The sequence below is a fragment of the Telopea speciosissima genome, chromosome 3, assembly GCF_018873765.1.
Source record: "Telopea speciosissima isolate NSW1024214 ecotype Mountain lineage chromosome 3, Tspe_v1, whole genome shotgun sequence".
Taxonomy (NCBI): domain Eukaryota; kingdom Viridiplantae; phylum Streptophyta; class Magnoliopsida; order Proteales; family Proteaceae; genus Telopea; species Telopea speciosissima.
Genome location: NC_057918.1, coordinates 56,706,356 through 56,821,208, shown reverse-complemented (window position 1 = coordinate 56,821,208; position 114,853 = coordinate 56,706,356). Strand labels below are relative to the sequence as shown.

Sequence of the window (114,853 nt, the reverse complement as noted above, 5' to 3'; positions counted from 1 at the left end):
GATCACCCTCAGGCTTTGGGCCTCTGAGACTGTCGCTTATGGCACAGAAGTGTCAACCTTGATCCTCTTCACAGGAGTTAGGTCAGAGGCAGACCCTACAACAAGGAAACCTTTAGATGTAGAAAGGATAAGGAACAAATAGTGGATGTGATGGCATACCTTCAATATCCACTGAGAGAAGATGCCATAGTATCAAGGCCGATGACACGGGTTTTAACCTCGACAACCCAAGCGATGAAGCTTCAACGGTTCCTTGGATCTGAGAGTAGTCTGTTGCCCACCACGACTCAAATTCCGAGGTAACCCATGGCCTAGCATGAAAATCCTGAGACCGAAAATGAACAAGGCCAACCAGTTTGGCATAATCAACCGCATGGAACCTTTCGTGATCGATAAATACTTGTTGATTTGGATGACCACCTGCCATCGTTGATTCCGGAAAGAAAGGGATGGTTTGCCCTAGGCCGAATTGACGAGCACAAAATTAAGGGTTATAAGGCTCAACCCCACATACGTTATTTCTTGAATGTTCAAAAGTTATCCCGTGATGTAGATCACGAGCAACCAGAAACCGAGCCCATAATACTCGGTTAGAAGTGGGTTAAAGGATGGCAGAAAAGAGTCTTCCCGAAATGCTGACACTTGAATGAAAGGGAGTGAAAAGCTTAGAAGCACGAGTAGGAAGTAATCTATGAAAGAAAGAGAAGTACTCATCCAAAGGTTTAGAGGATACTTTACCCAAGAAATTATAAGTAGCTATTGGGAAACACTCAGAAGAGAGAGGTGGCTCAAGCTCGGGGAAATAAGCATAAAGCCAGACCTGAAGAAGCTAGAAAGGTCCACCCTATAGAGATAGGTTAGTCTTAACCAACTAGTTACAACCTCAGTAGAGGGCAGAAAGCACGAAAGCCGCAAGATCAAGGGGTTTATCATTAGCTAAAGAATTGGCTAAACAAAGATAAGTATTGGCAGCCTTCTTAGCCCTAGTACAGATTAGAATACGACAAATCCAGTAGACAAGAAAGGCAACATACTCACCTTTTGAGACTTCACCACTGTGGCATTGGTGGTTGGTGAGGTGGGACAGGTACCCTACCTTTTTTGAGAAATCGATTCCATGTTCTTCAAAGGATGCCTGAGACTCTCCATGAAGTTCCTCTCTGCCCGACCGGAGTCCTAATAAGGCTCCAATATCCAGCAAGTTTGGGCTCAGTGCACCAAAGTGAAAGTGGAAGGTATTGGATGACCGAGACCAAAAACATAGGGCTGCCGATAAAAGATCTTTATTGGCCTCAATGGGAGTCTTGGAAAGCATAATAGCATCTGCTATACCAAGCCTTCGCCAAGAATCCATTTTTCATGCGGCTACCCTATCAACCCAGACATTCCAAGCTTGAGAATATACATGCCAGAATTGAGAAAAAGGGCGAGGGGGTCCATTTGGAAAAGAAGGAAAACCCGCAGAAAATAACTTGTTTTCTATGGCTATAAATGAGGTAACAAGTAGCACCTTAGATGGAGACAGAATACGAGGGCCAACCACAAAATGAGATTACAATGGGATTAGGGCTTCATATTGAACGAAATCATCAGGAAGGGTACCCCGCTTTTTCTTTAGTTCCTGAAAATAGGAAAGTAGCTGGATTTCTGCAGGGAGGGAAGGAGTTGCCAGAGGGTTTGGGTTGATTGGAATGTCAAAGGAAGAAGGAGCAAAATTCATCTCTACTCTTGCTTCTGATGCTCCAAAAGGGTATGGAGAAATATCCGCCATGGTGAGGAAGGGGATGAGAATAAACTAGGAATAACTAGGATGGTTTTTCTTTACCTAGCTTTTTCTTTCACTTTGAAGGGATTACTTCTTTTTTGTTTTCAATGGATTGTTTTGAAGTTTCAAAAGGGAAGACGATACGACCCCTAGAGTGTCGGGAGCGTCGCCAAATTAGAAAAGGTAGCATGAAAGCACACGCCGATTCTGACTGGAGTTGTCAACTCATGAGCCACCTCTACCTCTCTCTTAAATTTTCTTAAAGATGAGCGAAATGCCACACGATAAAAATAAAAAAAAAAAGAGAAAAAAGGGAGAGGCATAAGGTTTCTTTTACATAGTTTAAGGAAAAAATATAGTGTTGCAACTTCATGAGGACTTTATAAGCACCATCCTTAGAAGTTACAAGGAGCATTGTTTACACCCTAAAATTACAGACTGATCACATTTGAAGGTTAGAAAGATCGATCATAAAGGTAGGGACTTTAAACAATCGGTCAACGTGGTTGTTCTTCACACGAAGTAAGAATGTTAGGAGACTAAGACAGTTATAGCCGATAAGCCCCTATGGTTAAGAGCCACTATCAAAGTGGAAACCGTCCAAGCAAAATGTGACCCCAAACAATTCTACAACCGTTAAGAGAAGCTTCGGTTGGGGAAGCACGTACTGGAGGTTTTCCTTCACAAGTATAAAAGTCATAATTTTGGAAGCAGGGGGGATCTCTCAATCAACAAACAAAACATGCAACTTACATATCTTTTTATTTCTGCATTTTACATTTCCTTAGTGTAACTCTCTTCTCCCCCAGATCCTTGTGATCATTATTTTTTTCTTCCCTATCAAGTTATTTTGTAATCCTTTGTAACAATAGTACTTCTTTTGGATGTACTTTTGCCAGAAATTAATAAAAGATCTCGATTTCTTATCCCACTATCATTTCTTTGTGATTTTCCCTTTTACTGAAATCATTGCAATTTGGTCTTTGTTTCAAAAAGTCCTTGGAGCAATCGATGCAAGAGGGTAATCCAAATAGTGATAGAAGTCAAAAGTGCAAACTTCTTTATATTGAGTCTTGAAGACTCTGGCACACCCGCATTATCACTATTTATTAAGGTAGACCGACTTTATGGTCAACCAGTTGTTTGAGCGATCCAGAAAAAGAGCCAAACACTTGCCAACATTTTCTTCTTTTTCCTCCAAAAGTACACAGGGAGTCAGTCGGGGGAAGAACAATATTAGTGTTGCTATCCATCAAGAAGAGGTTGTGGTGCCTTGCAACAAATTCATCAATGTAACTCTCACGGGATTGAATATCCTATTGGTGGACATGTGTCTCTCACAGTGAATCCACTATTTGACTAGGTATGAGGTGAGATTTTGAATTTTAAAATTCAAACGTTCATGGCCTAGATTAAAGGGATTTGATCCCAACCACTTTAGAATGGGTTAAATCATAAATGAACCCAGTCATGTTTAAGGAAATATAGAATTGGTGTAGTTTTGAAAACTGCCATATCCCCTCTTAGTTGTTAGGATTAATATCTTTCCTAAGAGAAGAGAATAGTCTCTTCCTCTTTCTCACTTCCAAATAGAAAAAGGGTTCCCACTTCGTTTATCTGATTGAACCTAAAGAATAAACCTTGACTCTGACACTATGGGAACTGAATAGAGAGTCAATAGACTATCATGAAGGGTGAACTTGTCGTTTGAAGGGCTAAGTCCACATGGATGCTTCATGATAGTGAAGTTATAGGCAATCTCCATTTCCTTCCATTAATGGTTGTTTGAATGATCATCCCCATCAATAAATCGATCTTGCCTCTATATAAGTCTGTCATGTCTCATATTGGAGGAAGTTTGGGAGAAAACAGTAAAAGTAATAGCTTCTCCAAAGATGGTTACAAGCACAATGGAGGCAAAGGGGAAGAGTACGAAGAACCAAAAGAAAGAGAGGAGTTATCACGGATACTGATGCATGAAATCTGGCATAATATAGGAAATCTATATGCTTTGTGGAATGTATTATCAAAAAATTCCCATGGAGAAGACTCACATGGTGTATGTATCGCTCCTCCATCTCTTGGGATTGCTCTGAAAACTGTGGCAAAAGCATTCTCGGCTTTCCCACGCTCACCATGGGAACCTTTTTTTTCTTCTATGGGCACAAAGCCTTTGTATTTTGTTGGCAGTCATGGGATCATCTCTTGGTTCACCCAATCTCCTAGGGATTGAAAAGATCAAATTTAAATTTTCTTGATCACCTCTATGGTTGCCCATGGGAAACCAATAAACCTTATACTTGAGTTTGGTATAAAATTTTATACAACTCATCTCTTTTCTTGTCCCACAAAAATTATGGAAAATAAAGAAGAAAAGAGAAACATCTCTTTCCATCCCATGGAAAAAGGAAACCATCACATACCCAAATGCGCAGCAAAAAAGAATCGAGTCAGGTTTTCTTTCTCATCCCATAGGATAATAGAAAATACAAATAATTACTAAGGAATCAAAAGAACTTGCTAACCTTTTGACCCTCAATTGTTGCTCCTCCAATAGACAGTGGTTCTTCCTCCAAAAAACACACTAGGTAAACAATCATGAACCTCCAATGGTGCAGCCAAGGTTCTCCAATTCAAATCAAGAATCTCTTCTTCAGATCTCCAATAACAATACTAGGTTTCCAAAACCCTAACTCTCAAAAGCTAGAGAGCAAGAAGAAAGAGAGGGAGAGAGGGAGCAAAGACAATCAAAGGGGGGAGGGCGCAGAAAACGTCCAAGCTTAGAATGGGCGTCCCCCGGCCCTCCCCTTGGTGTGTTTAAATAGACAAGGTTTCTAAAACCCTGTTTGGGAAAATCCTAGTGGGAGTTAGTTTATTTCTCTCCTCTTTGACTTGGACCTGCTTAAACCTGATGGGTTTCTAATTGGTGAAGAAGCATAATCTAATAGGGAATAGTAAATTAATTATTTATTTTATTTTTAATGGATAAATATAATTAGCACCACATCCATTAAATTAAATAAACAATTAATTAATTATCAAATTCCAATTATACCCTAATCAACATCATCATCATGGAATCTAGGGCTACGCATGTACTACCAAACCCCATTCCATAGTACATGTCCATACGAGAGCATCTGTGTACGTGATCAGAACCCGTAAAACACGATAAAATATTTTTAATCAAAACTACATATAATCTATCATTTTATGTTAATAGATTTTACAAACACCATTTCTAATATGGTACTGGATCCATATTCTGATTCGACCATCCACTGACAATCTCTATCTTGATGTTCCCCAATCGGATAGTGGTGAGCATGTTGAGTAACTCTCTCACTCACGAAATGCTTACGCATTCCCAAAACATCGGCTTTGACTCTCTTGAATCTTAGTCATTGATGATCCAAAGAATGAGTTCACATTTTGCAGTGATGAGGTCCGCTCAGGTATAGGGTCTCAGTGACGCTTGTTTATCCCATCCTACATTTGGCAGTAATGCATGAGGGAATCGACAAATCAGATTCTTCGCCAATGCACATCATTATGCGCACTCACATTTGTATCCCGACATCAACATGTCTAGGCATACCCAATACAACGACCATATGATATGGGTGCCCAGCCCAAACCCTAGTCGTGACTACAATTTTAAGTTAAACTTACGGACACATAATGCTCAAAAAGTTTATATTGCATGTGATAATATTAAATCAAAATATATAAACGGTTCAATACAATGTAAACCGGATCAAACCGAAACAAATCGGGTTTGATAGACACATAAATCCAACAATCTCCCACTTGTACATTAAAGCCAATTTTCCATTCATTTTAAACCCATGTCGTCCATGTGTTTTTCAAACACTCAGGAGACAAACCCTTTGTTATGGCATCAAACACATTTTCAATAGTGTCCACTTTGGAGATACTCATGTCATCCTGCTGGATAATCTCTCTGATGAGGTGATACTTCTGCTGTACGTGCTTGTTCCTTTAATGAGCCCTAGGCTCCTTAACTTGTACAATAGCCCTTTTATTGTCACATAACAGGGGAATAGGGTCTTTGACAAGGTCAGGGACTACCTCCAACTCTGATAAGAACTTCCTCAACCAAACACCTTCTTTTGCTGCATCACAAGCCACAAGGTATTTGCTTCGGTAGTGGAATCGGCTGTAGATTTCTATTTTGCACTCATCCACATAATGGCACCTCCACCCATTAGATATTCCATCCCGAACGTGGATTTTTTTGTCATCCTTATCAGTTTAGAAATCTGAGTCTGTGTAACCCAGAACTAACAATTGATCAGATCCAAAAATCAAGAAATAATCCTTAGTCCTTCTTAGGTACTTGAGGATATTCTTGATAGTAGTCCAATGCTCTCGTCCAGGATTAGAGTGGTAACGACTCACAATAACTAATGCATAGCAAATGTTTGGCCTCGTACACAACATAGCATATATAAGACTCCCTACTATAGGTGTATAGAGAATCCTCTTCATCTCTTCAATTTTCGTTTGAGGATATTGAGATTTGGAAAGACTGACTCCATATCAGAAATGAATAGTTCTCCATGTGGAGTGCTCCATATTAAATCTGGTTAGGACTTTGTCTATAGGTAGCCTATGACAAGCCTAATATCCTTTTCTGATGATCTTTTACGAGTTTGATCCCAAGGATATAGCTGGCTTCATCAAGGTTTTTCATCAAAAAAGTAGTGGACAACCATTGCTTAACTGATGAAAGAAACCCTACATCGTTACCAATGAGCAATATATTAGCTACATATAAAATAATAAAACATACTATGCTCCCACTGATCTTCTTGTAAAAGCCTCATCCATGTTTTGATCAAAACCAAATGACTTGATTGATTGACCAAATCTGATGTTCCAGCTTTTAGAAGCCTACTTCAGTCCATAGATGGACCTCTGCAATTTGCATACTTTTCTTTCTTCTTCCAAGGAAGAGAACCCCTCTGGCTATTGCATGTAAATTTCTTCTTAAAGAAATCCATTCAGGAATGCAGTTTACACGTCCATCTACCAGATCTCATAATCATAGTGTGCTGCGATTGCTAATAAAATCCTAATGGATTTCATCATCACCATTGGGGGAAAAGTTTCCTCATAATCTATACCCTCTTGCTGAGTATAGCCTTTTGCCATCAGTCTCGCTTTGAATCTTTCAACCTTTCCATCAGCGCCCTTCTTCTTCTTGAAGATCCACTTACATCCAATGGGCTTGACGCCAAGTGATGGATTAACTAGAGTCCAGACCTTGTTAGAATACATTGAATCAATTTCAAAGCACATTGCTTCCAGCCACCTAAAAATAGTAACCAATCGTGCCTTTAGGATAGCCTAAGAAATTGCACCTTGAAGTCTTGGATTCCAATTTATATGTCTGTTGCTTTTGCACGTGTGTTTAGGTGTTGTATACTAGGCTTATGCCCTTTCCACAACTCAAAGGGTGTCGTAGCTACAGACTCAGTTGGAACCCTATTGAAGATATAAATCACTATCTCTAAGGCAAACCCTTAGAAAGAAAGAGGTAGTTCACTATAAGTGAGCATCACTCGGACCACATCTAATAAAGTCTGATTGCATCGTTCGGATACACCATTTTGTTGTAGTATACCTGGATTAATTAATTGATTAGCTATCCCTTGCGAAGTGAGGTATTCCCTAAATTCATCCGACAAATACTCTCCTCACGATCTGATTGTAAGGACTTGATGTGCTTATCCAACTATCTTTCATCTTGGCTTGGAATTCTCTGACTTTATCGGAGGCCTCCAATTTTCTACGCATCAAGTAGATATAACCATATGTTATGGGCATGGGTGTGAGATCGAGTGATCCTTGTAAATGAATCCAAGCTTCCTTGGACTGAGACTTGAGCCAAGAGGGATAGCTCATGATAACGGCCCTTGTTCTTGTTCCTACCTATAGTGACTGATAGAGATGAGAACAAGAAGATAAATGCAGTTCCTTATAGGGAAACCAACCTTCAAAGGTAACTCATTAATTGGATAAATCATACTTACAATATTGATAGAGAACCTTATAAAGACCCCAACAACAGTCAACTTCCAACGTTCAACTCTCACGTTCTCCAACATCCTAAATGGTAGCAACTACTCCTAAACAAAAGGATCATTGACTCAAACTCCTAAAGAATCGGTCCTTTCCTTAAGAATAGGACTAACAACAATACATGGACTCTTATCCGTTACTCTACCCTATTTTATTGAAAGAAAATAGATAAACGCGTAACACCATATCTAGAGTAGTCATTGGTAAATGTTATGAAATACTCAAATCCATACCTTGCTTGTATATTTATGGGTCCATATACATCAGTATGTATCAACTCTAACAGATTTGTGGCTCTAGTACCTTTATTGCTAGAAGCTTATTGGTCATCTTACCCTGAAGGCATGACTCACAGGTGGGAAATGGTTTGACCCTTATACTCTCTAAAGGCCTATCCTTTACCAGCTTACTGATTCGGTCCATATTAATGTGACCTAATCTTAGATATCACAGATATGTTGAGTTCACTGGAACTGCATTACATTTCAAATCAATATTCGAAACTACTTTCGTTCTAACAGGGAAATCTAGGAAATACAAACCACTTTGCAAATATCTAGATGCCACAAAAACATTGTTTAAACGAATAACCAATTTAGAGTTAAAGGAAAAATTGTACCGATCCATAACTAGTTAAGAAACAGAGAGTATCTTCTTCTTAAAAGAGGTTACATAATAACAATCATTTAAAACTAAATTAACGGAATCAAATTGTAAATAAAATGTTCCAACAACCATCACCATGGCTTCAGCTCCAGTGCCCACCCAAAGACGCACCTTATTTCTTTTTGATTTCGTTGTCTCCTTGAACTCCTACAACTTATTGCAAATATGAATAGTGGAACCACTATCCACCAACCAAGAATTGGTCAGTTCAAAGGACAAATTAGACTAATAAAGAATGTTTACATCACATTTACCTTCTTTAGTAGCATCTGTATTATCTGACTTCTTGTCTTTCACAGAGATCAGGAATGCACGACAGTTTCTTTTTCAATGATCTTCCTTCTTCCAATAGAAGCACTTGCCTTTTGCTTTCTTATTGCCAGACTTTCCACCCTTCGGTTTCAGGGTTTTGCTCTTATTTCCTTTTTTCTTATTCTTCCCATTTGAAGAAGGTTTTACATCAGCTGCATTGACCTCAACCTTATCCTTTTTTAAGGTACTTTCCACCTTTACCAGTGCATTAGCAAGCTCGGTGAGCTCCAGCTCCTTATCTCTCATTTTATATGACATCCGAAAAGGAGAAAAGTTAGAAGGGAGTGATGACAAGATCACATTAGTCTTGTACCGCAGGTCAAACCTAGTCCCCATGGATTTAAGTTTTTCAAACAAATTTATTGATTTCATGACATGATCCATTATTGGAGTCCCTTAGGCCATTTTGGAGTTATGGATCTGACTCACTACCTCATAGTGGGCATGTGTCAGCTGCTTGTTGAACAATTCAGCAAGCTTATCCATTTTCCCCCCGTAGTACGTATATCCTTGACTGAATCCAATATTGATCTTTCCAATGATCCTAGAACATAGAGGGAAGCCTTGGAATCCCTGATAAGGAAATCCTGCATCCTCTCATGTCCATCAAAATCATCATGGTGGGGGTTCAGGAGGAATTTGTTCATGAAGAAAGGAGAAAAGACCTTCTATAGTCAGGAGAAATTTAATGCTCTGGCACCAATCAACACAGTTTATTCCATTTAATTCGTATTCGCTAATAAGCGCTAATAGTTGGAATTAACAACAGCCATTGAATTAGAATCTACACATGTACAAGTAAACCACACGCACATTAATAACTATCGATAAAAATTTGAGTAAATAATATCAATGGTCTTTCATAATCTAGGTCTCCCTCATGACCTAAAAAATGGATTGGATACCTACAACCCTTGCATGCATAACTTACCCTGTCGGGAATCATTATACACACCGTGGTAGTATGGACTAATCTATTCGGCCACCTGGGTGTCATGCCCAGATCCTACCGGCTGACATACACCCATGTCATGTATATACCTATTACATTAGTTGGAATCATAGAATCATGAAACATGGCCAACTGTCGCAGTGCCCTCTCACTATCCATACCCTAACTAATGTAGATAGAGATAAATATAGATGATCATGTGATAATGAGCCAGGCAATGTCCTGTCGGCGTATGAGGGGTCATATCACACAACCTCTATACTTACTATCAATAGGAGGCCATGGATATGTCTACTAACCTAGACTAATCTATATCATACATGTATTGTAATCAAAGAGGAATAATGATAAGCTCTCACATCATATCATGGATGACAACATACATAGCAATTAATCAACATTAATTATATGTGATTATGAGATGACAACACTTTAATAGAAGTGATTGAAAATTCTCTCCCATTAAAAAAATAAAAAAGCTAATAATCTTCATAGGTGCATTATCATGCCAAGGATGTCGCAGATAGTATGCATATGCTTCAACTCGATCATCTCCTCCATCCGATCTTCTTTCAAAGGTGGCGATCATCATCTCCATGAACTTTGAACACATGCTGATCATCATCAACATGTACTGGGAAATCTCATCTCCTCTAAAAATTACATTTGAGAATCTAGGAGAAACCTATGCATTTTCTTTTCAAAGATAAAGAAACCCCCATGGAGAAACCAACCCACTGTTTGATTTATATGTCCATCAAACCTAGTTTGTTCCGGTTCGGTCCGATTTATATTGTATGGAACCGTTTATACATTTTGATTTAATATTATTGCATGCGATATAAACTTTTTGAGCATTATTTGTCCATAAGTTTTACTTAAAATGGTAGTCACGACCAATGTTCTAAAACTCGGGTTTCGACCAGCCAGAAAATGAGTTTGTCTCGATTTCAACCATATCTCGGTCGAAACCTGGGACTTTCTCCAGCCTAACTTGAACCTTGGTTTCGAGGCCCAGAAGTTGTTTTTTTGCCCTGATTCTTATTGTGTTGCCTATTTTTTACATTTTAAACTCAATCCATACATTAGTTTCATAAAGAGAACACTAAAAATATTTCTTGTGGTTTTGATCCAAGTTTGATACTGTATATTTTTCTTGGACATGGTATCGAATAAGGTTTGACTAGAACATAACTCCTTCAATATAAATGAGATTTAAGCAATCTTGGATTTGTTAGAAAGCTTTACTTTGATAGCTTTCCAACAAGTCAAAGGTTGCTTAAATCTGATTTATTGAAGGAGTTATGTACTGGTTAAACTTAATTTGGCGTGCGTGAATGCTGTCAAAATCGCTCTGAATGAAAATATGTTTTTGGACATCAAAACAAATGAATATTTTGTCGCACTTTTGGTTTTTAGCAATGTCTTACCATATTAAGATTTATGAAATTTTTAGATTTGAGAAAAACCCCAGCATTAGAAAGTTAAAATATCACCTACCGTCGAAAATCCAGTTTTTGTTCTTGAACTAGGGGGTTGACTTTTTTTTCCTTTTGGAATTTTATTTTTTAACTATTTTTATTGGATTCACATAGGGGGATTTGCTTATTTATGAATAATATCTTAAGTAAATGAAATACGAATACAAAAACATTTACTTAAATGATATTAGACATAACTAAGTATCTGTCCTAGTTTCTAGCAGTTTCTAGCATAAATATCTATCTTTCCTAGTTTAGATCCAAGTTTCCCCTAGTTTCGATGGGCATATGTGTCGAAACCACCGAAACATAGTCGAAACCAATTGAAACCATCGAAACCTGATCGAATCCAAGGATTTTATAAAATCCCCCTTCAACTCATCTCGAAAACCTGCAAAATCGAGTTAACTCGGTGGTTTCGATAGGTTTCAGTCGAGTTTTTATTCCATGGTCATGACTAGGGTTTGGGCTGGGCACCCTTCTCATATGGTCGTCGCATTGAGTATGCCTAGACATGTTGATGTCAGGGTGCGAATGCGAATGCACATTATGATGTGCATTGGCGAAGAATCTATTTTGTCGATTCCCTCATGTATTACTGCTAAATGTAGGATGGGATAGACATGTGTCACCGAGACCCTGTAACTGAGAGGACCTAGTCACTGCGAAATGTGACCGCATTCTTTGGATCATCAATAACTAAGATTCAAGAGAGTCAAAGCCATTGTCTTAGGAATGCACGAACATTTCGTGAGTGAGAGAGTCGCTCAACATGGTCACCACTGCCCGAATGGGGAACATCAAGATAGAGATTGTCTGTGGATGGTCGGATCGGAATCTGGATCTAGCACCATTTTAGAAATGGTTTTTGCAAAAAATATTTTCACATAAAATGATAGATTATATGTAGTTTTGATTAAAAATATTTTGTCGTGTTTTGTAGGATCCGATCATGTACACGGATGATCTCGTATGGACATAGACTATGAAATGGGGTTTGGCAGTACATGTGTAGATGCCCTAGATTTCATAATGATGATGTTGATTAGTGGTGGATTGGTACATAATAATTAATTATTATGTGAGGGTATAATAAGAATTTGCTAATTAATTAATTATTGATTTAATTTGATGGATGTGGTGCTATTTATATTTATCCATTAAATATAATATAATAAATTAATTAACTATTCCCTATTAAATTCTACTTCTTCACTAATTAGAAGCCCATCAGGTTTAGATAGGTCCAAGTCAAAGAGGAGAGAGAGAAACAGACTCTCACTGGGATATTTCCAAACATGGTTTTTGAAACCCAGATTACATAAACACCCCAAGGGGAAGGGGATGCCCATCACAACCTTAGGGCAAATTTTGGCTCCCCTCCCCCTAGGATGAAATTTGCTCTCTTTCTCTCTCTCTCTCTCTTGATCTCTTCTCTCTCCTTCTTCTTGCTCTCTAGTTTTGAGAGTTAGGGTTTTAGAAACCCAAATATATTCTTGAAGGTTTGAAGAGATTCTTGGTTTGACTTTGAGAACCTTGGTTGCACCATTGGAGGTTCAAGATTGTTACCTGGTATGCTCATTGGAGGAAGAACCACTATCTATTGGAGGAGCAATACTTGAGGCTCAACCAGTTAGCAAGTCTGATTTTTCTTTTAGTGGTTAATTGTTTATTTGTTATCCTATGGGATGTGAAAGAAAACCCGAATCGATTCTTTTCGCTGCGCATTCGGGTATGGGATGATTTCCCTTTTCCATTGGATGGAAAGAGATGTTTCTCTTTTCTTGTTTCTTTCCTATAATTTTTATGGGACAAGAAAAGAGATGGTTTGTATAAATTTTTTATACCAAACTTTTTTTATATAATGGTTGGTTTCCCATGGGCAACCATGGAGGTGATCAAGAAAATTCAACTTTGATCTTTTCAATCTCTAGGGGATTGGGTGAATCAAGAGATGATCCCAAGATTGCCTAACACCCACCATTCGGGCTGCCCATGGGGTAGAGTACATTTGTTTATAAAAAAGAAAGGGAGGAAGAGATAAAGAGAGAGAAGCATCACATCCACCCATTACCCCATAAAAATAACTCATGTCAATTTAACCATCCATATTATTAGAAAGCCAATCCCATAATTACAGGTCATTGCAAATAATAATTTCAAGAACCATGGTTACCACAATTAATCAACATTAATCATCACATAAGGCATCATATAAAATAATGATTTTAATTCAGCCAAAAACCATCACATCTTATGCGATCAAGCACCACATAAAATAATTAAACATGCCAAGATCACTAGTTACCAAAAACCTAGATCCCACATTCCATTTAAAACTCTTTTAAACCAAAGTGGGTGAAGCGAAACCTCATTCACTCATCTTCTTCCCACAAACATTAATTCTGTTAGTTTTTTATTATAGGAAGAACTGCACAAAAAAACACGGTACACAAAACAAGTAACAAGACAGCAAAAGAGGGCGGCGCAATGGAGCAGTAAGAGACCACGCGACAGTGCTGCCACGATTGCGCATGTCGCGTGCCTGTGCAAGCCGCATGCCATGTGCAGGCCACGCGCTTGCACAACCGCAGGGCAACTAGCTCGCATGGTTTGCCCATGGGCAAGCAGCAAAATGGGCACCCCCAAGGCCGTGGGCTTGTAGGCATGTGTGGGTGTTGTCCGCGTGGACGTGGGGTGCTAGGGCGTAAAGGCATGGGTGCTTGGGCTTTGGTGGTTTGAGTATTCACACAGGCAGCCATAATTGTTTGCAATGCATGCAACCACGATTGCTTGGATTTTTACCATTCCTTGGAAAGAGAAAAACAGATATTAACATCTCCTTTTGATTCCGTTTGAATCAAAGAAAACCCAAACCATCCCTATTCTTTTACAAGAAAAACAAGAAACCTTATGGGAAACAAAAAACATTTTTTTTCTTTACTTTCTTTTATCTTTCCAAAAGATTCAAGAGGGTAACCATATTCAAGAAACTAAATCTTGCATACCAAGATTGTTACCCATGGGTGGAAAAGAGTAGCTCTGAAACCACACTGTTGGTAGTCATGGGATCATCTCTTGATTCACCCAATCCCCTAGGGATTGAAAAGATTAAATTTGAATTTTCTTGATCACCTCCATGGTTGCCCATGGGAAACCAATAAATCTCTTTCCATCCAATGGAAAAAGGAAACCATCCCATACCCGAATGCGTAACGAAAAAGAGTCGATTTAGGTTTTCTTTCTCATCCCATGGGATAACAAAAAATACAAATAATTACTAAGGAATCAAAAGAGCTTGCTAACCTTTTGTGCCTCAAGTGTTGCTCCTATAATAGACAGTGGTTCTTCCTCCAATGAGCACACCAGGTAAACAGTCTTGAACCTCCAATGGTGCAGCCAAAGTTCTCCAAGTCAAAGCAATAATCTCTTCTTTAGATCTTCAATAACAATACTGGGTTTCCAAAACCCTAACTCTTAAAAGCTTGAGAGCAAGAAGGAGAGAGAGAGAGAGAGAGAGAGAGAGAGAGGGAGCAAAAACTATCCAAGGGGGAGAGGGCACAGAAAACGTCCAAGCTTGGAATGGGCATCCCCCTCCCCTTAGTGTGTTTAAATAGACAAGGTTTCTAAAACACTTTGTGGAAAATCCCAGTGAGATTTTGTTTCTCTCTCTCCTCTTTGACTTAGACCTGTTTAAACCTGATGAGCTTCTAATTGGTGAAGAAGCAGAATCTAATAAGGAATAGTAAATTATTTATTTATTTTATTTTAATGTATAAATATAATTAGCACCACATCCATTAAATTAAATAAATAATTAATTAATTAGCAAATTCCAATTATACCCTCACATAATTATAAATTATTATGTACCACCCACCACTAATCAACATCTTCATTATGGAATCTAGGTCATGTGCACGTGTACTACCTAACCCCATTCCATAGTACATGTCCATACGAGAGCGTCTGTGTACGTGATCGGAACCCGCAAAACACGATAAAATATTTTTAATCAAAAGTATATATAATCTATCATTTCATATGAAAATAGGTTTTGCAAAAACCATTTCTGAAATGTTATTGGATCCAGATTCTGATCCGACCATCCACAGACAATCTCTATCTTAATATTCCCCAATGGGGCAGTGGTGACCATGGTGAATGGCTCTATCACTCACAAAATGTTTACACATTCCTAGAACACTGGCTTTGACTTTCTTGAATCTTAGTCATTGATGATCCAAAGAATGCGTTCACATTTCGCAGTGATTAGGTCCTCTCAAGTACAGGGTCTCGGTGACACATGTCTATTCCATCTTACATCTGGAAATAATACATGAGGGAATCGACAAATCAGATTCTTCGCCAATGCAAATCATTATGTGCACTTGTATTCGTACCCCGACATCAACATGTCTAGGCATACCCAATGCGACGACCATATGATAAGGGTGCCCAACCCAAACCATAGTCGTGACTACCATTTTAAGTTAAACTTACAGACACATAATGCTTCAAAAGTTTATATTGCATGTGATAATATCAAACCAAAATGTATAAACAGTTCAATACAATGTAAACAGGACCAAACTAGAACAAACAGGGTTTGATGAACACATAAATCCAATATATTTTTCATTCCCTCCTTTGGTGTCTTGTAAAGTATGAATTTGAAACTTGAAACAAAACTTTAGAATATCTTTCTCTGTGAAGCCTAAAATTTGAGTCTCTAGTTGGATTGTGGAGCAATTCGAGTCGTCCTTTAGAGAATCCTCTTCGATCTCCATGAAATTTGCCACATTAAAACTAATCAAGTTGTAAGATCAGAAAAAATTCAGTCGGCCCATTAAAAGAATTACATATTCTACTTACTTGAAGGTATATCTACTTATTGATCAAATAAAAACATAAGCCACTGACATAAACCAGAGAGAACAAACAAAAGGCAACATCTTCCTAAACAAAAAACTCCTTGCAAATCCTCTTGTTAATTGAATCTGGGCAGACCCGGTCCGGGTTTGGCGCCCACCCATGGGGCAACCAATTGGACCAGTTGGGTTGGCCACTTAAGAAGGTGGCCTTCCCCCTTTGGGTCTCTTCCCTATGTGTGTTTCCTATTTAGAGTGGAACACTGTGAGGAGGTGGAGACTAATTATATATAGACATAATCAAGCTACCCCAAAACCTAATTGCATTCTTGCAACATTGATTTCTCTCTCTCTTACTCTATATCTTGTTCTCCAAGTTACTTTTGTGTTCTCTGTGGGATTCCATCTATTCCCATGGATTTGTGATGTGGAGTTCTTCTTCGTAGAGAAACCTGACAAGATATTCAAAGATCGTGAAGGAGATCGTTCAAGTTCGTGAAGCTTGTAACCCCGTACGAGATCCTCTTCTGCTGTGTTCTCATCTTCGTTCAGGTAACACCCTAACGAGCGGTGATTTGTTTACACCTCCGTTCACCAAATTGAAGGGGTATTGGAAATAAATATCATTTTGGTTGCTATCAAATCAATCCATCTGACTGCTCATTTAGTTTGAAGCAAGGATTGAAGGATGATGGTTCATGAAACTCCTCATTTCCTCTTTTAATTTTCCCTTGAAATGATGGACGTTCTACCCAATAAAAACGAGATTCCTAAGGAGGATTGGGGATTATATAGCACAAAGGTTGAAAATTTAGTTACCCAATGAGATTACAGGGAAGAAACCTAGGATTGGGGATTATCTAATGCCCACACACGAGACCATTTATGTTTTTTTTTTTTTGGGTAAAAAACCAGTTATGTTGAAGAACATATAAAGTTGAGTTACAAATTCTGTCTCTAACCTCCTTGATTACAAAAAGACGAATTCTTCTATTAATAGTTTCTTTGTTTTTTTTATTAATGCAGTAGAATGATAAGATTCATGTCAAATACTTAGGATACGGCCTAATGAACTAAGTTTCAAAATTTTTGATAAAATTTTAAAGGGAAAAAGTTCTTTGTCCGGTAGTGTGGCCTATGCCAGCACTCCCATGAGTCTATTTCTATCATTTTCATATGAAAAGACACCTCTACCCCCTTATTTTGAGGAGGAGAGAGATAGACACATGGGAGTGCTAGCGTAGGCCACACTCCCAGACAGAAAACTACTTTCCAATTTTAAATGAGGGATTGTGGCCTTGTGCATGCAGAAGCATCATGATGGTGGGATTTTTGCCTTTCATTAGGGGTAGTGCAGTCATTTTACCTCCCACTATGTCTGGGTGTGGGAGGTATACTCCTCCATAAAGAAACTTTTCTCCAATTTTAATTTTAATATTTGATGAAGGAAGTTTAACAATTTTTGAAGCCTCCCCGCTCCCCTACCCTTTTCGCACGAACTGAATGAGGCCTTAGGTTTGATAACTCCATTTTTTTTGAGTAACGGAGTATGGTTAGATATGAGAAAGATTAATATCTTTAGTTATTTTGGGGGTAATTATGTCACTTCATGCTAGGGACATGGGTGCCATTATTTGACTTATGCAGAATATAGAGAGATGGAAAGGACAAGTACTTTTGAAAAAGCTTTTGAGAAAAACAAGTTGGGCGGTGAGAGAAATGGATGGATGAGGACGTAGGGAGCGTGCAAGTGGACCGACATAAAGAAAAAACCGAGGGGTGGGGCATCGTGGGGGTGCCCAAATCCAAAAGTTTTATGGTGAGTATATAAGGGAAGTGGGGGGGGAAGGGGGGTGGGGGTGTAATGGTGGATCCCCAGCATTGCTGGCTGTGTGTGTGTGCTTTAAAGGGCTATTGTAGTATTTACATCATTACCAAGGGGAACTGCTGATGTGTTTGCATATGGGGGAGATCTCCATGGATGGATTCTTTGTTGATTAATTTCTTTTATTTCAATCTGGTTTTAAGGATTTTCTATTTAATAACCCCATGCAAAACATGGAATCAATCTTGGCCGTAAATGAAACCCTAATCTTCTAATCAGTTTAATTTGGGCTGTACAATGGGTTTGGGTCAGTCTAATTTGGTCTCCTTGGATGGAGATTTTGATGGGCTGAACATGAACTAAGATGGAATGCTTTGGAGAAACCTTGGCCGATCTTATTGAAAATCATTAATGTGTGAAAACTATACAAAAGGTAGATTGTGGAAGCAACATAGGCTAGGAAATACAAGTAGGTAGGGAGAATGTGTGGTCTAAAGTTTTCTTCACTCTTGTCTATATAGTCCTTAATATCTGCAATATGGTGATTTAGTTGGCAATCAAGTTTTGTTGAACATCTTGTCCATGTAAGCCACATACCAATGCAGGGGTGGAGTCCATGTCTCATAATGCATGCAGTACTTAGCTATGTAACTTGTGCTGTAACTCTGAGGAAAGCATCAATCATATATTTCTTGGATGTTCCTTCTCCAAGTGTAGACAGTGGATTTTGTGACCTCAATATATTCTTCTCTTTTGTTGTTAGTGATTTGAGCCCAAAACACCTCTTAGAGTTTTATCTATAAAAAATGACCAATTTACCCATAGAGTGACTTGGGTGTCCAAACAATGTTAGAATGGGCTGAAACTTCCCATATAACATATTTTCATTATATTAAAGCTAGTCTTGGAATTTAGTGCAAATCTGACACTATTTGACCATCATTTCGCAAAACCTTAATTCTACGGCCCTCCTGATCCGGGCACAGTTTTGACTATGTTCCCTATCAAATTTATGTTTAATCTAGGTATCATTAAATAGTATTCTAAAAATCTTTTTGACGATTTATAGATCATAAAAAATTGACGGTCGGATCTCCCAGAATCAGTCCCAAAAAAATTAGCTAAAAAGGTGATAAATGCCAGCTTTCAGGGCATCACTGGACCCCACTTGGAGGCTGTCACATGGCAACACCTCCTTTGGAGGTCCAGCAGTGCCGCTGAACCTCCATATTCCTCCTCACCCCCTCTCTTTTTCCTATAAATATTAACCTTCGCGTCCTTATTCAAACACACCTAGAAAAACATCTGAGCTTTGAATTTTAGGCTCTATTCTCTCTCCTCTCACAGGGCAATCTACGGGTGTCAATTTGGGACCTGTACCAGGAAGTGTCCCAAAATCGTCCTGCTAAAACTCAAAACCGGACCGTCCCATTAATAAATGGCATAGTATTGGATTCTGAATTTGGTACCAAATATTAAATGGGACGAGACGGTTCTGGGACAGGATTCCCAATGGTACCAGTACCGAAATACCAGTTAGGTACAAGAACTGTCAGTACCCTTTCCTATATTTCATGTATTGTGTTGAAGTTTTATGTCTGTGTTTTGATGTATTTTAGTGGTATTTTATCTTATAGAGGTTTTAGCTAATGGACCTTTAGTTCTATTTCTATAAACTTGTTTTATGATGACACTAAAATCATATATGAGCGTGTTTATTTCGTCCTCATTAATTCTTAGATATTGATATGAGAAGCTTACATATGATTTTTGGGAGTCTAAGAAGTAAAACCTTTTGCAATTTATATTGGTTTCGTATTCTAATTTGCTTTTTAATAATGGAACCATCTCTGAACCATTAAAGTTTTGCTCTCTTTTTTATCGGGTCTAGAACTGCTTAAGAGCCGATATCATCCCGTCCCGTTAATAATCGAGATTGGGACCTAGGTTTAGTCCTATTTACTAAATGGGATGGTACTGGGATTGGCACCCTTGGTACCGGGACTAGTATTGACCTGCACCAAATACCACGAACATCCGAATTGACACCCTTAGAGCAATCCCTCGATAGTCCCTCAATGACTTGAATCCCCAGAGAAGCTCTAAAATCTAGGGAATCTTGAAAAAACCCAATGAGACGAACAATCCAAAAAAATCAAAAAATTCCCGAAGTGTCCTAGAAGCTCCAAATTTTACCTGGATTGCAGCAAAAGTGCCGAAATTCCCTAGAATTCTCTCTCCGACCTTTGGATCATTATTTATAATTTTTATACTATTTAAGAATATATAAATACTTGTCGCAAATTGTGTTCAGATTTAGAGCATTTTTGCCCTAATCCAGGGCTATATTTAGACCATTATCATGTCTGTGTTAGTTTAATATATTGAGTAAATTGCACGGACCTCCCATGTACTAAGCCTAATTAGGCTACATTTGGATGCAAAGATAAGATAAGAAAGAAAGGGAAAAATATAATGAGAAAATTCATGATGGTGCAACGATTGATTAATGTGTTTTTTTTTTGAATTTTTTTCGCTTCTTTTCTTGACATCCCAACATAGCCTCAATTACACGGACCTCCCCTATGTTTCTGACAATTACTCCCGTACACCTTCATGTTAACGGTGTTAGTAAAAAATATGCTTTGACCAAAATACCCTTTCATATAAAGGACTAAAACTCTACTTTCAGTTACTTTCCCTCGTTAGTAAATACTTTAAACTGAAGGCAAAGGAGACAAGTGAAGGGAGAGAAGAAGACACCTACAACTTCATTCCCAGTGACTAGTACTCCTGTCTGAAGGTGTTTCCAATTTTTATGGTCTAAAGACCGTTGGTGACTGAAAGCTCTGCTCCGATTTACCTTAGGCAAAAATGGACTGTACTCCTGCCTCGGTTGCTTCGAGGATTTTTTCAGAGAACAAGGAGAAAAGGATTGCACACAAAGAAAGTAATTGAAGATGTTTTAAATTAAGTTTGATTGCTCTTTTGAATGATAGAGAGTACACAACAAGATCCCTCAAAAGGGAGATTACACTTGAGAAGCTAATTAATCTAATCTAGTCCTACTCCCAAGAAAGATAAGGTGCAAGTTTGTTTGATTGATGAAAAGTCCACCTCGAGCAATTATTGATCCACCCAATCAATATCGTTGCTTTTCCAACTTCTTATCCCGGGCATAGTGAGGCCCTAACGAATACACTTTGATGGATCGACCTTTACTCCTAATGCTTATCAATCTAGTAAAGCCAATCCACAACCCAATGCAAGAGTGATAGTATAGTGTGCCCGGTCGTACTATGTTCCCAGTGAACTATAAATAGAGATGGATTCACTAAACGTGGGAGAAAATGAAGTCCAGATAAGCCCCAAATCAGGGAACTCCAACTTGGATTCTTGTGCTGGTTTCTCAGCAGGGGGTAACCTTAGTGTTAGGCATATGGGGTCGGTAGTGAAGGAAGTTGGGGAGGGTAGTTGAGCGCTCCCTAGCAATGGCTCTGTTGGTGTTGGGTCTTTGGACAAACAGAGTGAAGAGGGTGAACAAGCTGGCCTGGTAGGAGAGGTCGTAGCAGGTCTAGACAAGGAAAGGTAGATCAGCGAGCAAAAGACCTTGGAAGCAAAGCTACCAGGACAACCGAACCAAAACGAATGGCAAAGAGGTTCAGTTTTTCCAACCTTCGATCAAGGAAGGGAAGAAGATGGCTACCTTCCCTGTTGAAGAGATTGAGGGAGAGAAACCGGCCTTGACAACCAGGCGGATGGTTATGATCAGTCAAGGAGTTATAATCGATTATTTGAAACTGATTGGAGAGGGAACTGCTCTAGTTTAAATAAAGGGAGAAGAGAAAGAGAAAAATCGCTTAGTTTGGTTTGGAACGAACCAGGCAGTGTTACTTTTCCTGTCTTAACTTGGGACCAGATCTCTTTTGGCCCACTTTGAAGATCGAGTAGAATTAGGGTGTAAACAATGTCCCTCGCAATCTTCATGAACGGTGTCATAAAGATCTTGAAGATTGTGCCCGAATCGGTCAAGATCCACAAAATATCTTTGAGAGGACAACCCATATCTAAAGTGACGTATGAGATGTGAATACGGTGCCAATGCCATGTGTTGGAAATAAACCCGATGTGCAGCGGAATTTGGATAAGGTCAATACTTGTAGTTCATGATCAAGAGTAGGGAAGAAACAATTTCAAAATAACATTCATGGTGGTGAAACTCCTCCTATAGATAATAGGTTTTCCAACTTGTGCAAACTTGGAGATTGAAAAATTGTTCAACACTTTGAAGCTTGATCAATCCTTGCAATCTTTTAGAAGAACACAAAAATCACCAAAGCCTCTTGAGTTCTCTAACTCAAGTCTCACACACACTACTACAAGAGAGGGGAGAGAGAGAGAAATCGTGGGAGGGGGGGAGAGCACTGCCAAAATCGTGGGAGGCTCCTCCCTCTCCCTTTTTTATAGATTTGGAGATCCTTGGGTCTCAAGTAATCTCCTTCCATCTTGGCCTTGGCTCAATTTTTCATTTTGGTGTTTTGTGAATCTTCTAATTTTTGTAACTCCAATTTGCTACTAAAGTGAAGACAGAGAATCTCAAAAGGGATACAATCTTTCCAAACTATGGTTCATGAGATATTCTCATAATATCTCTTGCCATAATATAAAAAGATATTCAACCATAAATATTTTATTCTCCCATATAATGCCATGTGTCCAATAAACTCTTTTATTATACATAAACCCTTCTACTTTTCTAATATCCCATAATGAATTATAGGGTATGTACTTTAATGCTACTTATCCCCAATTCATCATGTACGTTGATTGAGAGAATATGTGATTGCGATCGGACGGCCATAAAACTTTGAAATAAAATTCAATATATTATATATTAATTTTATATTAAAAATAAATTTATAAAATATTTTGAATAAACACTGGATCCAGATTTCTATCCGACCAATCACTAACTTTCTCTCTCCTAGATATTCCCCGTAAACTGGTAGTGGATTACATGTTGAGAAACCCTTTGCTTACAATGCAGGATCACGAATCCAGTGTACCGGTTTATAGTCCGATTGGACATCAACCATTAGCTTACCAAAATCCGTAATACCACACTACAACAAATGGAATCTTCTCAGGTTAAAGGGCCATTGAGTGGCGGGTAAGTATATCACACACACAACCAGTAGCAGTAGATAAGATATACGTACCAGATTCTCATCTATACACGTTCTCGACGTATACCCACATCCATGCACCGAAATCTCCATTTCTCGTGACATGCGATATGAAAATCATATAAACAGGATGTCCAGTCCCGTTCCCAGTTCAGACAAGTTTTAGGTAAAGACCTATGGAACATTCTTATAAGCCCAAATAAAATAATAAAATGTAAAAATTAAATTTAATAATTTAATAATTCGGGTTTGATGGACACACAATTCCAATAATCTCCCACTTGTACATCAAAGCCAATTGCCAACAAAAGTTACACCCATGCTCTCAATATGTTTTTCAAACACTATAGGAGCTAATCCTTTTGTCATCGAATCTGACACCTTGTCAGGAGTGCCAACTTTGGAAACAGCTACATCACCTTGCTGGATTATCTCTCTAATCAGGTGATACTTCCACTGCACATGTTTGTTCCTCTGATGAGCCCTAGGCTCCTTGGACTGTGCGATCGCCCCCGTGTTATCGCACAATAAAGATATGGGGTTCTTGACTAACTCTGAAACAACCTCCAAGTCGGTAAGAATTTTTTTGAGCCAGACACCATCCTTGGCTGCATCACCAGCTGCTAGGTACTCTGCCTCGGTGGTAGAATCTGCTGTAGATTTCTATTTGGCGCTTCTCCACACAATCGCTCCACCACCTATAAGGTAAACCATACCGGATGTAGACTTTCTATCATCCTTGTTAGTTTGGAAATCTGAATTCGTATATCCAACTGCTGACAACTCATCACGCCCATATACTGGAAAATAATCTTTGGCCTTTCTCAAATACTTGAGAATATTCTTGACCGCAGTCCAATTCTCTTTTCCTGGATTAGATTGAAACCGACTCACTATCCCTACAGCATAGCAGATATCTGACCTTGTACACAACATAGCGTACATCAAACTTCCCACTGCAGAGGCATAGGGAACTCTCTTCGTCTCTTCAATGTCCTCTGGAGTCTTGGGCATTGAGATTTAGAAAGTGAAATTCCATGGTGGAAAGGAACATTTCCTTTCTTGGAATTTTCCATGTTAAACCTTGCCAATATCTTTTCTATGTATGTGCATTATGACAAGCCTAGCATCCATTTCTGGCGTTCTCTAATAAGGTTGATCCCAAGGATACAGCTAGCTTCACCCAAGTCCTTCATTGAAAAAGTGGTGGACAACCACACCTTTATAGATGAAAGAAATCCAACATCGTTCCCTATTAGTAAAATGTCATCTACGTACAATACGAGAAAACAAACCGCACTCCCACTAAACTTTTTGTAAACGCAGGGTTCATCCATGTTCTGTTCAAAACCAAACGATTTGACTACTTGATCAAAATGGATGTTCCAACTCCTGGAAGCTTGCTTGAGTCCATAAATGGATCTCAACAACTTGCACACTTTGTTCTCTTCACCTTTTGAAGTGAACCCCTCTAGCTATTGCATGTAGATTTCTTCATCAAGAAATCCATTTAGAAACGCAGTTTGCACATTCATCTGCCAGATTTCATAATTGTAGTGTGTAGCTATTGCCAATAAAATCCTGATGGAGTTCATCATAGCTACTGGCGAAAAGGTCTCCTCATAGTCTATACCTTCTTGTTGAGTATAACCTTTTGCTACCAGTCTTGCCTTTAATCTCTCAACCTTTCCATCTGCACTTCTCTTCCTCTTGAAGATCCACTTACATCCAATGGGCTTTATGCCTTCTGATGGATCCTCCAGAGTCTAGACATTATTGGAATACATTGAGTCAAATTCAGAGCGCGTGACTTCCTCCCATTTTGGTGCATCTACATCTTGAAGAGCTTGTTTATATGTATACGGATCGTTATCCGATTCAGTGGTAACCATGTAGAATTTTTCTACGGTCTTAGCTTCTTCAGTAAGAAGTGTATAACGTGTGGGTGGTCTTATGGTCCTCCCACTACGTTGCGGCTCCTGAACTATATCAGATTCAATGGGGTCGATAGTTGGTTCAATTGATGGATTAGGCATTTCAGGTACATAAGACATCTCTTCTATGACAACAGAGTTGCTTCTCTTGGCAATCAAATATTTTCCAATGAAAGTAACATACTTACTAACAATGACTTTCTGATTTGCGGGATCATAGAAATTGTAACCTATCGTGCCTTTTGGGTATCCCAAGAATAATCATCTAAAAGAACATGGCTCCAACTTACTATCTGTTTGTTGCTTGCGTACATACGTAGGATAACCCCAAACCTTGAAGTGTTTTACGCTAGGCTTGCGCCCATACCATAATTCAAATGGGGTTTTGACTACAGTTTTAGTAGGAACCCTATTCAATATATAGATCACAGTCTCCAGGGCATACCCCCAGAAGGATAAGGGTAACTCACTAAAGGTGAGCATGGTTCGAACCATGTCTAACAAAGTTCGATTGCGTCTCTTAGATACACCATTTTGTTGAGGTGTACCGGGATTTGATAGTTGTGACACAATCCCCTCGATCGTGAGATATGCTTTGAATTCGTCTGATAAATATTCTCCTCCTCGATCTGATCGAATGGACTTGATGTTTTTATCTAACTATTTTTCAACCTCAGCCTGAAACTCCTTGAACTTTTCAAAAGTCTCTGACTTCTTACGCATTAAGTAGATACTACTGTATCTAGAATAGTCATCGGTGAATGTCACAAAGTACTCATAACCATACCTAGCTTGGATGATAATGGGCCCACACACGTCGGTGTGAATTAATTCCAACAAACCATCGGCTCTTCTACCTTTATTGGGAAAGGGCTTCTTGGTCTTCTTTCCTTGTAGGCATGATTCATAGGTTGGGAATGGTTCGACCTTTAGGCTTTCTAACGGCCGTCCTTCACCGGCCTGTTAATCCTGTCTACATTGATGTGACCTAATCTGAGATGCCATAGGTAAGTAGGACTCACTAGAGCTCTCTTTTGTTTCAAATCGATATTTGAAACCTCATTCGTTATCAAGGGTTGTTCTAGAAAATACAAACCATTTTATAAAAATCCAAAAGCAACAAAAATATTATTATAACGAATTGAAAGTCTAGTACCAAAAATAAATACATAACCGTTTGAAACTAACTTTGAAACGGAAATAATATTCCTTTTAAAAGAAGGAACATAGTGGCACTTATTTAAAACTAAAGATGCATAATCAAATTCTATACTATAAGTTTCGACTGCCAATGCCTTGGCCTCTGCTCCAGTGCCTATCTTGAGACACACTTCATTCTTGTCTAATCTTTTTGTCTCCTTAAACCCCTGCAACATATTGCAGACATGGACCGTAGATCCGATATCCACAAGCCATGAGTTAGATGGTCTAATAGATATATTAGTTTCGAAAAGGATAAAAACATTTAAACTACCTTCTGAAAGATGTATCATTGTCGTCTGACTTATTTTTCAAGGAAATCAGGTATGCACGGCAGTTACGTTTTCAATGCTCCTCTTTCCCACAAAAGAAACACTTTTCTTCCTTAGGAGATTTCTTCTTCTGAATTTTCCCACTTTTTCCTTTATGGGTCTTACCCTTCTTTTTCTTTTCTTTGTTCTTGGAAGAACTTTCTTTCACCTCGGTGAGATGCACTTCTGCCTTTTCCTTTTTAATTGCTCTCTCGGCTTCTTGTAACATATTACCCATTTCGATCAAGCATCTAACTGTTGGAAAAAAATGAGGGATGAAAGGAAGGATTAAAAAGACGTTCCTCTTATACTTCAAGGAGAACTTTTTAGAACCTAAACCCTCCATTTGTTCAAACAAGTTTCAAATTTTCATCACGTGGTCCAAGATCGGAGTTCCAGATTCCACCTTGAGACTGTGGATCTTATCCACCGGCTCGTACTCTATGTGGGTGTCTTGTTGGCTATACAACTCTTTGATCTTAGCCATCATGTCATCTGCAGAAGATATTCCCTTGACAGACTCGACAATTGATTTATCAATGGAATTCAAAATGTACAGTTGGGTCTTTGAATCCCTTTGATGGTAGGATTTGAAGATGTCCACCCTTTCCTTTAGTTGATCTGCTGTAAATTCAGTAATACCATTAGTTCCATCCATGTCAGCGGACGGTATAGTGGGCGACTCTTCTGTTAGAACAGAGTCAAGTCCCTCAGCCTTGAGAAGGAGCATAATGTTACGATGCCAATCCTCATAATTTGGTCCGGTCAATTTTGATTGGGTGATAAGTGACATAAGGATATTGTTGATTGGGGCAGTCATGTCGAAAAGATCTACATATGTACAAGTAAAAACACAATAAATATCGTGACCATTGAATTTTGATTTTGAGATAATTAAAACAATGGTCCTTCATCTTTTTCATATCTCTCCATGATGAAAAAAATGTATTGGAACTCACCAATCCTTGCATGTAAAACTTATCATATCGGCGATCATCCCATATACGATGATTGGGTGGACTATTCTGTTCACCTCCTAGGCTTCGAATGTAATTGGCCACTTGAGTGTCATGTCCATATCCTATCGGCTGACACACACTCAAGTCATGTGTATTCCTAATGATTGGAATGAATCATGACATCATGAGAGATGGCCTACTAACGCAGTGCCATCCCACTATCCTTGTCCATTTCCTATCCAATGGGAGAAGGTGTAGACCGTATGGTAGTGAGATCCTCATAACGTCCTATCGGTTCTATTGTGGGGACCTCATTACCTACATCTACATCCATCATCAAAAGGGGGTCATGAACAAAGATCTACCGGTTAAGATCTATCCATATCACACATGCTTTCAAAGTTGGATGGTAAATGATTGAGCACAAAATATATCGCCGCACAAGGTAACACATATATAAATTGTGGTTATGGGATGGTAGGTTTAGTGAGAATAATAGTGTATTATTACTCGCACTAAATCAATAATTATTTAATTAATTTAATGCGAAAAGAATTATACATCCAATGCATCAAGTGATACAAAAAAAAAGCTTGCTCCATCCTCTGGCATCTCCATGCTTTGTTCTTTGTATCTTCATGCTCATTTCTATCTCCTTCCATCAGCGTATGTTAGCCTCCATCTTTCTTTAAGATCTTCAAATTCTTCATCGGTTGAACTTACATAAAATAAATAAAATTACAACCTAGTTTTCTATACACTTTCCTTAGGGAAGAAACCCCCTTGATAAACACAACGCACCATTGGATTACCTAAGAGGTGGAGTACATAATCTTATCAAAAAGAATAAGGGGAGAGAGATAGAGGGGGGAGAGAGTACAATGCACATCACATTCCATATTTCACATAAACAATTAAATACCACCATCCACATAGATTTACAAATTAAATCAATTCCCATAACCACCAACATAAAATAAAAATTCTCCATGATCCAGTTCAATAAGGTAATGATACATGTGACCCCACATCAACTTGTGACAAAATTGGATGAATGCAAATCACCTACTTAACCATTAAGTGTGAGTGATTCCAAAAATTGAACTAAAAAGTCCAATCAAAACCCATAAAAAATTTTCAATAAAAAAACTATATATATATTTTTTTATAAATTTAACTATGAAAAGAAAAAAAAATAACTATTTATTTTTCTTCCCTTTTCATATCAATCATAATATAATCAAATTAAAACATGCATCCTCTTATTGGAAAAATAAACAACTTTATTCTAAGAACATGGAGAACCCTATTCTATCAAAATCATACTCCAACCATGAACGTACAAGCAATGCTCTAATATCAACTGTTGAAAATAAACTCGATGTGCAACGAAATTTGGATCGGGTCAATACTTGTAGTTCATGATCAAGAGTAGGGAAGAAACAATTTCAAAATAGCATTCATGGTTACCTTAGAGTTGCAAGAAAAACTCCTATAGATAATAGGTCTTCCAACTTGTGCAAACTTGGAGATTGAAAAATTGTTCAATACTTTGAAGCTTGATCAATCCTTGCAACCTTTTAGAAGAACACAAAAATCACCAAAGCCTCTTGAGTTCTCTAACTCAAGTCTCACACACACTGCTACAAGAGAGGGGAGAGAGAGAGAAATCATGGAAGGGGGAGAGAGCACTGCCAAAATCGTGGGAGGCTCCTCCCTCTCCCTCTTTTATAGATTTGGAGATCCTTGGGTCTCAAGTAATCTCCTTCCATCTTGGCCTTGGCTCAATTTTCCATTTTGGTGTTTTGTGAATCTTCTAATTTTTGCAACTCCAATTTGCTACTAAAGTGAAGACAGAGAATCTCAAAAGGGATACAATCTTTTCAAACTATGGTTCATGAGATATTCTCATAATATCTCTTGCCATAATATAAAAAGATATTCAACCATAAATATTTTATTCTCCCATATAATGCCATGTGTCCAATAAACTCTTTTATTGCACATAAGCCCTTCTACTTTTTTAATATCCCATAATGAATTATAGGGTATGTACTTTAATGCTATTTATCCCCAATTCATCATGTACGTTGATCGAGCGAATGTGTGATTACAATCGGACAGCCATAAAACTTCAAAATAAAATTCAATATATTATATATTAATTTTATATTGAAAATAAATTTATACAATATTTTGAATAAACACTGGATCCATATTTCTGTCCGACCAATCATCGACTTTCTCTCTCCTAGATATTCCCCGTAAACGGGTAGTGGATTCCATGTTGAGAAACCCTTTGCTTACAATGCAGGATCACGAATCCAGTGTACCGGTTTATAGTCCGATTGGACATCAACCATTGGCTTACCAAAATCCGTAATACCACACTGCAACAAATGGAATCTTCTCAAGTCAAAGGGCCATCGAGTGGCGGGTAAGTATATCACATACACAACCAGTAGCAGTACATAAGATATACGTACCAGATTCTCATCTATACACGTTCTCGACGGGTACCCACATCCATGCACCGAAATCTCCATTTCTCGTGACATGCGATATGGAAATCATATAAACAGGATGTCCAGTCTCGTTCCCAGTTCAGACAAGTTTTAGGTAAAGACCTATGGACCATTCTTATAAGCCCAAATAAAATAATAAAATATAAAAATTAAATTCAATAATTTAATAATTCGGGTTTGATGGACACACAATTCCAACACCATGTGCCTTCACCAACTTCGTCAGTTAGGAAACCTTGGCAGTCCTTTTCTCCGCTTCTTTTGGTATAAAATTGATCTCTTCTGCTAAAGCTTAAACCCTCGCATTTAAACCCTTCGTCTTCTCAGTCTCTTCATCTCCTTCTTCCTTGCAAACATAATCTCTAAGCAAACGACCCACCAATTTTCTTTTCTTTGAAAGTTCCTCTGTTTTCTCTTAGTGAATTAAGCATGAGTTAGCCGAATCCCACTCCTGGAGGTTCTAAACCAGTAGCAAATCATTTGTAGGAGAGCATGTGCCAATCTCCATCCTGTAGTGAATCAAGAGGTACTTATTCCTAGCCATGACCATCTTACAGTAGGTCCATGTCACACCCCGCCTAAACTAGGCGTATTATACAAGTATAATACTTGGGATATGGCTAGGACGACGCCTGTCATCCTACTAAATCACCAGGATCTTGATGCAGTGGCTTAAATCACAATCAACTCATATATAATTCACATCACAATATCAAAGTGCAGAAAGAAGAAATATTACATTTCATTAATGTAAATTGAAAGTGCGGAAGCGTTTAATGATAATAGTTACAAGATGTTCATTTGGCTAAGTGGTAAATAGTACTCTATTTTACAACCTTCCCAATGACCATCAAATAACTAAAAAAATATGTATAACAGTAAATCACTCTCTCTCCCAAGCGTGATTTCTTTCATGTGTCACATTGCACCCACTGCCATAACAGAAGCGTTCGTACACATTTCCCCGATCCTTCTCATCAGTTGTAGAGTTTGGTGACCCGAAATTGACTTGCCTTCACCAAAAGGCCTCATCTCGTCAAGCCCGACTCGTGAGGCGTCCCTCCTGCAAACCAGATGTTGTTGTGCCAGAATGATCCTGTCGTGCCGCTATTACCCTCCACAAAGAGAGTAGATGTGAATGAAAATCAAAAGAAAGGCAATGGGATACTCCATCGCTATAGATTATCGACGCCTATTCATGTGTGGTTCTGGCCGGGGACCTCGGTATACTGTACTAATATGTGTAGGTCCCCGTAATTCGAGTGAGATTGTCATGGTGCAAAAGCATATATGGTCCCCTCCCAACGCCATGCTTTAGCGTTCTGCCGCCGCAAATGCTCTCTCTTCGTTCTGAGCTCAAGTGCTAGTAATGGTTTGAGGTCTAGTCCACTGTGCTCGCCGAGCTTATCTCCTTTAGTAATAAGAGTAACAAGCCCAACGATCCATTGTTTCAAGTTCTTCCCCAGAAAGACCGTTGCGCCCCTGTAGTGGATTGTTTGTCGTCTGGACAACAAGCCCAATCCGCATCTGGGTAGGATTCAAGGTCATCTCCAAGCTTCCTCTCTCCCAGCAAGCAAGACGAGATCTAGGTTGGGTTAGGTCTCTCAGTAATGGACTTCCTTGAATTCTTCCTTAGCCTTAGGTGCCCTTTCATAAATTCTCGAACCTTCGATAGAAAGAACCTCCAGGCATGCGTTCTCTCTCCTCCCTTCAGCCACACATCTCTTTCGTTTTCCTACTTTTGGCCGTTTTTGAATAGATTTAAATAGTTTCCAGATAGTTATTTTTTGCATGGATTCTCCTAAATGGATATGAACATGGATCGAATACGAATTTTCGATTATCAGTTGACATCTTTACCATTTTTATGATGAGGGTTAGGGTTGAAACTGGAGAGCTCAACAACAACCTTTTTCTACTCTTCTTAGTCATTGATTCTCTCACATAGATATGTGATTGCATGTATCACATTGCCTATAAAAATATAATATAAACTAATAGAAAATCTAGAAAAAGATTCACATTATCTTAACTTATAAAATTATAAAAATAAGATAACAAAATCTAATAAGACAACTTAAAAGGATAAACAGACACAGAGATATATTTCAAATATTTTATTATCGTTGGATTGCTAAGTGAATCGGATAATAATCGATCGGATAGAGAGATTATCATATTCGTATTCGATTAGTTTCGGACGAATTCGAATTCTCCAAAATGGATATGAACGCGGATTAAATACGAATTTTTGAAAATCCGTTGACATCCTTACGCGCACTGCATGCGACCAGGTAGTGTTTCTTTTCCTAAATAGTAAATAATGTTTGGTGAATATTTTTTTTTTATAAAAAAAATATATATATTAAAAATTAGCTAATCGAAAAATATACAGAGTTTTTAGTCTGAGCATGCCAGCTAGATTAACGGTCACAGCCATACAAAAATTGTCTCCGTGTTTGTTAAAGTTTGGTGAATACTTTTTCAATTCAAAAACGAAAGACCGGTTAAGCCCGATTAGCATCCGATTGGAATCGGAATCGCCTATAAGCGATTCCATCACCGACTGCGATATTTTTTAACCCTGGCTCGCAGTCCTAGCTCCGGCTACCCTTGATATGGGTACCACATTTATTATCTCCTCGACTTCTTCTCTCTCGCTCTCTCCTCTCACCGACGAATTGAGGCACGATCCTTTTGCAGACTGGAGGTGATCTAGGGTTTCTGCGTAGCAGTAGATTCGTCAACTGAGCAAAAGGGTAGGTCTTACCCCCTCCCTCTTCTCTCTCTCTTCAAATTTTCTGCTAAAATTGGAATATTTGTTTCTTTCGTTTCAATCTTTTCCTGTTGCATAAATCATAGTACTTGTGGAATTTGGTGCACTTCGATATCAGTAATTCCTTCTCGTTGCATGATTATCCACACTTTAGTCTCGTTAAATTTGTTGTTGTTCTTATTCCCTGAATTCCAATTCTTTCAGAAAGCTATCATTTCTGATGCCTTGCTCCCATCTTTAATGACGCAAACCTGCTTAATTCTCATTTTTAAATAAATTATCAAATGTAAAGATCAAGTACCAATGTCACAATTACATTACAACCAACAAGTCAGTACCTAGCATTGAAAAACATTAATTAATTTACACAAACAACTGTAATGTTACGATTGGAAGAACTCACCCACATAAACCGGTCTACAAGGGGAGGGAACCCAATATTATATATGCCCACATCCAATCCCTTATGGGACTGATGTGGGATTACTGCACATAACATTACCCCACCCTTTAATGGCGGATGTCCTCGTCGGCCCACTCCGGATCAGGTAGCCCTTTCTAGGCGGCTCCACTCTGCTCCAGGACCCTTTCCCGGCGGCAGGTAGCCCTTTCCTAGCGGCTCGCACTCTAGCACCAGGTCGCCCCTCCTAAGTAGCCAACCGCAAAGGACGGGTCAATGAAAGCACCAATGTTACGATTGGAAGAACTCACCCACATAAACCGGTCTACAAGGGGAGGGAACCCAATATTATATATGCCCACATCCAATCTCTTATGGGACCGATGTGGAACTGTTGCGCATAACATAAGGTGAAGCAGAATAGTCCTGTTGGCTCAGCTGTTAACATTGAAAAGTAAAAAACAAGAAATTATGGTCCGATATGCCCATAAATCAGAATACACAAAACTAGTAGTCTAAGTATGCCAGGAAAATTCATGTGGTACCAATGTAGAAATTTTTACATATACCCACCAATCTCATTTTTCTGTAAGAGGCACTTGCATTTAGTAGCTGCTGCAGTATCAAGCCTGAAGAAGATCCCTCATGCTGTTTTGGTCTACATCATAACTAGACCAACCCGTAGGGCCAAGAACCAGCCCCAATTAAGCTCAGCCGTGGGTTAAGATGGCCAGGGGTAGTCCTTGTGATATTATTGCTGGTGGGGCCCATGAAGTCGACTCCAAAGAGCCACTAGACCTGAGTTTAATTTTCTTAAAATGTCTTTTAATATTCCAATGTGTCTTTTCATTTTCCTAGGCTTAGTTAATGAGTTGATTTGTTTTTTCTAGGTGCTTTAATTAGACTTTTCAGTTTTCAAGTTGGGTCTTCTAAGTTTTCTATGTAGGAGTCCAAAAGTTTGTGTTCAGTACTTAATGTTACTTGGTATTAGTTTCTAGGTAATTTAATGCTTTATTGGAGTTAGTTTCTAGGTGATTAATGTTTGAGTCCAAGAGTCATTTTTATTTTCTTTATATACTCATGTAATCCAACAAATAAAGAAAGATTTGAAGAATGAATTGAATATTGGATTTCATTGGAAATCAGCAGGTGTGTTTCTCTCTTTTCTCTCCCCCTCTCAATCTCATTTCTTCTCCTCTCTCTCACTAGACTCCCTCTCATCCCCCCATCTCTTCTTCTCTCTTCATCAAGATCAGAATCTGATCTTGAAACCTCGTCTTCTCCCTTTATCCTATCCCTAATCTCCCCATAAATTAGATCTGATCTCTATATCACAGATCTGAACCTTCCGCCTGCGTCAAATTGGTATCAAAGACGAAAGTTCCTACACTTGTTGTTAGATCTCAACCTGATAAGGCTGTAACAAATCAGCCTAAACTTGAAGTTCTCCTATGGACGCAGCAAGGCAACATCTATGGGACTCACTACTTCAATACCAAGAGCGTATGAGTGTTCAAATTGAAGAGCTACGTGTTGGTCACGAGGACTTTAGAAGAAGCCTTGAAAAACTCACCGAGAAGGTATTTGAAGTTCTTATGCAAAATGAAGAGGAAGCCCTCTCTCATGAGCCTACAACTGAAGTTGCCCAAGAAGAGCCAGATGATGAAGCTCCGCTGAATGAGATTGAATTTGATAAATTGATTGAAGGTTCAATTGAAGATGTCAAGTCCTCCACTTAGATTCTAATCTAGGAGACGTTGTTTGACGACGATCATCAGAAGATGCTGACAATGGATCTATTCCATGAGTCAATTGACTATTTGCATCCTGATGGTTATTTTGATAAAAAGCTTCGGATCAAGGAATTTTTACAAGTTGGTTATGACTTGATCGTCGATGCAAATCATGTGGTCTTGATCCTCCTCCTTTACAAAACTCGTGGACGAGTTTTTTTCTGACATCGGGGGAATTGATGCAGTATCAAGCCCGAAGAAGATCCCTCATGCTGTTTTGGTCTACACCATAACTAGACCAACCCGCAGGGCCAAGAACCAGCCCCAATTAAGCCCAGCCGTGGGTTAAGCTGGCCAGGGTTTGTTCGTGTGATGTTATTGCTGGTGGGGCCCATGAAGTCGACTCCAAAGAGCCACCAGACCTGAGTTTAATTTTCTTAAAGCGTCTTTTAATATTCCAATGTGTCTTTTCATTTTCCTAGGCTTAGTTAATGAGTTGATTTGTTTTTTCTAGGTGCTTTAATTAGACTTTTCAGTTTTCAAGTTGGGTCTTTTAAGTTTTATATGTAGGAGTCCAAAAGTTTGTGTTAAATAATTAATTTTACTTGGTATTAGTTTCTAGGTAATTTAATGCTTTATTGGAGTTAGTTTCTAGGTAATTAATGTTTGAGTCCAAGAGTCATTTTTATTTACTTTATATACTCATGTAATCCATCAATGAAAGAAAGATTTGGAGAATGAATTGAATATTGAATTTCATTGGAAATCAGCAGGTGTGTTTGATCACCTTCTATCCCTTCCCCTCTCCTCAACATCTTCTCTCTTTTCTCTCCCCCTCTCAATCTCATCTCTTCTCTCTCTCACGAGACTCCCTCTCATCCCCCATCTCTTCTTCTCTCTTCATTAAGATCAGAATCTGATCTTGAAACCTCGTCTTCTCCCTTTATCCTATCCCTAATCTCCCTATAAATTAGATCTGATCTCTCTATCACAGATCTGAACCTTCCACCTGCGCCAATAGCAAGTTAGATCTATTGTTTTTGCGATATACATTGCAGAGTTAGTTCTTATGTCTACATGTATGGGGACATCTGTATAAAAAAAATAGCAATAATTGACTTGATAAGTGTCTCATCAATGTAAACATTATGTTTGGTAGAAGAGATGGCCATTCAATAGGCTATTATTTTGTATAAACAGGTCACGGTCAAATACGAAATTTCATTTCATTAGCGCTCTGGAGGTGCAAGTTAGCGCTGTTTTGCTCTAGAGGTGCAAGTTAGTGGGTTTATTTTTCGCTCGTGGGGTTTAGGTCATGGCAATTCCTCCTTCTCGGGAGGAATGCCCCCCTTGATCCTTGCATAGGTGTTGCTGCTGGTGGGGTCACAACTGCGTCCTTTGCTGCTGTGGTGTCTAGGTCATTAGTCCTGCCATCTGCTAAGGTGGAGTCATGGAGGTCAAAAACCCTACTTCGTTTTTTGGAGAGCCTGCAGTTTTCTTCTCCAGGGAGGAGGTGGAGTTGTCTGAAAGGGCTTTCTCGTCTGCATTGATTGCAAAGTGCAGTTTTGGAAGGCCTTCTCTTTTTCTGATCAAAGGAGTTTCTTCAGAAATCCTTGTTCCTTCAAGGGGATGTTGTTGTATTGGTACTAGATCCGAGACATGTTCTTCTTCGATTTGCTCTTCCGACGGATTTTGTCAAGGTTTGGTTGAAGGAGCAAATTCATGTGCAAGGGTTCCTCTTGCGTTTCATGAAGTGGACTTTAGAGTTCGTCTCGGGTTGGGAATCCCCCTTTGCGCCAGTTTGGATTTCCTTGCCAGGGCTACCTGTAAATTTCTATCAAGGGAATTTTTTGGTGTCTATTGCTGGTATGATTGGTAGGGTTCTTAAGGTGGATGGTGCTACGGCTAATTGCACTCGCACTGTGGCAGCCCGTGTTTGCGTTGAGATTGATTGGAGAGCCTAACTGTTGTCTAAAGTTTGGATTGGTTGTGGTGCAGAGGGTTTTACCAGAAGGTTGTCTATGAGCGACTGTCGTCGTATTGTACTCTCTGCTCGAAGATTGGGCACCTGAAAGAAGCTTGTAGAAAAATTTTGAAGAGAAAAGAGGTCGCTGGTGGTGGCGATTTGAATAGAGATGGCACTGTGGCAGCAGGCGCAGGTGGTGGTGCTGTGGCGGTAGGTAACAACTCTTTAGGCGTTGTGGCAACAGGCGCAGGTGGTGGCAATAGGACCAAAGATGGCGTGTTCATTCCTAGGGGAGAGGGATCTTCGCGTGGTGGCACTGTGGTTCATGGAGGTGTACCTGGTCAGGGTTCTTTGGCTGTTGGGCTGGTTTTGTTGAGGTGGTTGCTGGAGGCTTGTTGCGTTGCAGGGTGCTGGTCCGCGAGCCTCTCTGGTGGTTGGTGAAGGCCCAAGTGATGGTTCTGCTATGTGAGCCTCTACTGCTGGTGGCCGGGGGAAGGATGTGGTGGAGGGAGGTCATGGCCCGTTGCAGAAGGCTAGTGCGGATTTCGCCTCTCTTCCCTTGGAAGAGGGGGAGCTCCCTAGTGTGACGCATGATGGCTTTGATGCTGGAAAAGATGAGGAAGTTGGGGGGGAGGTCTATAGCGCTGGTCGTGCCTGAGATCTTGAGGCTGGAAACAATTGGTGAGGAAGATAATGGAGTTGACTTGGTTGAAGCATGCTCGCAGTCTGTTGAAGGGTCCTCCTTACTGTTTTTTGAAGATAAGGCTAGGCCTCTAGGGGCAAGGGATGATTGGCATGTGTCAAGTATAGCTGTTTTGCAGTTGGACCATAAGGCTCTGCTGGAAAGCTTTAAGGTGTTTAACGCTTCAATTGAGGGACGGATTCGCAAGACTTTTGAAAGGCCGAGGGAGGACAATTGTAATGTTGAGCCAGCTGGCTAGCGTGTGGCCAAGAAGCTGTCCTCTTGGTCAGCAGTTCTCAATGCTGCCCAAGTGTATAAGAGAGAAAATTAAGAAGGTTAAGCAGGTGCGTTCTTCTAGGGAGGGTTCTCTGCGGTGTGTTACGAGATCTATGGGATCGGTGGACCCTACTCCTTCTGGTGACAAATGAGCTGTTTATTTTGGAATGCTCAGGGGGGTTGGGAATAAGCCTACTTCTGGGAGTTTGAAAACCTTAGTAAGCTTACATAAAATTGATTTGGTTGCTATCGCTGAACCAAAAGCGCAAGTCTCAAAGGCGCGCATGGTAATGAGATGGATTGGCATGGATTCGGTTTTCTCTTTGGAGAGAATTTGGATTTTTTGGAGGGCTTCGTGGCAGGTTAAAGTGGTAGAGGAGCACCGTCAGTTTTTTACGTTGGAATGTTTGGATGCCAGTGCGGTTTCTTTTTATATCACCTTTGTTCATGGGTTTTGCTCGGTGATGGAGAGGAGGGAGTTGTGGGAGAGATTAGAGCACTTCTCCAGGTCCATCTCACTTCCTTGGTCTGGGGGGAGGGGGAGACTTTAATGCTGTGGTGTCACCCTTGGAAAAAGTTGGTGGCAGGCCTGCTTATTCGGTGTCCTTGGATGAGTTTGGGAGCTTTGTGAGCAGTGTAGGGCTCATTGATGCTGGTTATGCTGGGAACATGTTTACTTGGTTGAGTAATCAGTCGGGTGCAAGAAAGGTTTTGGCCAGGTTGGATAGGTTTCTGTTGAATGCTGCCTGGGTAGCTTCCTTTCCCAGGTGTGAGGTAACTCACTTTAATAGAACTTGCTCTGATCATGCTCCTATTTGGCTCTCTTTTTCTGTTGCTTGTAACCACTCCTTTTCAGCCTTTAAGTTCCAGCAAATGTGGTTGCTGCACCCGGCCTTTCTCGACTTTGTTAAGAGCCAATGGGAGAAGCCTGTGTTTGGTTCGCCTCTCTTTGTGTTATTCATGAAGCTTAAATGGCTCCGTAGTGCTCTTAGAAAGTGGAATAAGGAGGTTTTTGGCAATAGTCACCAGAAGGTTAGGGATGCTAAGGATTCGGTTAGCAGGGCGGAGGCGGCAGTTGACCAGTATGCCAATGTTGGGTTCGTGAATACCCTTGAAGAGGCCAGGAAAACTCTTGGGGAGGTGTTGCTGGAGGAGGAGATTTTCTGGAGGCAAAAATCCAGAGTCACTTGGCTAAAGGAGGGGGATCGGAATACGGAGTTTTTTCACTCCATGGTTAATGTCAGAAGAAGACAAGGCAGTGTTCATTAAACTAAAAGAGGGGATGGTTCGTGGATTTCTGACCATGAGGGGGTGCAGGCTGAGGTGGTGCGTCACTTCTCGGAAATTTTTGCCTCCCAGGGGTGTGTGATAGATGAAGAGCTGTTGCCTTTGATTCCCAAGGTGGCGAATGAAGCGGATAATTCTTCTCTCATGTTGCTCCCCACTTTGGAGGAGGTTTCGATCGACAGTGCTCCGGACCCAGATGGTTTTTCTGTGCATTTTTTCACGGCTTGCTGGGAGATTGTTTGCGATGATGCTTGGGCTGCTATCAAGGATTTCTTTGAGGGTGGTGTCCTTCCTAGAAGCTTTACTTCTGGCAATGTGGTGCTTATCTCTAAAAAGGACAACCCTGAGGTAATGACTGATTTTCGGCCTATAAGCCTTTGCAATTTTTCCTATAAAATTATTGCCAAAATCATTGTCTCTAAGTTGGCAGGGCTGCTCCCTTGCTTTGTAGCGGAAGAGCAAGGTGCTTTTGTGCAAGGCAGGTGTATACATGATAATATTTCCATTGTCCAAGAGGTTGCTCAAGACTTAAATAGGAAGGCTAGGGGGTAATGTGATTCTCAAGCTGGATATGGCAAAGGCTTATGACCGTCTTGAGTGGGAGTTTCTTTGGTTGGTTCTCTCTAAATTTGGTTTTGCCGATGCCTGGATCAATTTAATCAGGAAGACTGTGGAGAATTGTTGGTTTCCTATTGTTTTTAGGGGCAGCCAGGCGGGTTTCTTCAAGTCTACTAGGGGTGTGAGGCAGGGGGATCCTTTATCTCCTGCCCTTGTATTGGCGGAGGAGGTTCTCAACAGAGGCATAAAAACTTGTTTGTAGAGGGGCATGCAGACTTTTTTAGACTCCCGAGAGGATGCCCTGGGATCTCTCATTGTTTATTTACAGATGACACCATTATCTTCACCAGGGGTGTAAAGAGCTCTCTAAAGCAGATAATGGGTTTTATTAGCAGATATGAAAGTTTTTCGAGACAACTGGTCAATAGGCAAAAAAGTTGTTTTGTGTTGGGAGATAAGGCCTCGAGGGCTAGAGCTCGCATGGTAGAGTCGGTTACTGGGTTTACTTGGAAGTCTCTCCCGATAATTTATTTGGGAGCCCCACTCTATTCTGGAAGACTCAAAATCTATTTCTTTGATGGTCTTGTTTAAAAAATAAGAAACAAGGTGGCAGGTTGGAAGGGGAAGCTCTTGTTTTCCGGGGGGCGTCTAACGCTCTTAAAACATGTTCTCTCTTTTGTTACCATACATGTCATCGCTACTCTGGATCCACCTATGGAGGTCATTCGTAGGCTTTATGGTATTTTTGCTGATTTTTTGTGGGGTAATTCGTACTGGGGCAAACTCATGCACTGGGTGAATTGGCGGAAGGTCTGTAGGCCTCTTGAAGAAGGTGGTTTGGGGGGTAGGCTCCTAGAGGATGTAGGTCTCTCTCTTAGGCTTAAAGGCCTTTGGAGGGTTCTTTCTGACCATTCGCTGTGGAGTGATTTCTTCAGAGCTAAGTTCTTTAAAAATTTTCATGTTGCCTTGGCTGGTTCGCATGGAGTTGGTTCGAAGTCTTGGAGAAATGCCCTGGAGTATAAGGAGTTCCTGCTGGATAGATCAAGATGCTTGATTAGCTTTGGCAATATCTCTTTTTGGTTTGATAGTTGGTTTGGGGCTGGCCCTCTGATTGACCATGTTGATAATGGGCTTCAGGTTGATATGGAAATGTGTGTCAAGGATGCACTGGAGGAAGGTGGCACTTGGAGACAGGGCATCTTAAGTCTCATTGATTCAGCTGAGAGAAGAAATTGCATATCTCTTGGTCATTTTTCTCTTGCAGATAGAGATGATGTTTTGGTTGGACCCCGTCTAGTGATGGTTGTTTCACAACTAAATCGGCTTGGAATGAGGTGCGGTGTATGTCGCCTAAGGTTTCCTATGCAAAATGGATCTGGAATCAATCCTTAGCCTTGAAGGTAGCCTTCTTTACTTGGCAGCTCTTTAATGGAAGGATCCCCATAGATGAGTCGTTGATGTCGGTTGGTATCCCCTGGCCTCCAAATGTAGCTGATGCAGGAATCCAAGAAGGGAGACAATAGATCACTGCCTGGTTTCTGGTGGTAGAGTTTCCAAGGTTTGGGGTTATTTTTCACATCTCTTTGACATTGCTGTTCTTCCCACATAGGATACCAGAAGTCGTGTTGCTCTTTGGCAGGATTCGGTAAGTTGCAAAAGTCTAAGTGCCTATGTTACTGGGATCTTGCCTTCTTTGATCGTTTGGGAACTTTGGAAGGAAAGAAACAACAGAAGACACGAGGAGAGCATGCGCATTGCTAGCTCAATAGTTGAATGCGTTAAAGCTTGGGTGAAAGAACTTCTGCTTCCTCCAAAGGTTGAGTGCTTGGGGTCCTCTAGAGATGGGTTAATTCTGCAGTTTTTTGATCTTTCGGCGCCCTCTCCCAGTCTATTGGTGTCCACCTTTCACTTCGGTGAAGCTTAATGTGGATGGTGCTTGTAAGGGTAATCCTGGCAGTGGTGGGGGTGGAGGGGTTGTTAAGGACTCGAATGGTGTTGTCTTGGCAGCTTTTTCTAACTTCTATGGTGCTTGCACTAACTCGATTGCCGAATTAAGAGCTTTAAAAGATGGATTGTTTCTGTGCAAGGAGTTAGGGTTTTTTGATTTGGTGGTAAACTCGGATTCCACTTCCACTGTTAGAATGATTAACCTTAGGAGATGCAACTTGTGGAAGGGTTGGTACTGGTTTCAAGAGATCTTAGCTTTGGTTTCTGAAACCCGGTCTAATGTGGCCTTTGCTTATAGAGAAAGTAACAGGGCGGCTTATTGGTTGGCTAACCTTGCTTGTGATACAGGATCCTCTATTACTTTCCACCAGGGTAATCTACCACCTGGAGTTTTACAGGTTATTCTTAGGGAGGACAAGATTGGGCTGCCTGTTCTTAGAAAGTAGTGCTTGTTTTCTTCTTGGCTGTATGGGGCTGGGAAGGTATGTGGTTGAGTGTTTTTTTTTTTTTTTGAGAGCTTGTTCAGCTTCTTGGGTCGGGGGTAAGGTGGAATGTCCCCTTTGTATTCTTTTACCATTTTGGTTTATTAATAAAATCTTAGGGGCTGGCCTGGGTCCTAGGTAATATTTGGGAAAAAAAATGTAAACATTATGTTTTAAAGAACTTTATGTGTGGCTAATTGATGCAGGAGCGCTACCATGGGTTGGCTTGAACCCAGTTGAGAACCCAAATCAAGAGCCGGGTCCAATTGGTTTTCGGTTTCAGTAGGTTTGATTTGATTTAGGAATTTGAACTATTTTATAATTTCTTTGTTGGTGGAGTTGTAGAGTTAGAGTTTGTTTCTAGCATTGGGTCCTAGTTAGAGTCGTTAATAGCTGATTTAGATTTCCTTCCTTTTTAAGTCTGAGTCTAATCAATGAGGCTTTGTTTAAGTTTTTTATAAATAGCCTTGTACTCCAATACGGAGGATAGTTGATAATGGAATAAGATTTGAGATGTATGGTTGTAGCCTTTAGGTTACGTATGTGATTCCCTATCTCCCCCCCCTCTTCCTTCTTTTTGCGATCTCCCTCTCTCTCACCTCTTCTTCTTCCTTCTCCCCTTTCCAGAGAGACCCTTTCTTTCCTTCATTCTTCTTCTTCTCTTACTTTCAGTTATTCCTTTCCTTTCTATTTAGTTCCTCAGAAATTACTTCTGTGTTCTAAGTTCTGGCAGTAAATCTGAGTTGAGTTTCATGCGGTAGAACTTCTCACACACCCATCCAGTTGTTCTGAAACTTTGGGCAGGAGTTCCTCTTTCGTAAGCGATAAATTCAAGGTTATGTTCCTACTTCCTAGAAACCAGTTGTTGGAATGTATGGGTATTCTGGACTTTTTACCTTTTAATCTTATGTACAGCCATCACGGCTATATTAGGGACAATTCTGTCCATGTAATTTTGACTTATTATTATAAATACAAAGCTTGGGGTCTGTCTAAGATCATTCAAGCATTATTTCCCAAATCAGTTTTGTTAACATGGCATCAGAGCCAAAACTCTCTGATCTAGGTTTTCAAAACCCACCACCATCCCATCGTTTTTTCTTCCCCCTCTCCTTCTCTCAATTTTTTTTTCTCCTCTTTCTCTTTGGTTCTCATCCCTCTCCAAGGGTAGCACTAATGAGGTGATCATATGATCTAGTTGTTAGAATTGTTAGAATATCTTGTATAGGGGTAGTTCCGTCACTGTCTAGTTATAAGACATGACTAAGTTGTATTTTTACTGTATTGTCTTATTTCTCCTTACCTCCCTAGGGAGGCTTGTGTAATTTGGAAGACTTAATGAATGAAGCTAATATGTGTGTTGAGAATCACTCTCAACACACAATCGATTCTCCCATTCTCTTCTCTTCTTCTTCTCTCTTCTCTCCTTCTTCTTCTTCTTGCTGTAAATTTCTTCTCTTACCAGATTCGATCTACCTTTGAGTTTCAACTCTAGTTGCTGCCCTCCTCCGTACCTCTTTTCCTTTTTTCCATGTCCTAAATCCTGCTTGATAGCTGCTAGACCTAACTCTGCGGTATTGGAGTTTTCCAGAATTTTTGAAGATCAGGCCCCTACCACTGTTGAAGGCTGATTTTCCATTGTTGGAGCTTCATCTGCAACCTTGACCAGCATCTATCCAGCCTCTACCAGTTATTTGAAGACCCCTACTCCCAATCGATCTCCTTCTTCAGGGTTTTCCAAAACCCTGACATCTATCGATTTTTTGGGTTTAGGGCTGCTTGTTGCTGCTATATTTTTTGGAGGAGTTTCTACCACCAAGGGAATCATCTACAAGTTCCTGGCCAACATATATCCAGCTCTCCTGTAGGTTTTTTTTGGATCCAATCCCCAACATCGATCTCAACTTTCAGGGTTTTTTTCAAAACCCTGACAACATCGATATTTGGGATAGGGTTCTCCATTGCTGCTGATTTTTTTGACGGTGTTTTCCCCATCCAAGAGGATCACTCGACCTTGCTTCAGCCCTTATCCTGCAGTATTTGTTGGATTTCTCTTCACAGCAGCCCCTCTCTACGATTTAGGTTTCTCTGCTGCAACTATGGGTGACTTGCTACTTCCACTGCCACTTTTGATCATGATGGCCATGGCAAATCAGAATACCACAATTTTCCTCCTAATCGCATCAAACTGGATGGCTCAAACTACCTGTTATGGTCTCGGTCTGCCTCTTTTGCCATTGCTAGCCGTGGCCTTACTGGCCATATTGATGGCACCATTGTTATGCCGCCAGCACCTGGTCCTCTTCAAACTAGATGGCTTGCTAACAATGGGGTTCTCATGTCCTATCTGATTGGTTCTATGACTTCAAACCTTGCACATGGGTTTCTTCTCCTTGATACAGCTTCTCAGATTTGGTCAGCTTGCAAGGAAACATATGGGCAGCTTGGCAATGATGCCCAAGTTTATGAACTTAGAAAGAAGGTCCTTCATACTACTCAGGGAGATTTATCGGTCTCTAAATACTATACTATTCTGTGCAGCCTCTGGCAACAATTGGACCACTTTTTTGATTTCCACCCTACCACAGCTGCTGATATTGTTGCCTATAAGAAACATGTGGACAAGATCAGGGTCTATGACTTCTTGGCAGGGTTGAATGTTGAGTATGACCAGATTCGTGTTCAAGTGTTGGGCCATTCTCCTTTTCCCATACTTGAGCAGTCCTATGCCTTGGTCTCCTCTGAAGAAAACCGTCGGGCTGCTTTGTTACACCCTCCTATTACTGAGAGATCAGCCCTACAGACTGCTGCCCCGGCTCCTACTTCCCTTGTTGGAAATCTATCTCTTGGTAATTCTCCTACAGGAACTGTTACTTGTGAGCATTGTCACAAACCTTACCACACCAAGGAAAAATGTTGGAAACTTCATGGGAAACCAGTTGACTTTGAAGCTAAACGGGCTGCCAAGAAGAAGACAAAAAACAAAGCCAATCACTCTTAATCTGTTACAACCCCGGCTACTGACATTGGTCTATCCCAGGACGATCTGCAAGCATTCCTACGTGTGCTAAGGTCTTCCGCGGCTGTTGCCTCTACTGCATCCACTACTGCCAATTCTTCTGCTCCTTCAGGTTCAAACTTTGCCCAGTTAGGTATTTCATTTGGTGGTCATCGTGCTTCCGTAGCTTCCAATCCTTGGATCATAGATTCTAGAGCTATGGATCACATGACTGTTCCTCTAGCCTTTTCCATCGCTATTCTCCCACTTCTGGGAAAGACAAGGTCAAGGTAGCTGATGGTTCCCTTTGCTCCATCTCTGGCCAGGGAATCATCAACTGTACATCCTCTCTTACTTTGTCTTCTATTTTGCACATTCCTAATTTTGCTACTAACCTCCTTTCTATTAGTAATTTTACTCGTGATCTTAATTGTAAAGTAACCTTTTCCCTTCCCACTGTGTTTTTCAGGATCTGGTGACAAGGAAGACGATTAGATGTGGTAAATTGCAAGGTGGATTGTACCTGCTTGATGATGGTCGTCTTTCTCCACCAATGACACCTCCACCACTCCACCAGAACTCCTTCGTCTCTTCAGAACTTTACCAATGACACTCTAGATTAGGTCTCCCCCCATTAGGAACATTATCTTATTTATTTCTTGCTTTAGTCAAAGGTTGTGATAAATCTGATTTCTTCTGTGAGGCTTGTGTTCTGGCCAAATAGACACGTTCAAATTATTCTATTTCAAATAAAAGGGGTTCTTCTTATTTTCATTTGGTGCATTTTGATGTTTGGGGCCCTAGTCGTAAGACTTCTCTTTTTGGTCATCGTTGGTTTGTGTCTTTTATTGACTGTCACTCTAGGAATACTTGAGTATATCTTATGCACACAAAAAATCAGGTTTTTTCATGTTTTCAGCAAATTCAATTCCAAACTACTCTCAAAATTTTGAGAAGTGATAATGGAACCGAGTATAAAGAATCTCAATTTCAAAAATACTTGGCTGATCATTGCATTATTCACTAGACTAGTTGTGTCGATACCCCAGCCTAGAATGGTGTGGCTAAAAGGAAGAACCGCCACTTATTAGAAGTTGCCCGGGCCTTGATGTTTACTCGTCATGTTCCCTCCCAGTATCGGGGAGATGCTATTCTTACTGCTGCCTATCTCATTAATAGGTTACCTTCTCGAGTTCTTTACTCTCGTACTCTGGCCGAAATTTTACTTAGGAATTCCTCCTTTGTGGTTTCTCCCAAAGTGTTTGGCTGTGTGTGTTATGCTAGAGATACAAAATCTCCAAGCAAACTTGAACCTCATGGGTTACGGTGTATTTTTTTGGGTTATTTTCCTACTCGGAAAGGTTATAAGTGTTACCATCCCCCTTCCCGTTGTACTCTAGTCAGTATGGATGTTGTTTTTCATGAAAGTCTTCCATATTATTCTTTACCACCTCTTCAGGAGGAGAGTTCTAGTAAAGATGTGGTGTCCTTTAAGGTTCGTCCTCTTGAGGTTCCCCCTCTTTTAACTGCTGTCTAGTCTACTTTGGCTGCTGCCCAGCCTCCTGTGACTTCTGTTCAGCCTACTTTGGCTGCTGCCTAGCCTCCTTTGACTGCTGCCCCTTCATCCGAGGGGAATCCTTTACAGGGGAACATGGAAAATAGTAATGGTGATGTTCCTATTCAGGGAGAGCTGACTCCAGTCCAGAGAACTATTGGTGAATTTCAGAAGAGAATAGACAACTCCAATATGATCACCTATACTAGATGTTCCAAAAAAGGGCAGCTCCAATCCACTGTAGCACCGATACCCATCCAATTGCCGACTCAAGATCCAGATCCTTCTTCTCCTGGCAAGACCTCTTCTTTCGACCTACCTGTTGCTCATCGAAAAGGTATTCGGACTTGTACTCAACATCTCATATTTCGTTTTGTTTCTTATAGTTCTCTTTCTCCTTCTTTTTGTGCATTTGTATCTTCTCTTTCTTCTGTTTCTATTCCTAAAATTTGGTAGGAAGCATCTACAGATGGAAAGTGGAAGGCAGCAATGTTGGAAGAAATGAGAGCATTGAAAAAAAATAATACGTGGGATCTTATGGCTCTTCCTCCAGGGAAAAAACTAGTGGGATGTAAATGGGTGTTTGTGGTCAAACAGAAGGCAGATGGAACAGTGGATTGATACAAGGCACGTTTGGTTGCAAAGGGCTTTACTCAGACATATGGAATTGACTACCAGGAGACCTTCACACCAGTAACAAAACACAATACTGGAAGAGTATTGTTATCTTGTGCTGTGAATCTTGGATGGGATCTTCAATAGTTGGATGTGAAGAATGCCTTCCTCCATGGAGAATTAGAGGAAGAGGTATATATGGACATTCCACCAGCTTCTCTAATGGTACTACCAAGGGCAAGGTTTGTAAATTGAAGAGGGCTCTCTATGGGTTGAAGCAGTCACCTAGAGCTTGGTTCGGTAGATTTCACAAGGCTATGGTTTCTATGGGATACAAGCAAAGCAATGCTGATCATACCTTGTTCATCAAACGAGTTGGTGATAAGGTAACTATCCTCATAGTCTATGTTGATGATATTGTAATGATCGGAAATGATGGTGATGAGATCAACAAATTGAAGCTCTTCCTTGGCCGTGAATTTGAAATAAAGGATCTGGGAACCTTAAAATATTTTCTAGGGATAGAGGTTGCTCGATCTTCAAATGGCATCTTTCTTTATCAAAGAAAATAGTTCTTAGTTCTATTGTCTAAGACTGGACTGTTAGGGTGTCATCCTTCAGATACTCCCATGGAAGCTACTACAAGACTTAGGGAGAAAGAAGGTGAACCTGTTGACAAAAGTCGTTATCAGCGATTAGTGGGCCAACTGATCTATCTCTCTCATACACGACCAGACATAACCATTGTCGTAAGTTTGGTATGCCAGTTTATGCATAGTCCTTATGCCTCTCATATGGAGGCAGTTCTTCGCATCTTGCGATATTTGAAATCTGCTATAGGAAAAGGGATACTTTTATCTCCCAGTGGTCATCTAAAAGTTGAAGCTTATATTGATGCCGATTGGGCTTGCTCTACTTATAGAAAATCCATTTCTGGATATTGTTCTTTTGTGGGTGGAAACCTTGTCACATGGCGAAGCAAGAAGTAGAATGTTGTGGCAAGATCTAGTGCTGAAGCAAAGTTCCGTGCCATGGCACAAGGAATCTTTGAACTTTTGTGGCTTAGAGGATTGTTGTAGGATATTGGTGTTGCTGTCCATCTTCCAATGATGCTATATTGTGATAATAAAGCAGCCATTTAGCATTGCTCATAACCCTGTCCAGTATGATCGTACTAAGCATGTAGAGGTTGATCGACATTTCATCAGGGAGAAGCTCGAAGCCGGACTCATTTGTGTTCCCTTTGTGAAGTCTGTTGATCAGTTAGCTAATGTGTTCACTAAGGGGCTAAGTGGCAAAGTGTTTCATCCTATTTTAGTCAAGTTGGGCATGCATGACATATATGCCTCAACTTGAGGGGGAGTGTTGGAATGTATGGGCCAGAATACCGTGGGGGGTATTCTGGACTTTTTACCTTTTAATCTTATGTACAGCCATCATGGTTATATTAGGGACAATTCTGTCCTTGTAATTTTAACTTATTATTACAAATACAAAGCTTGGGGTCTGTCTAAGATCATTCTAGCATTATTTCCCAAATCAGTTTTGTTAACAACAGTCTACCATGAGGTTGGAATCAGAAAATCAAATCTGGTTCTCAGATTTCCGCCCAACTTGTTTCAGCCAAACTTTATCGGCATATTGCCTGAAATCTGGGGCTGTGCTTGGATGATCTTGAAAGGTCGGAGTGTATAAAGTCTTGCCTTAAATTTCAGATTGATTGAGCTTCCAACGCAGGAGTTCTATCCTTGGAAGGCCTGCTGATTTTCCGTCTTGGTTCAGAGTCGGGAGATAGGAGACGACCTCTTCAACTACCCTTCTTTAGCCTGGTGAGATATATTAGAAATGGATCTACTGATCTTAGACTGGTAGCTTTCTCATTCTTTGGGATGGAAAGTGCTGATATGCGCTCTATAGAACTCAAAGTTTCTTGTGCAGGCTGGGGCAACGGCTCCATCAAGCAGTCACCACAGGCCAGTTTGTTTGGCATAACCAACCAAACCACTAACCCTCAAGCACGACTTGCCTAATGTTGACGCTAACTGTTTCGACCCCGGATATATTTTAGGTTAATTCATCTTGTACCCATATTTTACCTTTGATTCCAAGATTACCCTTCTAATTACAAATCCACTCGCCCACGTTTGGTTCCTTTTCTATTGTTAGTCGAGTTTCATTAAATTACAAAACTGCCACTAGTTGCGGGCTTAATTGAGTTCTATTGTTTGGTGGGCCCACAAGCGACCCATTAAGGGTTATTCCAACCCGGGTCCGCATCACTAAGGTACTGTTTGATAACCTTACGCGTTGCTTCTATTCCATTTTTCACCAAAAATGCTTTTTGGTGTTTTTGGTTGCAGAAACATATTTCTGGGTTGCCAAATGGTGTTTGATAAATCTGTTCCAGGAACGTATCTAGAATTCTTTTAGTATTGTAAAGGTGTTTGATAAAACCTTTTTCTGCAACAGTTTTGTAATGGTTACTATAAATTACAGAAATGCCATTAATACTATAATCCATATGAAGTCAATGATGTTAGGACATTAAAAATGATTAAAAATCCATATAAAGTGTTTATTAAAAACAAGAGACAGAGATGCACTAATAGGTTACTATAAATTACAGAAATGTCATTAACACTATAATCCATATAAAGTCAACGATGTTAGGACATTAAAAGTTATTATAAATCCATATAAAGTGTATATTAAAAAAAAAGAGACAGAGATGCACAAAAAGTTTCTAATTTCATCTTTTGTTTATGTCCATCTTCTTTAAGGCCTTAGCATGGATCAAGGTGGAGATTACCACCAAGTTAAGTTTCTTGCTATGAGAGATAATTTTTTGTTTCATGATATACAATTTTCATTTCCCCCTCTACTTCTAGCTTTCCCTCTTTCTTCTTCTTTGCTTTTTGGAAGTCCATAGCCTACAGTAGTCTCAAAGTAGCTAGATTATGTCCCATATTGATCTTTCAGGTGGAGACTTTTAAGAGTGAGCATGGTTTAATTGTCATAGGATTTGTCATACTGGTTTGGAGTTCTCTGGTTAATCATCATAATCTTGTTAGTCTTGCCACACAAAGTGGAATTATTGTGTATAATGATATAGTCTTGTTAACATCTGTAATATTGCTCTCCATCATAATCATCCTTTAAAAATATTGTTAACAGAAATAAGATTTAAAAAGGAATATTCAAATGAATATGGAATTCAATCTACCATGAATCCTCAAAATTTACAATTTCTTTACTGAGTCCTATATTGGTGGCTTTTCCAATGCCAATGCCCAATGCCCTCCCCCTCCCCCTCCTCTCGAAAAATCCACACTGGATTGTGATGGATCATGAAATTTGATATGTCATTCATATGCCTGGAACTAAAAGTTAGCTTGTCCAAAGAGGCATCTAGATAATTTTTTCTCGTATGTATATACTGTGTTTTTTTTTTTAACCATTTTTTTGGATCTTAAAAGGTAATTATAGCACTGCATAAGGGAATTTCAGACCTTGAACAAGCCCAAACCCAGGTCGAGTGTCTCTCTCAAGAGGACCTTGAAATCCCCTAAAGTTGGTTCTAATCAGATAAGCCAAACAGTCTCAAGTGTAAGAACAGGGTTGGCCGAAAACTGGGTAAAAACAGGGATGCCGGCAGTGGTTAAATCTGAGACTATGGATGTTTGAACTATCAAGAATGGATTACCAATAGTAATTGCACATCTGAGAATGAAATCTAAAAGCAACTCAGAGAATGAAATCCAAACAACATGGAATCTCTTTCTTGTAATTACTCACGCATAACCCCACATTCCCACAGATCACAGCTTTGTTAATGGGTGTTTTGGATACAATCAAACCAAGCTTAACCTTTTCCCACTGAGTGCATTAAGACTGGAAATCTTCAATGGGCCATAATGAATCCTAAATTTTGTAAATTTTCTGATAAAATTCAACAAGAGTCAAAGTCACCAACAGAGAGCGACACAGAGAGATTGTAATGATTGCTCAAGAACTGAAACCCTAATTTGCAAGACTAATATCCTTTTCGATCTAGATTGCAACGATTGCTCAAAACTGACCCATCAACATAAATACATTGCCCGCTAGTTTCAAAGCCCTTAACAATTTCATCAAAAACGCTATAAAATTCTTACCTTTCGGTTGTTGAACTTCTTTGATCTACCAGCAAAGGACTTAAAACAGGTGACTTTACCAATTTCTGAGACAAAATGGGAGAAAAAATCAGCCTTATAGGTGAGAAATAGTTCACAGCCCTAGCATTTGTCTTCACAAACAGAGAGTGACACAGAGAGAGCGACAGAGAGAAAGTGAGAGTGAGCGAGAGAGGGCGAGATAGTGCGAGTGAGCAAGAGAGAGATGAGCGAGAGAGAAAGAGAGAGTTGCAGGCTACGGGTTTTGGTGCAGAAAACTCACCTTGACCTCTGTCCCTCGAATGGTCTCCCTTCTCTTGTTTGCCTTCGTTTTCCCTTGAGCTCCTTTCCCTTCGCGATTTTCTGCTTTCCCATTTATATGCCTCTTGTTTTTTCTTTTTTTTTATCAGGAAAAACTTTCATTCAATTGGTACAAAAATCGTAAAAACAAGTAAAACTTGTTTCTACAAATCAATAACATGATGCATAAATGACCATAAATTTTGATTTATGGTACCAAAAACACATGAAACAAAACAGGTTTATCAAACGGTTTTTGGGGTGTTTTTGTGTGCTGGGAACACAAATAGCACAGAAACACCAGAAACGTAAGGTTATCAAACGGTACCTAATACTTGAATAATTTGGCTTGTTGGATTTGCCACACTGGTCCTCCACATGGGAGTAAACCCTTTGATGGGCCTAAAAGGCCATAAATCATGACAGAAAATCTTGTTATAGGATTTTCTTTTTTTGCACCATATATGAATCATATTTATCATCCATCTGTCATAATACATGATGCAAGATGGTTTGCTGATTAAAAAAAATGACAGCTCTTGTTTGTTTTGGATGTTAGAGAATTAGAAAGGGTGATAACTGAAAAGAGGTAAAGATGTCAGGAATGGGAGATGGATATGTGGGTACAGCCCAAGATGCTGTGCGGATACGAAGGCTTGAGAAACAGAGGGAAGTCGAGCGGAGGAAAATCCAAGAGCTCAAGAACAAGTCTGCTTCTGTTGGGGGACAGACTGGTCTTCTCCAATTTGGCTCTGGCACTTCTGAGGTACATATCCATTTTGTTCTTTCTAGGTTTTCTGATTTCCAATGCATTTCTAGATTTTTCAGGATTTCTCAATCCTCTTTGCTGACCCAATCAATATTGTCATGGCCACTCATAACTTCAAATGTAGTCCCCCCCCCCCCCCCCACCCCCGGGCGCTATTAGTAAAACTTGTAATGTTGGTGAAATAGGCTTTCTGTGATGTAAATAAGTCACTTAGAGGGCTTATTTTATTGAAAATAAGCTTTGGGTTGGGTTATGTAGGTGTTGGGCTTTTGGTCTCTTGGGTTTACTTTGTAATTGGCCAATTTAATGGGCCTAAAATATGGGTAGAAAGTAGGAAAACGGGATTTACTTCCTTAGTTTAGTTAAAGTCCTATTTTGAGTTTGTTTTCTTTATTATTTCATTTTCTTAGTCAATTTAGGTTACCTTATTAGTTAAGGATAGGGTTAGGCCTTTCCTTTTTAGTGTCTAAGTCTATTTTTGAGTCTTCTATATAAGTTTGTAAGGGAGGCCAGCATTGTACACGAATTTGATTAATGAAATTTGGCTTTAGTCTTTCCAAAAATCCTGAGATAGGTTGGGTGAGATGCCCAGGCTGAGATAGCCATTTCCTTCCCCAGCCCCATTCCGTCAATCACCATTCAAGCTCCAGTTCTGCCTTAGATGATCTCTTGAAGAAACATATTCACTTGCTGGAAATTCTCTGCAAGGTTCAAGATAATTTCAAACAAGAAGTTAGTCTAAATTGAAATTCTGCATTTATTCTTCTTCCTTTCTAGAAGGTCACATGCAACTATGCAAGGTGATTTTCGCGAGAATTCTGCCCAGCCAAATCTAACTGTTAGAACCTGCGGAACTTTTGATCGAATCTTCCTCAAATCCTAGGACTCGATCAAAATTTCATTAGCATCCACCCAGCCGATTGTTTGAAATTACCCTTTTACCGTTCAATCCTATTTCTACTAGGAATCCTCAATAAATTCAGATTTAGTCATCTGAGTTAACTATTACTTTCAGCATCTCTTCTCTCCCATATAATCCAGACTCTCCTAACTTAACCCTATCATCTAACCCTAGGTCCCATCAAACACTAACCCTAATTTTACAATTTTCACATATTTGACATAGCCGAATTACCCATTCAAGAACAAATCCTGGTTATTGGCTTCTAGTTGGTCTTCTATCAATCTAGAACTACATTATTCTGGTCATTGGAATATACTTTATGGATGCACCACATGTATTTAGAGTATTTAATTTTTGTTTATGGGCTTTATTTCAGATTCTTGACACTGCTTTTAAAAAGGAGACAGTTGGTCTTGTTACTAGAGAGCAGTATGTTGAGAAGGTGAGAAACTTTTATGTTTGAGTCTTCCTTTCTTGTTGGAACAATTTTTAATTATTGTGCTTAACCTAGTTTCTTGTGGTCTTAATTTATTTTTCTTGTATAGAGGGTCAATATCCGAAATAAAATTGAGGAAGAAGAGAAGGAGAAACTTCAGAAGTTGCAACAGGAGTGAGTGGAAGCTTAGAAAGATTATCTTGCCATGGTTTGTGGGATTGTGGTTACTTGGTTTTAACTCATTTTCTATTTCTTTCCTGTTGTGTTTTTTTATTGTACTGTAGGGAGGAGGAACTTCAATTACAAAAGCGAAAAAAGAGGAAGATAAAAGGAAACTCACATCTTTCATTTGCTGATGATATTGAGAATGGAAGTGATGAGGAGAATGGTGAAAACAGTAAGCTTTTTTAACCTCCTAATAAGCCCATGCTGTATAGACAATGTTAAATCAGCTTTATGTTTGTTTTTGTTACGTTAATTAGATCCTAGATTGTTAATGTTGTCCTTTAAAGTTACTTGACCTAAGTTTTGCTTTCGTTTTTCTATCTGGACGATTATATTCTTGAACTTTTTTAGTAACTATATATGTCCATTGTTCACTTCTCGTTAGCTTGTTCAATTATGGCATGCTGACCGCCAAAATGAGATGGGTTGGTACTTTATACTAAGTTAGTCTAGAGGGAAGTTCTTAGAGAGTTCGTTATGACTTAGATTTTCTGTGGTACCTTTTAAAAGAGATGAATCTGCCAATTCTTTTGACTTAGTCAAATTTTAAAGCCTTGTTAACTTGATTCATTTTATAACCTGAACACATAAATTAGTTTCCTTTTCATAGTCCATGAATTCTTAGAGTCTTGAGTAGAATATTGTTGGTAGTTGCACCCTTGGCTGCTAGCCTGTTGCTATCTTGTTAGTGCTATATTTCCATTCCTTTAATTTTCCAATGTGGAGGAGAGGATGTAATTTATGCCTGGAATTCGACTGAAGTATGAAGTTGATATATGGCAACGTTGATACATATGATTGAAAAGATTTTGAAGAGAGGATGAAAGATACTGTAGAGAAAAAAAGTTAGGGTCTTACATTGTGATCAATAATTTTAGTGATTTTTCGTTACCTTTGATGTTTAACATTTGACTATCTTTACAGGAGTATCCCTTTTCAGCAGCAAAGTGTTGCCTTAGTTCCCTCTTTTATTACTGTTTCAAAGCTGGCTAAATCACGAGGAAGATATTCAGTTCTTGGAGGTTCTTTCAAAAGATGTAATGGGGTTCTAACTTCTAACCACCTAAGGATTAGGGTTTAGAAAGCCCAGATGAAACTAGAATCGCAGGCAAGGTTTAAAGTATCGGTATCGGGTATCGTGTATCGTATCAAAAGGGTGATTTTAAGAGACATATCGTGTCGGAGATATGTATCATACTCTACAGCATGGAAGAAGAACTCGGTCGAAACCTGCATCGGTTGTGCAGCCTACCGAGACGAGATGTGGGTGGACTTTAAATTTGACCTGGTTTCATATGGTTTCAACAGGTTTCGACCTTGTTTTGGCCATATTTCGGTAATTTTGCAATCGACCTAAACACTTATATAAATTCACTTGTCCCCATCGAAATTTGAGGAAACCTGGCTTGAAACCAGGACAGAACACTTATTTATGCGAAATATCATTTAAGTAAATTATTATTTCATTTAATTAAGATATTTTTCTTAAATATGCAAATACCCCCTATTTGAATCCAATAAAAATAGTTAAAAAATCAAAATCTAAAAGGATAAAAAGAACAAAAAAAGGATTTTCGGCGGTAGGTGCAATTCTCAACTTTTAAGTGCTTGGGTTTTTCTCAAATCTAAAAATTTCATAAATCTTAATATGATAAAACATTGCTAAAAACCTAAAATGCGGTAAAATATTCCTTTGTTTTGATTTCTATAATTTTATTTCCATTTAGAGCGATTTAAACAACATGCACACACCAAATTAAGTTTGACCGGAACATAACTCCTTCAATATAAATCAGATTTAAGCAATCTTGGATTTGTTGGAAAGCTTTCCAACAAAGCTTTCAAACAAATCCAATGTTGCTGGAGTTATGTTCCGGTCAAAACTTATTCGATACCATGTCTAAGAACAATATACACTATCAAACTTGGGTCAACCACAAGTATTATTTTGAGTGTTGTTTATGTGAAACTAATGCATGGATTGAGTTCAAAATGTCAAAAATAGGCAGCACAACAAAAATTATGACAAAAAAAAAACAAAAACTTTTAAGTCTCGAAACCAAGGTTTAAGTTGGCTTGGAGAAAATATCAGGTTTCGACCGAGATATGGTTGAAACCTAGGAAATCTCAGTTTCTGGCAGGTCGAAACTGGTACCGAGTTCTTGATCCTTTACAGATATGCAAGGAAATGGTCAGGATACACATGGAAATACACTTTTGGAGCAAAAAACATTATAAATAAGCAATATATAACCATAGTTGTCAAGGCGCCGCCTAGGCGTTCAGGCGGATTTTTTGGTGTCTCAGCAGTCTTCGCCTTAGTAGTATTGAACGCCTTGGCCCTTATTTATGTCAAATATCATTTAAGTAAATGTTTTTCTTTTACTTAAGATATTATTTATAAATAGGCTAATAATACCCCCTTATTTGCATCCAATAAAAATAGTAAAAAATCAAATTCCAAAAGGAGAAAAAATCAACCCCCAAGTTTAAGAACAAAAACTGGATTTTCGACGGTACGTGAAATTTCAACTTTCTAATGTTGGGGTATTTCTTAAATCTAAAAATTTCATAAATCTTAATATGGTAAAACATTAATATTCATTTGTTTTGATATCTAAAAAAATTCTTTCTTCATTTAGAGCGATTTTGATAGCATTCACGCATACCAAATAAGGTTTGACTGGAACATAACTCCTTCAATATAAATCAGATTTAAGCAACTTTGGATTTGTCAGAAAACTGGTTTTGTACTCTACAAAATACAAAGGCTACGTTTGGTAATGTTCTTCGTCAAGAACGGGTGTTTTTTCTTAGAAACGTTTTTTGCTATTTGTGGCCTGGAACAATGTTCTTTGTCTGTAATTGACCGTTTGGAAAATCTCTTCTAGAATTGGTCTGAGAACCATTCTGGAACAACTATGGCGTTTGGTAAAACTTGTTCTTACTCATTTACCAATTCAGAAATTGTATCTACTGAATCCAGTAGAGAAGAGAATGGAAACTGTAGAAGAAGTTGAGCAGATTAATTGACTAATTGAGTAGTGCGATGAAAAGAAATAATGAATTGTAAAAGAAACAGGAAGAGCAAAAAAAGGAGATCTATAACTGTTACACCCTATCCCAACAAAGGATGAAGTACAATAAAAGGGTATGGTAGGGACGACATGCGTCATCCCACATCACCGCTAGGATCTCGATGCAGTGGCCAACTCACAGTCATAAACCAATATTAAATCACAGTAATATCAGAGTGCGGAAGAAATACATTTACAAAAATAACAAAAGATAAAATTGTGCCCCAATGGCACAGTCCTTGAGTGTACACCAACATCCAGGTCCTAAGTCACTGGCTCCACTCGGTTCACATAAAAAGCAGGAGCACGATCGAGACATCACCTGCATACAACTAAAAAAGGTTGCACAACGAGGGTAAGCTCCACTGAGCCCAGTGAGGGGGTGGGGAATGTACATACAAGCATTTCACATATATTCCATTGCATGTAATTATTATCCATTTTTCCACCTAACGCCCAATTCTAAGTCAAGAGCATATGCTACTGCAATAACTCGGGAGACACTGTGGGTTCTTCCTTTCTCGCAACAGGGAAACCTCAGTTATTACCTTGGGCCAGCGCCAACCGTAGCCTCATACCTCCCAGAGGCAGACCCCGATAACCATTACTACCCCTGGTCTGGCCTCTCACACTCTCCACAGGCGGCAGGTGCTCTAGTTACCCAACACCTAAACCCCTGTTGGTAAGGGTCGTAGCATAGAGAAAACATAACCACAAATATACTACATGAATCCTATCGTGTCGAGAGGTATTCCGGGTGTATCAGCGTCCCATTCCATCTAACACCCGGGTACCAGCACAGCATGGTGCATATAGTTCAATATGACATGCAATAGATGTTCATGTAATCATGGGGTTCCAATACCGGTACTTATCGGCACCGAAACCCAAATACAATCCACCACATCAACTCATCAGTCAATAAGATAAAATGCAAATATGCAATCATGCTCATAATGATGCAAGCAGTAAGACAAATGTATAAATATTAATAAGCAAACCAAAACAGTCACCCAAACCCACTCACAATAGTTCGCGTATCGCTCGTAGTGTTCGTTACCGATCAACGTGATACACGTTTCCCCGTAGTAGGTTGGTAGCCTAAAAGTGCATGAATATAGATGTTAGGAAGTGTAGAAAGGGTCTATGAAGGACCCCCAAGGTTTTAAGTTCATAAAACAGCAAAAGAGTACGAATGGATTTTCGAACATAACCCAGTCCTGTGGGTCTGTTCGTAAATCCGTTCCTTGTAAAGCATTACAACAGCGAATGGATTCTCGGATGTAACCCACACTCATGTAAATCCGTTCGTGGTTCCATCCTCAGGTATAAGAAGCAGAAGCTTCAACAATTGGAACGGATTCTCAAACGGAGGCCCGATACTTGGATCTGTTCGTAAATCCGTTCAAGCCAAAACATGGATTCCTTAAGTTATCCGATTCCAACCCAAGTCTCTATGTGTAGTATGATTTTTAGGACTTAGAGAAGATCATCATAAGGCTCATTAAGGTCACAAAGACCTAGCCTAAGCTTTGGTCTTAGGGTTCCAAGGATTGGATCCTTCTAGGGTCCATTAACTAGGGTTAAGGTCATGGGGTCTTAGAACAGCAACTAAGGTTGCTCAAGGAGGGCCTTTAGGTTTGCAAAGTGGGGGCTAGAGTTCTATTAGTGAAACTTATAACCCTACAAGGTGTCAAGGTCACACCTTGGGTTCCAATTGGAACCCTAGGTTTGAAGTCACCAGATAAATAGATTCAATATTTTTAACCTTTGCTGTCAAGGCACATCAGCCAGGTTGTGCCCACTTTGGAGGACCTTCCACTCCAAATTGGTCAGGGGTTTCTTCATATGAAAAGTAGCCCTAGAAGTCTAGTTTAAAATGCAACTTGAATCGGGTCAATATGATGTGTATAGACCAAGTTATGGCCAAAATAGTGAGCAGGGGTCAAGCAGTCTGTAACGAACGGATTTACGGACATAACCCACAATAACTGGTTTCGTTCGAGAGTCCATTCGCAGACTAAACACGGGTTTTTAGCCCAAACTTCAATCAAATCAATCCCCAAGGCCATTAATGGCCCCAAGGACTTGTAAGGGAGGTCTCTAAGGTTCATTAGGGTCCTATTAATCCCAATGGCACAATGAATCAAGGTATCTATGGTCCATGCCCGATTATCCAACCCAAACTTGGGTTTTGGGTGAAAAACCTAGATTTTCATGGCTTGGGTTGTATGGTACATCAATGGGAGGAATAAGGCATCTCTTCTTTTTTGGTTTTTTCCCTAAATCCTTGGTATGAAATTTCTGCTGGAGATGTAACTTCAACTCCCCTATTCCAGATGAGTCATCTCCAATAATAATAATATCATCTACATACACTATCAAAAGAATCCTTCCTGCACTTGACTGTCTGTGGAAGGAGAGATCACTCCCACATCTAGATAGACCAAACTCAAGAACCACTTCCGTGAAGCATCCAAACCAAGCACGAGGAGATTGTTTGAGTCCATACAATGATTTCTTCAAGTGACACACCATACCAGAAGACTCCCCTTGAGCAACAAATCCAGGAGGTTGCTCCATGTACACCTCCTCTTACAAAGTGCCATGGAGAAACACAGTTTTGACATCTAGCTGAAACAAAGGCCAATGATGAGAGGCAGCCAGGGATATCAAAATGTGCACAAAAGCAAGCTTGGCAACTGGTGAGAAGGTATCCAAGTAGTCAACACCATACACCTGTGCGAAACCTTTGGCCACAAGTCTTGCTTTCAACCGAGCAAGAGACCCATCAGGGTTAACTTTAACAGCATAAACCCAACGGCAACCAATAGTAGTCTTACCATGGGGCAGAGGAACAAGTTCCCACGTGTTATTCTCTCTCAACACCAATAATTCTTCATCCATAGCTGTCCTCCAGCCAATACTAGATAATGCCTCAGATAAAGACTTAGGAAGCGGATGAGTCTCAACAGTAGACAAAAAGGAATGAAAACCAGTAGACAAGCTAGAATAAGAAACAAAATTAGAAATAGAATGCTGAGTACAACTCCGAGTACCTTTACGCTGGGCAATAGGTAGATCAAGATCAGAAATAATAGGAAGAAGGGGAGTTGTACTTATAGTAGGCTCTGCAGCCGAAGAAGACATGGTAGAGTCCGTGAGAACAGGAGGGGCAGCAGCAACAGGTGGTTTAAGGGTGACAGGAGCCACTTGTGGTTCAGGGGGGGGGGGGCAGCAGTCACTGGGGGTTGACTGACATACACACGAGTAGTGGGAGGATGATTCCGAGAAGCTGGAGCAGGACCCTGTGGCAAAGAGGACTGAATAATACACAGAAAAAGTATCATCTAAGCTAGATGCATCAACTGGTTTAGTATGGTGTGAAGCAGACTCAAAAAAAGAGACATCAGTAGTGATGAAATATTTACGCAACACAGGAGAATAACAACGATACCCCTTCTGGGTACGAGAATAACCAAGAAAGAAACATTTAATGGCCTTAGGATCCAATTTGGATAGCCCAGGCTGATGATCACGAATGAAGCACACACGCCCAAAAATTCGTGGAGGTAAAGAAAATAAAGACTCATTGGGAAATAACAATGTATGAGGAATACCCCCCTTCAAAACAAATGATGGCGTGCGATTAATAAGATAGCAAGCTGTCATCACTGCATCAGCCCAAAACACTTTAGGAACTTTCATCTCAAATAGCAAGGAACGAGTAACCTCCATTCAATGACGATTCTTCCTTTCCGCCACACCATTTTGTTGTGGTGTGTCAGAATAGGAAGACTGATGGATAATACCACGCTGAACCATAAAAAAAGAAAAAAAGGAAGAAAAATATTCTTTGGCATTATCACTTCGCAAAATTTTCACACACCCCAAATTGAGTTTGGATTTTAGAGAGAAATGCACAAAAGATAGAAAATAATTCAGATCTGTTTTTCATTAAATATAACCATGTGACCCTGGAATGGTCATCAACAAATGTAACAAAATATCTGAAACCAAGCTTAGAAGTAACAGGACATGGACCCCAAACATCAGAGTGTACTAACGAGAAAGGAAATGCTGAATGCTTATTGACTCTAGGTGGGTAACTCACATGATGGAGCTTCCCAAACTGACAAGACTCACACTCTAGACTAGATAAAGAACTAAAAGTACGAACTAATTTCTTAAGACTCTCCAAAGAAGGATGACCAAGCCGGCAATGAATCTGGTGAGGGGAAGCAACGCTGGTGCAAGCCACAGGTGGAGAACCATCCAATAAATACAGCCCCTCTGACTCCCGTCCTCTACCAATCGTCTTCCTCGTAGCAAGATCCTGGAAGACACATGAATCCGGAAAAAAGGTCACAGAACAGTTAAAGGTTTTAGTTAATTTACTAACAGACATAAGATTAAATGGAAATTTAGGAAGGTAGAGAACGGAAGACAGAGATAAAGAAGAACTGGGTTGAATAGTACCAGTCCCTTTAACTCTAACTAAGGACCCATCAGCCAAAGTAACACTAGAAGAGGATGGGGACAGAGAAGAAAATATACCTGACATCCCAGACATATGATCGGAAGCCCCTGAATCAGTAATCCAGGGATGAGAAGTAGCGGAGAGACATGCAGTGGCATTACCTGTCTTGACTAAAGTAGCAGTGGAAGAAGTAGGCTGAGACATCTGGAACTGGTTATAGCAGGTAAATTCCTCCTTTGTCATGACAACTACCTTATTTTCAGATAGTTGAGTCTGTGGGGCTGACTCACTGCTAGTAGCTGAATTAGCAAATTGTTGCTGGGGAGGTTTTCCATGGAGCTTCCAACAAAATCTCTGAATGTGTCTAGGTTGGCCGCAATGATGACAAGTTCGAACAAACCCTGAGCCATCAGAAGAAGTACTAGACTGACCAAAACCTTGCTGGTTTTGGGTTTTCCCTGTGCCACGGCCACCACCACGGCCACCGGTGCCATCACCACGACCACGACCACGACCTCCACCATGATTGCGACCATCTCCTCATGCAAAATTCCCAGCCCCTGATTGTGATAACAAGGCAGAATTCTCAACAGCAGGTGTAGGCTCCGTAGAGACATCCTGGGATACCCGAAGTACCCTAGCAAATGTATCAGTTAGTGTGGCAACAGTTGCATCTCCAAGGATTTGAGGCCGAACTGACTCAAACTCTTGTCCAAGACCTCCCAAGAAACCCATGACAGCCAATTGCTCCCTTTGACTTTGCATCTATTTCACATCAGCCGAGATAGGAAGAAGGGAGTTCAATTCTTCATACATTCTCTTGTAATCAACAAAGTATTGAGTGACAGAACGTCCTTTCCTCTCAGTGCGATAGAACTCTTGAGAAAGTTCAAAAATCCGTGGCAAGTTATTTTGGCCAGAATATAACACCCCCAAATAATCACACAATTCTTTCACTGTATTGATGTGGGTAACGAGGTCAACTATGTTGTTCTCCATTGAATTCAACATCTGGCCAAGAATTCGAGCATCAATGGTAGCCCAAGTTGTGTCATTCTCAGGCTTGGTCCCGGTTAAATGAGCTTGTTGATCATGACCAGGCAGAACCAGGTTCACAATCATCCTCCATTGCTAATAATTTGTTATACTTTCAAGCTTCTTTTCTGTGATTCGATTGGCAGAAGAGGACACAACCTCAGTGACGATTGCACTCTTTTGTTCATCACCCATAATAGTGTTCAAGCAAGACCACAAATCAAAGAATTCAGATAAGAGAAAGGCCAAAACACAAACTGCTTGGCACCACCACCGAGAAGAAGTATCCTCCCAAACAGAAATTTCAGACCAGCAACCGAAAAGAGAAAATATCATCTCAACCGAATCACTTTTCTTCCACAAACAAGGGATTGAGACTCCCTTTAACCCAGAAAAATCAGATCAGCATAATCTCAACATCAAACGATCATAAACACCATCACAAACAACCAACAAATCTGCTTTTAATTTGGGAGAGCAACAAACGCCAATAAAAGAAACGCAGGGGTGAAAAATCACCCCCTTCCTTAGGTTCGAGAACCTCTGGTAAGGCTAACCAAAAATCGCAGAAGATAAAAGTGAAAAGAAAAAGAAGAGAAACAAAGAGAAGAAGGGAAAAGGACTTGCGCAGGCCTAGGAAAGCAGCTCTGATAATGAAGAAGAGAAGAGAAGAAGAAGAAGAAGAAGAAGAGAAGAAGGAAGAAGAGTACTGCAGTGTAGCCTTAGAATCTCATTGATATCTCACCGAAATAAAAAGAGAACATATAGAGGGTTGGGGGCAAATAAGGAAAAAACCAAAAAAGAAGAGACTACTTGGGATTCTCGGGATTAGTGCCAGGCGCTAATCCCGAGACCTCTTTTGGTCTCCTTAAAGCACTCTTAACAGGAAGATTATTCACAACCAAAGGGGAAGCTAGAGCCAAGGCTAGGTGAGCCCCCTTGACCTCCTTCCTTCTTCTCCTTTCACTCTTCCTTTCTTTTCTTTTTGTCTTCTCCTTCTTCCTTTGGCTTGGACTACAAGAGAGGAGGGTGAGGTGTTCTTCAGAGGAGGAGGACAGCAATAGGAAGGGGAGGATGATGTATAAGGGAGAGGGTAGCAAGGCTTTCTCCCTCCTCCCTTTCCCTTCTCTTCTTCTTCTTCTCCTCTCCTTCTTTCCCTTCCCACGATTTGGGTTTTTGGAGAAATGGGAAAGAGCTAAAGAGCTCACCCCTTTTATAATTAAAAAGGGCCTAAGGGCCTGTTTGGTTGGGTTTCTTTAAGCTTAAAACTCATTAAAGCTTTAAATGAGCCATGTAGGCCCACCTACTTGACCCCACATGGTATGGAAGGATTGGGAGGGGGTCCACCATGCCCAGGAACACCAAGGCGATGCCCGAGACACGGAGCAAATGGGTCCCACAAGGTTTCCTTCACAAAAGGGCTTAACAGCACGAATGGATTCCCAGACGTAACCCAGTCCTGTGGGTCCGTTCGTAAATCCGTTCCTGCTGAAAAGGCAAAACAACAACAGTAAAGTGTCCAGGCCTTGGCCCGTACTTCAAGGAGTTTGAGGAGGGTATGTATACCTAACTTTTAGGGTTAAAAGCTCACCCTTGGGTGCTGTCATTGCCCATCAAACCGAAATTTCACTCTTTTATTCCAGCCATCCCCTTGACCGCCACGGCCCAAGGTCACAGGTGTTGACCGTTGGCAGTGTCGCAACATCTACCAATGGAAAAATCAATTTAGCCCAGAAATTTAGGGTGTACTTTGGGCGCGGGTATAACATTCCCCCAATCTTATAAGAAATTTGTGGTTGTGGTAGAAAAATGAAGTCATTGATAATGAAGCTCCTACTTGTCTTGAAGGAGACCTTGTTTCCCATCATAGTGAAGCTATAACCCCTCTTATCAATCATGTCCCCGTATCAAGCAGCAAGATGCTGGAAGTAAGGAGAAGATGATGAGATTGAAGTAGTCAGATGCAAGGGGAAGTTGCAGGAAGTAAGGAAATCAGTTTGCTTCCACTGAGATCTAACCAGGCGACCGTTTGAAGAGAAAGATGAGTAACCCGATATGATCAGTTAAATCATACCATGGAATTAAAGAAGAAAATTAAAATTATGGCAGGGGAAAGCAAGCTGTTCTTGCTCTTTCTGATGTTCTATTTTCTATTTTTTTTCCGCCTTTTGCAGTTCATTTGAAGAAAGAAATCTCTTAGTTTTCAATGGGAGCCTTTTAACCTTTGATCGAAGCTTGATAATTTGGAATGCTAATGCATACCCAAGGGCTATAACCCTAATAGGCTTAGAAGCTTAGAACTCTGCAGTGCTGGAACTCTAAGGAACAAGAACAGAATAGGGAATAGGAACAGATATGAAATAACAAAAGTAACTAAGGATTAAGGGATTGACAGAAAATTATTTAAATAGAAATAGGACACAGAAATTAACTTGCAAAAAATTGAACAGACAGGATAGAACTTGATTAGGGGAAATCTGATAACTAACAAAATTATTATCAGATTATACCAGACTCATGTTGATCCTGATATATTATTCCATCTATGAAATAAGCCTTTAAGTTCAGATATCTAATGAAGTATTGTTGGTATGATGGGACTAATTCTGAAAAGTAGAAAAAGGAATAGTGCACTTACAGGAACATGTCATTGAAGAATTTCCAACATTCATTCTCAAGTAGGGAGCGAGTTCAAGACCAAAGAAAGCCAGAGCATGCTTTAGTATATTGTAAGTGATGCAGATTTATCACCAAACTGGGCTTCTTTTCTTAGGAATAAGTTGGGTTGGGTTATATACATGTTGGGCCTTTGATCCCATGGGTTTTCTATGTAATAGGCCACTTTTATGGGCCTAAAATATGGGTAATTATGTTGCTTATGGGATTCCTTGATTTTATTTTTATGTAATTAGTGGTCATGTGACTTGGTTAACTGGTCATGTGACAACTTAAGTGGTCATGTGACTATTTAAGTTGGGCTGGATTAGAACTCTATAAGTCCAGCCATGTTTTGAGTCTAATTCCTTTGTTATTTCACTTTCCAAGTCAGTTTAGGTTACCTAATAGATTAAGGATTGGGTTAGGCCTTTCCTTTTTAGTTGAGGAGTCTATTTTTTGAGTCTTTTATATAAGGTTGTAAGGGGTGCAAGTATTGAACACGAATTTTGATATTAATGAAAAGCTTTTGCTGCTCTTCTCTATTGAAGATTTTTGTCTTGTGTTTGATCAAGGTTGGTGGGATCGGTGTTTGATCTGATTGACACCTTGCAGTGGGAAGCCCAGGTGGTTCGTTGGTGGGATTGGTGTTTGATCCGATCGACACCTTGCGGTGTGAAGCCTGGGTGGTTATTTGAATATCTACTTTCAAGTTCTAGTTCATGTTTGGATTTTTATTCAAGTATTTCAATCAAACAAGCTGCTACCAAGGAAATTCTGCAACAATAGTGAGTTTGACTCATTCCAACCCTAACCATTCTTCTAATTCTCTCACAGTCCAAACCCTAGCGTTACCCCCTTTGTTTTTTAATTTTTCCATAACTTAAAACTTGCACAGACCAATCCAACCATCAAGACCACACAAAAATAGGATCGAATTTCCATCTCTGCCCCATTAACACTCGATCCAAACCCTAGCTCCATCCTCCCACTCTAAACCCTAGATTCATACCCATGGTATTGACTAATGTCTTACTTAGATAACCATGGATGTATGACAATAACGGGCTGGTGGGAGGTACCAAGAACCAATATGTCTTTGATTTCAAGGGAAAACCATTGGTATTTAATCCACTCAATGTGTCAACCATGAAACTAAAATTGAAGGTTGCCGAAGCCAAGCGCCGACAATTGTTGAAGCCTATTCATGAGGAACAACCAGCAAAGGAGGAATATAAAATCCTTCAGCAACAAACAAGTGCAATCACGAGTAAAGGACAACATGTTGGAAAGCCGTTACTAGTATTACCTTACACGAAGTTCGTGATAGCTAGTGAAGAATCAGATGTAGCACCTTTACAGAAAGAGTTAAGAGTCTGAAGCTGAAATGGTTGCTGACACATATGTGGATGATCCCATGGATACATATGAGGATGTTGAAGCTGAGCACGTGAAGTTTGTTATTCCCCTGAAGCATGGAACAAAAACTCAACCGAAACCTGTCGAAACCACCGAGTTAACTCGGTTTCCCAGGTTTCCGAGACGAGTTGAAGGGGGATTTTATAAAATCCCTGGATTCGACCGGGTTTTGATGGTTTCGACCAGTTTCAAACATATTTTGGTGGTTTCGACACATATCCCCATCGAAACTAGGGGAAACTTGGCTCGAAACTTGGACAGACAGGTATTTATGCTAGAAACTGTCAGAAACCAGGACAGACACTTAGTTATGTCTAATATCATTTAAGTAAATGTTTCATTTACTTAAGATATTGTTCATAAATAAGCAAATACCCACTATTTGAATCCAATAAAAATAGTTAAAAAATCAAATTCCAAAAGGAAAAAAAGTCAACCTCCCAGTTCAAGAACAAAAATTGGATTTTCAACGGTAAGTGTAATTTTCAACTTTCTAATGCTGGGGTTTTTCTCAAATCTAAAAATTCCATAAATATCAATATGGCAAAACATTGCTAAAAACCAAAAGTGCAGTAAAATATTCATTTGTTTTGATGTCCAAAAAATCATTCAAAGTGATTTTGACAGCATTCGCGCACACCAAATTAAGTTTGAACAGTACATAATTCCTTCAATATAAATCAGATTTAAGCAATCTTAGACTTATTGTAAAGCTATCAAAACAAAACTTTCTAACAAATCTAAGATTACTTAAATCTCATTTATATTGAAGGAGTTATGTTCCGGTCAAACCTTATTTGATAACATGTCCAAGAACAATATATAGTATCAAACTTGGATCAAAACAAGAAGTAATATTTTTAGTGTTCTCTATGTGAAACTAATGCATAGATTGAGTTTAAAATGTCAAAAATAGGCAGCACAACAAGAATCAGGGCAAAAAACCAACTTCTGGGTCTCGAAACCAAGGTTCAAGTTAGCCTGGAGAAAGTCTCAAGTTTTGACCGAGATATGGTCGAAACCGAGATGAACTCGTTTTCTGGCTGTCGTAGTCGAAACCCGAGTTTTAGAACCTTGCCTTGAAGTACCTTGAAGAACGTCCTCCTTGTCTATACGATTGCATTTGTATTATCGAGGAGCTGCCTGAATTTTGCTATGGATCGAATACGGATGTGCACCACGTGAAGATTAGTCCCTAACATACCAAAGCTCATGGTCGAGTTTTTTCTAACTGGGGGAGAATTGATGCAGATAGGTCATCTAAGGGGCTTATTTTATTGGAAATAAGTTTTGGGTTGGGTTATGTATGTGTTGGGCCTTTGATCCCATGGGTTTTCTTTGTAATTGTCCAATTAAATAAGCCTAAATATGGGTAGAAAGTAGGAAAACGGGATTTACTTCATTAGTTTGGTTAGAGTCCTATTTTGATTTTGTTTTCTTTATTATTTCACTTCCTAGTCAATTTAGGTTACCTTATTAGTTAAGGATAGGGTTAGGCCTTTCCTTTTTAGTTTTTAAGTCTATTTTTGAGTCTTCTATATAAGTTTGTAAGCGAGGTCAACATTGTACACGAATTTTGAATGAATAGAAAAGTTGCTTATACAATGTTGAAATCCTGAGATAGGATAGGTGAGAGGCCTAGGGTGAGATTCCCATCTCATTCCCCCATCCCCTTCCTTCGGTTCTTGAATCCCTAATTTTGTTCAAATCGATCTCAAGAGTGCTACAAGCTGCTGGGATTTCTTTCAACTTATTTTTTGTTAGCATTATTATGGAGTTCTTTTTTCTTTAGTTCAAGCTGGATCTTCTTTCTTTACTTATTTGTATAATCCAGCTTGAGGGGGAGTGTTGAGAAGTGTACCACGATAGGGGGAGTGTCCCTATTGTGGTTGATTCCATTATGGTTTCCTTTATTGTTTTTTGTCTTTAATTGTTAGGAGTTAGGAGTCAGTTTCCTAGTCTAAGTTAGTTACCTATTTTAGATTAGGTTTAGTTTCCTTTTCCTTTTATGATTGTAATGGTTTTATTATAAATAAGATACTTGAGGGAGGAAGCAAACTAATATATAAGGCTCCTCCCATTGCAGCTACTCTTCTCTTCTTTGTTCTCTCTTTTCACCTCTATAAGGTTACTGATTACAGGTCCTAGGTTTTCTGCATTTTCATATCAATTTCTTGATGATTACCATATCAAGGTCATTGCTGCTTCAATAGGTTACAAATTTGTGGGTTTTTATTTGTTACTTCAACCAAGGAAATTGTTCCCTCATTTGAGTTCCCATTGTTCTCTTGGTTCCCTCATATGATTTCTTATTTACTGGAGGGTTTTCTATTTGATCCTGCCTGGGATTAGGTTTACTCTGGTTTTAGTCTTACATTAAAGTCATTTGTATAGAGTCATGGATCCGTAAAGGCCAAAAAACGATTATTGGGTCCTAAATGGGGCACAACTCATTATTTTTAGGTAAAAATGCCAATGAAAATTAAATTTGCCAATCCCACTAGGACTGGGACTATACTTCTTAGAAGACTGAAACAAAGGAAATATAGCCCGAATGTAGAACAGAGAAGAAATCTTTAAATCAGAACTTAAAAACAATGATCTGATGAAGAAAGTGTAAGAAACTGAGCAAAAACAACTCTTACTGGACTGGACTTAATACGAAAGTCCAACGGGAAAACCTTGTGCCACCCAAAGGTTTCTCAATCACTCCAGGTGTGTTAGTTTTGTGACATATACTAAGTGGATTACTTTCACAGTAGTAAGAGAGGGCCTGGCGCAATGGAAAGTAAGGATTGTTTAAACTCGATCCATTGACTGCTTAATCTCATGCCTTCAATGTCATGGTTCAAGATTTCGCGAAATATCGCCGATATATCGGCATATTTCGGAAATCTTGAGCCTACCGAGACGAAATGCTTGGTCGAAATGAAAATATACCATATTTCGACGATATTTCGTGAGATATCGGCGATATTTCGAGATATCACGAAATATCGTCGAAATATGGCTTTTTAACTTAAATGGCTCACGTGACTTGGGTTTAAAGTTCAAATTTCGCAAGTCTCAGTCGATATATCGACCGAGACCTGCATAAAGCTCCAAATCCTTCATTTTTTCCTGTTCTTCCACTCTTCCAAGCATCATCTAAGCATTGTTCATCCTCATTTTCGACAGATTGTCACCGGAAACACGTCGGAGCCTCATCCAAGCACATCCTCCAAGGATTTTTCACTATTTAAGGTAAATCCTTTTTCTTTAAAACTAATTTTTTTGAAATTACTAAGTTCAAGAGTTGTTTCTTCTCTGCAACTATACCATGGTCCACGTATGTCCTTCAGACAGAGAGCAATGGACGTTGACTCCAGCGAAGCATGAGTGGCGTCAATCCAGGAAGGCATAGCAATTATTATTAGGATTTGTTTCATGACAGTTGTGACTTGTGAGTCGTGTGAGTTGTGAGTTGTGAGTTGTGACTTCTGACTTGTGAACTTCTGACTTTGTGTATTGATTATTGAGTATTGAACTAATGACTTTATGCACTTATAAATTTTTGAGTTTAAAGTTTAAAGCCCAGGCTACATTTGACTTTATTTTTGATTCATTACTTTCTTTCAATTTATTATTATGTCTTTGAGTACTTATACAATGTGTATTTAACTATTTATATCTCAGGGTCCGACCGTGTATTGTCAATCAAGGGTGCATACCCAAAACACCACTTTGAGTTTTTTTTTGCAATATGAAGGTTTAAATGTGTTTATTTAGCTTAAATAAGGGTGTACATGAAGTATCAGGCCTTAATATGGCCAAGAACCCACCGAGATGGACTGCCGAAATATGGCAGAAAAAGTACTATATTTTGGCGAAATTTCAGCATATTTCAGATATCTCGAGCAGCCCGAGATACCCATATATCGCGAGATCTTAAACTATGTTCAATGTAATAGACCTGTAATTGGGGCTTGCCCATTACGGGTACCAATAGAATTTACTTTTGCCTATTAAATGAGTATATCTCTTTGGCTAATTGGCTTAGAGGAAAATCTAAACGTCTGTCTTTGACTTTTCTATAAAGTTCATTTTGGTGAATAACACAATGTCATGGCGTTAGAATTGTTTCTATGGATTCTATGTTTTCTGTTATATTAATTTTCAGTTCCTTTTCACCTCTCACAAGAAATTAACTTACAGTTTTTTTTTCCTGACTGCTCAGAAGGACATGAGTTGAAGAGGTTTGGGAAATTTGGCAAGGATCCAACCGTAGAGACAAGTTTTCTGCCAGATAGGTATTGCATTTCCCTCTAGCTGGTTGTGTTTTTATTTTTAACTGAAAGCAAATTAGGTTTTTCCTGTTAATCTTTGAGAATGGGCTTACCATGTGAGCATAGGGGTGCTGAGGATTATCTTTCAGTGAGAGAGAAGCAGAGGAACAGGCTGAACGGGAAAGGTTGCGGAAACAGTGGCTTCGTGAGCAGGAACAGATCCGAAGTAATTCTGCAATTCTAATTCCATTGTATTCTGTCATAGTGTTAAGACAACTCTGTGTTGAATTAGTTTCTTCTTGTGTTTCAGATGAGCCCCTTGAAATTACTTACAGTTACTGGGATGGAGCAGGCCATAGGCGTGTGATTCAGGTCAGTAGAGAGTAAATCCTTTAAGTATTATATTTGATTCATTGCTCAATGTTTGACTTTCTCTTTATTGGCCTTCTTATGAGCATCAGTTGTCTTTTATTGTTCAGGCACGAAAAGGTGATACCATAGGAGAGTTTCTTCGGGCTGTTCAGCAGCAACTTGCACCTGAGTTCCGAGAGATCCGAACCACCTCAGTAGAGAACTTGCTTTATGTCAAGGAAGATTTAATAATTCCCCATGTGAGTACATTTCATAAATGAATTTTTTCACATAAGGATTTGAACATATAATAACTAATCTTGCTTCTTTACTTTCCATGAATCTTGGAAGTTCAGCAACATAGTTTCTATGAACTAATTGTCAACAAAGCCAGAGGCAAAAGCGGGCCGGTAATGCTCTTTAAATAATCTTTTCAGGAAATTTTTTTTTGGGAGTGATCTCTATATATTTTTGTAAAAGCAAAAGCCCATATATAATTGCTTCTGATTTGTCCTACCTATTGGGTTGCTCTTAAAGCTTCTCCTAACTTTTTTCTAGGGTGGGATGTACTTGCAATGGTTCTTAGCATGTTTCCCTGTTTCCTTCGTTCTAAACAGCTTTTCCATTTCGATGTTCATGAGGATGTTCGGACAATTGCTGATGCGACAATAGAGAAGGATGAGGTAAATTTCTTGTTCCCCCCACCCCCCCCCCTTTTTTTTTCTTTTTTTTTTTCTGGTGATGGTTTTTCTCTGATTGCATTTAGAAAGTCATTTTAAGCATGGCATGATGTAAACATGGAACTTAAAAGTGGCTTACAATAATAGAGAAAATTGATAGAGGCTTCAACATACCAAATGAAACCAATTTCATATCTGTTTTTTTTTTTTTTTTTTACCCGAACATTACCTGGGACCCGGGCCAGCCCCTAGCATTTTATTAATTTCCAAAAAGAATGAAAGAATACAAGGGGGGGGGGGGGGGACATACCACCTTACCCCAACCCAAGGAGCACAAGGTTCGTTAAGGCCTCTCTAAGCGAAATCTCTCCAACCCCATACAGATGAAATAACAAAACCACAAAGAATTAGTGTCTGAGAACAGGCAGTCCTGCCTTGTCTTCCCTAAGGATTCTTTGAAGTTCCCCCAAGGGCAGGCTGCCCTGGTGGAAAGTGCAAGAGGACCCAGTATTACAAGCTAGACTAGCCAACCAATCAGCCGCTCTGTTACTTTCATGATAAGCAAAGGTCACCCTAGCCCAAGTATGGGAAACTAGAGTCAAGATCTCCTGGAACCAGTACCAGCCCTTCCATAAGTTACACTTTTTCAGGTTAATCATCCTAACCGAGGAAGCAGAATCTGAGTTAACCGTCAGATCAACCAAACCTAACTCCTTGCAAAGCTGCAAACCATCCCTCACCGCTCTAAGCTCCGCTATTGAGTTAGTGCAAACACCATATCTTCATATCCCCTCCCCCTCAAATAAAAAAAACTGACTAAATAAGAGTAAAAGCATTATTATATACTATAAATATATGCTATGGGTTATTCTATGCAATCTTCACAGGTGAGGGAGGTAGAATAGTAGATTGGGAAATATTTAGACCCTTTAGTTGTGTTACAACAACTGTTGGGTGCATGTTTCACCATTATCTGTATTGCAAACCTGTCAATGAGTATGTGTGTTCATGCATGTGCGTCTCATTGTGCACAATCATGTGCTTGGCATTTGCTGCCCGTGGTGGCAACTGCCAACCCCATAAATTTAAGTTGGTTGCATTATGGTGTGATATTATGAAGTAGGTAAAAAATGAAGGCACAAACTACAGACCTGGGCTCAAAATCTGCCTAACCAGGACGGCTAACCAGTCACCAGCTTTGCTATCGCCCTCTTTCCCGCACCGTGCAAAAGAGAAGGGAAAAAGTTGGATGGTAAACTCATCTTCTTGTCTCATGTATTGAAACAGTCCCATGCTGGAAAGGTGGTGGAGAGGCATTGGTACGAGAAGAATAAGCATATCTTCCCTGCTTCAAGATGGGAGGTTTGCGCTCTCTCTCTCTCTCTGTCTCATGTCTGTATTTACCACATGCATTGCACATACCTCAGTGTAGTTTATTTAAGCTTGCAGAAAAGAGTTTAATTGTTTTCAGTCTGTGATGACCATGGTTTTAATTACCATGTAATACACATGTAATTGAACTGTTGGATGCTGAAATATACTAATTTTGTACCTATGAATGAAACTTTTACAGAAAATGCCTTCATAGGAAAAAGTTCATTGACTACAACCTCACCTATTTCTGCCTCAGGGGGCTGGGTCTGATGTAGTTGCATTAGACATTAATCCTGTATGGATTTCTATTTGTAAGTTAGAAGGCCCCCATTGAGCATCTGGCAGTCCAATGGGCTGATATTAAGCTTTGGGTGGTTATATTATAGGTTACCCCTTTATTTTCATTGGTTTTATTATAATGGGCCTAATTTATAAGTCCCATAAAATGGGGGTAAAGTTAGTACACGAAATTAGTGTCTTTGAAGTGTTTGAGTTGGATTAGTGGTCATGGATATGCGCCTCACTACACAGAATCATAAGAAAAGTGAGCTTATTTGCCCTAGGATAAGGTGGTGGGGCTGAAAAGGAGATACTTTGAAATCATTTACTGACGAAGTGGTCAAACAAGGAAAGTGGGACTTCGAGGGAGACACTAATACGATGTGGAATGAGATGACTACTTGTATTAATAACTTTGCTAGAGATGTTCTAGGCGAATCAAATGGAGAATGTCATTCCTTTATAGAGACTTGGTGGTGGGATGATGAGATTCAAATAACCATTAAGACTAAGAAAGCTAGTTTTAAGGCATGGCAAATGACTAAGGATATAGAAGACCTACAAAGGTATAAATTTGCCAGAAATGAAGCTAAGACGATTGTGGGAAAAGTAAGGGCAAAGATATATGGAGATCTTTATAACAATCTGAGCACAAAGGAAGGGGAAAAAGCCATTTATAAGATAGCTAAAGTAAGGGAAAGGAAGAGTAGAGATCTTGACCATGTTAGATGTATTAAAATTGAAGATGGTTTAGAATTAATAAGGAATGACGACATTAAGAAGAGGTGGGATGATTATTTCTGCAGCCCATTAAATAAAGATACTTTGAGTAATAATAGCTTTTCGGAATCTGCATTACCCATCAAGGCATTTCATATCGTTGATATATGCGAAGAATTAGAGTGTCTGAAGTAAGAGAAGCTTTAAGGAGGATGAAAGTAGCCAAGGCAGAAGGCCCAAATGAGATCCCAATAGAAGTATGGAAGAGTTTTTGGAGTTTGTGGTTTATCTTGGCTAACCAAGTTTTTTTAATAAGATTATGAGCACAAGGAAAATGCCAGATGAATGGAGAAGCACCATGGTTCCGATTTGCAAAAATAAAGGTGATATTCGGAGCTGCAATAACTATAGAGGCATAAAACTAATGAGTCATACTATGAGATTATGGGAGAGGGTTATTGAAACCCACTTGAGACAAGAAACTGCTATTACGAAGAACCAATTTGGTTTTATGCCAGGAAAATCCACGACGGAAGCTATTTACCTAATTAGAAGACTCATGGAAAGATTTAGAGATTGCAAGAAGCATGGAACAAGAACTCGGCGAGATCTTGCTAATATCTTGCTTTTTTGGAAAGGTGAGACGAGATGAGTGGCAAAATGGCTGGTTTACATTATCTCGGCTGAGATCTCGGTCGAGATCAGGATCTCGGTTCACTTATGTTCCTGGCCCATATAAAATGTGCAGTTCTCGACCGAGTCCAGTCGAGATCTCGCTACTCTCACTGGTCTCGACAGAGAACCCCTAGAAAACCCAATTTGCATGGTTTTGATCCTCGGCTAGAGTTTGGGGCCTAACAGAGTTGCTGAGTTGAATTTATTGAAATTCTTCCTAATCTGGTTTCTAAACCGTCATTGCGATTCTGGTTTTTCTAAGGGATTTCTGAATTCCTAAGCCTTAGGTGATTTAGAACCTATTAGGGTCTCTGGATCGTTTATACTTTGTAGGGTCTTCTGATCATTGGCAAATGGAAATCCCCCAAATAGGCCAACATGGTGAATGTCATTGGCTTTTCAATTATTAACTAGTCAACTGTATGGGCTACCATATCTGGGGCTTTCCTGTCATTTTCTATACCATCCCTATTCTCAAAACAAGCAAAAGTTGAAGTATTATTCTGACATTTGGTGATCATGGATCAAGCTGAAACTTAAGCCATGTTTAAGATGTGGACGTGGACATGTCAACAAAGTTTGGGTATCAACATCTAGCCATGTGGAAGAAAAGGGAGGCAACCATGGGCTTCTGGCTATCACACCGCTGGATCACCCCTCTCTCTTTATACATAAGAACTATCTTTGTAAAAGAATTATTAAGTGACAAAAGAAAAGCAGTTTGGGTGTACAACAGGGAAAGCTGTTTAAATATTGTAAGCTTACTAGTATGGTCCAAAATTGTGATGGTATTTCACCTTAAATGATTCCCGACCAAGGTTCAAGATCTTGGGTTTCGACCTGGCTGAAACCGAGATATGGTCGAAACCTATCGAAACCAGGTCAAAACCTGGTACTTTTTGCCAGCCAACTCGAAACAGTGGTTTCGAGGCCCAGAAATTGTTCTTTTAAGTCTTATTTTTTGCATACAACCTACTTTTGACATTTTAAACACAATGCATGAACTATTTTCTCAAAAAAAAAAAAAATCCATTCAAAATGGTACTTGTGGTTATTGACCCAAGTTTTACTAATGTACACTGAATGATACACTAAACTGGTATTATAATTTATAAATACTTATTTCACATAAAGTTAAAGTACAAGAACTCTGAATAATAGTATAATACATATTATCCAAATAAAACATTAAGCTGCTCCTTTCTCAATTTTATGCGGAGTTTCTTGGTGGGTCTAATCCACGAGCTGCGTACGATTGAAGATTGGGAAGCCGTTCCTCTAAATGCACCATATATGTATCCCATGACATGTTTTGGGCCCAATTGTTCTGATAGTCCATAACTGTCCATTGATAAGCCCATAGTTGTCATGTCGTCACGACAATCTAAGTCGGTGGAGGGGTGTCTAATCGATATGTCGACAAGTTGCCCTCCATGGCAACGCAATGGCGTGACCATGTTTTATTTTTTATTTTTCATATTTTAAATGTCATTTAGTATGCTATAATATAACCCTATAACAACAAAAATCAACATGAAAGTGTACTAATATGGTTTAATTCATGGAAGTGTAATATCCATTAGTGTATATGAAATCATGGATTAGTCTATCAAATATAAAATACTTTGATATCAACACTAAATATGATAATAAAGTTTAAAAATCAAATGATAGGCTAACCTGTGAATATTACCTATTAAAAAAAAAGGAGAACAGGAGTCGCCAGAAGTGAAGTAGAGGACTCTCTCTCTCTCTCTCTCGTTGCGTGTGTGTGCGTGAGTGAGTGAGAGTGGTGGTGGTGAGTGGTGTGACAACAGTCGAGTGTGATATACTCATACAAGAAAAAAAATTTGCTGAGACTGAGAATAGTCGCCGGAGGACTGGGAGGAGAAGAACCAAATAAAAAAATAATATACAAAAGGCACTTTACTTACCTGCTTGAAGAGGTTGTCGGAGCTCGGAGTACTCACCGGAGCCGAGGAAGGAGGCCGAGAGTCACTGAAGAGGGGTTTGAAGAACTGCATCACCGTCACTGTCGAAGTGTCAAGCCGAAGAAGATTCTGTTTTCGATTTCTATTTTTCCCAACTTAGGGAGTTAGGGTATAGTGTATTAGTGTTTAATGCTTTTTTATGTTAATGTTTATTGCATGTGTAACTTTAAATGTTACACTTCCAATACACATTAGGGAAAAAACATCAATTCTTAAATGGTTAATTTTATTATAATCTGAAACAAAAATATTGCCTGATATGGCCATATGTCGTGGTATGGCGTCCATGGCAGCACCATAGTGACGCCATGAGGGCCATATTGGTCGACATTCTTGACTCACCCATATCGTTGGTCGATATGCACCCATCTCCACCGATATGACGCCATGGCGACGCCATGACAACTATGGATAAGCCCCATCATCAACTTGATTGAGATATATCCCAATCTAGGTAGGGGATCACCTAGAGTGTAAGAAGGTGGAGCCGGCAAAGATGACTGGGATGGATACCCGAAGATACTGTTGACAAAGGATGACCCAGCACCTGACCCATCCCCATATCCCTTTGTAGCAGCAGATGTATCATGACTACTCCCATATCCAAATGAACCGGTGCTCTCGAAGGATGGTCCACCAACATATCTACCATATGGTCCATACCCACCTTATGATGGTGATCCAACACTCTCGAGCCACTATCATGATGTTTGTTGGACTAGGGGTCTCTACTTTGAAGGATGGTGCCTGCCAATATCCAGATCCTTGTCTCCCCCAAACTCAAGGCTTCCATAGTTCTAGGCAGGCTAGATATATCCATCCCAGATTCTTCATCAGAAGGTCCAAGTCCATGCTTGCCAGGACGTCGACTGTAGGTACGTGCACCATGATTCTCATCTTGTGTTGCATGAGTAAACTGACTCTCCTCTGTGAATCTCTGTGGATCTGACTTTAGATCTGCCTCGTGTTGTTGAAACATCTGATCCTCATTGCATTAGAAATCTAATCTGGGATTATCATCATAATACCCACCAGTCCTCATACCACCCCACCAGTCCTCATCATCATGGCCCTGAGTCTGGGTAGGTGCTTGAGTAACATCTGAGGAATGGGACCAGTCATTATCATCAGCTCCACTACTACCAGAATGTGGCTCGCATGGACGTGGGGTCTGCGAATGGACTCTGCCATATGCTGCCATATACTCATCAACATCAACACCCATCTATGAAGCAATATGGTTGTTGGGTCAACCCCCATCGTCATCTCATATAGGCTCACCTCGATCCCTTACCCACTCATAAAGGGAATTCTCATCATCGTCATCCACTTGGAATATGTCTGCCAACTCAATTGGGCTTCTATCATGTTTCATACTCATTCATATGTGCTCCTCTCTCAATCTCATATTATAATGCACATATACAAAGTCTTCTAGTCTCTTTGCATCCAATCGGTTCTGCCTTTTGAAGTGTATAAGGTTGAACATACTCCAATATATATGACATATTTTTGTTCAAATATATGTTGTAGGAAAATAGAATTTATAAAACAGAAAATAAAAAATATAATTCAGCTACCAAAAAAAAAAATCTGGCTCAGTAGAGTCATAGATTTTTAGCTCACATATATAAATTTGAAAGGATTCTACCATATATTTCCTAAAAAAGTACAAGAACACTATTACCTTTTTGATTGAAGGTTGAAACACCACTCTAGGATGCAAACACCAGCTCTTAGATGCAAGATTTGTCAAAGTTGAGCGAAGACATGCAAAAATGTGGCCCAAACTAGGCTCTCCTAGTCGAAACCTACGAGTTGAGGGAGTTTCTGTCAAAACTAAGTCGAAATGAGCATGTCTTGGTCAAAATGGAGTATTTTATAAGGCTGGTTCAAGTTGGTTTAACCATATTTCGACCGAAACTACTGTTTCAGTCGAAACATGCAAAACCAAAACGAAACCTGGTATTTTTTAAAGTTCCCCCTTATCTTGTCTCGGAAACTTGCGACAACGAGATATCTTGGTCGAAACAACACGTTTAGACCGAGATTTTGTTCCATGCTCCCGACACATCTGCCATTGTGTTTTTCTCTTCCCTGAATGAACTATAGTTATGATTGGCATGCCAACCAATATGTTCGTGTCATGTTTTTTGGTGGGTTTAATGCCACTTTTTTTTTTGGTGGTTTCATGTTTTAAATAGGAATTGCAACCTAATAGTTTTTAGGACACCTAAAATTTATAGTTGGTTGTTATGAAAATATATTTGTTGTGAATAGCCCATCTAATCGTATTATTCTGGCTTGATTGTTGCAGATTTATGATCCAACAAGGAAATGGGAGCGTTATACCATTCATGGGGATTGATGTTGTTTTCTTTTTTCTCATTCTGTTTTTTTTTTTTTCTTGTTTGGGGGGGGGGGGGGTGTTGTTGAGACGTTGGCTTACATGTTACTTAACATTAGAATGCATTGCTGGTTCGTAAAAAGTAATGTTTAGGGGGAAATGAAAAAAGAACAAGAAGCTGAATCTGTTACAGACTGATCATTTCATTACCCTCTTCAATGAGGTAGTAATTCTCTGTTTTGTTCATCTGTTCTACAATCTTAAGGGTGTGTTTGAATTGCAGGATTTCATGGTTTGGATTTAAATTTTGTCCTTTAAATCCAATTTCATGTTTGGATGTGCAATAAGGGTTGAGGAAATTATTCGAATTGGAAAATCCATGTATCCTCAAATCCTGCGAAATGTGGCTTAAAGAAAATAGCAAGAGCTTACAACATCCTTTCTCCAAATACTACTCTGGCGTTTCCAAAGCTTGATTAGTTTCGACATCCTTCTTTTGAAGTAACTGCTCTCATTTTTGTCCCAAAGACTACTATTTCTCCGGCTTGTGCTTTTTGCAGCAATAATACGTTCATGCTCGAGACAGATGGGCAGTGAATTTGTTAAAAGAATGTGATAACCTATCAGCCCTTACATCGGTTAGATCGGTGCCATTCAGATGATCAGGACGGCACTGTGTCCTCCTTGGTAGCCTAAGATTGTTGCATCCGATCGAGTTTGAATGCTAACCAAACTGTGTTGTTAGAATGTGTTTAACTGTATTCTTTCAATGTGTTCATTTTGTTATTCTCTTTTATACGCTGTTACTGAATTAGGGTTCTGTGTAGTCTGATTTCTTGTTGGCCTTTTTTCTAATCCTCGTTGAAGTGTTTGTCTCCGCCTAGGCGTGTTCTTCTTTCTTCATTTGTCTTTTTTGTTCTCTATGGCTGATCTGTCATCCTCTCACCATGTTACACCAGCCATTGATTCACCATCATTGCCGGATTCACCTTCCTCCTTGGATGCTCAGAATGTCTCATAATTGACGAGGCAATAGAAGAACAGATTGCAACACTCTGGTTGGTGAGGTTTTAGTGAGTAGACCATATCGTCGGCAAGCTGTGACTGAAGCGGTTGCTCATGACATGGAATACCAAACATGGGGTCGAGTAGAGATGTAAATGGATTGAATTCGAATCGGATTGGGTACTATCCGAATTCGAATTTGTTTACAATTCCGCTATTCGAATTCGATCCGAATATCCGCCGAATATAATAACACAATATCAAATTCAAATTCGACTTGTTAAACGGATTCCGGATATTATCCGGTTCGATTCGTTTAGCAACGGATACCAAATATCCGAATGTTTCTATCCGATTACCATTTACTGTTTTCTATTTATTGAGCTTTATTTCTTCTTAGAAATAACTTCATTACACTCCGTTTTTCAAACCGATTTGACATCTTCTGTCACATAATACATAAAATGCAAGGAATATAATAAAACAGAAAAACCTAAACTAAAACCCAACCAAACCTGCAGTATCCGAATATGGAACAAACCAACAAATATAAAGTAATAGGTGATACTGTAGACAAGACTAATAACAAATCCAACATACAACAACCAGATTCATACAGTTAAAAAAAAAAACAAAAACAAAATCTGAAAGATAGAAACTCATGTAAATCTGTTGCCGACAAACTTGAGATCGACAACCTGAACAATGAGTTCTTGGATTTTAGAGGACGATCCAAGAGATGGATTCGCTAGAAATTAGAATGGTAGAAATGGCATAAGGGGTAATGATATAAAGAAGGAAACGATGCATATGAAACAATAGAGAGGGAGAGAGTTACCTTTGATAGTTGCTACTGGTGATTGCACATGCAGAACGACGTCTCTTGTAACAACGAAGATGTGCGCAGGAAGGCATGAAACGATATGTATATGAAACCAGAGAGAGGGATTGTAGATTTGTAGTCACAGCGAATGGAAGGCAAAGAGAACGTTGAGCTTTAGGGTTATACTTGAGAGTCTTGAGAGTTGAGAGACCGAGAATCCGAGATTTCAGTTTTCAAAGAGGTTTTTGGCTTTCCAAGTTTCCATCGAGACTTTTGGCTTTCCTATCTTTTTTTGTCTTATTTACAGTTTTACTTGTGACTTTCCATCGAGACTTTGGGCTTTTCATCTAAACTTTTGGCTTTCCTAATTCATTTTTTTGGTCTTATTTACATTTTTTATGTATTTCTACTTTTTGTTTTGTTTTTATATGTTTTTCTAATAGGTATATGATAACATCTATCCTATTCAAATAGTAATATATATAAAACAATCATATTTTCTAACTTACTAGCTACTAAGTTATAAATATAAATAAAATACAAAATTCAAGAAGGCAACTTAATCGGATAGACGAATACGAATATTTTATTTCGGATATTTAATACCATCGGATAGCTAAACGAATCGGATAATAATCGGTCGGAAACATGGATTACCATATTTGTATTTGATTAGTTTCGGACGGAATCGGATAGTTTCCGGATAGTGAATTTCCGAATACGAATCCTCATAAACGAATACGAACCCAAATCGAATACGGATTTTCGACTATCCGTTTACATCTCTAGGGTCGAGGTATCACCTTTGTCCAATGAACGGTGTGTGATCTCGTTCAATTACCCCTTGGATTTGAAGAATGTTTTATCCCACGGACTGTGGTCCGTGAGTGGGAACCTCTTAGTCTTGGAAAAGTAGACTCTTGAGTAGGGATGTAAACGGATAGGATTCGGCTCGGATAGTGCTATATCCGCATCGGATTAGCTTTCGGATGGATTCGAATAATGCTAAACGGATACGGACACGGATACAGATCGAATATTTTATTCGTTTACATGTAAATATAGCTTTTTGGATAGCTATAGCCTATCCGTATCCTTATCCGTTTAGCTTTCGGACGGATTCAGATAGTGCTAAATGGATATGGAAACGGATTTTGACTATTCATTTACATCCCTACTCCCGAGGGTATTGGGAGTTTTCAACATGTGGATTTTTGGGTTCACTTGCATGGCATTCCACTGAAGTTAAGTTCGTTGGTTTTTGCTCTACAAATCGCAATAAAGATCGGCCCTAAAAAATAGGTGATGTATGTTCAACGTGTTCAGGGAGGCAATCACTTCCAATTCTATCGGTGTCAAGTAACCTTGGATATCCGACGACTGTTAAAGTTGACAATTCCAATTAAACGTCGGTCAGAAGTGAGGGCTATTGTCACTATAAATAAACAGAAAAATAGAGAAGAAAGAAGGGAGGAAGAAGAGAAGAGAGCCAAAGAATAGCACTTTCGTTAATTGAGAGGAATACGATATTCTCTTTATTATAGGTATTAATAACAGGGGCAAAAAAGGAAAAGCCACAAATATAAAATAAATAAAAAGAAAGAGAGGAGATCCTCTCGGTCTTAGCACTTGAATTCTGACGTTAATCCTGAGAGAGAATATTTTCCCTCTTAACGGTCACTATCTCTTATGAACGGCTTCTAATATTTTATGCATTATGCGGGATTCTAGGCCATGAAACCAAGGCATGCATGGCTCTTTTGATGTTGAATCAGTTCATCCAGTGCAACTCAAGTGCACGCTGGAGTTACCATGTGATGAATGTCCAACTTTACAGTTTGGTCCTTCGATCAGAGCAAGTGTTCCAAATGCTTGGTTACTCGAAAATGCACCACATAAGATAGCACAGGAGGTTCAGTCGAGCGTCCATACTAAAGTTTCAACCGGAGTTGGAGAAGGAGACCGGCCACAGCCACTGGCGACCACCAGGTATTCTCATGTGCGAAGGACGGCTCCCATTGTTCCGTATGATTCATCAATAAACATATGCATAAAACTGCTAAACCAAGCAAACAATGCATACTCATAAATATCCATGCTCAACAAATCAAGCATGCAACATAACAGTTAAGCAAAATAAACAAGCTCCCACTGAGGTCCCACTAAATAATCAAAACAAGTAATAAACTCTCACTGATTTGTTAAAATATACTCTCAAAATTGAGAGTATATTTTAACACGTTCCTGATACTGTATGGAACATTAAATTACCTTTAACTTAAATTTTATACTCCCACCGGTTCAAGGCACTCTTTAAATTCAGGATCAGAACGGTCAAAAAATGACTTAAAAATAGCCTTAAAATAATTTAGAAAATTACTTTTATTAATGTTTCCAAAATGGGATTGTTTCCCTGAAGTAGAAGTGCATAAATGGTATTCTGAAGCAAAAATATTTCTCTGCAACATTGTCATGAATTATATCTCAACAAAAAATTTCTTCTGTAAATGAAATGAACCAAATCATTTTCCATAATCTAAATTGTACCAAAACAGACAAACTTAGCCAAAAACTAAACAAATTTCATAATTACATTGCCTTACTGGTCGAACCATATAACCGACTCGGAGTACATAATTCCATCCTCCCACCGGTTCGACCAGTCAATATGACAATATGATAAACATGGCATGAAACGATGATAAGCCTTTAATAAAGAAAAATTAATACTGGCTTATATACTTATTACACATTTTCAAATTTAATGGACTTTATAATAATAATAAGCCACCAAAAAACCGAATGGGCTCATTTTATTTCTGTTAAAAGTCTTCTTTAGGCATGTAACAAGTACAACTGAAATAAAACTAAGTGTTACCTTGCATACTAGTTCCCTATCGTGCCAATTTTCAACATAACGAGGTACAAATCTTAACACATAAACGTGTTCCTGTTGGAACACCACAATGTACGAGCATTGCCTCATGATGGTAATAACAAACAATCACGAGATATACATCACATATGTCATATTGTTACAATGAATACCATCAAAGATTTGTACTGTATTATGGAACACAAGAGTATGAAACAATTAATATCAATATAAAGTGTTCCATCATGCCATTACTAGATCCAATAAGTAAATAATTTTCTATCATAATGGCAATCACAAAATCACATTATGTGAAAATTGGAAACACAAAAAAAAAAAAAATTCTATGTGTTGGAAATCATGTGTTCCCTATCTTGACAGATCATAATAGTACAAAATATAAACAAAAACAGAATTAAAACTTAAAAGTAATCAAAACTTCTTTTTTTTGTTTCTGTAACCTGTTTTTCTGTTTCACCTGTTTTTTTGTTTCTGTTTCTAAAACAAAAACAAAACCAAACTTATTTCTGTTTCTTCCTTCTTCCCTTTTTCTTTTTTTTTTTTTTTTTTTTTTAAAATTCTGTCTGGGTGAACCAAAATCGAACCGGACGAACCGGTCAAATCATGGACCAGACCAAAAAGATCAAAACGATGTTGGTCAACTTGCAACCCGGGTCGGGTCAGGTCAGAATTCGAGTTATCGGGTCGACCCGACCCGGGCGCACTTTAGCAGACCACTTGATGGCTCAGATTAGCAAAACCCCTTAATGAAATAGGTTAGCAAAACCCAAGTTCGTGAGGCCTTAAGCACTTTGACGTATTAGGTCCCATGTCTCTTCCGATGTGACGATCTGCACTGTTGGGTGTTTGTAGTTTCATTCGAACCAAGGCATCAGGTTTAAGACGTACTCCATTCAACACTATCTTTTGTGGCCACAATCAGTTTGTCTAAACCGGAGAGTCGTTTTAAAAGGTTTTCAAAATCAAAACTTATGACATATGCAGCCCAAGTGGGAGATTGTAAGATTTTCATAAGGTGGGCTGGCATAATCCCATTTTTATTTTATTAAAACCGATTTAGTTGTGTTGATGGGAGCTGCCTTAATGGTATGAGTCCAGTTACTATGTGTGGACCTAAAGTATTGTTTTCTTAATGGGAAAGAAACCCTAGTTTCTATGCAGGGTTGGTCCCTGGCCTCACCACTATAAATAGTTGTCACTGGCCCATTAAGTGACCACTCTGTGAAAACCTAAAGTTGAGTGGAAGAGGGCAGACCAGACCAACGCAGTTCGTATGCGACAGGGATCTTCAAGAGTTCGGCTTCCACAATCATGGATCAGGTACGCCAAGAACACCTTCATAATTTTGTATGCTCATTGATCTCCATGAATATTCCGCGTGTTTTATTCTATCATGATTAACTAAAATAAGCAATAAACCACTAAACCTTTAATTTAATCACGAGTGTCTTTTGAACACAACCACCTTCTCCGATGTTCCCATTTTCTTATCTTGATCTTATCTCCTAGAGTGTTTCTAAACATATTAGGTTTGGACAGTAAACCTAAATTCTCTTATAGGTCTACAGCTTATTTTTCCTTATAGTTATTCCAATGCGAGTAAGAACAATAGAAAATATTCTCAAGTTAGACATCAGACATGGAAGAAGAAACAATCAATAAGATATTAAACATAAGTAAACAGACCAATCAATTATGCAATCAGTGCACTTACCAATATAAAACCAAATAAGAATTACCGCGAAAGGAACAACTCCCAGAAATTCCATCACCTTTGGATAGAAAGAACCCTTAGACTACTGTCCTTTCCAACATGTGTTTCCTTAACTTAGGTGACATCACCTTTGGACTAATGTCACCAACACTTTGGTGTGATATACCCACACCCAATGAAACACGCCAGCAATCAGAACGAGCCAACAAGAGTTCCGACCGTACTATATTTTTCAACCTTTGGGTCGAAAAATGCACTGGTCCTCTCAGTGCAACTACTGCGAGAAAACAATGACGTTCCAAAATCTCCTCCTCCTTTGGGTGATAAGAAACCCCTAAGCCATACTTCTCCATTTCTTATACATAAAACTTCTAAACCTTGATAATGTCACATTTGGTGATCATTATTTACTTGGTTGCTAATATAATTATGTATCATTGAATTACAAAAATATCACAATAAAAACCAAGCATACCACTTTCGTGGGTCCCGTCTAATCCATCATGACACTTTGCAATCCTAACCTCTGCAGCCAAATTCGGGATTCAAAAAGCTATGCACAAAATTAACTTTGACATTAAAGGCATTTTGATACATTTAAGTACCTTAAACCCCAAAATCGAGATACACAAATCCTATCGTAATTAAAAACAAAATTCGAGAAAACCGAGTCTATATAGGCAAAATCGTCAAAACAAATCCCTGAAGGTGTCAAAAGTACCCAAACAAGGTACCCAAAAACTGATCTCAGAAGGACGGACACAACAATCAAAATCGGAGCTTAATCCGATGCTTCACGCCCATTATAACACGCATTCAAGGTTGTAGGAAAACACAAAAATTGCCAGAACCGTGGTCTCTGATTACCCAAAATATGTCAAATAACATATCAAAATGAAGAGCACGAAAAAATAAACAATCCAAAAAATCGCACCTCAAAATTCATCTAAACGAACCCACACGAGCTTCTGGTTCTAAAACACTAATCAAAATCGGTTCAATTTAAGTAAACGGTTCAAGCTGAACCAAAGCAGAGTACACCTGATTTGGTTCAACCCGGTTCACTGGATGGGTCAATGGGACAAACAGACGGGTCAAAATTTTGGGTCTCGGGTTGGGTTGACTTTGGTCGGGTTAGGGAAACTTTGACTTGGGTAAGGGAATCTTTGACATGGTCATATTGACTAGGTCAGAGCATCTTTGGCCATCGGGTCGGTCACTTTGACCGGATAAAACTTGACCTGCAAGCAAGCCAGAAGATGTCATCATGACGTCATAACCTTTTCTTTTTTTTTTAAACCTTGCCGACGAGTGGATCTCACCTGCCGCTTTGGTCGGTGCGTCCAGCTGCCGGCGGTGGCAATCCACCTATAGTTTTGTTCGTCTCGCCGAGGGCTACATTCTGGTATAAAAATTTTAACTTTTCTCCGATTGAAAAATTCAGCAGTGGGCAAAAACTGTATAGGTTCGTCGAAAACCCGATCGAAAATCCGTTCTTCGCCATTGAAAAATTGATTCAAGTTCTTAAACAAGCAACCAATCGATTCTAGGTCTGTATGGATGGCTCTAATACCATTTATTAGAAATTCTTTGGATTTTATGAAACCTTAATCCATCTTCATATAGTGATCTAGAACACGATTGAATAAAAAGAATGGGAAAATAATGTGTACCTTGCACCCATGTATGTTAGAGAAGAATAATCCCCTTTGTATCGCCATCCTTCGCCAATGAAACTTTGATCAGGATCTTTTCCAGTCTCCTTGTCTCACTTACACCTCTCACATCCTTGGTGAGAAGAACAGAGAATGAGATCAAGTAACTACACAATGTGTACCTTGCACCCATGTATGTTAGAGAAGAATAATCCCCTTTGTGTCGCCATCCTTCGCCAATGAAACTTTGATCAGGATCTTTTCCAGTCTCCTTGTCTCACTTACACCTCTCACATCCTTGGTGAGAAGAACAGAGAATGAGATCAAGTAACCACAGGGACCCTAACTATGTATTTATAATAAATACAAATCCTAATCCAATCAACCCCCACAATAGAAAAGACTAGTATACCCCCATTAACCTTAAAGTAGTCCCAAACTGGGTTTTATGCCCATGGACCCACACCAATAGAATCGGCCATAATTAATTAAGCCCAATATGATATTGGAAATATCTTACACTCCCACCACTTCAAACGTTATAAATCCACTCACCCTTCCTAATTTTATAAATCTCAATAAATTACAAAACCACCAACCGTTAAATGGCTGAAAGAGGGGGACCGCAACTCAATTTTTTTTTACCTCTTTATGATGTTATGAAGAGCTAAAAATCATATCAGGTGTCTTAAAAATGGTGATGGGAATTTGGTTTCTGATCCGAATAGTGTGGCGGAGTATATCAGTGAGTATTTTCAAAATTTCCACAAGTCTATTCCCATTGAGGAGCACTTGGATATCCTTAATGTGATTCCATTTGAGCTTGGTGATGAAGATAAGGTGAAGTTGGACTCTATTCCTAGAGGGGAGGAGATTAAGAAGGCAGTGTGGAATTTTGACCCTAGTAATTCTCCTGGCCCTGATGGGTTCCAAGGTGCTTTCTTTAGGCGTTGCTAGGAGGTGGTGGTTGTGGATGTGTGTAAGGCAGTTTATAATTTCTTTATGGAAGCATCATTCCTAAAGGAATTAATAATTTCTTGCTTCAATCCCTAAAGTGGATGGTGATATCTCTTGATAAATCTCACCCTATTTGTATGAATAATTTTGTTTGCAAAATTATTTCAAAATTCATGGCTAATAGGCTAAGTGACTTCTTGCCTAGGCTTATCTTTGAGGAACAAGGGGTTTTTCAGAAGGGGAAGGTGATTTTTTCTAACATTAGCCTGGCCTCGAAATTGAGTAACTTGATGCATAAGATGGTGAGGGGTGGTGGTATTGGGCTTAAGCTTGATGTTCAAAAGGCTTATGACTCCCTTTCTTGGGATTTCTTATTCAAGGTGTTGGGTAGATTTGGCTTCAGTGAGAGATGAGTTCTGTGGCTTTGCCAATTGATTTCTTCTACTCGAATATCAATTCTGGTTAATGGTGGTCCATGGGATTCTTTGGGGTGGAGCGGGGGTTACGCCAAGGGGATCCCCTCTCCCCATTGCTCTTTATTATTGCGGAGGAAGTTCTTTGGAGAGGCCTAAAAAGGATGGTGGTGGAGCAAAAAGTTCTTCCTTTGAGGGGTCTAAGGGGCATTCATACTCCTGGTTACCTCTTTTTTGTTGACGATGTTTTTATTTTTATTAATGGTACTTTCAGGTATGTTCAGGCATTGAAGGATTTTTTGGAAAAATATCATTGTTTTTTAGGCCAAAAAATCAACTTGGAAAAGAGCAAGTTGTTTTGCGGATCCATTATCCCCTCTAGAAGGCGAAGAATTTCTGATTTATTGAATATTCCTCTCTGCAGCCTTCCTACCAAGTATCTAGGTGTGGATATTTTTAAGGGAAGGGTTACCAAGGATAGGTTGTTGCCTTTAGTTGACAAGTTCAAGAATCAACTGGTAGGGTGGAAAGGAAAGCTTCTCTCCTTTGCCGGCAGGGTGGAGCTTGTAAGGTTGATAATGTTTGAATCTCCTTGTTCATAATTTCTCGGTTTATTGGTGGCTTGCCTCTCTGGTGACGTTGATGGAGAGATGGATGCGCAATTTTTTTATGGTCTGGGGACATTAAGTCAAGGGAGAAGCTAACTGTTAAATGGGATGTGATTTGCAGTCCCAAAGCTGAAGGGGGATTGGGCTTGAGATGCCTTCGCAATGTCAATAGGGCTCTTCTTGGAAAATTAGCCTGGTCAGTTATGCATGAAGACTCATTGGTTTGTAATTTTCTCAGGGCGAGGTTTGTTAATGGTGATGGGTCTTTGAAAAATCAGTATTTTTTTCTCCTCAAATTGGCCTGGCCTTAAAAGGGTTTGGAATGTGGTGAAACAGAATGAACGTTGAGTTATTGATAATGGGTCTTCTGTAAATTTTTGGAAGGATTGCTGGATGGGTAGCGAGTCCATTGTCGCGGGTTTAGGTCCTGGGATGGAGTGTTTTGTGGATAAATCGTCAAGGTGGCGGACTTCATTTTGGATTCTTCTTGGTCCCTCCCCCAGGTGAATTCAACTTTTCTTGGGGATAGTTTCTCTTCTATTAGGAAAATTATGCTCCCTTCCCTGCCTTGTTCAGATCTTTGTTTGTGGGGCTTTACCCCTTCTCGGATGTTCAAAACCTAGTCGGCTTGGGAAGCTATCAGAAAGAGAAACCCCAAGGTCCCTTGGTATGGTGTCATTTGGACTAAGAAGCTACTGCTGAGGTATTCATGCTTTGGAGGTTGATGCATAATAAAATTCCAACGGAGGTTGCCCTGTCGTTCAAAGGATTGTAGATGGTATCTCATTGTGAATTCTGTAATGGTGCTGTCGAGTCAGCGACACATTTATTTTTTGAATGTGTTTTCTCTTGTTCTTTGTGGCAGAGATTTCAGGATTTCTTTAGTTTTACTTGGCCGAGTGTGGCATCTTTTGTGGACTTGTTGTCTTAGTGGAAAAGGAAATCCAAAGTAGCTTCTTTGTCTAGTGTGTGGGAGTTGGGAGTGGTGTTGATCCCCTATATTGTTTGGAAGGAGTGTAACTCCAGGAAGTTTGAGGAGAAGACCAGATCGGTGGGTGTGGCCCTGCTTGAGGTCCTCTATTCTTCTATTCTTTTAGGGAACTCTCAGGTTCTTTTACTTTCCCTGTGTCAACGACACAGGATTTGGTTTGTGCTAGGCGGTTTAATATCCCTTGGATTCCTAAACCAGCTCAGGTGATTTGGGAGGTTTGGTGGTGTAGACCTCCAAGGGGTTGGGTAAAGCTAAATGTTGATGGTTGTTCCTCAGGGAATCCAGGCAGGGCTGGTGTGGGTGGTATCATTTGGAATGATTAAGTTGTTCCCCTTTCGGCTTTCAGTGTTTTCCTTGGTACTAAGACTAACTTTGTGGCTGAGTTTTGGGCGATCATGCATGGTCTTCTAGTCTTCTTAGGACTAAGTAGATGGGTGTGATGCATTTATGGATTGAGTGTGACTTCGTGGCGGTGGTTGGAGCTTGCAACTCAGGGGTCATCCCTTGGTTTGTTAGGCAGTAATGGATTGGGCTCCAATCTTTTCTTAATTCCATACACTAGAAGATCAATCACTGCTTTAGGAAGGCAAACCTTGTGGCGGATTTTCTGGCCAAATCAGCAGTGAAATGTGGGGTATCTGTCTCTTCGGTATCTGATTTTCCCTCTTCTGTTAATTCATCTATGCTTGATGATGCTTTAGGCCATCCGTGATATAGATTTTGCTAGTGGGTTTCGCCCTCGTTGGAGTTTTTGCTATTTGGGTAGGGTTGTTTTCCCTATTTTAGTTTTTTTTTTGTAATCGTCTGGGTATGCCTGGACGTTAAATATTTGTATCTTTTTTCTCTTTTAACATATTCGTTGATAACCTGTAGCCAAAAATAAAAAAAAAAATAAATAAATAAATAAATAAATATATATATATATATATATATAAACAAAATTAGATTTGTTTATGTTTATTACTGTTTACATTTCAAAAACTGTTTACAACAGAATTATTTAACAGAAATTGAATTTGGATGAATTAGTTTCTATTTATATTTGGATAGAAACACATATTAAAGAGGAATAGATGCCATAAAGTTTGAGTTTTATTCATCTCTCTACTTTTATCTCCCTTTTGTTTTGGTAAGTCATGGAGTTCCTTTATGTGACCTTGGTTCAAATTAAATGTTGACAGGTTAACCCAGGTTGGCGGGCAGGTGCAGGTAGTGTCGACCATGACTTTCAAGCAAAGGTAATTGCAAATTTCAGTTCTTATATCGGTATTTGCTCCAATTATTAGACTGAGTTTCATGCATTGGTGAAAAGAGTTTCTATCGCAAGGGACTTGGGGACTCAGGATTTATGGATTGGGTGTGACCCTATTGCAGTTACAATAGCTATTTATGGAAGTCATTTACTTGTCTTTAGGAGGTTTAGAATGTTCATCAATCAACCTTACCTGGCATTCCAGGGAGGTTCCGCTTCTTCTTCGTTGTGATCGCCGGTGGTGGAGCCGCTTGGTTACCAGAAGAAGAGACACTAGCTTCCCCAAAAACCATAGAAACAATCATGGTGGACGTATTGTCCAACTCGACAGGCATACCTTCCAAAATTCTACAGTTCTTGGAAAACCAAACTAAGTCTGAGCCTGAAATTTCGGGTCCTTTTTTCAATTCTAGTACCAAAAACCAAAAGAATTCAATGAATTGACCTACCTGTCCAAGGTTTGAGCTCAACTCTCATCCACCGGTCCACAATCCCTGTTCTATCTACCTACTAGTTCCTATGTTTCCTCTGATCAGAAATCAAAACCAACCTTAAAGTGGGCCAAAACGGGTTTATGCCCATGGTTCCCTTTAACATTAAATCCTTGACACCACCGCTGATAACAAATGATTTGGTTACCAACCTTGACAGGACTTCGCCTCCAAATCATATCAGACTCCGAAGAAAAGAGAAATATTAAAGTCCCTACCAATTGGTATCGTCTTCACCGTCTCCTTTAACCTGCAATAATCCTTAATGGATTTTTTCAACAACGCAAAAGGGACCTGCTGCAGATTCAATTTTCCAATCCAATCAAGGAAAACTTGAACCTTTGAATTTGAGATTCATAGGTACTCTATGGGATCTTCATAGGACTTCCAGGGGCAAGTCAGCCAAGCCGGCCGCCACTTATATCTACCAGCGGGGATCCACTTCCACTGCTTCCTCCTCTGATCGGGCGTCCATCAAGTCCTCGATTGAAAGATCAACAATCGCCGGAGAGGAAGGAGCATTCCGCGCGACGATAGGGACAACCGACAAACCCTGAGGTGCACTGGAGGAGGAGCCAGCACCCCCCTTACTGATGGAAGAGCCAGGGGGCCTAGCTGGTACCAGCATCGGGGACCATCCTGGGAGTATGACGGGCCTGTGGATACTAATAGCAGCTTGGAGATCATCATCGGCAAACTACACTATGAAGGCAAAAGAAGAAAAATTAGTCAAACAAATCAAAAACTTAGGATAACAACCAGAAACGAAAACCTTGGGGCTCACCAGGACTAAGCCCCGTGCCGAAAAAGGAACCCCTCATTCGTCAATTCAATGACGTCGAAGGGAGGTGCATCGTCCATCATCTGAAGTGTAATCGGTCTTCATTGCTAAGGGTAACGCTGGCATTCACTAACCTACGCATAGGTTCATTCCAAACATTCCCGAGCGGGAGACCTTCAAACCCAGAAGCAAAAAAGAAATGGTTCTTCCACAATTTGATCGAGGTGGAGAACATGGTAACAAAATGAATGCCAGTGTACTGGCTCAAGTTATACCAGCCCCTCCCTTATTGAGCGACGAGATGATAGAGATGGAGAAATAATGAAAAAGAAAGAGGATGATCGAGACTAGTGACAAAAAGCATAATCCCTATAATACTCTGCCATGAATTGGGATAAGCTAGGCTGGGGATAACTAGAAATGATCAAACACCTCGTCTAGGAAACCCCGAACGACATTGTTAATCGAAAACCTCAAGCTGCCGAATAGGAAATCCCCATATAGACACAGTTCTCCCTCCACCGGGGTGCAAGCGGACTCCTCTGGCCTAGAAAGCCTAAGGGATGCACTTTCAGGAAGATGACACCGAGCCCTAAACTCAACCAAGTCAGCCTCAAGGAAACAGGGATATTGTAGGGCCACCCAATTAGGATTGACAGCAAATGTAGCACCATTACCCCTGGCAGCGCCAAGCATGACTAGGTCCGCCGCACACCCCATAGGGGGCAGCACCTCCCTAAACTTAGGGATAATGGCATCAGGGTTTCTCAGAGGGATTATGCCCTCACAAGGATACATCAATCTATTGGTGGAGGTGGTCAAAGTCGTTTGAGCCAGTGGGTTCCCACAAGGGTTTTGGCCAGAAGAAGAAGAAGAGACCATAGAATCCTAAAAATATACCCAATAGGAAGCAAACCCAGAAAAAGCACAGAACGAAGTTGCAGAAATCAAATGTTGTAGAAAACAAAGGCGAAAAGAAACAAAGAGAAGGACTTACTAGTCACAGAGAGAGAACGAAGCATGTGGGATGAAAAGCTTAAAGCGTCACCCTCGTGTGTATCGAAAGAGCCTTAACTCGCAGGACACGCAGAACTCAAGCAAGACTTACTTGCAGAGAGAACAGAGAAATGGCAGAGAAGACGAAGAAGATGAAGAGTGCAAAAGAAGAACAATTAGTAGAAAAAGAGAGGGTTGGAGTTTTTGAGTTTGGAAGGCAATAAATGCCACCAAGAAATTTATGCCTGAGGAACGAACCAACGCACGTGTGAGAGGACGGATTTTGAAATTGAAAAGACGTCTTTTCACCTTTTTCCATCCCGAACAGCATACTTGATGACATGGTATACACCAATTAGTCCATTGAGCACCTGGGCATCCGTACCGACGGCCTTGGCGGCATAGAAGTGATAGGTACCATAACCTCATGACACATGGACTGACAGCTAGGGCCCACAACACACTCAACCACAACATTGTAACGCCCAGACTAACTACTAAAATAAACCATACTTCCAAGAAATGAGAAAAGCAAGTTACCGCTCGATCGAGAGCATAGACCTATCCACCGTTCGAATATCAGGGACACTCGATCAAGAGCATGGGATGGGAGACTGGGAGATGTTGTCATTCAGACAAGGCTTTGACACTCGGTCGAGAGTACGAAGGTGTTGTCCCTCTGTCGAGGGCACCCAATGAGAAACCATTCGGTCTAGAGCATAGAACGCGTGGACAATCAGTCGGGAGTACAATCTATTACCGTTCAACAAAAAATGCAGAGCTCATCAAAGTTAAGTCGAAAGTCTGAAGGTTGTTCGAGAACATAGAACCTATTGTTGGCTAGCAACATGAACATGAAATACAAACCCATTCGTCATATAGAATTGTTGATAGCTCGAGAGTGAGGTAAGCCCATGAAGTAAAGCACGCATCTTCTACTCCAACAAACCCTCCCAGCCTTGTCGGAGTGGGGGGCTTATGGTATACCTAAATCTAACTAACCATTAGCATCACACTACGTCGCCCATCAATGACTGCTGAAGACCAATCAGGTTAATTGTATCCTGATCCGCTCCGATAAGGACTCCAATTATTAAACAATGTGATCTCACACTTAAGAAGGGACCAATCCACCAACGACAGTGACCCACTCCCATTTGGGATCTGCAAGAGTAACACCCACGGTTCCTATTAATCAGGGATCACACTCTAAAAGTATTTCCACTATGGCTTCCATACTAGAAATGTGAAACTTACTAAAAATGCAACTCTCCACAACCGCCTCTACCTACACCCCAAGCTATATATACTTAGGTATAACCCCTCACAGAAGCATCTTGATTACTAAATTTTTAATTGTTACTAAGAGAGATCTGACTTAAGCATCGGAGAGTCTCTTGTCGGAGCAAACCGACTCTCTTGTGCTCATTCTGTTCTTTTGTGCAGCTTACAGTGCTATAAGATAAACCGTGGTGATTTCTTTATGCAACACATAAGACAGTTTACCACCTACTCCCCCTCTTTAGTGAGAGAGCAGCTTGGTAGAATGTCTTGGAATAGATAAAGTTAATTTTTTTCTCTTGTATATTTTTCAATGGGTGGAAAAAATGTCATGCAGTCTTGAATTTTATTTTTCTTTGGTATTTTTTGGTAAGTCATGGTGTTTGCCATTTGTTAAATTACCAGTCTTGTCCTTAATGTAAAAGGGATTGAACAAATGAATATGAGGGCAAAAACATAAAAATACTAATAATTTCAAGCATTAAAACCCTTTGAATATTATCTCCTTTCTCTTTATTTCTCAACCTGACGTAGGCGACATGAGTCCCCTTGACCTTACCTACTACCAAGTGCTAGGGTTGAGAAAAATTTGTAGCCCTAATACGAACGATGAGATTCTGGAGATGATGCCATTGATGGACGGTTTGGATCAAAGTAGATGTTATCTGGGACCCTATAAAGCTACCTTAACTCACAACCTAGGATAGATCGAAGGAGCTAAATTGAGCGCAGTATGAGTACGAGGGAGAGAGGGAGAGACAGAACCAGAGAGCTGGAGACGGAGATGAGCTCTTGTCGGACAGCGATTCATCAGGAAAAATGCATGGATTTAGAGCACTTGGGATTGGGAATTATCAACTCCTTGGGGAGATGAAGTCTTGGTCTTTGTCGGTAAGCGATCCAATTTTCCCATTTTTCTTTTCCCCTTGAGAATTGTTTCTTGAATTCATAAACGATGGAATGGTAATGGTGTTTGGTGGATACAGACAGCTAGCTCATCATGATGGTAATGCGTTGTATGTTGTACAAAACGATTTCTTAAGTCTCTATTAATGTTTTTTGCTTGTTGTAACACGGTAACAGGTAGGGAACAACCATGGACAGATGATAACTGAAGCAAACGCTTTCTGGCCATGGGTTTTCTCCTGCTCTGAAAATGGAAACAAGGAATGTACAAATTGCAAGACTGACAATACCCCGCTCTGGGCAACGGTCCTCTTGGCCGCAAGGTAAAATTATTCCTTTCGTTGTTGACACTTTTGAAACTTCATTAACTTTTGTTCACATTTAGATTGCATGTGTTTGGTATGCATTCTTAGAATAGATTTTAAGTCTAAAACGCATTTTGAAACATTTTACCTCATGGCTGAGAAGCATCTTGGAACGAGAAGCAAATTTGTTCTTGACGTTTTAAACCAAAGATGAAATAATTTAATCTCCCATGGTTTCGTATGCACAACCTTAAATGATATTTAATGACTAATTTAGTTCCTAACAGTAAAACTTATTCCGTTTCTTGTAACTTTGCAGACCCTATGCAATGCCTGTGGGATCCGATTCAAAAAGCTGGAAAAGAGAGTTCAAGGAAACAATGAAGCCTTCTTGAAACCTCGAAACATGATCAAGAAACCAAATTATTGAGATCACGATGGGGTGATGTTGTACGAGGAATAAAGGTTATCTATACAGTCCATGAAATGATGAACCATATATACCAAATTGAAAACCCGTTAATGATGAAGAGGTTATATTTTCAACATGACAGATAATTCGGGTTCGGTTTCTTCTTGCTCCTTTTACATGCTTTTGTACTTAAAAATGGAAGTAAAAATTACCGATTACCTTTTGAGATCACGATGGGGTAATGTTGTATGAGGAATAAAGGTTATCTATACAGTGCATGAAATGATGAACCATGTATACCAGATTGAAAATCCTTTAAATGATGAAGAAGTTCTATTTTCGACATGGTAGATAATTTGGGTTCGGTTTCTTCTTGCTTCTTTTACATGGTTTTTTACTGAATTGTGGAAGTAAAAATTACGATTTCCTATATATAATATAGACCGCTGGATGGGAGTTCGGATCATATCCTTGTACAAGGACAGTAGCTGCTGTCCTTGTTAGCTGGTTATTCAAAGCGTGGTACGCCAACAATTTGGATCCTCTATTGCCGAGCTGCCCGGCAGTACCATGCTGCCCAGACACGGTGTCGTACCCAATGTCCGCCTTACCCCTGCCCAAATGCCTTGCCCGAGTGGGGGTAAGGCGGTCATTGCATGCGGCACCGTGTCTTGGCAGCACGGTCCTGCCGGGCAGCTCGGCAGTAGAGGATCTGGATCCGTATGTCAATTACCGACTACCTTTTGAGTCCAAAGCTTTTATTTTCGCTTTTATTAATTATATAATAAGATGGGACCCACATATATATATTGATCTTCCCTCTTTCTTCTTCTTCAATCGAACCTTGTGGCCGCTTGCGAACCTGCAACCCTGCCCTCACCCACCCTAACCCTACTTCAACCCTCTCCTTTTCCTCCACAATCTCCTGTGCAACCCCACCCTCTATCGCCCTTTGTTTTCCTCCAGCTTCCCTTTTTTTGCTAAAGGTCAGCAAAGTATTGTATTTGTCAAATAAAAGAAATAATTACAGAGAATGTCCAAAACAACTCAATGGAGTTCCTTCCCCACCTTCGGCATGGCCATCAACAGGGAAGAAACACCAACAACCACAATAACATCAAACAACATCACCTAGAAAATATGTATCTAGGTCTTAGGTTTGCTACCAGAAAATATCATTGAGTACACAATTTAGGGCCGCATCCCAGATAGCTGACGTCCTTGTTGAAACTGCATGCTTGGCTAAAATGTCTGCTACGATATTAATTTCTCTGTAGCAGTGGCTTATCTTCCAGGTAATCCCCGCCAAATAGGCGTTGTAGTAGTGCAATTTCTGTTGGAATCTCCATGGTATTGAATTATTTTCCACACAACTGACCAAAGCAGTAGAATTGCTTTCAATCCACAATTTATCAACCTTCATCAGAAAAGCATGGTGAATACCTTTGAAGAAACCTTCAAACTCTATCATGAAGTTTGTACCTACACCAGTATAATAAGCAAAACAACACCGAGTACTCCCAATGTGATTTCTCAAAATTCCTCCAGCCCCAGACCATCCTGGGTTACCAAGAGAACAACTATCAATATTCAGCTTGAACCATCCCTGGAGAGGAAGTTGCCAACTGATTTCAAAAATCTTCCTACAAGGCTGACGAGAGATGTTTACAAATAATTTCCTTGAAAGCAACAAACCAGCCACAGAAGAGATTTGCACTGGAACTACAGTAGCTGCAGGATTATGATGCTTATTCTCAAATCTCCGTCTATTTCGTTCCATCCAAATTTGATATGGCATAAGAATAACCAATGCTGGCCAAATTTTTGGGAGCACAACACCAGCCTTTTTTCTTTTTCACCATGAAAACAGCTCCTCAATAGATGGAAAACCGGCCCATCTCTGATAAAAAAGAGCAAGAATCACAGCCCACACATGGCCAGCAAAATCGCATTCATGAAAAATATGATTAACCGATTCTTGGCCTTTACAACATAACTCAGCGAGACACACCTGGAACAGCACGCTTTGCAAAATTATCATCAGTTGGAAGACACCTATGCATTAACCATCTTACCAAAAAAAACCTATGCATTAACCGCCAATACGGCCATAAATACGAAAAATACAAGCAACCAAAAACTTTAAGAAAAGTGTAATCCGGTAATTTATGACAGACAAGTTGGAAAGGGGACACCCCATTGGAAACAGCGGAAGGCATTCTATTAATTAGATACAACACAGTTTCAAAAGCAAAAGTCCAGTAATGGTGGGGAACTGACCCTTGAGCAAGATGGAATAGTCCTGTTTCGACAACATGTCTATGACGACGTTCGACTGCCCCTTGCTGCTCATGGGTATGAGGTACCGAAAGTCTGTGAGTGATTCCAAGTTTGGCAAAAAAACATGGGGAGAGTCAGAAACTCTCCACCCCAATCTGTTTGAAGAGCTTTAATTTTTCTATCAAAGTGTTGTTCAACTAAGGCTTGAAATTGCTGAAAAATATGAAATACCTCAGATTTACGCATAAGAGATATAAACTTGGTTGCATCATCCACAAAAATAATGTAAAATCTATGTCTCGATAAAGACGGGGTAGGAGAGGGACCCCACACATTGCTATAAATCAAATCCAAAGGAAATAAACTACGACTGTTCGTAACAGGTAAGAAATTCTACTGGCTTTGCCTAACTAACAAGTCGTACAAACATTGCTAAGATGTGAAGAAAAATAAGGTAAATTATTTAAATTAAGCATTTGATGGAGTATGCACTTATGCGGGTGTCCCAAACGACGATGCCAGATGTCAACAGAAGAACGAACAACGGATAGAGCAGATGGAGGACTGGGAGGAAGGAGTTCATACAGACCCCCTTTACTCGGTCCGTACAGTAGAGTGGACTTGGTTACCTGATCCTTCACAAGAAAGTGAGATGGGTGAAACTCAAAGTATGCATTATTATCATTGTAAAACTTTTGAACCAAAAGAAGACGTTTAGAAATAGACGGAACATAAAGAACATTAGTTAAATGAAAAGTGCGATTCAAAATCGGAGGAAGGGAAGAATAACCAATGTGAGAGATAGGTAAGCCCTTTACCAAGGTGTAATTGATCCTATCTCGTGTACTCATCAAACTGAGAAAGGGATTGGAAGTCAGGGGTTACATGGTGAGAAGCCCATGTGTCATGGTACCAAGGTAAGGCAGTGGATGGGTGGGGCGTGGGTAAAAGGGGCGGGTTAGGATGGTGATAAGAAGAAGAAGGGTAGGTGGGATAGGTATAGTGAACAGTGGGTGGTGGGTTATTGGGGTAGTAGGGAAGAGATGGGTTAGGATTACCATGTTGCTGACGAAGGTAGCAACAGTCTATTGAATGGTTGGTGCGGCGAAAAATAGCACACCCAAATCGCCTAGTTGAGGTCCCACCATAAGAACCACCACGACCTCAACCACCATAGCCACGGCCCCAACGACCCCCACATTGAGAGGTGGGAGGACTAGAATCTTGAGTGTTGCCCAAGCGTTGGGCTATGTTGGCAGTAGGAGCACCAGCAAGAGTAGGAGCATCTATGAGAGCAAGCTTCGTCATGGATGAACCATGAAGAAAGTCATGGCTGAGTAACATGGCATGGAGATCGTCGCAAAGAATCAGATCAGTCCAAGTAAGAAGGGACGAGACAATGGCGCCAAACTCAGTTTTTAAACAGCGATAAATGTGAAGGTTGAATGCACTCGGACGAACAACATGGCCAGCAACAGCGAGTTCCTCTGCAATGGTTTTGGCACGCTTCAAAAAATTAGAAACAGGCTCATCGGGTTTCTGAGTCACATCCTGTAAAGCCATAGTCAGGGATATTATCTGGCTTTCAGAAGGAGAAGAGAAAGCAGTGGACAATGTCTCCTAGATTGCACGGCTAGTTTTCTTGCCAAGGATGAGTGGAAAAACTTCTTCAGAGAGGGAAGCCAGCAACATGCTTCAAATCATTGAATCTTGGTGACGCCAGTGAGCACTCTCATTAGGATCATCAGGGCAAGGAGAAGAGCCATCAAGATGGCCAAATAGATTTTGTCCATCAAGGAAAGGCTCAAATTGATTTTGCCAAAACAGATAGTTTTTGAAAGTGAGTTTAATGGAGATGTAGTGGTGGGCATTAGGGAAGGGAGAGTAAGAAGAAGAAGCAGCAAGAGAGGTGGCTTGAGAGGGAGCCACGGTTGAGGAAGAAATTTCGTCCCCCATGAGAGGAGAGAAGAATTCTCAGGAAAAAAAAAAAAGAAAGAAAACTCGTTGGAGTTTACATAGCTCTGTATACCATGTCAAAGTTGTAATATTCTATAGTATATTTGATTTCTCCAATTGGACTATATAAAGAGATTACATAGAGTGAGAGAGCTCACTGGATTTACAAGGAAAGATTACATGAGATATTGGGTTACCATATTCTATGGATTCTGAATATTTCTTGCAATACTTGGTAGAGGTCCATATCACATGTGACAATATTCAATTGCACATATGAAAAATGTGAGAGGGAAGAATATACACTCAATAAGGATTTATGGATTGGGTGTAACTCTATTGCAGTTACAATAGCTGTTTATGGAAGTCATATTCGTTGGTACATATTCAAGGAATGGTCCATGCTCCAGCCATATCTATCCTCAGTTCGGTGAAAACCCTCTCAATGCTAAGAAAAGCCAATACTATCGCTGATTTTTTGGCTAAAGAAGTAGCTTAGACCTTGACATCTTCCACCTCTCCGGCCTTGCTGTCCTCTATTTGTGATGATCTTTTGATTGATCCCCAACGTAGACCGAGATATTGGTTCCACTGACAGCATTTTCTATTTTATTAGCTTGCCTCCTCTCCTATTGATGGCCATGCCGAAGGTGGTGGTCGGGGTATTTATGTTATCGGTTTGCTCTGTAGTTCTTTTGTTTAATTTTTTTAATAAAATTTATATTTTTTAGTATAAAGAAGTCATGGTGTTTTCCAATCATGTTTTCCATTTGTTAAATTACTAGTACTGTCCTTGATGTAAAAGGGATTGAATAAATGAATGTGACGGCAAAAAAGTAAAAATACTAAAAATTTCATGAATTAAATTTAAAACCCTTTTTAAGTTTTACTATTAATTTGATTTTATCTTCTTTCCCTTTATTTCTCAAACTGACGTAGCCGACATGAGTCCTTTGACCTTACCTACTACCGAGTGCCAGGCTGAGAAAAACTTGTAGCCCTAAAACGAACGATGGGATTATGGAGATGATGCCATCAACGGACGGTTTGGATGAAAGTCGATGTTATCTGGGCCCTATAAAGCCAGCTCAGCTCACAATCGACGTTATATCGAAGGAACTGAATTGAGCACAATAGGAAGGAGAGAGAGAGAGAGAGAGAGAGAGAGAGATATGAGGTCTTGTCAGTCACCGATTCATGAGGACATAACGAGTGGGAATGTAAGGATTTAGAGCACTTGGATTGGGAATGAAAGAGGAGTTGATAATTCTCAATCCCAAGTGCTCTAAATCCATACATTTTCCTACTGTCTTTGAGATATCTTCCCATTTTGTTTTTTGTTTTTGTTTTTGTTTTTCCCTTCTTGTGTGTTTCGACAGTTTGATTCATTTTCTCCTTTTCTTTTCTTTTTTGTTGGCTGCAGGTTCCAATCATTATCAAACCCAGTTCAACCTTCTCGTACTTCAATGAGCAGCCGCTGCAAGTGACGTATGGAAGATCGTTCAATGATGAACATAGTGAAAGAATAAAAAATCTATGTTAGAATGGAAACAGAGAAGAAGAAATCCTTGTTTTCTTGCTTAGCTTGTTCAATTTTACCTGTTAAGATAAATAAGATTGACTTAAAGAGAATATCGTGGACTATTGTGACTCATCTATTCCTTACATTAGGTCCACGGACCAAGTACATAACAATTATTCCCAATTAACCCCAAGGGGCAGCGTAGTTGGCAAGGGACAAAGCCTAAGGAAGTTGAAGGTCCTGAGTTCCACTCCGCCTCCCCCCTTGGGGCCACCCACCTGAGAGGAAACTCCCTGGTGAACATGGGGACCCGGTAACTCACAGTTCATGGTGTCGCGGGGTCATACACGAGCCCTCGGAGATTTAGTCGGCCAAAGGCCGGATACCTTGTGTTCCAAAAAAACAATTATTCCCAATTCATTCTCTCTCCTAACTCCTACCGCGAGATGTAAACGGATCAAATTCGGTCGGATAGTGGCATTATCATATTCGTATCCGTTTATATTGGGACGGATTTGGTTAATATCCTATCGGTTTCGGATGGATTCAGATAGTTTCCGAATAGTGATTTTTTTAATATAGATTCTCCTAAATGGATATAAACGCGGATCGAATATGAATTTTCAACTATCTGTTGCCATCTTTACTGTTTTTATGATGAGGGTTAAGGTTGAGACTTCAGCAACTACCCTTTCTTCTACCCTTCTTAGTCTTTGATTTTCTTACATGGATATGTGATTCCATGAATCACATTACATAAAACAATATATACAAACCAATAGAAAATATAGAAAAAGAATCACATTATCTTAACTTATAAAGTTATAAAAATAAGATAACAAAATCCAATAAGGTAACTTAAAAGGATAGACGGACACAGAGATATACTTAAGATATTTTATTACCGTCGGATTGCTAAACGAATCAGATAATAATCGGTCGGATAGGGGGATTATCATATTCGTATCCGATTAGTTTCGGACGGATTCGGATTCTCCTAAATAGATACGAACACGGATCGAATACGGATTTTCGAATATCAATTTACATCACTACCTACCCCCATTTCGCTTGGGGCTTCCTCTTTTGCCTGAATTTCTACATTGGCGTCGAAGAAAACCCATGCCCATAAAATATCAATTAGGCTTGTCTAATGTTCACACGTCTATTGAATAGCTTCTTTTTCATATCCCTGGTTTGTACTCTTAGATCTTGATCTTCAAGAGCATGTGGTACATTCTCTATATTCTTTGAGTTATCGATTTTTTTTGTTTAAGTACTTACCAAGTGGGCCAAAGAAATTTTTACCCAAGTATTGTTGCCATAGCGGAACACATCAATAAGTTGTGATTAGGGGTGTCAAACCCTAGCCCGAATCGATGAAACTAGACCACGCACACTAACCTGAGCCTGATGGCTCCGTTTGGTTGCAAGGGGAATTAAAGGGAAGGGAAGTGAAATTTTCATACTTAAAAAATGAACTTTTTTAATCATTACCCCATGTGACACCATATGACAATATATCTAACTCCAAATCATTCCATATTTGGTTATTAAATTTCACTTTACTTTGCATCCATTTCCCTTTGGTTTAAAATATAAAATAAATATTACATGTAAAATGTATCTTTACTAGATATGATAAGAAATTTAAACAGTTTATACAATCACTTGGGATAATGATTACAAAAGTTTCTTTTTTAGGTTTGAAAATTTTTCCTTCCCTTCCCTTTAATTCCCCTTGCAACCAAACGAAGCCGATATGAAACCAAATATGAATCTTAATGGATAGGCTTCGGGTTCAGATTTTGTGAGACCAAACCCAAATCAGATCAATTGTTTATTAATACTGAGTATTTCAATATTTGTGCATTCGCAAAATGGTTCTCAACTATTTATAAAACCCTAAATCACTTAATTTATTTTGGTAGACAAACTTGCTTGTATCATACAATGAAGTAGGTACAAGTACAAGAGAAGAAATCTTACGACATGAAGAGAACATTATAAAAACCAATACTCAAAACAACAATTACAAGGACTCAAAACCACCATTATGGTATATGTCACTGCTACCTAAAGAGGTAGTGGTAATATACACCCTGCACCATGCAAAAGGAAAATAAAATAGAAGCAAAAATTCAACACAAAATGAAAATGAAACAAATAAGAAAAGGAAGATACCTAGCAAGAGAACTCACTAAATTCGAGGGTTGAAGGGTGTTCACAACTCAGGAAGAAGGCTGCTTTAGCTTCTCAAAGCACCCAAATTCGAGTTGTAGTCTAGGGTTTACTGTGCACACTCAAAGGAGTTCCAAATTAGTCCAATCATGTCTCAAAACATGGGGGCACCGGAAAGGTCTATTCAAAGACCTAGGATGCTCCTCAAGCCTCCTAACAATAGGGACAATCGATCACAACCAAAAGCCATAGGATTTTGAACGCCTTATCATGGCCTCTAACCCTTCAAATTGGATGATTTCAAAGACATTTCACCACAATTTTCAAATTTTTGAATTGGTATAAATTCTGGGACAATTCTAGTCAACATGAATTATCTACAATGTTGGTGCCATATGGATAAAATAGAATCTTTTATCCCAATTAAGGGGCAAATGAGGTAATTTTCATACTGAATTTTTGTATGAATAATTAATACATGAAAGTCATTTTATTTGGACATTTGGGTGGACTCTGAAGACATTTAACCATATTTTAACCTTGTTTACCTTTCACAGGAATTTCGTCATTTCACCTGTATAATCTCCAACACATCATCAAGACTATGGGGAATCTCAAAGATTTGAAAATAGAACCTTCCTTTCATCATAAAACAAACATTCATCATTGTCGTGGGTACCCTCCGGGGGTGACAAAATGAGGTGTCTACACTTGTTCACTAATGTGATTCTACACAAAACAGATCCATGTATTGAAGACCAGACATGATAATTTTGAACATGCATGAAGAAGAAGCAGCCTATACCATTTTCTCAAAAGTTTCCAAATGCAGACTCTGGCACTTAAACTATTGGAAAAACTGTTAGAGTTTGATAATCCCTTCTTCTTCCATGATACAAACATATGCACGAGTTGGTCGATCCTTTAGATCAAATGCTTCCAGTCTTTCCAATAATTTAAGTGTCAACGGTCTACAATTGTGAACTTTTGAGAAAATGAATGGGCTGCTTCTTCCTCATGTTGTTCAAGTATCACCTTGCCTTCTCATTTTGGTTCAGGACATCAATCAAAAAAGAATATAAGTATTAAACCTAGAAGGAAAAATATTATTATAGCTTTTAAGGTTCAGAAATAAGATCTATCAGGTGACCAATACCCGCAGCCGATACAGCTTAAGCCCAGGCCAATCGAGGGGCTAGGTAAGTGCTGAGACAAGCTAGAACCTTTTCTTTTTCACAAGGACAAGGAAAATCATGGTTCCATGTACCTTTAAGAAAAGAAATATGCTCGGGAAATTGAATCCCACTTCAGAAATTGAAGTTCTTCATGGAAAAGATTCGTCAAGAGTTTAAGAAAAAGACCTGAAGGATCTTCTTGTCCTTTTTCTTGAATTCTTGCAACAACAAAAAAAAAGGACACATAAAATCTTACCAAGTTCAAGCTGTTCGACAATGACTGTAGATGGAAATGAAGATCCAACAATTGAAAGAAAGAAGAAAAGGGTATTACCAAAACGGCAAAGAACCAAGAGAACTTGCACGTCAAGCTTAATAGTAGTATTAACAAGAGAAGATCAAAGCGATCGATATATGGAAGGTTTTAACTAGTTTAGTCGTAGGAAGCAACTTGAGCGTCTCATGCTTTGATCCATTTGGGTGGAGTGGGGAGTGGGGACCAAGTTAGAGTGACATGGAATACTCATCGAAATCACAAATGTGCCCAGTAGAGACATCCCGAATCAAGGGGTGTCAAATTCCATACCGAATCGTTTGGACCATTTGAAATGATTATGAAAACAAACTGATTGTTGGTTCAACTTTGGTTTAGATTTGTGATAGAAGCCAAAATTGATAGACCATAGCAATTTAAAAAACAAAAAACAAAAACACACTTATTTCTTATTTTTTGTAAAGGGAGAAAGAATGCTACCAAGCTGCGTAGTGCTCCCTGTGTAGCTGTGTTTATCTCTCTTCTCCTTCCTATGAAATGACATATTTGCTCCCTATTATTGGGAGAGAGAGAGAGAGAGAGAGAGATAGACACGAGAGACGCTAGCGTATGCTATGCAGCTGAACAAGGAAATCAAGTATCTTTTTTAAGGGGCGTTGTTTTCTGGGTGGGATGTAGGGGCCACGCAGTGCGTAGCCAATGAGAGCGCACGCATGGGGGGCATGGCGGTCATTCCAGCCCCTATTGTGCGTGGGCATGGCCCCTTCGTCCCACGCCAAAAAACAGTCTCCCCTTTTTTTAAATATAGGGAAAAAGTTCTCAGAGCTGCTAGGGCAAAGCTACTCTAGCACCCGCTTTGTCTATCACTCTCCACATATGAAATGACCTTGCTGTCATGGATTTAGTTCTTGGTATTGGTTATGGTATCACTTGTGCCAATACTGATACATATGATCCATATTAATACCGCTTTTAGATCAAAACAACATTTTTCATAAAAAAAAAAAATACATCTGTAATTATCAACCAGACCATTCCGTATTAGTGAGTAACCAATATCGGTATGAATTGGTCAATACGGCCGATCCAATACTGATTCCTAAAACAATGTGATATATCTAACTTCTGTATAACCAATCATGATCAGCCACGTAGCATCTTCGAAGATACTAAAATGTGAGTCAGAATAGATCGGTATGGGGGGCCGTTCACAAAAGACTAAAACTAAAGCTCGGGTCGGCGGTATCACTATCGATCCGACCTCTTTTACATCTACTGATCAACAAACAAGCTGAGGATAGAATTACTTCACCCATTTCACGTATTTTGCATGACTGAATGCATGACCCTCTAGGATAGTTATCCTCTCTTGAGAAGCTCCACCTATACATCTCGGAGACCATAACAACAGTCTAGCACCGATGAAGAGCCTATGATGATCTACGATCTTAACCCTATAAATAGCCATGCACAGGTAAAAGGGGCTAATTCACTTCTCATTTTTCTCAGCTTTGAGATTATCTGTTGTGCGAGGTCTAATTTAGGCATTGGAGCTAACTCCATCGGCTCAAACCGGCACTCCTCAGCCTAGTTTGCTATTTTGTGCAGGACAGTTCTACCCAAGAATTAGCTCGCCAGATCTTGTCATAACAGATTGGCGTCGTCTGTGGGAAATCACATAAAAATCCAACATGGTGACTGAAAGATCGGAAACGTCTTTATGGAGGTCCAGCTAGGGGTTAGGTCGGATCGATAGACCAGATACCCGTCAGGCAGCAAGGGGCCTACCACCACCAGCGACTGAAGCTCAACAAGGTCCCATAGTACAAGAAGGTCCTAGCGTCCCACCTCCAACTCAAGTAGGTCAGGGCGGCGGCATCATCCCACCTCCACCTCCATCTCCATTGATCAACATCGCCACCCTCGACCCAACAGCACCGGCGACCAATGTTCAGGTTCACCAACTACAACTGCAGATTCTTGAGAGCCACAATCTGTGCAGGGTGTGCCTGGTAAAGCTCGAGACACTGAACCAGCCGAGGCCTCAACCTAATCCAATCATCTCATCACCTTTTGAGGGGAGAATGGCTTGACAGTCGATAAGCCCAGAAGGTTTGAATGCAGGGCAGCACGCCCCGCGCTGAAGAGGGGCGAAATAGGAAACCCTCCCTGAAGAGAATAGAGCAGTGTGAGACAACTCAAGAAATTGAAGTTCTTCGTGGAAAAGATTCGTCAAGAGTTTAAGAAAAAGACCTAAAGGATCTTCCTGTCCTTTTTCTTGAATTCTTGCAAAAAAAAAAAAACAAAAAGACACAAAAAATCTTACCAAGTTCAGGCTGTTCGACAATGACTGTCGATGGAAATGAAGATCCAACAATCGAAAGAAAGAAGAAAAGGGTATTACCAAAACGACAAAGAAACAAGAGAACTTGCGCGTCAAGCTTAATAGTAGTATTAACAAGAGAAGATCGAAGCGATCGATATATGGAAGGTTTTAACTAGTTTAGTAATAGGAACCAACTTGAGTGTCTCAAGCTTTGATCCATTTGGGTGGAGTGAGGAGTGGGGACCAAGTTAGGGTGACGTGGAATACTCATCGCAATCACAAATGTGCCCAGTAGAGACATCCCAAATCAAGGGGTGTCAAATTCCATACCGAATCGTTTGGACCATTTGAAATGATTATGAAAACAAACTGATTGTTGGTTCAGCTTTGGATTAGGTTTGTGATATAAGCCAAAATTGACAGACCATAGAAATTTAAAAAAAAAACACTTATTCCTTATTTTTTGTAAAGGGAGAAAGAACGCTACCAAGCTGCGTAGCGCTCCCTGTGTAGCTATGTTTATCTCTCTTCTCCTTCCTATGAAATGACATATTTGCTCCCTATTGTTGGGAGAGAGAGAGAGAGATAGACAAGAGAGACGCTAGCGTATGCTATGCAGCTGCATAAGGAAATCAAGTCTCTTTTTTAAGGGGCGTTGTTTTCTGGGTAGGATGCAGAGGCCACCCAGTGCGCAGCCAATGAGAGTGCACTCATGGGGGGCATGGCGGTCATTACGGCCCCTGTTGTGCGTGGGCGTGGCCCCTGCGTCCCACGCAAAAAATAGTCTCCCCTTTTTTAAATATAGGGAAAAAGTTCTTAGTGATGCTAGGGCAAGGCTACTCTAGCACCCTCTTTGTCTATCACTCTCCTCATATGAAATTACCTTACTGTCATGGATTTAGTTCTTGGTATTGGTTATGGTATCACTCATGCCAATATTGATACATATGATCCATATCAATACCAGTTTTAGATCAAAACAACATTTTTCATAAAAAAAAAAAAATACTACATCTGTACTTATCGACCATTCCGTATTAGTGAGTAACCAATACCGGTATGAATTGGTCAATACGGCAATACTGATTCCTAAAACAATGTGATATTTCTAACTTCTGTATAACCAATCATGATCAGCCACGCAGCATCTTCGAAGATCGGACAAGCCGTGCCGAGCTAAATATACTAAAACGTGAGTCAGAATAGATCGGTATGGGGGGCCGTCCGCAAAAGACTAAAACTAAAGCTCGGGTCGGAGGTATCACGATCGATCCGACCTCTTTTACATCTACTGATAAACAAACAAGCTGAGGATAGAATCACTTCACCCACTTCATGTATTTTGCATGAATGCATGACCCTCTAGGATAGGTGTCCTCTCCAGAGAAGCTCCACCTATACATCTCAGAGACCATAACAACGGTCTAGCACCGATGAAAGCCTATGATGATCTATGATCTTAACCCTATAAATAACCAAGCATTGCATAGGTAAAAGGGGCTAATTCATTTCTCATTTTTCTCAGGTTTGAGATTATCTGTTGTGCGAGGTCTAATTTAGGCATCTAAGCTAACTCCATCGGCTTAGACCGGCACTCCTCAGCCTAGTTTGCTATTTTGTGCAGGATGGTTCGGCCCAGGAATTAGCTCGCCAGATCTCGTCATAACATATTGGCGTCGTCTGTGGGAAATCGCATAAAAAATCCAACATGGTGACTGAAAGATCAGAAAAGTCTCGATGGAGGTCCAGCCAGGGGTTAGGTCGGATCGATAGACCAGATACCCGTCAGGCAGCAAGGGGCCTACCACTACCAGCGACTGGAGCTCAGCAAGGTCCCAAAGTACAAGAAGGTCCTAACATCCCACCTCCAACTTAAGTTGGTCAGGACTGCGGCATCATCCCACCTCCACCTCCACCTCCATCTCCATTGATCAACATTGCCACCCTCGACCCAACAGCATCGGCGACCAATGCTCAGGTTCACCAACTACAACTACAAATTCTTGAGAGCCACAATCTATTCAGGGCATGCCTGGTATAGCTCAAGACAGTGAACCAGCAGAGGCCTCAACCTAATTCAATGATCTCATCACCTTCTGAGGGGAGAACGGCTCAGCGGTCGATAAGCCCAAAAGGTTTGAATGCAGGGCAGCACACCCCGCGCTGAAGAGGGGCGCAACAGGAAACCCTCCCTAAAGAGAATAGATCAGTGCGAGACAACTCGAGACAATCGTACCTAAGATTGGAGAGCCCTCCAGCCGATAAAGGAAAGAAGATCATCCAAGTCAAAAGTCTTGGATAATACCTCGGAGAAAGTCTGGGAGAAGAGACTGCAAGAGCTGGATGACAAGATAAAAAATCTCGACAGAAAGACATCGGGTCCTCTCTCACTATCTTGGTACCATCCCTACATAGAAGAAATCATGAACGTCGATCAGTGAGGGTGGAGGAGAGGGACCCAAAACACCTCCACGAATTAAATCTAATGGAAACAAACTATGTGAAAATGTTTCACCAAGAACAAATGACTTGCCTTAACAAGTTGATAGGAAATACAAATAGAACTAAGCCGTGTGGCCAACTGGCACGATAATTTAGTAACGCAAAGCATAAGATGGAGGAGTTGTTCATGAGGATGGCAATGCCTATAATGCCAACCATTAATTGTAATGCTTTGGCAGTGAGAGAGACAACTCTGAAGGGGAAGTGAAGGTATATACTGTAGCGCCCCTAAATCCAGGTAAGATATGGGTGCAAGCCCTCGCGGACCACTATTAAGTAACGGTTAAAGTTTCCTTTTCTATTTCATTATTCTTAGAAATTTTGACAGCATGTCCCCTGTATCCATGCACTTACACTGACATCGAGGACCTGTAAATCACATTTTCATAGTAATCTCCATCTGTAACCTATAAACATGTACCAGATAACTATCCATCTATCCTGTGGGTCCTAAAACCGTAATTCATGAAAACTTTTGAAATATAAATGTCCAAAAACATCTATCATCAACATTTGTCTGTGAGCATTAACAAGTTATTCCACATGCATGTCCAATTTAACTGTACAACATGCAATCCAATTATCCACTTAACAACGTCCAATTATGGAATTCTATACATCTAAATTTGCGAATTACATCAAAATTTCATCTAATTACATTAAAAAGTAACTATGTACCTGAAAAAGATGTTTTGTAGACTATCTCTTCAATCTCCTACTGGGAAGGCTGAACACCTTTCCCTTTAGATTTTTGGATGCACTCGGCACACTGGCACTCCACATGTGTGTGCTCTAAAAAACATAGTAGCTATGGGGTGAGCAGCTAACGCAGTGAGAAGGAAAACAAATCATATCATGCTTATGAATACAAAAATCATACTAATGTTGTAATGACTCATGCTATTGCTGTAAAACTTATGTTGTAACAAAAGTCTGTAAATCTGATATACTGTGAAAGAAGATATAGACAATTGTTATGCATGAAACTTATAAACAATGAAACCATAATTTATCTGTTATTCTTTACTTTGACTTACTTTTCTTGTTAATCTGTTATTCTCTCTCTATTACTTGTTTTCATTGGTTAATAGCTACTCTCTCTCTTTGTTTTTCTGTTACTTTATTTCTATACTTGATCAACTAATTTAGTGACATGTCGCCTTGTATCCCATAACTACGAGGCATCTGTCTCACTATCAGTGGTAACGTTATGTACCGCCATCACACCATGATAACCATCCCCAATATCGTTACGCATCATCGTCGTACACTGGAGGCACGTCTCACTCGTGCCGTTACGTATGATCGTTGCACATCCCCAACATACCAATACGTATCGTTGTCGCACATTGGAGGGGAGACATATGCTACACCTCGCCCAATGCCTAAACTATTACTGGGACAAGGTCATATTGTCACATCCCAAACCACCCCCTGAGAGGATTAGGTAGGTGACCCGAATTGTACTATAGCAATCCGCCAAATTCCAAGGATCTAGAAGTAGTTAATCCATTCACAGATACACACATCCATAATATTACAAGAAGTAAAACACAGAGTGCTACAGAAAGCTATATTTACATTAAAATTAAAAAGGAAAAACAAAGAAAGGAAAATATATACATCAACAGTGTTTTAGTTAATTCTCTCTCTCACTTCCAGAACATCAGTAGCTCCTAACTTTATCCGACTCAGCCTTATACAAAAGAATATAAATAGGACAAGGCAACCCGGGCCCCAAAAACAAAGTTGTACAAAAGATGGAATCTCCAACAAAAACAAAAAGGAGACCCAAGGTCAAAACAGAGTCAGCTGCACCTCTCACGGGTCATCCTCAGCTACCACCAAAAATACTCATACCAGCGGTATGACCTCCGTCAAGGTCCATACCAATATTGTTATACCCGCACCCCGGGAGTATAATTAATTATTATTTCTTTTCCGTGACGTGTAGTTATCACTGCCACGTATGCTGGTGAGCTGTTCTCACTGGTGGTCAAACCCAGCTACAAAATTATTGACCACAGTACGAGTTTGCCTATGGAGGAAACTATTCAGGGTCATGGGGGGATAAACCATGACAAGGAAATAGTAAGTTCTAGCCCTTAATTTTACTTATTTATCCTTTTCTTCGATGCCCTCGAAGTGCGGGCCAAGGTTTGGACCGCCCGGGCTATTTTAGTTGAGTTGAGAATATTTTATTTGTGGGTCCCACTTGCCTTGGGGAAACATGTGAAGAGCAATTATACCCAGATTATGTGAGCCCATCTCTTAATTGGGTTCTTTCCTAATTATAACTAGTGGGCAGGCCCATTAGCTTAAGCGGCCCATTGGGCTTAAGTGGCAATTTAACCTAAGGGTCCATCTAACTCTATTTGACCCAAGGTAGGGTATTCCTTTCTCTAACCCATGTAGAATTAATGGGTCAACCCATTAAGCCCTCTTGACCCATTTAACTTAAAGTACCCATTTAGCTTAATGACCCATTTGTCTTGGATCAACCCATTAAGCCCTCTTGACCCATTTAACTTAAAGTACCCATTTGGCCTAATGACCCATTTGTCTTGGATCAACCCATTTAACTCTTGACCCATTTGACTTAAGGGACCCAAGTCACTTTCTATAAATAAGACAAAAGGGGGGGGGAGAAGAATTCTTTCTCTTTACTTCTCCCATCTAGCCTAAATCGTGGAGGAGAGAAAGAGGAGAGAAAGGAGAAAGAAGAAAGAAGAAAGAAGGAAAGAAGAAAGAAGGAAGGAGAAAAGGAGAAAGAAGGGTGGAGAATCTTGGTTGGAGGCTTGAAGACCACTTCTTGGAGCCCTCAATGTGGAGCACCACTTCCTTGGGGTAGGTAAGCCATTCAATCCCACCTCTTTTCTTCTATTTTGGGTTTTGGGATTTGGAAAATGAGAGAGATTCGACCTAGGATTCTCTTGGAACCCAAGGGATCGATGGAACCTCTAAACCTAGACTATGGTGGAGTTATTTCACTCCATTACAAGCTCTAAGCCTAAGCAATCTCTTTTCATTTGAGAAATTTAGGATTTCTACCCTATTATGTCTTAAATTAGCTTCTCTTTGTTTTCCCTCTTAAATCCTTGGGATTACATGGACCTAATGAGGTCTTAGAACCCTAATGGACCTAAGAGGAAGCTTTCTTGAAGCCTCCCTACCTTTAAACCCCTTGGAAAAGGAATCCCTAGTGAGAAACCTTTCAATTTTCGATTCTGCAGGTATGTGGTTTTACATGTGCTTTCAGACCTGCAAGAAACCACCCTGAGATTACCTCCCTGAGAAGGCCCCTGGAAAGCTAGGATTTATATGCAGTTTCATTTTCTGAGAAACCACTCCTGCAATCGAACTGGACTGAGACTGTCCTCAGCCCCTGGTTTCCTAGGATTTACCTGTGATTGCAGAAATTGGGCATAAAACCACTCCACTTCTGAAACCTTGTACTTAAAGTGATTATGGGAGACCTTTTGGGGATCCGTCCCTTTACTTAATTAACCCTATTTTCACTCTTTATTTAGGTTTAAAGTTTTCGTCTTGTGACGTGTTACTTGATTTCGGCGACAACTCATAACATCGGGACATAACACATATTGTGAGTGGGTTTGGTTGTTTGGGCTTGATATTATTATTGCATTG

General features: G+C 39.8%; 1 protein-coding gene across 7 annotated transcripts; it reads left to right on the top strand.

The window, feature by feature from the left end:
• Nucleotides 1–32,682: 32,682 nt before the first annotated feature.
• LOC122657030 (protein XAP5 CIRCADIAN TIMEKEEPER-like) lies at nt 32,683–79,589 on the top strand. Of its 7 annotated transcripts, XM_043851770.1 has the most exons (14): nt 32,683–32,717; nt 32,799–32,853; nt 52,383–52,587; nt 53,871–53,936; nt 54,040–54,104; nt 54,215–54,327; nt 71,038–71,110; nt 71,236–71,312; nt 71,397–71,458; nt 71,566–71,697; nt 71,794–71,847; nt 72,055–72,120; nt 73,405–73,479; nt 79,474–79,589. In XM_043851770.1, exons 3-14 carry the CDS (start codon nt 52,417–52,419, stop codon nt 79,522–79,524), a joined length of 1,005 nt encoding a protein of 334 aa, XP_043707705.1. In that variant the 5' UTR covers nt 32,683–32,717; nt 32,799–32,853; nt 52,383–52,416; the 3' UTR covers nt 79,525–79,589. The 7 variants fall into 7 exon arrangements, with proteins under 7 accessions (XP_043707705.1, XP_043707711.1, XP_043707707.1 ...); XM_043851776.1 differs by lacking the exon at nt 54,215–54,327; XM_043851772.1 differs by lacking the exon at nt 32,683–32,717 and having other exon boundaries at nt 32,734–32,853; nt 71,041–71,110.
• Nucleotides 79,590–114,853: the final 35,264 nt, after the last annotated feature.

What these genes read in the sequence shown, in the direction of transcription:
- LOC122657030 (XM_043851770.1), top strand. Translation starts at nt 52,417, where the DNA reads ATGTCAGGAATGGGAGATGGATATGTGGGTACAGCCCAAGATGCTGTG. An exon ending in TGAGGAGAATGGTGAAAACA is followed by an intron (nt 54,328 to 71,037) that starts GTAAGCTTTTTT and finishes CTGACTGCTCAG; the next exon opens with AAGGACATGAGTTGAAGAGG. An exon ending in CGACAATAGAGAAGGATGAG is followed by an intron (nt 72,121 to 73,404) that starts GTAAATTTCTTG and finishes GTATTGAAACAG; the next exon opens with TCCCATGCTGGAAAGGTGGT.